General features: G+C 37.7%; 3 protein-coding genes across 6 annotated transcripts; 2 read left to right on the top strand and 1 right to left on the bottom strand.

The window, feature by feature from the left end:
• Positions 1-12360: 12360 nt before the first annotated feature.
• On the top strand, positions 12361-12954 carry LOC308625882 (RNA-binding protein with multiple splicing 2-like; the record flags this gene model as incomplete). Its single annotated transcript, XM_081250486.1, has 1 exon — positions 12361-12954. The coding sequence occupies one exon, from the start codon at positions 12361-12363 to the stop codon at positions 12952-12954; it is 594 nt and encodes a 197-aa protein (XP_081106612.1).
• Positions 12955-22804: 9850 nt separating this feature from the next.
• On the top strand, positions 22805-141950 carry ATG5 (autophagy related 5). Of its 4 annotated transcripts, none has more exons than XM_081251001.1 (8): positions 22805-23080; positions 28459-28623; positions 37323-37450; positions 44852-44930; positions 60162-60324; positions 89068-89162; positions 122850-122967; positions 141556-141950. In XM_081251001.1, the coding sequence occupies exons 2-8, from the start codon at positions 28516-28518 to the stop codon at positions 141558-141560; spliced, it is 696 nt and encodes a 231-aa protein (XP_081107127.1). In that variant the 5' UTR covers positions 22805-23080; positions 28459-28515; the 3' UTR covers positions 141561-141950. The 4 variants fall into 4 exon arrangements, with proteins under 4 accessions (XP_081107127.1, XP_081107126.1, XP_081107125.1 ...); XM_081251000.1 differs by lacking the exon at positions 141556-141950 and adding an exon at positions 139232-141046 and having other exon boundaries at positions 22805-23085; XM_081250999.1 differs by lacking the exon at positions 141556-141950 and adding an exon at positions 139232-141045.
• LOC308626236 (small ribosomal subunit protein eS25-like) lies at positions 75606-76249 on the bottom strand (the record flags this gene model as incomplete). The annotated part of the gene is made up of 2 exons (XM_081251090.1): positions 75606-76086; positions 76160-76249. 2 exons carry the CDS (start codon positions 76247-76249, stop codon positions 75664-75666), a joined length of 513 nt encoding a protein of 170 aa, XP_081107216.1. The 3' UTR covers positions 75606-75663.
• Positions 141951-144179: the final 2229 nt, after the last annotated feature.

Below are 144179 nucleotides of genomic sequence, written 5' to 3'. Positions count from 1 at the left end.
CAGTTCGACAGTGATCATTTTTAGTTCACTGTACTGACCTTAGCGAAGAGCCCATTTCTAATCAAAATAACACTGGATGTCTTGATTAGGGAGAATAAAAAGGAAGAACTATTTTCTAGCAGAAAATAAACACACGAAATTACTACTCAAAAGAGAGTATAGGGCTTCCCTGGTGTCACAGTGGTTAAGAATCTGCCTGCCAATGCAGGGACATGGGTTCGAGCCCTGGTCCAGGAAGATCCCACATGCCGCTGAGCAACTAAGCTCGTGTGCCACAACTACTGAGCCTGCGCTCTAGAGCCCACGAGCCACAACGACTGGGCTCGCGTGTCACAACTACTGAAGCTTGTGCGCCTAGAGCCTGTGCTCCACAAGAGAAGCCACCGCAATGAGAAGCCCACACACTGCAACGAAGAGTAGCTCCCACTTACTGCAACTAGAGAAAGCTCGTGCGCAGCAACAAAGACTCAACACAGCCAAAGATAAATAAAATAAAATAAATTTATATAAGAAAAGAAAGTATAGGCAAGATACTAATAAGAAAAAGGAGAAACAGCTCCCATTTCTTGAGCAGTCACTTTCCTGAGCACTTGACATGCATTAACTTACATATTTTTATAACAACGCTTATTATGTCCCTTTTATGGATGAGAAAACTGAAGCACAAAAAGGATAATAACTTGCCCAGGATGACACAGTTCAGTGTCACAGTAAGTAGAACAGGGATTTAAACCCAGATAGAGAATCCACACTCTGAATAAATTGTTTAGAAAATGAAGTATAATTCAAGGGCTTCCCTGCTGGCGCAGTGGTTAAGAATCCGCCTGCCAATGCAGGGGACACGGGTTCGAGCCCTGGTCCGGGAAGATCCCACATGCCGAGGAGCAACTAAGCCCGTGAGCCACAGCTACTGAGCCTGCGCTGAGCCCACAAGCCACAACTACTGAGCCCGTGCGCCTAGAGCCCGTGCTCCGCAACGAGAAGCCACCGCAATGAGACGCCCACGCACTGCAATGAAGAGTAGCCCCCGCTCGCCGCAACTAGAGAAAGACTGCGGGCAGCAACAAAGACCCAACGCAGCCAAATATAAATACATAAATAAAAAAAATTTTTTTAATGAAGTATAATTCAAAACCTAATAAATGATGGTGCCACTAATGGCTGGTAAGGAAAGTCTGGCCACAGCTCGCCATGCCCTCTCCACACCAGCGTGGTCCCTCTGATGGCAAAAGCAGAATGGACGAGAGAGGAGATGAGGCTAACCCAGAAGGGCGAGGCTCTGTTTCTATGGAAAATAACATATTAACATGTTTACCAAAACCAAGCTGAAAAAAACCTCTAAAAGTGAATTTTAGGAAGAGAGGCAGCCATGTTCAAATTATTTTATGTAAAGAAAGAAAGCAATGGTCACTGAATTTTAGAACACCTACACTGAAAGTCACAAATATTTGCAGAATACAGAAATCTGACATCAATAAACTTTGAACCATCATTGGAGTGGTAAAAGCTCTTATAGGAAGAGAAGCATTTTCCCCCTCCCCAACCCTGCTTTTTCCATTTCTCCCATTTGCATTTATAATAATGATGATGGTGGTGGTGGTGATGGCTTTACATTTACTGAGTTTCTACTTTGTGTCCAGAAGTGTGATAAGAGTTTTACATTTAATAACATGAATTATCATGTGATATTCATAACAGCCTTACAAAATTAGTATTACTCTTTCCTCCATTTTCCATATGAAGAAACTGAGACTCAGAAAGGTGAAGTAACTTGCGCAAGGTCACGCATCCAGGACATAAATTCACTTTCATTTGCTCTAAAAGCCCACAATATTAATCGTGTATGCCCAGCAGATACGTGTGGCCATGACTGTCCCATCGTTATGTAGAAACAAAGGCCACAGTGAGTGCTGCACATTCCAGCTGAGGTCCACCACCTCCAAATCCTGGACAGAAATGAACGTACAGGGCAGATGGCCCAAGAGAGACACATTGGCCAAAGATGGGCCAGAAACCTAAGTGCGCTTTAGCTGCTCTCTTTACTAGAAACAGGTACAATCTCTCAGAAGTAAACAAAATATTTATAAACATGATACAACTAGAAAAACATCCCAAAGACAGACCAGTAAGGTTAGTTCTCAGGACATTTGTTAGTACAAAGTTCATCATAGTTCTGAAGGAAAGAATGGAATGCTTCAAGACTGAACTAAAATACATGAAGCTCGAGGAAAGAAACAAAGGCTCCTATTTTAAGTTTTAATCTAAAAAGTATTTGCATTTGAATAAATTGTTTACAGCTGTGTATTATCTCATTTGATAGATACGAAATGATGCGACTAGGTCAGATAAGAACCACCACTATGGAAGTTTTTAAAATATTTACTGAGGTAATAGGAAAAATGCTTTTATGTTGGATATATCATTATTAAGTAACATATTTTGTTAGAAATTTCAATTAGTAGTTAAGCACAGTAAGTCTTTATGTGGATAAAAATATGTTCTATTACAACCAATTACTACTGGGAATGATAAATGAGAAAAAATAAAATACCTTCTCTCTTAGCACGCCTCTCCCTATGCCCTCACACATAGACTGCCCCGAACCACCTGTTCAGGAAGTACTTCTCAGAAAGTACCATGTTCTTCCAAGTGTTGGCGATGCTCATAATGCACCTTTGCCTGGAACTTGTTGCTCGTCCCTTTTCTGTCTGATGAAAGCGCTTCAGTCATCCTCCTCCAGGAAACCTCCCTAAATCCCCTCCTCTATGCTAACATCTATCATAGCACTTATCCCACTGTTTACTTTTTGGGCTCCTCAAGACACTAAAAAGTCTTTGATGACAGAGACCATTCTCATTGTTTTTGATATCCCAGCACTTAGTTAATAAAATATTTGCTAAATGAATGAAAATATGTTGCAAATTAAGACTTTTTTTTAGAAACAAAGGAAAAATATTTCTACAATGCAAATCTTGCACAATATTATTCTCATTGTTCATAAAGGTGTGTTTTAAAAACACACACAGAAGGATACACTGGATATTGCCAACTGTCCTTCATTACAAATATTTCACACACCTGTACCCCATAAATATACTGTTACCACCCAATTGATTATTGTTCAACGAATCCATCAGTTCAGATAGTATAATTGAATAATTATGCCTAAAGGATAAAATCCTCACAAAATCGTGGTAAAGAATTTATAAGCACAATGGCAGTTACACTTTGAATAACTAGGTTCTGCCTGGTTCTGCCACTGATTCCAATGGGGACAAGCCATTCACCCTTTGGTCTCAGATTCTCCACGCATAAAATGGGGGTAACCATTCCTCCCACTTCTTCCTCCATTCGGGTCCTGTGAGGACAATGGAGATATAACAACTGCAAGAGTGGGACTCTTCACAATTCAGGCACCGCTATCAAGTCTTACGGAATCCCCAGGTGGAGCTCCGATCATCGTTCATTACGGTAATAACCAAACCCACATGCTCTCGTTAGCAAGTTGATAGTATAGACTCTGGTGTAAAGTCTTTGCCAGTCAAAATAAAGGCCACATGGGTGGGCACAAGTTCCTCTCGCTGGAGCTTGGTCTGAGCCAGAAGCCGCGAGGAACCCCGTCACTCGCAGCGGCCACCACATCCCCCCCACCCCCCGCCTTGGAGCCCGTTACGCTCCTAACGGGGGAAACGACCCTGGGCCTTTCCCCTTCTCCGAGAGGGGTCGAGCGGGCTGACGGTGGAGAGGACTCCAGGGTCGGCGCAGCAGGAGTAGAAAGGGGGCAGGAGGAGGTGAGACTGTTGGGGGGAGGGGGGAGCTCGGCGAGGGGCTTACCTGGCCTCGCCGAGGGGCGCTGGGGGCGGGTGCGGAATGAACACCCCACAGTCAGACCGCGGAGGCTGCTGTTTCTTCTTGGACCGCCAGAAATGGAAAGCGGTGTGCTTTTGGGGGGTCCTGGACGGACTGGACTCCCCGTGGTCGCCCTGAGGTAGCAGCGACAGTGGCATCTTCTCGCCTGCCTCCTCCTCCGGCTGCTCGGATGCTGCCGTCTCCGCCACCCGGCCCTTATGGAAGAACGCACCTGGACGCCAACTGGCCCGCCTTTCCCAGCGCGCTGTCCGACCCCGCCCCCTGGTCGCGGGGACGCAGCACAGCGCGCGCCCCCACCGCACCGCGGCGCGGAAGGCACGGGGCGGGAGCGCAGGTGAGGTGCGCGCGCCGGAGCCCCAAGGTAAGGAGGACACGCCCCCGGGCCCGGGCCTCGAGGAGCGCGGCGGCCGCGGGACAGCGACACCTACTGGACGGGCTGGGAACCGCGTCTTCTGACGCTGCATCCTCTGTGGTGGGAGCCAGAGTCGGGTTGGGTTTTGACACCACCTCTGAGGCATGTGCCATCGGCCGTCTGAGGAGTTGCTGGTCACTCTTGGGCTGCGCAAGGCTGGCAAGAAGAATGCTTAGCCACGAGCCCCGCCTGAAGAAGGATGGGGAGAGGCGCATCCCGTGGCCGGGCTGCTCGGCAATTAGAACTAATTTACTCTGGCCTTCAGGTGTCTTGAGAAATATCATGTGAGGGGTGGCTTCTGTTCCTGTTTGTAATCACGGGTGCCAACTCCTCTCCTCTCCCTTCAAGAGTCTGAAAAATTAATTTGTACTTGCGCCTCATAAAGCACAAAAGGATAAAAAACTGAAGGGAATGAGGCATATTCCCCAGTTCCCGAGGGCTTAATAGATCCCTCATTGTGAATTAATGCCAGTCCCACAGGCCTCTCCGACATCTGCTTTACTGTTAATGATTTCCTCTTTTAACCTCACAATCCTGGTTAAATAGCAAAGGGGACTAATATTTAAGCAAAAGAAGTCCATGAGCAATTCACTTTGGGCATTATTGGAGTATAAAGTGCTCAAGAACCAAGTACTGCTTTAAAATTCAATGCAATACAAGTCCCTCTTACACTGTAATACTTTCTTCTTTCTTTTCTCTTTGGAGACCCAACTTATTCATTCATTCATTCATTCAAGGAACATTCGTTTTTATTTACTTATTTTTATATTTACATTTTTATCAATGTAATCCTACATATAGTAAAAAACAAGCACCAACTATTAAGTATATAACTCTAATTTTTACATATTTATGTGGTTGGGGTATAAAATGTTTTTAAAAAGGACAGTTGACATTGACATTGCCTTAGAAAATCCTTCTGTATGTGGATTTTAAATATGCCATTATAAAAATATAGATCATTTCCCAAACTGCCTTAGTGCCTCTCCTGTCCCCTTCCACTGCCTTACCGCTCCCTTCTGTAAAAGTTTACCATTATTTCAATTTATATCACCAGAGATTAATTTTGACTCTTCTGGAACTTCACTGAAGTGGAATCACAAGATGTACCTCTTTGTCTCTGGTTTCTTTTGCTCAATATTAGTCTATGAGAATCATCCATATTGCTTCACATAGCAGTTTTTCATTTAAAAAATCATTGTGTACTCTCCCATGATATAAATATACCACAATTCACTTGTCTGTTCTACTGTGGATGGACATTTAGGTGTTTCCAGATTGGGGCTATTATAAATAAAGCTGGTGTGAAGCTGTTTCACTATAAGCATCCATTTCTTTTGGATATGTACCCAGGAGCTCAGCCTCTGGGTAACACGGTGGGCATATGTTCAGCTTCAATCGATTTTGCCAAAAAATTTTCCAAAATGGTTGTATCAATTTATTCTCCTTTCAGCAATGTTTAAAACTTCCAGTTTTTCTATATTTTCATCAACACTTGATAGCAATTTTTAAAATTTTAGCCATTTTGATGGAGGTGTAATGTTATCTCACTGTAGTCTAAAGTTATATTTCCTCAAGAAACATTTATTGAGTTTACTGAGTACTAATTATGTGCCAGGACTTGACTTGGGGGGGAGGGGTGGTTGGTGACTGACAGACACACAGATGATATATGTCAAAGTGTAAGAGAATTAGTAGAGGTACGTGCCAGGCCTTATGGGAGTTTGGAAACATTACGAACCCAGCCTGGGAGTTTGGGAGGGAGGAAGAGGAGTGGTCAGTAAAGGTTTATTATAAAAGTAGCCCTTGAGTTGAATCTTATTTATTTATTTATGGCTGTGTTGGCTCTTTGTTGCTGCGCATGGGCTTTCTCTAGATGCGGCGAGCGGGGGTTACTCTTTGTTGCAGTGCATGGGCTTCTCATTGCGGTGGCTTCCCTTGTTGCGGAGCATAGGCGCGCGGGCTTTGGTAGTTGTGGTTCGTGGGCTCTAGAGCGCAGGCTCAGTAGTTGTGGTGCACGGGCTTAGCTGCTCCGTGGCGTGTGAGAACTTCCATTACCAGGGCTCGAACCTGTGGGCAGGTGGATTCTTAACCACTGTGCCACTAGGGAAGGGAAGCCCCTTGAGTTGAATCCTAAAGGGCAAAGGGATCAGCAAGAAAAAGGGAAGAGAAGGGAAGAGGGAAAGAGGGAAAAGAGAAGTAAAAGGGATAAAGGGAAAAAAGAGGACATCTTCTCAAGCATACTTGCTCAAATATTACAAGTTCAGTAATTCATTCTTTCATTCCTGACTCCTCCAAGCAGATTCTTCATGCTATTCCCTTCTACCATCAAGGAATATGGAACGTATTTCAGTTATCAAACTGTCCATATCGCATGGACATTATTTGTTTACATATGTGTCTCCTATTAGCCTGAGAGAAACGTAAGAACATTTCTCATTTATTTTTACATTTTCAAAATGTAAATATCCATTCATTGAAATAATTAATCAAATGAATTGGTATTTAAACTAACTGGATACCTAGAATGTTTCAGGCACAGATCTTGTAGACTGTATACTTTGTAAGAGCAAAGGTCACATGGGTCTTTTTTACTCTTATATCCCCAGTGACTAGCACGGTGCATGGCAGAGTTGGCACCCAATATAGATTTTTTATCTGAGTGATATAAGAAATTAGAACTATGTATAGGAGGCCTAAGATACAGTACTTGTGATTAATCTAGTGAGGGAAATAGACACTTAAATACAACTTGATAAAATACAACTTGTACCATAAAACTTGATATGTTCTAACCAAAGTGTTTCACTGTTTTCCAGTCATTGCAAAAGCAGACAAACTTTGGCTTGTTTAAGCAATAAATTAACTTATCATGGCATGTGAGATGGCTCACAGACCATCCCACAAAGCTGGAGAGCCAGACTCTGAAGCCCAAACATGCCCAGCCACTCCTGAGATCTGGTCTAGCAAACACCATACTTATCACCTCTCCACAGTAGGGGCTACACACAGGCAGCTCTGCTACTGCCATCCCAAGAATCAAAGACTTATTCTGATCCCTCTTGACCGAAGATCAGCCCCACACCTTGCCCCCCTGCACACTAATGCTCACTTCTAAAAAAAAAAGTTCCGTTCAGGTACATCTGATTGAGGGAGCTCAGATCCTTTAATGGCTTCTTAGCTTCAAGGGAAATTTGACTTTTCTGGGTTCTACTTCAGAGAGATGGAATTCATGTGGCTAAAAATTTGCCAAACATAACATCGATACTCAAAAGAATCTAGGCAGCCAAAAGCACGTGAGATGGTCACTGCCGAAGGAAAGGGCAAAAGGCTATGGGAACACAGAAGAAGTGACTAACTCTGGATGGCTCAAGGAAGTCATCAGCAGGGAGGTGATAGGTTGATGAGCTGTGCTGATGAATAAGAATTTATCAGACGGAGAAGAGAGGGCTGGCAATCCAGAAAGGGTAAACAACATGGGCCAAAGCCCAGCATTGTGCAAGGGCATGTGTTGGTGGGGAATAGTGAGTTCAGTGAGGTTGGATAAAAGGGCATGGGGTGGGGCAGGATGGCAGGAGATGATGCTGGTACGATCAGGTGGGGCCAGATTGCTAAGCACTTGGTGAGCCATGCTTTTAAGGAATTGGGACTTAGCTTTGTAGGCAATAGGGACCCAGCTTACATTTTTAAATAGAGTGACATGAACAAACTTGGGTCTTACAACGTCCCTGAATGGAATGGAGTAGCGAAAAACTAGAAAGGTGAAAATATTTGAGGAAGACCAGTTAAGAGGTTGCTGCAAGAGGTCAGGGGAGAGGTGATGAGAGTCCACACCAAGGTGATGGGGTGGAAATGGACTGAAGGGGATGAATACAAAATCATGTAGGAGATGGAATACCAGGAATTGTAGTAAATAAAGAAGAAGTAATCAAGAATGACAATGAGGTTAGATTTCTAGCTTAAGTAAATGGATGAAGGTGAAACCATTAACTAAAAACAGGAAAGCAGGAGAAAGATCAGGGTCTCTGGGCATGAAAATAAATTTGGTCTTGAACATATTGAGGCTGAAGTGCTTGGAGGCTATATAGGCACAGATGTCTAAGAATTCATTGAAACATATGGTTATGGAGGCCACAGGTCAGGACTACATACATAGATTTGGACTTCATCACTGAAAAGGTGGAAGCTGATACCATGAAATCAGGTGAAATTACCTAGGGCAAACGTGTAGAATAAGGATAAAGGAGGAGCAATGACAAAACCCTGAGTAACACTGACATTTAAGTGCTTTGCAGGTAAGGGGGAGCCTACACACAACAGAGGTCAGACAGTGCAGTTAAAGAGGTAGGAGGTTGTCTGGGGCAGAGTGCATCCCTTTGGCAAGGTCATGTGATGCCTATCTTCAAGATTTAGTAGATAGATAGAGGCTGGGTCCTCTATCTTATTATGCCCTTTGCACTCTTCTCCCTCTATCCAGCAATCTCAGGTGCATTTAACATCTCCTCTCATTCTCCAACAGAGAATGAGGCCAAGAGGCCAGCTCTCTCTAACCTACACTGATTTTTTTTTTCTTTCTTTAGCCTTCTGTTATATTTTCTATCTGAATTTAAGTTGACATTGAGGTAAACTGTAAAAATGCCCATAACTCTCCACTCTTCCCATAAAGAAGTAGAATCCATTTACTCCTTAAATCTAGGTGAGTTATGTGACTTATTTTGGCAAATGAAACATGAGCACATGTGATGCAAGCAGTACTTGAAAAGAACTTGCACTTTGGGGCTTAATCCCTTGCCTCTCTTGGAATCTTGCTGCTATATGAACATACCTAAACTAGCCTACAGGATTATAAGAGATGTGTGGCTAAGTCACGCCTATTACCCCCAACGAACAGACAGTGAACCATCAGAAATATGAGTGAGATTATCTGGGACAAGCCAGTCCCCAGTCAAGCCACCAACTGATCCCTGACACATGAAAGAGCCATTGGAGATCAGCTAAGCCTGTCCCAGACCAGAACTTCCCAGCAGATTCATGAGCCAAGTAAATAGTGCAGTTTTAAGCCGCTAGTTTTTTGTCTAAAAACATTTGCTTAAAAAAAAGCAGTGACCTGGCACAAGGTCAATAAACAGCCAACTCAGTTATGAGCACCTTTTGTATCTTAACCTCAGATATGTGCAATGAATGTAGGCAATGGAAAAATCCTGAACTACCACATAAAGACTCAATTATGTCCAAACTACTTGGTAAGAAAATGCATCTGTTTCTATGAGACAACATATTCTAAATTTTAAACAACTGACTTACAAAATGCAGCTAATTTGTAATTTGGAGACTTCAAAGATGTGACTTGATCTTCCTACTTGAACAGACCAATACTCTAGTACCTGTATCAGTTTTCTCTTGTCTCTTGCTGCATAACAAACCACCCCCAAATTTAGTAGTTAAATTGAACACTGTCTTTCTAATATACTACAAATACAAAATGTTTATTATATTAAGGCTACTTTGAGGATTCCCTGTTCCATCTATTAGAATTATTTTTAAGTAGATTTTTAATTTATCTAATTCAGCAAAACACTCTGTAACTGATTTAGGCTAAGATGCATCATGTTAGAACTCTAAATAAAACCATAATGCAGGTAATCGTTTTATCTGTGAGATTCAGTGGTAAGCTACCTGAGGACAGGAACTGTCTGGGTCTGACGTGTCAGGCAGCAACGAACCCCCAAATTTTATCCTAGGATATTCCTAGATTCAAGTGGCTAATAGAGTCCTCAGTTGTGAAGTAAAATTAAAACTCACAACTACTAAAATATTTACTACCTTATCAATAAACCATATCAATGAACCAAAAATTTACTTGGTTTTAATCTTATGCAATAGAGTATATACCTCTAGTTTGACATAAAATGTATCTTATAATTCATTTACCCTATTCTTAGTATTTTTGAAAGGTTCTTTTTTTTTTTTGCGGTACGCGGGCCTCTCACTGTTGTGGCCTCTCCCATTGCGGAGCACAGGCTCCGGACGCTCAGGCTCAGCGGCCATGGCTCACGGGCCCAGCCGCTCCGCGGCATGTGGGATCTTCCCAGACCAGGGCACGAACCCGTGTCCTCTGCATTGGCAGGCGGACTCTCAACCATTGCGCCACCAGGGAAGCCCAACATTGTAATTTTTAATAAACATTCAGTCAGTAAGCATGGCTCAGAGCACTGCTAGGTGCTAAGTGGGGCCCACAACATCCTTTAGGAATTTAACATCTAGTATAACAGGTAAGACTAAATATTAAATGATAAGGGTCAAAATTTTAAAGTTGTTGCTCTAATGTGAGCCTTTAATCATTATTTTATCATTAGCTTACTAATCTAATGCATAAAAAGTAATACATTTTATTTTGTCTCGTTCCTTGGCTGCACCTTCATCCACCATTATTCCTCTGCTCCTAAATAACTATTCAGGACAACACCCACACCTGATTTACATTCAGATTGCTTGGAGGCGGTCCCATCCTACAACTAAGACAGTAATCCACATACCACCCAGGTTAAGCATTGCCCATCCATAGTAAATTGAGAGCATTATATAATTCTTCCAGATGAATGAGGACTTTGCGAGAGAAGACATAATTATTATATAGAGAAACAAAAATAATATTTATTCTCATATGCAATGCTTATTAAATTATATGAATTACGTATTACTGGATTTTTTCCTCATATTTGTCTTGTTCCAGAAAAGAATTTGAGGTAGGTGAGTAAACTATAGATAATTCATAAGCAATGGGCTATGTAGGTTGATTTCCCCACTCAAAAACATAGATTATTTCATACACTATAGTGACAGCATAATAAAAGCCGCTTAAATGTTTAAGCAACCAGATTCAAACACTAGTTATGGGTAATTTATACTTGGGACAATCTAGCCCATTAGTCACTACTATATTTAGCACCCAGAGCAATTCATATCAATGTGGGCGAATTATTCTGACTAAATGGATCAGTCAATTCAATTCAAAAGTTAGTATAATTGATTTTCCTCCTACTGAATTGATATTGGCTGTGATGTTTCCATTACCTGAATTATGGCATTCCAGATCAAGCCCATAGTACTAGATCTTAAACCTCAACCCCCTCAAAAGCACCGTCTTCCAGTCAGTCACTACTTCTCCTTCCCACCCTTCCTTTCCATCCCACACCATTATCTTTCTTGTCATTTCTCAGTTGACTCTAGTAGCTTTTCAGATGCTCCCATTGCCCCCATCGCTGGCCAAAATACCCTTCATGCCATGGTCTGAGGAAGTTTCCCAAACCACAGATCTGATCATATCACATCCTTAATTGAAACCCTTCACAACGGCTCCCCTGTGGTTACAGCAGGAGCTTTAGAACCTTCTTGACTTAATCTATTGGAAGAAATAATCACGACTCAAGGCACACATACTAGTTCAGGGTGTGCATATATATGCATGATATGCATAACTGAAGTAAAAGTTTTATGAAACAAACTTACCCTTGCTTCTTGTGATGCCCTCTGATCTATTCTATTCTTCTGTTCTATAAAATTCTATTTCACATAAAAAAATTATTGCAAACCACTAAATTGATCTCACAATCCACTAATAGGTCATAAGGTACAGTTTGGAAAATCCTGGTCTAGGGGATATAGTTCAAACCACTTACCTCGGTTTCCAAGCCTTTTTCTGCTCTAGCCCTAGGTGACAATTCTGGCTTCATTCATTTATCCATCTAACCAGTAAGTAGCGGCCCAACGCCCACTACTGTCAGGCCCTATGTGGGGAATTAAACAGTGGGTAAAGGCTCAGTGCGGACCAGAGAAAAGAGCGCAGACCAGTAAAAAGTCTATTACCATTCCGTGATAAAAGGAAGGCAAGACTCGCCGGTCGCAGGGAAAAGGCGGAGGCGGCGGCCACCACGGCTCGGCCGGGGTTCCCAGCGCCACGTTCGCCGCACCCCCTCCCCGTCTTCCGCGCCCGCGAAGCCTGATGCGACTCCAGCCGGACCCGCTGGCTGCCCCTGTCACCGCCACCACACCCCACCCCCAGCACCGCGAGCAACCTGATGCCGGACCGCGCGCCCAGCGCCCACACGGCTCGCACGGAGGAGGCGCTCCGGACCCTGTTCGCCAGTGGCCTCCCTGTGGACATTCAACCCAAAGAACTCTACCTGCTCTTCAGGCCGTTCAAGGGGTATGAAGCGTCCCCGATCAAGCTCACATCGAGGCAGCCTGCTGGTTTTGCGATCTTTGACAACCGGGCAGGAGCAGAAGCCGCCCAGAAGGCATTGAACTGTATTCGCTTTGATCCTGAGAACCCGCAGACCCTGAGGCTAGAGTGTGCCAAAGCCAACACCAAGACGGCCAAGAACAAGCTGACGGCTATGCCAAATCCCACCAACGCTCACCCCTCCCCAGCAGCACACTCAGAGCTGATGGGGGCCCCTCTGATCCCCGCATACCCAGGGTCCTGGGCCCCCTACCCTCTGTACACCACAGAGCTGACCCCAGCCACCTCACCTGCTGCGCTCACCTACCCCGCTGCCACTACCGCTGCCGCCGCTGCCCTACATGCTCAGAGGATGCAGGTCAGGTGGCGCTTTCCCATTTTCAGGATGAAGAAACTGATGTCCAGAGGTGCGCTGGTACCCTTCCTCTGATACCACCCAGCAAGGTTGGAAGTCTTGTCCGTTCTGTTAGTTCTTCAGTCTTGTCACCACAGCTCGAGGCCCCCGCCCCGCTGGGAAGGAAGCCGCCCTGAGCTTACACTGCCCTCAGGCAGCCCGTGCAGAGCTGCTGCTTCCCTCCAAAACCTGAGAATTTTAAGCCTGACTCAGTGCACTGTTTCCTGTTTCCTTCCTCTCCTCTTCCTCAGCCCTGTCCTGCCCCAAAACCCCTCTTCAAGGTGGGTTCCTTCATGGCAGGATTCAGGGGCCTTATCTCTGGGACACCCAAACCCAGCTCAGAGGCCTCCCTGGGACTGAGCAAGGCCTGACCTCCAGTCCAAATTTGCTTCCGTAGCTCCATCTCAAAGAAACGACGCATTTTATTTTGCATGTTTTCTGGCATGGATTAAGACACTTAAACTTGTGTATATGTGAGTGTACCGTTTGTTCTCACATTGTGTCACCATAGCAACAGGTCCTGACCACGAATGGTTCATCATTCCCAGCCCCTCTGTCCACACCCCTCCCCGCACCCACCCTGCTTCAGTGAGGACCAAGCCCTGCAGCCAGTTCCGCCCAACAGGAAGGACCACCTAGCCAAGGCAGAGCGTTTCCCTGGTCATTTCAAATCGGGGTCCTCTGCTTCCTCCTCCTCAGATGGGCCAACAGCCGTTAAGAAAATCCTTTCTCGGGACTTCCCTGGTGGTCCAGTGGTTAAGAATCCCCCTGCCAATGCAGGGGACATGGGTTTGATCCCTGGTCCAGGAAGATCCCACGTGCCGCGGAGCAACTAAGCCCGTGTGCCACAACTACTGAAGCCTGCGTGCTGCAACTACTGAAGTCCCCGCCTAAAGCCCTGGCTCGGCAACAAGAGAAGCCACTGCAATAGGAAGCCCGCACACCGCAACGAAGAGTAGCCCCCGCTCGCTGCAACCAGAGAAAGCCCACGTGCAGCAACGAAGACCCAAAGCAGCCAAAAAAAAAAAAAAAAAAAATCCTTTCTCTGCCCGTTTTGCATACCTCTCCACATCACACCCCACCCCTGCTGTGACTCATCATCCTTTTCAAACTTTGAAACCAACCAAAACGTGAAAGTATTTTTGTACCTTGTGTAACAAAATATTTATGCCACATAAAGGAGAAAAAAAAAAAAAAGAAGGTAAATACAGGCTGTTAAGGCAACACATAGGAGAGATATTTGGGCCATTCTTGTGGGGAGTAGGACTTCCCAGAGGAAGAGACCTCTAAACTAACACCTAACAGGTAAGTAGGTGTTAATCAGGAAAAAGGAGTGGTGAGAAGTAGAGTCCCAAGCAGAAAAAATAGCTTGTATACCCCCAGAGGTGATAGAGGGCAGGATCTTTATTAAAGTGAAAAGTGTTTCTGTGAGGCTGGAGGACAGAGCTCAGGGAATATGATAGAAGATGAGGATGGAGAGGTATTACTGCCCCATGGAGGGTGTTGAAAGCCACACTTGCTCTTTTAGGCCAGGGGTTTCCAGATCTGTCCGAGGGACCCCAAGGGCTCCTTGATCTTGCCTCTGCCTGCAGAGGCAATATCAAGGCCAAGCAGGCTGGGCTCCCCTGATCCCCTTCAACCAGAATAGCAGTGACACAATATCAGCTTTGGGAATATGGATTCCCAATAGTGGGAAGTGTGGAAAATAGATTGGAAGAGGGCCAAATGGACAGGTGTCCCAAACTAGGGGAGTGGCAGAAAGAGGAGTGGGAAGAATTCAGAGTCAAGAGAAAGAAAAGGCAGCACTGGTGACTGAATTCTTGAACAAGTCCTCATCTTTAAACTCGCTGTGTCTTTTTTTTTTTTTTTTTTTGGCTGTGTTGGGTCTTTGTTGCTGCGTGCGGGCTTTCTCTAGTTGCGGCGAGCGGGGGCCACTCTTTGTTGTGGCGCGCAGTCTTCTCATTGCGGTGGCTTCTCTTGTTGCGGAGCCCGGGCTCTAGGCATGCAGGCTTCAGTAGTTGTGGCACGTGGGCTCAGTAGTTGTGGCCCGCGGGCTCTAGAGCGCAGGTTCAGTAGTTGCGGTGCATGGGCTTAGTTGCTCTGCGGCATGTGGGATCTTCCTGGACCAGGGATCAAACCTGTGTCCCCTGCATCGGCAGGCGGATTCTTAACCACTGCACCACCGGGGAAGTCCCAAACTTGCTGTGTCTTCTGTTCCCTTTGCCTGGAACAGCGGTTCTTAACCTTACTTTTATTCTTTTTTCACAATGAATCTCTTAGACAGTCTGGTGAAGTCTGTGGAGCCCTTCTCAGAATAATATATTTAAATGCATAAACATACATATTATTACATAGACATATGTGTTACTACAAAGAGATAATTGTATATTCCTATACAATTATCAGAATGTTAGGAAAACAAATTTGTGTTATATAGTATGCAGTAAATAATAAGGTCTTGCAATAAGTCTAATTCCTACTGTAATTTCAAAGTAGCAATATGTGTAAAATAATGTTTCAAGAATCTGAGTCAACTGCAATATGAATATATCTATGTTGAATATATCTATGTTACTATTGGTGACAAGTTACAAGTATTGCTAATACTACTCCAGTTTGTGACCTATATTTATAATGGAAAAGAATGCTAAATTTCAAATTGGAGGTTAGTGAAAATAAAGACGTACTCATTTTCTTATCCAAATTCTTCAGGCTCCGTAATTTGAACCATGGGCCCCTTGGTTAAGAGCCCCTGGCTTAAAAGCCCTTTCTTTCCTTGTCCACATGTTGTATCTATTTATCCTCTAAGATTTATTTTATACGTTGCTACTGGTTCTCAAAGCTAGGTTCCCATAACAGTTGTACATAGTCCTACTACAGCCAGTTAGGGACTATTGCAATCATTTGTTTACTTATCAGTTCTCTGCCAAACTGGAATGTGAGTTTCCTGAGGGAAGAAATTATTTCTGATGCATCTTAGTATCCTGAGTACCTGGTACAGCCTGGCACATAAAAGCCTATTAAGTGAATGAACACACTGTTCTGTGAGAACACTAATCATTTTATAAATTGCTGGGAAAGTGTGGAGAGGGGGCAAAAAGGATACTTTATTCGTATCCGTCTTTCTGGAATACAGAAATTTCATGTTATGGTTTGATGAAAGATGAAAAGAATGTTAGAAAATCTGCCTAGAATAAGGCAGTGAATAAAATCAGTGCATAAATGGTGGCTAGAAATGTGTGGCAAGCAGAACATGAAAGCTTCTTGTTTAATTTTGCCCTTTGCTCTAATGGCAATATAACTGAGCTCTTCTAGGGAGAAATGGAGATCATGGGACAAGAAGCAGTCTTGGATACCTGTGAGAGGTGAAGAATTGGGCTGCCTGAAGCTTACTTCTTCACTTCAGTCTCTCAGTCATGGGAAATGGAGGTGAGTTTACTGTGAAGCTTAATTTTCAGGTCTCTTCACTTACATGGGTCCTTTCTAGGGCCACCTAATTTTGTATTTGTAATTTCTTTGTATGTGTGCTTTCCAAAGAGGACCTCCCAAATTGTATGAGGTTAGAATATTAGAAAAGTGTTATAGAATCATGCCCAGCACATAGTATGTTCTGTAAATGTTAACTATCTAACTAACTAGATAAGTAGTGTGTATGATGAATTGTCTAACCTCCTGACCTAGAGTATCTTACATTTGCAGAATAAAATACACTCACAGCATCCAGGCATGAACGTGACTGTTTCATCCCTGCTTTTGATCATGCTTTTTTCCTTTCCTGAAATACCTATACCTTTCCCTTCTCTCTTATTCTCTTAAATCATGACAGTCCTATAAAGCCCAAGGTAATAAATGGATCCTAGGAACACAGTGATGGCTATAGAGCGTTTCAGTAGTAGTGTTTAGGAAAACATGAAAAGTAAACCATGGCATGTGTGCAGTAGCGATACCACTAAAGGAGAAAGATAAAGGAGAAAGGTATGGGCTGACTGTGCCACCAGATCTGGGAGGTGAATGAAGAAGTAATGATTACACAATGGGCTTTTAAAAAATTCAGCAGTTATTCCACAACAGACTTTATTTTTAGGCAAACTGAATACCTCAATTTTTTTAAAAATCGGTATTTTAAACCATCCCGCTTGTCCCTAAAATTGAGAGAGACTTTAGGAACATACCACCTCTGAGATGACAATTCTGATACTTAATGTATGTGGGCAAATTATCCCACAGAAAGGTCCCCAACACAAGAGTTGTTGGTAAACATACATTTTATTTTTTTACTTTTTAAATTATGTGTATGTTTTGGGATTTTTATTTATTTATTTATTTATGGTTGTGTTGGGTCTGCGTTGCTGCCCACGGGCTTTTCTCTAGTTGCAGCGAACTACTCTTCGGTGCAGTGCACGGGCTTCTCATTGCAGTGGCTTCTCTTGTTGTGGAGCAGGGGCTCTAGGCACAGTTGTGGCTCGCGGGCTCTAGAGCACAGGCTCAGTAGCTGTGGCGCAGGGGCTTAGTTGCTCTGCTGCTTGTGGGATCTTCCTGGACCAGGGATCAAACCCGTGTCCCCTGCATTGGCAGGCGGATTCTTAACCACTGCGGCACCAGGGAAGTCCTAAACCTACTTTTTAAAGTAAAAAATTAGTACTCCGTGTAACTCAATGTGCCTTTCATTTAAAATTTTATTTAAAAAACATTGCACCCTGAAAAGATGTGAAGAAAATTTAATCGCATGTTACTAACTGAAAGAAACCAATCTAAAAAGGCCTCACACTTGATGATTTCAACTATACAACAGTCTCAAAAACTCAAAACTATGGAGACATAAGAGGATCAGTGGTTGCCAAGTGTTCAGAGGAGGGAGGGGTGAATAGACAGCACGGAGGGCTTTTAAGGCAATGAAACAAGTCTGTATGATACTATAATGGTGACTACCTGTCATTATACATGTGACCAAACTCATGTTTAGCCTCTCTGACTAAATCAGGAGTGAACCATAATGTAAATATGGACTTCAGGGGATACAGATGTGTCCGTGTAGGTTCATCAGTTGGAACAAACGTACTGTTGCAGGATATGATAGTGGGAGAAGTTGCGTGTGTGTGGAGACGGCATATGGGAACTCCGGACTTTCTGCTCAAGTTTGCTGTAAACCTAAAACGGCTCGAAAAACAATTGATTAAAAGTATAGGGCCTCCCTGGTGGCGCAGTGGTTGAGAGTCCGCCTGCCGATGCAGGGGATACGGGTTCGTGCCCCGGTCTGGGAGGATCCCATATGCCGCGGAGCGGCTGGGCCCGTGAGCCATGGCCGCTGGGCCTGCGCGTCCGGAGCCTGTGCTCCGCAACGGGAGAGGCCACAACAGTGAGAGGCCCGCGTACCGTGAAAAGAAAAAAAAAAAAAAAAAAGTATATATTGCCCCTGCTTTTAAGTTTAGCATTTAATAACTGAGGGACATGAATTATATTTTTGAAAAAGAATCCATAGAGCTCTGCGTTTTGATACATATGACATAGAGTCTGTGCATAATATAGTAACCATTAATAAACTCTGAAATGAAATGCTTTAAAAAGTGCCATTTCAGTCACGGCTTCTACTTCTGAACTTCTAAGACATTTTTTTCCTTGACCATTCTTTTCCCCTTGTCTTGCGTTCTTGCTGAATCTCTGTGTAATATTGTTTCCCACTCTATATTGTAAACAGCTCTAAGGCAGAACTGTGACTGTTATTCTTGTATTTCCCCTACAGTCCTGGGGAGAGGGCATTTCGAGCAGAAGGAACAGCATCAGCAAAGATGCAGGATGTGAGGCAGAGGTCAGAGAGAGACCAGGGAGCCAGACAAGTGATGGGTGATGAAGCTGGAAAACTGGATTAGGTTAGTCCAAGAAATTTGGGTTTTATTCTGTAGGCAGTGAGGTTTTGGCTTTTGTAAAAAACAGGGCAGCGACATAATTAGAACTGTGCTAAAGAAGATTACTCTGGCAGAAGATTGTTAAATGGGTTGGTGCAGGGGAAGGGAGGCACAGAGCCTGATGAAGGACATAAAAACAACAGCTCTTGTTTATTGAGAGCTCACCATTTACCAAGCACTGTGGTAAATGTTTTATGTGCATCATCCTCCCTAACCTTCACAACGAGCCTATGAAGCAGGTGCTATCATTATCCTCATTTAACCGTGAGGAAAATGGAGAAATGGAGGCTTGGAGAAGTTACATAAGAGTCAGGTTCTTGGGCATGTGACCTGTCGTACGCACAGCGCTTGATTTAATGCTCTGCTGTCGCCATCTTCAAATTCCTTTCCTTAACAAAGGGCCCTCATTTTCATTTTGCACTGGTCCTGTGGAATTATGTAACCAGTACTGGTTAAATAATTTTTTTTCTGGGGCCACACAGATAATAGATGTCGGATATGGGACTTAAGAGCACATCCTCAGCTATGCTATACTGCACTAGTTTATGATCGAAGAACAAACACAGGTGAAGGAAAGGGAATGGATTTGAAGGAAATTTTGTCAGTACTGACAAGGTTTAGAAAGTGTTTGATTTTTTTTTCAAATTAAAATAATTTTGTTGTGAAAACTTTTTTAGGATTTCACAAAATCTCTTGAGATAACTTGAACTTGCCTATTGGGAAACAGTCTATTACATCACTGAGGGTGCTATTGACTGGCCTTGCTGGTTGGGGAGCTCTGAGCTTTGTGTCAGGTTGATTGTGACACCTGGTGACAGCAACGTATTATTGCAAGGATTTATTTTGCTGTTTCAAGAATCAGGCTGTTCAGTTTGTTTTTGTTTTTTTTTTAAGACTTTCCCTTCAATTTTATACTTCCCAGACTATTTTTCTTCTGCACACATTGAGAAAACAGATTGAAAAACTGCTTGACTAATTTTTCCCAGTTTTTAATAGGAGCTATTTATAGAAACTATTCCTATGGGAACAGCCAAATAATCTAATTCAAAGATTTTTTAAGAATAATAGTAATTTGGGGGATCAAAAATTAAAACACAAATGCATACAACTTATGAATGTATATATTTTTTCCAAAGAATATTTGGCATATTGTTTTGAGTCACTCCTATACAATCTATGTAGGCAAGTAGATAGAGAGTACTGAGTAACTGGAATCATAGTCTTATAACACAATATTTTCAACAAAAACCCACATTTTATCTGTAGCAGTGCTGGAATTACATATGGTGTTATATAGTTGACATGGTAGTCATAAGAAAACTGCTCCAAATTGTGATTTTAAAATATATATTCATGTAATGAAATTTGGGAGGTTCCTTTGTTGCTGCTTAAGAGTTCTTATTTTCACTTTACCAAGCACGTAATTATGTGAACTCAAGAAATGTTTAAATGACTGAATGAAGACTTGTCACAGTGAATGAAAGGCTGTCACTGAAGCTAAAAGAGTCTATCCATCCGGCTCCTGGATTCATTTTAGAATGTCAGTTAAATAGACACAAATGGGATGTCTATGATTGTTCAGCATTGAAAGCCTCAAAATAATATTTGAATCCTCCAAATGCTCTCTCACCTCACAGGACAGAACACCGTATAATGATACTTTCCCGACTTTCAAGTGTGTGTCCTTAGAATTGCCTAAAGGTAAAAACTTAGAACTATAAATATGGTCACAATCACAGTCAAATGTGTATTATTCAGTATAATGCATTCTGGCCTGGTTGTTTTGGTCTTTTGTTCAAAATGAATATTTACGTGCAAAGAACTGAGGTAGGCAGTGCCTTAGAAACATGAAGAGCTATAGAGGAGTGTTATGCTCCAAAGCCTTTAGCATCCAGATAGGTAATCTAAAGTCTAAATAAGTGATAGTGTGGGGACAGTGAGAAACTGAAGAGGGCATTCCCAGCCTAAAAGGGGGCAGCTGCAGCTCCACTCCAGCACTTGGTTGCCATGTGGGAATGTGGTCCCAGGGTTGTCAGATTCCAGGATAAGTCAGAAATCCAAATTTTTGAAACCTGTCACCATTTTTTTTTCTTTTTTTAGAGTTTAAGAAACATTTTAAAGGACAGAGTGGATATCTGTCACTCTTGGTAACTGATTGAGAGAGACGATATAACGTTAACAAATGGAAATGATGGAGAACAAATATAGAATTCCTCTTATTTCCAAATTTTTGCTCAAGGAGCATAATCATGAGATGGGAAAGAGTACAACAACTGGACCATATCCAGAGGAGAGATATGTCATGTGAAGAATGGCTGAAAGAACGACAGTGTTTATCCTGAGTGGGTTATGAGGCATATCTTTTCATAGCTGAAGTGCTGTCTATCAGAACAAGAGTTAGCTACTTCTATTGTAGGTTGGGGGTGGGGTAGAGGAGGGACAAGGGGAGGAAGGAAATAAACAGGGTCAATTCTTAAAGGTTACAAGAAGCTGGATTTTAGCTCAATATAATCACTTTCTACCCATTAGGGTTCTCCATAAATAGTTTCTCTGCCCCCTCCCCAAACATTTTATTAGGAAAAATTTTAAGCATAACAGCAAAGTTGAAATAATTTTACAGTGAACACCCATATGCTCACCACCTAGATTCTACCATTAACATTTTACTGTACTTGCATTATCACATATTTATCCATCTATCCATCCTTCTAGCCATTCGTCCACCCATCTAATTTTTTCAATACATTTCAGAGTAAATTCCATTTAGTTTTGCCTACCATTGGGAAGTGGGGGCAACTTTATCCCAAGAGCTTTTTTACAGAGGCTAATGGCTGTCTGTTGGGGATGCTATAGAGAGGATTTCTGCATTAAGTAAGTGGAGTGGACTGGACTGTGGCAATTTTTTTTTGACCGTTACCCATATCAAGAAATGTATTTCACATTCCTACACAGTGTAAACCATGTACATAATAAAGTAAAAACTTCAGGAAACAATATTTACCTTTAATATGTGTGAAGCATGACAATATTTTTTTTTAACTTAAAAATTGCTAGTCATGACCCACTAACTTGATTTGATGACCCACCAATGAGTTGTGATTCACCACTGTAAAATCATTGGGCTAGACAATCTCCAGGAAGGTTTGCCTTTTTTTTTTTCGGCTGCGCTGCACGGGCCTGTGGGATCTTAGTTCCCCGACCAGGGATTGAACCCATGCCCTCAAGCAGTGAAAGCATGGAGTCCTAGCCACTGGACAGCCAGGGAATTCCTAGAAGATTCTTCCTTTAAAAAGAATCCTGTGGCTAATACTAGGATTTTCCTAGTCTTCCCACTTATCAGGAACCTATCATGAGTCTCAGCACAGTAGTATTCACTTGGCATGCATAGCGTTATGTTGAAAGCCATGTGTAATGAAGAGAAAAACGCTAAATGCCTGCTAAGACTTCTGGATAGACCTAATGCAAACACTTTTTAGGAGTAAGTTGACTAATTGCTTGTCGTTTTCACTAACAGGAAGACATAGGTACGTACAATTGGAGGGATGGCTGGGCTTCAGTACTCAAGTGTTTTAGTCTTTTGTTAAATGCGGCTCTTAATCCGTGCTGGGGCTCTGACAAAGTGGAGAAGATCAAATGAGAAAATAGATATGAAAACACTTTGAAAACCAACGTTTTATTAATTTTACTGTGTGAAGCCAGGACAGGGATGCTGCGATGAAGCTCTAGTGAGGCAGTGACTCAGTATTTGTTAAACTCTCTGCTCTCACCGAACTGTTATATTAACCTCCCTAAACAACAATGACTATGCCAAAAGCACAGGACTCTCGGAAGAGGGTAGAAGCGGGGAACTTGCCAGCGGTTTGACAGAACATCCACGCTCTCTACTCTGTCCGCGCATGCTCAAGCGCGGTTCCAGCCTCCTCACGGGGTTGGGCCGAACTGGGAGGGCGGAGGGCGGGCCACGTGGGGTCCCGTGACGTCATCTCCGGGCGCCGAGGGTGACTACACTTGCGGTGGGCTTCCAGAGGTCCGCGGCGCTGCGGGCTGTCTTCGCTGGATACGGGAGGGCGGAAGTGCAGCAGGTTTCGATTCCGACCTCCGCGCAGGTGCCTTCTGCGGCTGCGCGGGCCAGCGGGACTCCAGTCTGGTGCGTCTCTGCGGGACTGTGTGTCTGGCGCTCTCCGCCGCCGCCCAGCCAGAGCCCGAGACCCGAGCGTCCTCACCGGTGCAGGAAGGCGTAGGAGAAGCCTGAGCTTCTGGTAGGGTATGTGTGTGTCTGTCACCCCAGTGTGAAGAAATGCCCAGAGGGAAAGGGTTGGGGAAGTGCTAGGTAGGTGTGGTTAGAAGGAGGGGCGTGTGCGGCGAGAGGAGCGCTCCCCCGGGCGGTGGTGGAGGGTGAAGGTGGCTCCTCCGGGGGAGGTGGCGTTGGCCAAGCGCCGACCTCGGAGCCCTAGTGCCGGCTGGAGGGTGTAGCCTGCGCGGTCTCTCGGGGAATACGTCCCTTCCTTACTAAGGTGGGAAGCTTGGGTCTCGTCGCAGGCTCTAGAGTTTAGTTCGGGACCTGCATTTTTCGTGGAATAGTTATTTAGATCATAGTTATTTTTACAGGCAGTTCGATTCTATCCGAAATCTGTGGGGTTTCTCCCCAGTTTATCTTCTCAGACGCATTCATTGTCTCATTTTAATAATAATATTTAGTGCCAACAAAGCCATTTTCCCTTGGCAGAGCACTTTCACATACTTTATAGTTTGGATTATTTTCAAGTCACACCTGAACTTGGGGAACCTAGGGAAAGTGGATTGGTTCTAGATTTTTCTGAGGGATGGGGAGGCACAGCATGTTTTCAGCAAGAATCAGAACCCAGAGGCTATCAAACAACACTGAATTTCCAAGGCCTTCCAGAGTTTACTTGATAAATTTCAGTCTTTTGGACTGTGTGTACTTGGATCTGAACGGATTTATTTTGTGATTTCCATAAAGGGAGTTGTTGGTTGAATTTTGAATTTGAAAGTAAAGATGTTGGGCTGAGGGTAGCAGTGGAAGGAAATTTTAGAATTTTATATTGGATTTAAGTAGGTGCTTTGATCCTCAAAGGTATGCTGATTAAAATTGTGGAAAAGTGAACAGAATGGTACTATATGGTTAAGAGTTTTTAGGATAATGTACAAGCTTCAAGTGTAGGTTCACTTTATTAATTTAACAGATACAAAGTGCTAGTTATGTTCCAGGCACTGAACAAAAAGTAAACAAAACAGTAAACAGTGAGGAAGACAATAAAAATCCCTGCCATCATGAAGTTCACTTTGAGGGTTGAGGGGGGAGACATTAATTTAAAAGTTAATTAAAATATGTGTCAGGTAATGAAAAGTGCTATGGAGAAAAAATAAAGTAATGAAGGGGAATGGGGAGTGCTGGTAGCATGCATGGGAAATTATAGTGGTGGCCTTAGAAAAGATGACATTTGAGCAGAGACCTAATAGTGATAAAGAAGGGTGCCAGTGGATGTAGTGGAGAGGGCCATCAGAGCAACCACAAAGTCCCTGAGGCGGGAGCACATCAGCAAGTTTGGTTGGAACTGGGGGAGCAAGTTGCGGAGAGAAGTAGATAAGCAAGTCAGAGTGGGGTCAGGTCACATAGGGCCTGCTAACACCTTGTAAGACTTTAGTTTTTACTTTGAATGAGATGGTGGGGTTTTGAGTAAAGGAGTGAACTGATCTGACTTGTGTTTTAAAGGATTTTTCTGATTACTTTGTTGTCTCTCTGCAGCAAGGGCAGTAACGTTGAGACCTCTGTTGGTAGGCCATTGCATTTATCTGGGTTAAAGGTCAAGGTGACTTGGATCAGTGTGATAAGAGTGGAGGTGGTGAGAAATGGCCAGATTCTAGATTTATATCTAGAATTAATATTTATATCTAGAAAATTTTATATCTTTATATCTAGATATATATCTATATATTTATATCTAGAATTATATTTATATTAAATTTATAAAATTTATAGAATTTATATCTAGAATTATATCTAGAATTAATATATATTAATCTAAGCTAGAGCCATCAAGTGTGAAGAGGGGTCATGGATGACTCCCAGATTTATGGCCTGAGAAGCTAAAGAATGGAGTTAACCACTCAGTGATGTGGGGAAGACCACAGAGTAATAGGGAGAGGAGGGAGGAAGATCTGCGAACATTTTCAGTTTTGCACTTGCTGAATTTTCAAATGAAATGTCAGTATACAGTAGTATATATGAAACTGGAGTTCAGAAGAGAAGTCTAGGCTGAAGATGTAAATATGGGAATTGTTAATGTGTAAGTGATATTTAAAGCTCTGAGAGATCTCCAAAGGCAGGGTTCAAGGACCGTGGGGCACTTCAGCATTTGGAGATTGGAGGGAGTTAATGACCTATCCCCCAGGGTGGAGGTGGGGCTGTTCCTTAAAACCCCTGTTCAGAACCAATGATCCTCAGTAACCAGATAGAAGGAAATAGAAAGCCAGGTCATTAGCTGAGAGAGAGTGAGGAAGGAGATGTGAAAATTTGAGGAGGGGGAGTTGATTTAGGACAGTGGAAGAATAAATGGACTAGGGAAGTAAGAGAATACTGGACAATACTAAGAGCCCACTTTTGAGGTCAGTGTTCATGAATTTAAAGGGAGACCAGCCAGCATATATATTTTTAGATGTTTACAAATTTACTACTAGTAGGTATTTGATATTTTAAGTAATTTCTGAGTAGTTGGGGATTTTGTCAGCAAAACAGCTTCAGGTAATAGGTTAGCCTTTCTTGGTTTGTAGTGTAAAAGGGACTGTTAATAGTGCATTATATTGGGTTGGCCAAAAAGTTCATTCAGGTTTCTGTAACAGGTTACGGAAAAACCCAAACGAGCTTTTTGGCCAGCCCAATATTTTTTATCATACTCACTGTGCTGTTTGCTAAGTGTTGTTGGTTGGGCACCTGCCTCTCTTCCAGGCCATGAATTAGATGCAGAGAATACAGCAGTCAAGAAGTAGTCCCTGCCCTCAGGAAGCTTACTTCTAGTACACCGCATCATGGGTTGGGATTTCTATTCTTCCAAAACATTGCCTTCAAGTTGGATGCATGGTGTTGATATCGTAGTATATGTATGAGAGGGAAAAATAGTGAAATTCGCTGAATATGAAGTGTGATTGTACAGATTTAGGAAAGAGTTTAGGTGGAAAAGCTTCTTAAGTAGCTAGTATAACTTTTGGATTTACACATTTTATTTATTTATATATTTTCCAGTTGTTTAACAAAAATTCCAGAGCCTATTATGTGCTGATTATGCTAACATCCTGGATACAAAGGTATATATGACTCAGGAGTCATATATATGGTATATATGCTGTCAAGGAACTGATGTGGGGAGGGGCAAGAGACAGATAAGATACGCAGCTGCAATGCATTGTTATACCATATAACAATAAAGATATAATAACAGAAGCAATTAGATTATAGTTTGCTTAGTGGAAAGCTTCCCAAGGAGTTAATGTTAAGCTGACTCTTAAAAGAGGATTAAGAGTTGGCCAAGAGAAGGGGCAAAGGGTATTCAAGCAGAGGGGCCGTGGAAGCACAGGGAAACCATGTATTAAATACATTTACCATTTTTCCAGTGGTTGGTTACTAGGTGCTAAATACCCAACAACCCTGTGAAATTAGAATTATCTTCAGTTTATAGATATGAGGTTTAGAGATGTCAGGTTTGTTGTCCAAGGACGTACAGCTTATATGTGGAAGTCAGGGTTGAAACCTATGTCAGTCTGATTTCAGAACCCCTCAACTACCTTACTATATAGGCTGCTGTAAGCATTTAAATCTTCTTTGTCCTTGTTCTTTGTCCTTCAGCCAGTCTTTTTACCAACTTCTATTCATTCTTCCTTGGAAAGCCCTCCTGTCTCTCATCAATCCACTGCTACCAGTCTAGGTCAGGCACTCATTATATGCCTTAGTTGCTGAAATTGCTTCCTGGCTAGCCTCTCTCTGGCTCTGGATCCCCTTTTGTGCACTGCTACCAGATAACTGTTTTTATTTCACCATTATAAAACCTTTCTAGGCTTGTTGGAAGAAATTGAAAACCCACAAGTTTCTATTTGGTGTACTTCATGATCTAGTTACATTTTATATTTACAAATTTGACATTAAAAGAATAATAATTGCTTTTCTTTCTCAGCACATGCTGTGTCCATTACCATGTCAAATACTTTATAGATTTTTTTTTTTTCTAGAACAACCTGGTGACTTTTACAGGTAAGGAAATTTAGACTTAGTGAAGTAAAGTGACTTACCTAGGATCAGGTATGATAGTAAAACATGTCACAGGTCAGCTCTTTCATTATCTACTACTCCTCCCAACACAAAGTTTCCTAAAAAGTTGGTACACATACTGCTCCTGCCACTTCCTGCCTTTGCTGATGCTATTTTGCCTTGCTTGGAATATTTGTCTTCTTTTTGTCTGTCCATATTCTACTCATTCTTCAAGTTCAATATCTTTTAAGATTCTTCCCTGAACACTATAGGTTCTGTTAATATTTAACTTCTTCCCCTCCTGCATTATGAAAGCTCTCACAAAGTAACATTTAGTTATAACCATGGACATTTTGGCATGGGAAGGGATGTTTGGCAATACGTATGGTATGATGGAAAAAATATGAGATTGGAAATCCTGCTGTAGGAGAGGAGAAGTAGAGGCACAGTGAGGTAACAGAGGTTCTGTCTGATTCATGCATAGAAGAAAGGTTATTCTGAGCAGGGTCCTGAATGATGTGTAAGTTGGAAGGCGAGGTGGGGAAGGCTACTTTAGGGTAAGGAACCACCGGCATGAGCAAAGCCATGCAAAGGACATGAAAGTGCATGGTATGTTTAGCAGATTTGTAAATAATACCTTCTGGGCAATGCCTGAGGTTTTAAAAAAGTTGTTATCACCACCATCATCATCATCATCTTGTATGCCCTCAGCACCTGCCACAGAGCTGAGCATATCAAATGGTCAAATATTTATTGACTCTTTATTGAATGTTATTAGCAATGTTCAATGTATAATTTTTAGTTATTTTCCTTTACTCTCATAATTCCAGTTTACACTAAATAATGCTTTTGATTATTCTAAGTTCTTTGAACATTTTTTGAGACATGTTCTGGTTGGTTCTATAAATTATGATGATAAATACACTTTATAGTACTGTGTTATAGGCATTGTTCTAAGTGTTCTACATGTATTAATTTAATTTTCATATCTATTTTATATGGTCAGTGCTGCTATTCCCATTTTACAGATGAGAAAACTGAGACACAGAAGTTATAGGTGAAGAGTTCACTTTAGATAAGCGGTAGACTCTTTTGGGGCTTGAGAGAATGATGCAAGTATAGTTTCACTTTGGCTGTGGTTCATTAGTTGTATATGTAATTTTGAAATGGTTACTTCCGTGATCTCTTTAAATAAATAATAGCTCCACATTTAGAATTTGTTGTACTGATTTTTGCATTCATTCTAAAGAATGCCCATCACGGAGTTTTTTGAAGTGAATAATCTTTATGCATTCTTTTTTTCCTATAATCTTTCTTTGTTTTGGAGCAGGTTCATTTATACCTGCAAGGATCTAATACTCTTTGTTTTATTTTCAGTTTGGCTTTGGCTGGAAAAGAATTTAGCCTATATGTACTGCTTTAACCACTGGAAGAATGACAGATGACAAAGATGTTCTTCGAGATGTGTGGTTTGGACGAATTCCAACTTGCTTCACCCTCTATCAGGATGAGATAACTGAACGGGAGGCAGAACCATATTATGTAAGTATGTTGATGGTGGCAAACGGGATACCATAACTTTGTCCATTTTTGTAAATAAAGCTCTAAGAACCTGGAGGCTGGTTTTCAACATTTTATATACAATTAGTATGTGCTTATTGTGGAAAAAAATTAGGAGACAGATCTATGAAAAGAAGGAAATAAGAATTACCTCTAATCCTACTACTCAGAGGAAGAAAACACTGTTGGCATGTTGATGTGGGACCTTCTTGACTTTCTTTTTCTTATGCATATATAGTATATGATAATGAATCATAAGTTATGTGTGGTTTTTTAACAGGAAGCTATTTTGAAAATGCTAGGTTCAGACTTGATTCTTTTGTATGTAGGTGGTTCAAAGCAACTATTTAAATTCTTTTTGCAAGCTGAGTGAACATATGAATGTGTGTGTGACTTCATATGTTCATGAGCTAATATAGATTATATGAAATATATTGTTTAATAACATAAATCACTGTATATAGGCCTGTAGGTTTGAGTTAGTGTATTATCTGTTCTAAAAAAAAAAGAGTATCAATTATCTTCTGATTTTAGTCTGCTTTTTTTTCTTTTCTAATTGCATATATGATCCAAACGTAAGCATGTGTCAGTCAGACATAATAGTATCTTGCCTTTTTACTGAATAGTCCCTAGTAGTCAAAGACATTCTCAATTGTTATTTTAGTTTTTTTTTTTTTTTTTTAATCTCAGGTACACATAATATTGTTTACTCAGGAAGATCTGGAGAAGTGGAAATGTATCTGTGGTTCTGGATTATTTCTTGTTTTGCTTTTTAAAATAATTAATTAATTAATTAATTAATTTTGGGGGCTGCACTGGGTCTTCGTTGCTGCGCGCAGGCTTTCTCTAGTTGTGGCAAGTGGGGGCTTCTCTTCATTGCAGCGCACTGGCTTTTCATTGCAGTGGCTTCTCTTGTTGCGGTGCACGGGCTTTAGGCGCGAGGGCTTCAGTAGTTGTGGCCCACGAGCTCTAGAGCTCAGGCTCAGTAGTTGTGGCACACGGGCTTAGTGGCTCCGCGGCATGTGGGATCTTCCCGGACCAGGGCTCGAACCCGTGTCCCCTGCATTGGCAGGTGGATCTTAACCACTGCACCACCAGAGAAGTCCTCTTGTTTCACTTAAGTAAAGCTTGCGCTTGGCTTTATTCCTGTCTGTTGGAGGGGCAGCAGTATTCCACAGCCTTCTCCAGCTGTGGGAAGTCAGACTGCTGGAAGAAGCTCCTTCAGGGGCCCATTCACTAAATTTTTGGGTAGAGGAACTTGCATTTTTCTCTGCACATTCTCGAATCTGGCATAGGTCATGCAACTGGTAGATACTCAGTGCATGAAAGCCTCTCCACACCCATGTTAGGGGTTTGTTTTAAATTCTCTGGGTTTTCTTAATGAATGATAATTTCAGAGAAATTGGGCAGTCTTTTGTACTAGTATTTAGGTAGTCGTAGCTGATTATATTTATAAATTTGAGTCGTTTTAATTTTGGAAACCTCAACAGTTTTCTGCCTTTAGAAAAACTTCCATAGTTAAAAACGAAGTGTGATCATAGTTTATTTTTAGAGACATTTCATTTGTTAGATGTATTTTTCCTCTTCTCCCCCTGTAGCATGGGTTAAGATATCATTTATGTTTGTTTCCAAACTAGCTTTTGCTATTTTAATGAAAACTTTTAACTTTGCGTAGCTTTCTAATAGTATATGTGTCCAGTTGGTCAAAGTGGCAAAAACTAAGAAATATATAATTTAAGACTGTTTACTTTTAAGTCAGAGTATGATGTTTGACACACTTTCTGCAGTTAAAAAAAAATCCAAGTAAAGAATATAACATTTTTCCTTCCTTATATATGAATCTGTTTAAATATGAAAAGACTGTTGTGAGACCTAAAGGGTAAGTTTTTTCTGTCTGTTTCTAATCGAATTAAAAATGGCAAAGAGTAACGGGGGATAACTGTTGGAGGAAGAGGATTGTTTTGTCTAATAGTAATTGATTTTTTTCTTGAATTCTTCCTAATTCTTCACCCAAAAGAAACTCATTACATAGTCATTGTGATTATGTTTTTGCAGAATATTGGGTGATAGGCATATAATAAATATTAAACAAAGAACTGGATTTTAAAACCATGCAGCATAATTCAGATTTTGTTCTTTAAATACATACATACTTAATAAACACATACGTACTTAAGTATAAGAAAGACAATATACAAAACCACTAGCAGTGGTTACCCTTAGAATTATTATAGGTGAGCATTTTAGTGCCAACATGATTTTAGTTCACCTGTCTCTTGGTTGTAAATTAAACTTGAATGTATTTTTTAATTGCTTTGAGTTATAATAATGATAACGTTTTAAAGATTCTGGATGAAATGAGATGAAAATATCATAGCCTGAGAGCCAGTAGACCTCTTCCCCAGACATTCTCAAAGTTCAGGTGAAGTAACGTAACAGGGTTGTCACCAAGGGTTGAAGAGTCCATTCACGTTCACATGGAGGTGCAGGAAGGATGGGTGAAAGGGAATGTAGTTTATTTTTATTAATGTTTATAACTTATTTCTTAGAAACTAGATTTTAAAATATCCACTTGTACCAAATTTATAAATTATTATTCATATAGTCTTCTGGAATTTCCGGTTTCCATTGGAAAAGCATGTTAATATTAGACATATTCCTGTCTATTTGTTGGCTCCGTATACATCTTTCAGCCATCATCCTACATGTATATCATTGAGAATTACATCTTATTTTACAGGGAGTATTAGGAAGGAAATTTGTTAGAAAATAGGCAACTTTAAAAAAAAAAGGCAACTTTTCAATTTTTGTTGTTTCTGTTATATTCATTTGAACTGTTGCTTTTCATTTAGATTATCCAGTATGAAACATACGTACTAAAGTGCATTCATAGTTTGTGACTTGTTACCAGAGGAAATCACATAGATACGTGGTCATCGATTTGAGTGGACCCTAAACATTTCCCAGCATTCCTTTTATGTTTCCTTAGCTGTCTCTGTTCTTCTCTGCTAGGACTATTTCTCTGAGTCCTGACCTCATCTTTCTTGACAGGTGACCTCACTTTCTACTTCACAAAGGAAATAGAAACCATACAGTAGGACCTTCCTTAACTTTCTGCCACCAAGTCTGTAAAACATATCTGCACTCAACATATTTTTACTTCTTCTCTCTCCTGTTTTAATGGAAGAGGTGTCCTTTCTTCCTAGACAAGGCCCAGCCTTCCATCTGTGTTCTGGATCCCATCTCCTGCCTCTCTATTTACTTTACTTTCAAATTTTTCTATCTACTGACTTCTTCTTTGCAGCATTTATATTGTCTCAAATCCTTTCTATCCTAAAACAACCCTCTGTTGACCCCATCCTCCTTTCAACTGCTTGCTTTTTCTTCACAGCCAGACTTATTAAAAAGACCGTCTGTACTCATTGTTTCCTTCCCATCTCCCACTACTTAATTCACTGTAATCATATTTCACCCTTCTCCAACAGAACTGTTCTTGTCACTGTCACTAATGACATCTTTTTTTTTTTTTTACCAGCCAATTTGATGTCATTGGCTGTTTTCTCCATTGCTCTGCAGTGCCTCATTCCTGGTTTTGCTTCTGTGGGCCCCTTTGCCAGGGGACCTCTTTTGCTTGTTGCTCAGTGTTGGCATTCGTTGAGGCTTTGCCTTTTTTTTTTTTCTTTTTCCACTTCACTGTTCCCCCCCCCCCGCCGCCGCCAGAGCTTTCACTCCATTTTTATATCTTTGTTGAGCATTTTTATCTTGACAGCTCCCCAGGATTTTTCTCCTGGTCTCCAGACCTATATGTCTTTCTGCTGGATAGCCTCACTTAGATGTCTTGAAGGAACTCAAACTGAGTGTGTTTGAAACTGGACTCATCATCTTTACTCCAGAAAACCTGATTATCTGCCATCTTCCCTTCCTGTTTTATCGTCCAGCTAATTAATTACTCTTACAGTAATTAATATGGGACTCATGCTTTGATACTTCCTTCTCCCGTATCCCTGACATTCATTCATAACTTAGTCCATCTGATGTTACATCTCAAATATTTCACGCTTTTCTGATTCCTTTCATACCCACTGATACAGCCTAGTTCAGGCCACCATTTAAAAACTAGTGTATTGGGCTTCCCTGGTGGTGCAGTGGTTGAGAGTCCGCCTGCCGATGCAGGGGACACTGGTTTGTGCCCCGGTCTGGGAAGATCCCACATGGTGCGGAGCGGCTGGGCCCGTGAGCCATGGCTGCTGAGCCTGCGCGTCCGGAGCCTGTGCTCCGCAGCGGGAGAGGCCACAACAGTGAGAGGCCCGCATACTGCAAAAAATAAAAATAAAAAATAAAAAAATAATAAAAAATAAAATAAAAACTAGTGTATTGGGACTTCCCTGGTGGCACAGTGGTTAAGAATCCACCTACCAGTGCGGGGGACACGGGTTCGAGCCCCGGTCTGCGAAGGTCCCACATGCTGCGGAGCAACTAAGCCCGTGTGCCACAACTACTGAGCCTGCGCTCTAGAGCCCGCGAGCCACAACTACTGAGCCCACATGCCACAACTACTGAAGCCTGCATGCCTAGAGCCCATGCTCCACAATGAGAGAAGCCACCGCAATGAGAAACTCGCGCACCTCAACAAAGAGTAGCCCCCTCTCACCCCCGTGCGTAGCAACGAAGGCCCAATGCAGCCAAATAAATAAATAAATAAATTCATAAAACAACAACAACAACAAAAAACTAGTGTATTGTATAGTATTAACTAATTTCCCTGGTTTCAGTCTTGCCCATTTTCCAGTCTGCAGTTGGAGTCATCTTTTCAAAACACATATCTGACATTGTCACCTGCCAGCTAGAAACCTTTAGTGGCTTTTCATTGTCTTTAGGATCCTTAATATAGTTTACAAGGTTCTTCATGATCTGGTCCCTTGCTTCTTCAGTACTATTCTGTCCTAAACCTCTACAGTCCTGTCATATTCAACTTCTTATAATTCCTCATGTGCCAGTCTTTGTCCTTTTGTATTCACGCCATGCCTTCTTGCAGTTCCCTCTGCTGGAATGAGCAGCAGTATCTCCCACCCCTACTCACACCCAGACATCCACACCAACGCATGTTTGGTTCATTCCTGTTTTCCTTTTGACCCTTGCCTTAAGATTGACTTCCTGTCAAGGCTTCCCTGAGCTCCTAGGTTGGGTTAAATTTCTTTGCTACTTGCTCCTATAACGTTCTTTACTTCCTCTTTGCATGCATCATATTTGTAATTTTGTCTTTACTGTCTGCCTCTCAAGCCTGTAAGCTCCCTGAGAGGAAGAATTCTTTCTGTCTCATTCCGTGCTCTAACCTCATCACCTAGAGTGATGCCTCACACATTGAAATGGGACAGAATTCTGGTGTATTTTAATTCTGTTTTTGTTTTTAGATAAGTGAATCTCTAATTTTATCATTGAAAATTGTTGGACAAATAGGATTTGGTGTAAACAAATAATATTACGGGCACTTTTTTTCTGAAACATAAGTAATCTATACAACTATGTAAAACATGTATTACTTATAAGCTGTACAGAGAAAAAAAATGAATCACTTGTGTCATACTGAGTACTTGACAGTGCTGAATGAGGAATAAGGGAATGACAGAGTCCACGTAGTGGACAGTGTCCCTGGGGGGGGCGGTTAATCCTTTTTGTATTAAAAGAACTTAAAGAACCTTGAAGACATTAATCAAAGTGAAATAAGCCAGACACAAAAGGACAAATATTTCATGATTCCATTTAGATGAGGTGCCTAGAATGGTCTAATTCAAAGAGACAGAAAGTAAAAAAGTGATTACAAAGGGCCGGGGGGAAGAGGAGAACGGGGGAATTACTGTTTAATAGGTACAGCGTTTGAGTTTGGGATGATGAAAAACTCCGGAGGTGGACAGTGGTGATAGTTGCACAGCAGTGTGAATGTATTTAATGCCACTGAACTATACACTTAAAATGGTTAACCTGGTAAATTTTACACTGGGTATATTTTACCACAGTTTTTAAAAACGAACTTGAAGTAAACCAATTTGATACACCGAAGAAAAACCTTATGTGATACAATCTGGATGTAAAAGGCAGGGTGATGTCTTTTTGCTGTTATTTTCTTTCCCTTTTTACCTATTTAAATATTTACTAGATAAAGTATCTATACCTACTCTAGTTATTTCTTAGTGCTACTATGTATAGATATTTATGTTAGTTACAGATTACTCCCCACAGGCTAATTCAGGACAGAAGATTCCAGCTACATTTTAGTGTACCTTCTGTCTGAAGAATGAGCATTCTTTTACAATTTATCACTTTTGACCTTTTGTCCCACTTAACCTTTTGCATCTCCGATTCATTCAGCAAATATTTATTGTATGCCTGCTATGAAGCAGGCACTGTTTGGGGCATTGGGAATGTTAGTTAGCGGTGAACAAAACAGATGAAAACCCCTGTCTTAATGGAGCTTACGTTCTAATGTTCCTCATTCCTTATTGTAAATAAGTTTTTGTTTCATGAAAACCATTTGTGAATTTTTCAGCAAATTTGGTTGAACCCTATGCATGTAGTACAGCTCTTTCCAAAATCAGGAGCTGATATCCATACTCATTTAGTCCTGATATATCTTCCTTCTTATGATCTCCATAGGGTAATATCATTCTCTACAGAATAGATAGCTATGCAATGCCCAACAGACATTTTAAATTAAAGTCCTTGACTTACTAACATAGAACTATTGGACTAATAGAACATACTTATTTATTTTTTAAAAATGGCTAATTTACCATGCTATTTTAATTTCATAGAGACTGTCCATGATACTTCTGTACTTGATTCTGTCATTTCTGACTCTAATGAATCATTTCTTTGCCATTTATTTAATAGAATATGGTTTTGGCAAGTTATTAAGCTGTATGTAAAATAGAGGTGATAATAATTCTGCCTGTAAAACAGCTAGTGCTTTTCCTTATACATAGTAAGTATTAGTTTCCTTTTTTTTCTTCCCTAATCACATTCTAGTTGTTTCTTTATAAAAGAGGAACTTAGGTTCTGTTGAATCCACACAGCTATCCAACACCTTGTTCCTAGTATTAGTACCTTTTATTCCATACTGGAGCATGCCAACTACTGCCTATACCCCTGTGCCCTGTAGCTCCTGGGACTACTGTTATGTTCCCTTACCTAACTGGGGCCTGTTACCTTGATCTTCAGTGATTAAGTATCAGTCCCTTTAACCAGAATATTTCTCTTTGTATATATTTCCCAGCCCGCTACATAATTCTACTTGATCTACTGATCAAAAGACATAACCTTGAATAAGCAGCATGAAAAGTGATGTGGAGTTACACTCACAGAAGCAGCTGAAAGAGAGTAACAAAACAGTTTTACCAGCAAAAGCAGACAGAAGCTTAGGAAAACAAGAAATGGCTAGAGAGTCTGCTGCAAAGGAGGAAAATACATGAATTTTTGCCAGTTTCCTCCCCTTACCTACTTGTAGGTTCTTTAAATAAATTCTTGCTCTCTTATGTTTTCTTTCTGGGTACCTTTCCTAGGGGAAAAACGCTGACAGCCTTCATACTATTCCAGTTGAGGCTTTATCAACCTCAGTGTTCTTTTCCAGACTTTTCTCTCTCCAGAGTCCAAGTAGGTCCAGCCTCCGTAAGGACAGATTGAGGGAGTTGATTGACAGTGGCAGGATCATCAGTCCACCAGCATTACACTCTAAGCTTGTACTTTATTGCATTTAAATATTTAAATGTGTAGCTCAAAAGTCAGTCATCTAACTTACTTCTCTCCTTGAGATTTCTTCATTAGTAATCACAAAAATCTGTTCTGACTTCCAGACCTCCCCCACTTTTCCATTCCTTCTTTCTCATCTCATGTAATATTTCCTTAACAGATTTCCTATCTAGAATCTTACCTTATTGCAATTTTTACATACAATGGCTAGAATATTCCTCAAGTACTATTTTTCATCACGCCATTAATGGTATCATAGTGGGCTTCACTGTTTATCAAATGAAAATTTCTATTTCACCTTCAAAGTTCTTTCTATGGCTGCCATGAAGTATTTTTGTAAGTATTTTTTATGAGTTTTTTTTGTTTTGTTTTTAGCCTCCACTTTATTTTAGCCTCATAGAAAAGGATAGATTATGTCCTTGTCTTGGTGTTCTTCACTGCAACTAAGCCAGTACACAGTAGATTATCAAAATGTGATGGACCAATTGAGAAGTCCTGATTGATAAGTCAAGGTGTACATTAGACTGAGTTAATTATCTTCTCAGAAGTTGAATTAACTCAGGTGAATCATATTAATTTTTAAGTTAAATTTGATAAAACTAGTAAGTAGCCTAAATAGTATGACATCTGATTGCGTTGTATTTTTATTTGGAAAAAAGTATTACAGAAAGATTGCATATAAACTTGTGTTGTTTATTATTCTAGGCATTTATCTTACAAGCTATACATAAGTAATGACCTCATAAGAAATTTTAAAACATCTTAGCCTTTAGCCTTTGATTTTCTATAAAAAGCAGTTGACTTTGTGTGGAGTATTCAAAATAATGCAAAGAAAATGGTTGTTTTTCAGAATATTCAAAATATATTAAAAAACCTATTTAGTATATTTCTTTTTGAAAAAATAGTAAATAAATATGGTTTACAAATTTTCATTTCAGTTGCTTTTGCCAAGAGTAAGTTATTTGACGTTGGTAACTGACAAAGTGAAAAAGCACTTTCAGAAGGTTATGAGACAAGAAGACATTAGTGAGATATGGTTTGAATATGAAGGCACACCACTGAAATGGTGAGTGAATTTTTCTGCATTATTAAGCGTTGAGTATATACTAGCTTTAAGAAGGTATAGTGCCTTGAAGCAGTTTTTTTTTAAAGTTCTATACAAGAAGTCACTAGTCTAGCTCTATAATACAGTGAATTTTAAACCAATGCTGGAATATTTTATTGGCAATATTTCTGTCTTCTATTTGGATGCATGGGAGACTGGACAGATTTGTATATTTTCAACAATAGATTTTTTTATATGGCATAATAATAGTATATTTGGTTATGGAGTTTTTGTTTTTTATTTTTTATTTTTTTAAACGTATATTTAAAACTCCCTTATGAATAAGTCACTCTGTGACACTATTCAGTTTTGTTTCTATCTCTAAAATCTTTTTAAACAGAACTTTATATACACATGATTACCTAAAGGGGCATCTTTCAAACTGATCGTCACATATAGTTGACCACTGTGCTATAAGCACATGTTGTTTAGCCTTGGTTTAGTATTTAAATTATATTGATTTCCTTTTTGTGTGAAAAATAATTTTGGTAGTATATCGGAATGCCATTTTTTCAGAAACATTTAAAATAAATATCCTTTTTCAGAAACATAAATCTGGGCTTATCCATGTATAGATGATGTAATTTTGTACTTCCTCTGTAACTGGGAACTTTGGTCATTGTGCTTCCAAAAATATTTAATGAAATTGAAGAAATTACAGGGAGAATGTTAAAAAATGACTCAAGATATGCTGAGATATAGGTGTTGAAATGCTGCCTTATAGATGTAGTTGAATGAGAAAGATACAGGCTGAGTCAAGCTTTAAGTGAAATATGAAGAATATAAATAGTTTAATAATGGACTTGCTCTTTGAGTCTGGGAATAATAAAGAATGAAGAGTTTTAAAAGAGACTTAAAGCAAATAAAAGGAAGCTAGTAGGTGTGTAATAAGTGCAGCTGACTTGAATCCAAGGATTACTTAGAAACAAGGAGTGAACTTTTAGAACTCACCTTGTGCTGATGAATTTCCAAGAGTGGGTAGATTTCTCTTAATGATTTAGCAATATGCAAGGTGATATCTTGTATTGAGTTATGGGTCACATCACTAACCTTTTTTTTTCTTTTCTTTTCTTTTGTATAACGTTCATTTTTTAGTCAAAACAGAATACTGAGCTTCATAATCACATTATTAGCCTCATTATGACTCTTCAATAGTTCTAGACCTCTGGCAGCATAGATAAGTCAATGTTTTCTGTTTCTTTTTATTTCTCAGAAGAATTGGAGGTTTTGGAATGGGAAGGTGGCTTAAAAGAAGTATAAGAGGAGCAAGGAACAGGAGAGTAGAGGGAGAGGAAGGAGGGGGAAAGATTGTGGGTGAGTAGTAATAGGATACCTCTGTGTTCTTGACAGTTCTATCTGTGTTATAGATGGATGTTGAAATTGTATTGCTTTTTGTGTATTAGTTATAGATTCCCTTAAGAACTCATGTGACTGACAGTGGGCTTTTCAGTTTTATCATTGTAAAGCATGGGTTCTCAACGAGGGCCCTACTGACATTTTGGACCCAGATAATTCGTTGATGTAGGAGAGCTACTCTGTATGTTGTAGTGTTTTTAGCAGCAGCCCTGGTCTCTATCCACTATTGCCAGTTGCACGCCCTTCAGTTGTGATAGTAAAAATGTTGCTAAATGTCCTGGGGCAGGGGGTACAAAACCACCCCCAACTGAGAAACTCTGGAAAAGATGGGAAACCTCAATTTAGCTTTTATAGTAAATGATTATTAAGTCATCATCTTTCAGCTGCCGTTTTAATTTATCTTGTGTGGTGATTATTTTTGTATTTGCTGTGAATTGTCTTCTATAGGTTTGTATTCTATATATGATATCAGTAAACAACATTTGGACCCATTCCTCCCTGTTACGACAGAGTGATGATTTTTGGTTTCAAGAGACGTGTTCCTACTTTGTCATTATTTATCCCTTCTGAAAGTCTTTTATTAAAGAGTGAAATTATTTTTCCTTTTAGAGAGCTTATGTGAAAGCAATTGTGTTCACATATCTTCATTTTAGTTTTTGGGGTGTTAGCTTTTTATGCATGATACCACTTTCATAGCTGTGTCTTGCTGTGCACTCATTGTATTTAATGGCTTTTGATACAACTTTTCCTGTAGTGTTTTTAGGTATTCCATATATTTGAGGAATGAATAACTTATCGAGGCATGAATAAAATTTAGGACCTCTGGGCTAAGTTCTGATCTTTCTCTCTTTGCTCCCAACAATAGCAATTTTCTCTTGTGTGATAAGAGTTATCTTCCTGGAAATAGGCTGTCAATATCTACCTGGCATTTAAGCAGTGGGCTTCATAGGATAGGATAATCATTGTAGGGAAGCAGTTACCACTGAAGTTTTGTAGGACTTGGACTTTTGAGACCATAAATGTGTCTTAAGTGTAGAGAAGCATTTATTTCAGTAGGATGATAATATCTGCCTTATACTTGATTCTTTGGAGTTTTAAGTAAATTCAAGTGAGAAAGGAAATCAAACACCAGTTTAGATAATTCATAAAAGAAGGAAGAAAGCATAAATTGATACTCCTTCTCTCTCTGTAACCCTTCCTCCTATTCATATTAATTATTATTACAAATATTTAATCATCTGTGAGATGCTTGAGCAGGTGCTGTGTACCTTAAGCAGTAGCTCGTAAGAGGTGCTAAGTAAATGTTTGTTGAATGAAAAAATGAATCTAAATAAGTCTCTTCTTTTTATTAAGAAAACTGAGGCTCAAATAAATAACTCACTCAAATGAGCAAGTAGGACCATATTTTGAGGGCTCTTTCTACCATACATGCTGATATTCTGTTTCTTAGTTGTTGTTTTCTCTGATTCTGTATGTTCTAATTACTTATGTTAATTTGTCTATATTAGAATAGAGAAGTATTTAAGAACAATGGTATGCACATAATGAATACTCAATATGTTGTTGATTTGTACAGAGATGCCAAAGAGGCCTTATCTGATTAGTGCTTTTAAAAATTATATGGGAAGTGGAAAGTGCTGATCTTAATTCAAATTAAGGGTCTCTTTTTAAAGAGTGATTTGAGTTGATTAGTCAGCAGAGGGTGCTCTAACATTGCATTTTAAGGGATAAAGTTTCTTGTTACATTAACTTAAGTGTTCAAAAGTTGTCTTTGTTACTTTTATATTAGGCTTATCTTAAGAGAAAAGTTCTTGGTTCTTCTAAAGAATACTTTGTTAGTATACCCTAATGCTAGTTAGATCTTAGGCCTCCAGGTACAAAATTCAGAAAAAGGTTCTTTGTCAACTGTAAAATAAGTGTCTCTACAAGGATATTATTATTTTGTGTAAATTGACTTATTTTCAGGACTGATTGTTGAAAATGTTGAAACTACCTTTGGAATTAAAAAAAAAAGACAGCAAATACTGATGTTGATATTAAATGTAGGCATAATACAGTGACCCAGAATTTAATACTGTACCTATGTGATTTCAAAAGTAAATTTTAACAAAGTAATTTTAACATCTTAATTGTAAATATTGTGCAGGCTCTTCTCTTATGTCCAGTCATTTTTCTGAGGTTGTGCATTTTTAGAATTTTATAAATTATTCTGTAAACTAGATTTTTTGAAATGTGGTTTACGTAGCATTTTATACATGTAGTATCCCTTTAGTTGGTTATTTCTGTACTTTTTTCATCCATAAGAATAGGCTTAGAAAGCTGAGAAACACAGCACTGGCCTGTAATTGTCTGTGTTTGTACTATAGACAGAGTAACGCAAAATAGATTGTAATCATTAAATTACTTTGGTTTACATTTGAGTTAAACCCTTATTCATTAGAATGTAATCCTGTTTTCAGTGAATCACTAATTTAGCAAACTTATGAATAGGATGCATTTATTTCAGTGAAATGGAGTGGGACAATAGTTCTCTAGTATATAGGGAAGATTCCTTTCAATACTGATCTTAAAATACTGGTTTGCTATCTAACTGCAGATGTTTAGACTAGAATGAGCACCCTTGGCTGACCTCAAAGCATATCTGTTACTGCCATGCCATGTGCCAGTATGTATATGTATTTTAGCAGTAATGAAAGGGTAAAGAAGAAACAACTTATGCAAAAAGAAAGAAAGAAAGAAAGAAAACGTTAATTCATTTAGAGAATTGAATTTAGAAAAGGCTAGAGCAATTTAAGGAAGAGAAAGAAAATGAATAAAATATGAGAGTACACACATCACTAAATATTCTGGTGCAGTTAATTTTTATAGCACGGTAGATTGAACCTTTACCAGTTTGGTCCTCTTCTGGGGTATTCCAGGTTCAAATCCTCACCGCTTCCTTTTCTTTTAAATTTAGGTTAAAATGGCAGGAGTAGCAGTGTAACAGCCAAATGGCTACATTACGATTTACTCACAGTTATGGCTTACATGGTTTCTGTGTTATGGGTTAGGAGCCTTATAACAAAACTACATGGAATATCTGTTTAGAGGAATTGTGCAAATTAGTACTTTGAAATCTTTGACATAAATCAGATTATACTGTAAGAGAAAGTCAGTACTTTTAATTTTTGCCAGTTCTGTTTTTTAGATTTTCTTGCATATTAATAGATTCATCAGAAATAAGCAATCTTGGAACCAGTTAATTCAGGTGGTGTATTTGTTTGGACTTAGTATAATACTTGCATCAAAATCGTTCTGACATAAGCATCTGCATTGATGATCCACGTATGGTCTATATACTTTGACAATAGATAGAAGTAAATAGTTATTTTACTCCTAAATTTTTCTGGCTTAGTTTTATTTCTAAAGATTGTTACAGGATAATTGTTAGCTATTGTATTATTTAGAATGCTCTTATGTTAATATTTTTTATATTTTTAAATCTTAAATATAAGTTTTAGAAATTATCATACTTAAATTTCCATCCTAACCCTTAGTATATCAGGAAAAAGTCATCATCATTTACTATTTGAGACCAATGAACTTTAAAATATATATGTGTGTGTGTATATATATATATATATATATATTTAAGTCACTTTATAAATAACTTAGAGAAGTATAAAGGAATGGCATATAACAACTTTATTATAGAAATTTTAATAAGCATTTAAATATAGAAATTCAGATTTTCACTCCATGTTTTCCTGGTTTCAAAGATATATATATATATACCAGAAGTGGGCAATGTCCTCAATGCAAGTTACTGCTCATTAATTGTCAAACATTCAAATAGACCTGTATGAGGTTCCAGCTTGTCATTACTTCTGGCTCTTCTTGTGTTTAACGGCAATGCTTTACGAAATTTAAAAAGCCCTAGATCGTGATTTTGTTGTAAAATAATTTCTTTATTACATGAGTAAACATCCTGAATGAGCAGTCCAATTGTTTTTAATTTCTACATCATCTAATTCCTTCCAGTCATCTTTGTGTACAAATCTGGCTTTAATATTTGTCCACTTACTGTCAAGTAAATTGCAGTGTACAAATGGCATTAAAGATGGGAATACTGATACACATCCTTTTAGCAAAATGCAATGGTCTAGGTTCTAGTCATGAAATGCTGTATGAAGAAATCCTTTCTTTTGAATGACTAAGTGGATAAGAATGCCATATGTCCTTAGAAATACATTGTTTATGCATTAGTTCTTGAGTTTTATAAAATTCACCTAGGATATCATCATCCAAAGACTCATAGTCTGAGATTTCACTTATATGATCAGTTTACCAATGTCATTAAAGTCTAAAGTACTGCTATCTGTTTCTTTGCAAAAATCTTTTGATTTATCTAATTATGTAACATCTTCCTCTGTCAATATAGGTGGAAAATAAGACATTTTGAATTTTCAGCTGTATTAATGAGAGATAAAAGCAGACTCCAAAGATGGGGTCTACATCCTTATTTTATGCTTTTTGGAATATGATATAATGTTTTAGGTGACAAAGTAAGAAAATGGAAGAAGGATGCATTATTATATCTTTCTTCTAGGCATAACATTATTCTTCCAAATTCTTATTATTTTAATCTTTTTTTTAGTTAGGAATAATTGGTAAATAATGATGAAATAATCCCTAGAATGATGAAATAGCAAAACGTTTCAAGATAGAGGAAAAAAATAAGATCACTAAGATACCACAATATATCTTAGATTTGTAAAAGGGTCCAGTGAATTCATATGGCAGTTACTAGACAGACTAAGTTTTTTTCTTCTTTTTTTTTAAGTGAGTTTTCTCTGTGACTTTTGGAAGACTTTTAAGAAAGAATAAAAGGGGGGACTTCCCTGGTGGTCCAGTGGATAAGACTTCACCTTCCAGTGCAGGGGGTGCGGGTTTAATCCCTGGTCGGGGAGCTAAGAGCCCACATGCCTCACCACCCAAAAAATAAAACAGAAGCAATATTGTAACAAATTCAGCAAAGACTTTTAAAATGGTCCATATCAAAAAAAAATCTTAAAAAAAGAATAAAAGTTATAAAGTATTAATCTTAAAATAGAGCTGCTCAGAAAGGAAGTTCAGAACCTAAAATTGGGCTCTTTGGACCTTCATGGTATACCAAGCGTTAACTATTCTGTGGATCTTTGATTTATGCATTCAGCAGCTATTAGCTACTTTGTTCAAGATTCTATGCACTTGCGGGCCTTTTTTTTTTTTAATATTGAGGGTAAAAAAATAGCTGATTATTATGAGTCTTTTTATGTTTTAATTGTATTCACCTATTGTTATATGAAAAAAGCAGGTTATAGCAGTCTGTAAAGGATAAGCCTAATGTATATTTAGATATGTATGCATAAAGAAAAGACTGGAAATTTATATACTGTAATGTTAATAGTAATAAGTACAGAATAGGTGATTGCATATGCTCTTTTAAGTGCTCTTTTCAGTTCTTAACATTTTCTAAAATTTTAAGATTTTTTTTAACATCTTTATTGGAGTATAATTGCTTTACAATGGTGTGTTACTTTCTGCTTTATAACAAAGTGAATCAGCTATACATATACATATGTCCCCATATCTCCTCCCTCTTGCGTCTCCCTCCCTCCCACCTTCCCTATCCCACCCCTCTAGAAAAAAACTGGTTGTCCAATATGAATGCTTGGATGATAATTAGATGTGGCAGTACTGTGACATAACAGTGCTCATGGCTGATAAAAGGTGCCTTAGTACAATTTCATTATGTATATTGAGGATTCCCTGGGGAACGGTATGGTTAGGGAAAAAAAAACACCTGATGCCTAGAAACTATGCCATATTAGCCCAGGCAAGTAACTGTGTAAAACATTGCCTTTCTGTGATTTGTGGTTAAAGTCCCCTGATACTTGATGTTGAAACATGCTGGAAATTTATTTTGGAGTTGTAGTTTAACTTTAAATATTTATTTTATCTTAAAGTATACTCTTTCATTTTTAGGCATTATCCAATTGGTTTGCTCTTTGATCTTCTTGCATCAAGTTCAGCTCTTCCTTGGAACATCACAGTACATTTTAAGGTATAGTTTAAATAGCATTTCCCATTTGTCCCACTTGTGGTACTACTTAGTAAGTAGACTTAGAGTAGAATTTTTTTTAAGTTGTTTATTGCTTTTCCCATGATACTTTTTATTTGCTAAGCTGCCATTAGTGTTTATAAAATGCCTTCCAATTTCTTCTTAACTCTTGACGGAACCATTTAAACATTTAACGTATAAGTGCCTATTCTTTGTTGGAGCTGGATACACTGTGTTTAAAATTTATAATATTTTGGAATATTTATATTCATTAAAAAAAATCTCAAATAGGAAGAACAAAATCCTGAGTGCATGTGGGCATGGGAATGGGGAAGGAGGCAACCTAACACTGAGTAACTCTAAGGCTCTTTTGATGGAATGAAAAGAAGTGTTAGGAGACAGAAATACAAAGACTTGATTTAAGTCTGTTTTGAGAAATATTAATTCCTGTAGTTTTTAAGAGTCCAGGCTAGGTTTATTGTAACCTAATTTTGTCTCATTATTTTATAAAAATCTCATCCCTCTTTCTCACTAAACACCCTGATTCTCCATCCTCCACCCCACGAGCAAGTACCGCTGAAGGATTGAACCCCCTCTATTAGTTGATCACTAGGCAGTGATTCTCAAATGGTGGGAGGGAGACATGCTAAGAGTTTGAAAAGTCATTTAGGTGTCTGATTTGCTTTCCCATTAGGGTCACTTATTCAAAGTCATTACCCAAAGGCTCACCCAGTCTTCCTAAGTTACTTTCCTTTCCTTTTTACTGAAATTGGATTTGTGGGGCGTTTGCATTTATTTCCCTATTATTTGCACTGATATACTTTGCACAGCACCATGCTACCACAGATGTTAGTTACCACGGAACCATACAGAGTGAGGACATGGTTCTAATATGCATGAGTTTCAGTTACTATGAAGAGCAAGGACTGCCTGTATGTATAATAATTTAAATTTAGAATGGTAGGAAGGTAAAACTACTCCAAGCATAATAAGTGTTCCATATTGCCTAACAGGTCTTTCCCATTATGTTGAAAAGCATTTCCAGTAATTGTGTGTGTGTGTAGAATGCACTCTAAAAGACTTTGAAATCTAGGTTAAAATATATCATAGTTACCCACTTATTTATTCATTCAACAAATACTGAGAGCCTGCTGTGTGCCAGCCAGGCACTGTTCTAGGAGCCTGGGATATATGAGTGAATGATACAAAAGATACTCAAACAAATTTTATGGTACCTAGTTGGCATTGCCTGCTAGGCCCTCTGTAATTATTGGTTGAATTAGCTGATGGATTGTAATAATGATAGGAAAGACTTAGAATTCTTATGATTGGTATAGTGTTATGGTTCTCAGAGTGCTTGATAGACCCAGATCCCTGGGGATTCCTATTTCCATAATAATATTAAGATGCTATTTGCCCTTTCCACTGTGTTTAAATTTGTACTGATCTGCAAAAGCGATGGTGAGCAAAACTTTTGGCAGCTTAGCACAGAGCAAGGCCCTGTACCAAAATGTGCTAGTGGTCGTTGTATTCTTCACCACCACACACTAGGACTGTCCTGGTTGAAGTGGTACAAATTATTAATTATTATTAATCTGGACTCTTAAGTACATGTCTTTTTACATGTGGTGAAATGGGAATACACATAAAGCACTCCTGCTGTGTGCCAAATACGATGGTTGTCTTAAGGAAAAGCATTGTGCCCTTGTTTACTTTGAGAGCTAAATGAGCCACTTTTCTCATGAAACACCATTTTTTATTTGAAAGAGTGACTGACAAACTGTGGTTTATCCACACTTGGGTATTTGTTAGTTTCTTGAAAACAAACAAAGTGACCTCTCATTGCAGAGAAAACAACTGATGGTATTTGTTTCCAATGATAAGATTTGCACTTTTAAGTGAAAATTAGAATTTTGGAAAACATGTATCTGTCACCATGAGCTTGACAGCTTTATTATTCTCAAAGAATTTTCTGATGAGATTGGTGGTCATTTTAACAAATTGATTTTTAAGAAATTTTATATAGTGAAATGTGAAAACATTTGGAGAAGGCCTACCTTAACTCAATAAACAGATACTTTCCAAATGATCACTGCATTATGTTGAGAAATTATGCATGTGTTAAAGATCTGTTCAAAGTGCACGGCTGGCATCAGGAATTTTAATGTAACAGAGGTCAAAATGTTTATTGATGTGTTTTCAGATTCCACATTAATGTAATAATAAACTAATTGAATTGATGTAGTATCAAAAAAGAATATCTATAAATCTGAAAAGACTCAAAATACTACTTTTCCCAACTACATATTTTTATAAACCTGTATAATTACATACTTTAATCAAAACAACTGCATAGTATTGAATGTGGAAGCAAATAAGATAACTCCATCTACTTCCCATTAAGCAGACCTTATAAAGATATTTGCAAAACCTGTACAGCAGTGCCGGTCTTCTCCCTAAATTGTTGTTGTTGTTGTCCTGGAAAATATAGTTATTTTTTACAAAAATACAGTTTTTGTGTTGACAGGTAATGGGTTTATTCTTGATATTTTAAAATGAATTGCTCTTTGAGATCCTTAGTAGGTCATACATTGTCTTCCCCGATGGAAAGTTTATTAGAGAAATTAAATAGAAAGGAGAATGTTAGAGGATGTTTTAAATTTGCTCCAACTACCAGCGTGTTTCTGTCAGCTGCTCTTACTCTTTCTGACCCTGGCCTGTGTTGGAGGAAAATTATTGCCCAGATTTCTTTCTCCCTATACTAAGTTCCCTTTATTTAGGGTTATACGACCTGGTTTACCACAAAGGTCGTCCTCAGGTATTTAATTGATAGCTTATACGGACTGATGCAGGCCCACATCCCCTTGTAGTACCTTATGGCTTTTGATTGATTATAATGAAAATTATTTTATTTCTCTTTCCTCAGCTTTTATGTTAAAAAATTCAAACCTGTATTAGAAAGATTGAGAGTCGAACACCCACATACCTTTCACCTGGATTTGCCAATTGTTATTTTGCTACCTTTGCTTTATTTCTCTCTGTTTTTTTCTTTGATATTTCATTATTCCTATAGGCATTTTGCTTGCAAAGCTGCATTATAATCAAAAGGTTGCTCACAGGGTGTGCAGTTTTTAAAGAGGGAAGTTAGTAGTGTGACTCAGAAATTTAGTAACATCAGATGAAGAGAGTGGGCTCTTTAAAATGCTCAGGTCTATTGCATATCTATCCTAAAAAAAAATTAATGGAGTAAAAAAAACCCAACAATAATTCGGTGTTTTTCTTTTTCTCTTAATAAAATGGTGCTAAACTGATGTATTTAGGTTTTGAAAAGAACAGAAATTTAAATTTTGAATCTTGCCAGTGATTATTAGGGGTCAGAGCTCACATTTGCTAGGCAAAATTGGGTCAGCATTAAGGTAGGTGTTTCTGTGTAAAACACTGCTGAATGATTGTGACCAGACAAACTTAGGTTTTTGGATCAAGGCACTCTGTCTTTCCTAAGGTGCATGGGAACGCACTACCACTGGTCCTGACTATACTTGTAGGACTGACCACACCCTTTTTCTGATGGACAAGTTTTCTTACTAGGCCAAGAGCCACTGTGTCTCTCTCTAAGGTAATTTACCATGTCCCTGCTCCTTCCACCGTGTGTTGATGACATAGATCTGAGGTAGCTTTCCTTGTTCTTAAGCGCACTTCATGGTCTTTCCTATGCTTCTGCTGCCTGTACTTCCCAGCTCTATATATTGGTGGCTGTCTTGAAGTATTTTATCAATAGTGTATTATATTATCTGTCTATCACGGTGGGACAGGTCACCAGAAATGTAGCAGCTTAAAACAGCACACATTTATTATCGCATAGTTTCTGTGGGTCAGGCTTACCTGGATCCTCAGCTTAGTGTCTCACAAGGCTGTAGTCAAGGTATTGACTGGCCTATATTCTTGCCTCAAGACTTGAGAATCTGCTTCCAAGTTCACTCAGGTTGCTGGCAGAGTTCATTTCTTTGTGATTGTGGGACTAAGGGATATATCTTCTTGTTGACTGTTAGCTAGAGGCTGTACTCAGCACCTACAGGCTGCCTGAAGTTCCTTGCCATGTGGATTTTCCCAGCATGGTAGCTTACTTCACTGAGTCAACAAAAAGAGCCTCTAGAGCTAGTCTGTTAGCAAGACCAGAGTTATATAACATGACATGACTTAATCACAGGAGTAGTAGCCCATAATCTCTGCCACATTTTTTTTTTAATTTTTAATTTATTTTTGGCTGCTTTGGGTCTTTGTTGTTGCGTGCGGGCTTTTTCTAGTTACGGTGAGCGGGGGCTACTCTTTGTTGTGGTGCGTGGGCTTCTCATTGTGGTGGCTTCTCTTGTTATGGAGCACGGGCTGTAGGCATCCAGGCTTCAGTAGCTGCAGCACGTGGGCTCAGTAGCTGCGGCGCACAGGCTCTAGAGCGCAGGCTCAGTAGTTGTGGCGCACGGGCTTAGTTTCTCCACGGCATGTGGAATCTTCCCGGACCAAGGATTGAACCCCTGTCCCCTGTACTGGCAGGCGGATTCTTAACCACTGTGCCACCAGGGAAGTCCCTTTGCCATATTCTTTTGATTAATGCAGATCACAGGTCCTACCTACACTCCAGGGGAAGGGATTACAGAAAGGTGTGGACACCAAGAGGTTGAGATCACAGAGGGTCACACATACTTAAAACTTTATGAAATAAGGTTTGTTTAGTCATTAAATTTTGTATCAAATATTTATTGGAGTTAACATCTGCTTTCATCTCTGACAGAGTAAGTGGATTATATTTTTCCTCTAGTCATAAGCAGCTATAAAGCCAGACGAAGTATATGAAGTAGAGCTGTTTTCAGGCACTGGATGTAGAGAGAAAGAGAACAAACTAGGTGAGCCCCACATCTAGCCCATCTCTGTGCTTCAGGGTAATTGGCTAACTATGTCATGGGGAGTGGAACTCAAGCAGAGCAAGGAAGTTCTACTGAACGGAGGGTGCAGAGATTGGAGTTCTGGGCTGCTGAAGCAGCTGGAACTTGTTAGACAGGTTGTTGAAGAAGAGGGTACGTACAGAAGTATGAGTTCCCCAAGAGTGCTTGGCTGAGGGTTGGGCTGCACACATGTAGGTGATGTTCCTTAAGGCCTAGTAGAGAGTGCATGTTGGGGGTTAAAAGTGGGAGAAATATCATAATACCTGGAGATGTTGGATTTCAAGAGTGGAGAAAGACCTAGTTAATATACCGGATATTAATCTTAGATTTCTGAAAGGCTGTGCTTTTGGAAAGGTTTGGCAAGTTATGGCCTGTGTGCCATATCTGGCCCACTGACTGTTTTTATATGTCCTATGATCTCAGGATGGTTTTTATATTTGTTAGTGGCTGAAAAGAAATTAAAAGAAGAATAATATTTTGTGACATGTGAAAATGATGTGGAATATAAATTCTAGTGACCGTAAATAATGGATGGATGCAGCCAGCCATGTTAATTCATTTACATACTGCTTTTGGACTACAACAGCAGAGTTGAGTGCTTGCTATAAACATTGTATGGCTCATAAATAATACATTTACCATCTTGCTCTTTAAAGACAAAGTTTAACTCCTCTTACAGAGTAAGGATTGCTCTGGATCTGCCCTGATAAAGCCTAAAATTAAGTCTTTTTAAGATCAAGGAGACGCTCCAGGCAGAACAAACTCAACAAGAAAGACAGTATAATCTAGAATCCTTACACCATATTCACAATGTTTAGCATACAATCATCTATTACTAGACATGCAAATAAGCAGGGAAACTTGAACCATATCAAGGGGAAAAATGCTGTCAGTAGACATTGACCCTGAGATAACCCACATTTAGAATTAGCAAAAAATGAATTAAAGCAACTATTAAAAACTCAGTGACTTAAGATAACAAAATTACAGAACTGAAAAGAACAGTATCTGAAATTAAAAGTTCACTGATGGACTTAACAGTGAATTGGAGATGGCATAAGAAAGCTGCTGTGAACTTGACAGATCCATAGAAATTATCCAATGTAAAGAACTGAGAGAAGAAAATTGGAGGAGGTGGGGACAGAGTCCCAATGACTTCTAGGATAATATCAAGCAGTCTAACATACATGTAATTGGAGTCCTAGAAGGAAAGGAAGGAGGGCATGGGTCAGAAAGAAAATTTTAAGAAATATGATGTGACTCACATTTCCCGGTTTCAAAGCAACAGTAAACACAACTACATGGTACCAGCAACTAAAGTACAAGTAACGAAAGAAAAAAATAGATAAATTGGACTTCATCAAAATGAAATACTTTCTGTGCTTCAAAGGAAGTGAAAAGACAACCCACAGAATAGGAGAAAATATTTGCAAAATTATATATTTAATATGGTCTGGTGTCCCGAATATATAAAGAACTGTTAGAATTTAGTAATAAAAAGGTAAATAACCCAATTAGAAATGGAAAAAGGATTTGAGTAGACATTTCTCCAAAGAAGATATATAAATGGCCAGTAAGCATATGAAAAGAAACCAAGCATAATTATTTAGAGTTGCCAAGACATGGAGAAAACCTCAGTGTCCATCAACAGATGAATGGATAAGGAAGATGTGGTATATATATACAATGGGATACTACTCAGCCATAAAAAAGAATGAAATTTTGCCATTTGCAGCGACATGGATAGACTTGGAGGGCATTATGCTAAGTGAAATAGGTCAGAGAACTATAAATACTGTATGATGTCACTTACGTGTGGAATCTAAAAAATAGGATAAACTAGTGAATATGACATAAAAGAAGGAGATTCACAGATATAGAGAACAAACTAGTGGTTACCAGTGTTGGGGGAGAGGAGACATAGAGGTGGGGGAAGTGGGAGGTACAAACTCTTGGGTGTTAGATAGGCTCAAGGATGTACTGTGCAACATGGGGAATATAGCCAGTATTTTGTAATAACTGTAAATGGAAAGTAACCTTTAAAAATTGTATAAAAATGAAAAAAACCCACAAAACCTCAGCATAATTAGTCATTAGGGAACTGCAAAGAAATACCTCAGTGAGTTACCCCTTCATGCCCACTAAAATAGCTATAATCAAAATGTTGGACAATAACAGGTGTTGGAGAGAGTGGGCTAATCGGTACTTTTCATATGTTACATGTTACTGTTGTGAATGTAGAATGCTGCAGCTGCTTTGGAGAACAATCTGGCAATTCCCTCAAATGCCATATGACCCACCAACTCCATTCATAGTTACATACACAAGGGAATTGAAAACATATGTCTACCCATCAACTTGTACATGGTTGTTCATAGCAGCTTTAGTCATAAGAACCAAGAAGTGGAAGCAATCCAGATGCTTATCAACTGATGAATGGATATACAAAATGTATATCCATACAATGGAATATAGTTTGGCCATGAAAAGGAACAGAGTACTGTTACGTGCTATAGCACAGATGAACCTTGAAACATCATACCGAGCCTGAGCAAAAGGAGGCAGACTCAAAAGGCTGCACTTTATATGATTCATTATATGAAACGTCCAAAATACGCAAATCCATAGAGACAGAAAGTTGAATACTGGTTTTCAAGAGCTGGAGGGAGGACAGAATGGGGAGTGACTGCTTACAGATACGAGGTTGGTTTCTTGAGCGTTGAAAATATTATGTAATTAGATAGCAGTAATGGTTGTACAGCTTGTGAATAGAGTTGTCCCTGGGTGTCTGTGGGGGGTTGGTTCCATGACCCCCCTCCCCATAACAAAATCCGCTGGATGCTGAAGTCCCTTATATAAAATGGTGTAGTACAGTCAACCCTCTGTATCCACAAGTTCTGCATCCACAGATAAAACCAACTACATTTTGATCCGTGGTTGGTTGAATACATGGATGAAGAAGCTGCAGGTATGGAGGGCAACTGCATACTGAAAACTACTGAGTTGTAGTCTTTAAAATGGTCAACTTTAAGTGAATTGTATATGAACTATATCTCAATTTTTTTTAAAGAAATAATGATGAATAATTTTGCAAATTTGGGGGAGAACACAGTCTGTGTGTTAAAGAAGGTCAGCAAATCTAAAGCAAGTAACTATATAGAAGACCACATCCAAGCACATCGTAAACTGCTGAAAACCAGTTATAAACAGAAAATCTTGAAAGCAGCCACCAAAAAAATGACACAAGAGAACAGTAGGTTAATGATGGGTGACTTCTCATCAAATAGTGAAGAACAGAAAAAAATGGAATGATGTCTTAAAGCACTGGAAGAAGCTACAGGCAGGAATGAAGAACACTAGAAATGGTAAATAAGTGATAAAGAGAAAAAATTACCTCTTTTAACTTCTTTAAAAGAGAAATGACAGTTTAAGGCAAGAATAATTTAATTTTAAGGAAGGGTTAATAATGTCTGTAAGTAAAATATGTGGCTGCACTTATCTAAAGGATGAGGCCACTAAATCTTCAATTAGCTATGGGTCAAAGAAGAAATCACAAGGGAAATTTTTAAAATATTTCAAACTGAATGATAATGGAAACACAACATATTGAAGTTTGTGGGAGTCATCCTAAGCAGTGCTTAGAGGGAATTAAAAACTTCCTATAGTAGGAAAACATAATTTCTGATACCAGGAATGAAAAAATGGGATATTTCTACAGATCCTATAAACATTACTAGGATAGTAAGAAATATCGTGAACAACTTTATGCCAGAAAATTTGACAAATGGACAAATTCAATGAAAAGAAGAGGTAGCAGATATGAATAGCCCCTGAATATATGTAGAAGTTAGATTTGTAATAAAAAAAAAACCCTCACAAAGTAAAATTCCTTGCCTAGTTTCGTGATTGGTGAATTCTATCAAACGTTTAAGGAATAAATAATGTCAATCTGTAGGCTTTTTCCAGAAATAGAAAGGGAGGGAATATTTCCTAATTTGTTTTACAGGCCAGAATAACTCTGATACCAAAACCTATTAAAGATATTTAAGGAAAATTGCAGACCAGTATTTCTAATGAACTTAGGTGCAGACACTCTCAAGAAAATACAAGCAAATCGAATGTAGCAACATATAAAAAGGACAATACACCATGACCATGTTGAGATTGTCCCACAAATACAAGGGTGACTCAACTTCATTATCAATGAATCGATTTAATTCATTTCAGCATATTAGCAGAAAAAAGAAATCATGATTTGATGAATAGATGCAAAAAAAGCTTTTGACAAAACTCAGTACCCGTTTTTCATCAAAACTCTTAGCAAGCTTAGGAATAGAAGGGAATTGTCTCAATTTGACAAAGACTAAATATGAGAAGCCTACAGCTGAAATCATGCTAAATGGTGGTTTACTGAATGTTTCACCCTAAGATCAGGAAAAAGGCAAGAGTGTCTGCTTTCACCACTTCTACATAGTTTTGCTCTACTGCAAGATACATATTCCTAAAAAGTACTGTGTTGTTAAAAATCAGAGGAAACCCCAAAACTTCATTAATGACAAATGAAAAAGGAACCTAATAAAAGCACAATTTTACGTATGTTAAATGGTTAAGGAATACGTAAGTACTACAATGAATATGGCACTCTATGTTGAAAAAAAGACAAATTTGCTTGTTGAAATGAGCATTGGAAAGGATTGCAGCTTGTTAGTTATTGTGAAGTGATAGGAGGAAGGTTATCTGAAATCAGACAAAATTGTAACATAGGATGTGGATGAGTGTAGCTTATAGTATGATTTGAAGTAGTGGATCCATTTCTGAGGTGTGTGTGTGTTTTGTGTGTTCTGATGTGGTTTGGTTTAGCTGGGTGCATTTTTTGTCTTCACCTACTATTGTGGACAATGTTTACAAAAGTAAACATGAAATTTACATTGTTCAAATTGTTCCCTAACATATCATTCACTTTGGAACACATCCAAAAGATCTAAACAGACATATATATGCACACACACATATATATGTGTATATATATGAACAGATATATAATATATGTATGCTATGTATATGTATGTTCATATGGGAATAACCAGTTAGCACATGAAAAGGTGCTCACCATCATCAGTCATCAGGGAAATGTGTATTAAAAACCAAAATGAGATGTTGCTTCACACTCAGTAGAATAACTGAAATTAAAAATACAGTACCGAGATAAAAGGAATTCCCTGGTTGTCCAGTGGTTAGGACTTGGCACTTTCACTGCCCTGGGACGGGTTCAATCTCTGGTCAGGGAACTAAGATCCCGCAAGCCACACAGTGTGGCCAAAAAAAAAAAATTCTGACAGTACTAAGTTTGAGGAATGTAGTAACCAGAACTCTCTTACATTGCTGGAGGGAGTGTAAAATTGTACTTTCATCTTGGAAAATAGTTTGGCAGTTTTTAAATAAAGTTAGACATAAACTTTCTTTATGACAACATTTCTATTTCAGGGTATATACTCAAGAAATATGAAAACATGTTCTCAGAAGACTTGTACACTAATGTTCATAGCAACTTTCTTAATAATAGTCAAAATTTGCATATAATCTTAATGTCTACTAACAGGGTTTTGGATTAACAGATGATGGTATATCCATTCAATTGTACACTACTATGCAATAAAAGGAAACTAACTATGGATACATGCAGTAACAAACATGAATCTCAAAAGCATGCTAAGTGAAAGATACTAGAGTACACAATACTGCACATTGTATGATTCTTTTGATATGTGATTATATTATAGGCAAACCTAATCTCTGGTGATACAAATCAGATCAGTGGTAGCTGAGGTTCAAAATGGGGGAACTGAGTGCACAGGGCACCAAGGAACTTTTTAGAAGGTGATGGTAATGTCCTGTATCTTGTTTGGGCTGACAGTTCCGCAGTATCAAAATTCATCTAACTGTATGCGTAAAATTTCTTCATTTGGCTGTATGTGAAATCATATCTCAATAAAGTTACTTATTTTTAAAAGTTTATTGAGATGACACAGACTTGAGAACAGTCTTGGTCTCTGTCTTGTGGAGCTTTAAGAGTATGGTGACATAAGAATATAAATGATATTATAGAGTTAAGTATAAGGACTTTGTGAACATGACCTAGACTTGGGGAGTGAGGGAAATTTCCTGAAGGAAGTGATATCAAAACTGAATCTGAATTTTGAGGAGGATATTTTTGGGGGGTAGCCATGTAGGTGGTTGAGAGATAGGCAAGGAGAGTGTGCCAGGCAGAAGAAATAGTTTGTGCAAAGGAACAGAAAAGAGAGTATGGCTGAAAGAATGTCTGAACAGATGACATATTCAGGATCGTTGGAGCAGAGAGACTGTATGTGGGAGAGAAGGGAAAGAGAATGGAGTATGTGAAATGCGAGTAAGAGATTATGCTGGAGAGGTTAGCAGAGAGAGAAATCATTCGAATGTTGAAAGCATTAGAAGTTTGATTTTATCCTAAAAGTAGAGCGGAGCAGCTGAGTGAGAAGATCAGATTTGCATTTTAGAAAGATCACCATGACTCCAAATGTGAAAAATGAATTAAAGAGGGTAAGGTTTTGGGCATGGGATCCAGTCACGAGGTTTTTCAGAAATTTCACATAGTTGTTAATTTGTACTAGGAAAGTGGCATTGGGAATGTTGAAAGTGAATGGATTCAGATCTATTTAGGATGTAGATTCAACAGAACTTGATTGGATGTAGGAGATGGGGAGAAGGAGGAATCAGCAGTACATGGGAAATGTTTTTTTGTTTTGCTCTATTGTCATAATAGAGCTTGTAATATTATTATTAATAGACTGAAAAGGCTTTTTTTTCCCACTAACTTTGTAAGTCGTTTCAGTGTTTCGTTTAGTGTTATTTGGTTATCTCTAATGCGTCTGGACATACTCCAGACTGCCTGGATTAATATTTTAATTAATGGACACAGGTAATAATATATAAGTAAATGGAACCTTTCAGGAGAAAAGTGAAATTAGATCTAGTTTATTAGGATTCTGACTTGGAAGATTAATGAAAGCAAGTAAACATGGTGTTAAAGTCGCTGCCTTTATTTGCAAGAATTTGGACTGAAAAGATATGCACTTAAACACAACTGCTCATGTATATGAGAAGAGATTTAGAAATGTAATGTAACAAATCAAGATTCTGCTTGTAATTTTATTGTGAAGCTTTCAAAAAAAAGATTTCCTTGGGGCTTCCCTGGTGGCGCAGTGGTTGAGGGTCCGCCTGCCGATGCAGGGGACGCGGGTTCGTGCCCCGGTCCGGGAAGATCCCACATGCCGCGGAGCGGCTGGGCCCGTGGGCCATGGCCGCTGAGCCTGTGCGTCCGGAGCCTGTGCTCCGCAAGGGGAGAGGCCACAGCAGTGAGAGGCCCGCGTAACAAAAAAAAAAAAAAAAAAAAAAGAGATTTCCCACCCCAGCCCAAGCTAATCATGGAAAGAAGAGCATTTCATGAGTAGAAGCTGTGGGGGCTTTGGTTGAGACATCTGACACTGTATTCATTGCCACAATTAATTCAACTGCTGTGGCTGCCTAAGCAGTTATCTCCGTTTTTCTGTTACTGCTCTCATGCTTCCCCTGAGTTCATTTCATTAAAGAGTTCATCTGGAGATAGGGCATTCTCTGTTGAAGGGTAGGTGTACAAACATGCACTCTCTTAACAGACCCCCTCTTTTGCTATAAAGACTAGGCATTTGGAATTGTCAGCTATCAATTATAGGTGTCAGCATTGGTTAAGTTTAGAAACCTGCAAAGCAGTGGAAGTCTGGGAAAAGCAAAACCTCAGTAACTTCTCTGGTTACAAGAGCCATTGAAGGAATTAGCAGCCTATGCTGATGCAACACTAAAAAACGGCGGGATTTTTTTCCTCCTGATTTTTCAAACCAGTGGTTTGAGAGATCCTAACTCCTTTTTTTCATAATCAGCTTGTATACAATTTTAAGAAATTCTAACGGTATTTAAGCTTAAATAGGTCATAAATTAAAGTACATGAAGACAATATTTTCTTTGGAATATGAACTTTTATATTTTCTGCCACTCATTCATAACCAAAGTGGATAATTAGCAGTGTAGTGAACTGTACAACAGGGGTCCCCAGCCTGTTAGGAACCGGGCCGCACAGCAGGAGGTGAGTGGCGGGCAAGCAAGCGAAGCTTCATTACCCCCTGAACCCACCCCCCCGCCCCCCCCACCTACCCAAATCCCTTCCCGGAAAAACCGGTCCCTGGGGACTACTGTACAATAACTGAAAAAGCCCGTCTAGACTTCCCTGGCGGTCCAGTGGCTAAGACTCCGCCCTTCCACTGCAGGGGATTCAGGTTCTATCCCTGTTTGGTTGGGGAGCAAAGATCCTACATGCTGCACGGCCTAAAAAAGTAAAAAATAAAGAAAGCATTGGTCTGAAAAAGCCCTTCTAATTTTATAGATCAAGTATAACAAAATTGAAATTTTCTTAAATCATAATACTAATCATTATCATATTGCTAATCCATTTGACTGTAATAGAATTGATATGATGTACACTTAATTGTTTGTCCTGGTCAGGAATCCAGGGCAAATCCCTTCAGTCTAGCTAATTCAAAGCAAATACAGCTGATTGTAAAGTTGCTTAAGGCAGGGACACTCTCTCTGCTGTCCATATCCTCTCTCATCTTTTAGTTTTATCTGTCCCTCATATTCTCCTTTTGCCTTTTCATTCATAAGACATTTTATATTTTCTCCTATTCTTTGCCTTTGTGTGCCTGTGTTTGAAAGCATCCATCTTAATTCTTTATGGACTTCTAGTTCAAGAGCACCATGAAACTGGAATCCATTTGTACCTAGAGAGACAATTTGATTGTCTCAGCTGTTTACTTCTGCTCTAGGCAACTGTGACCAGTGGGTAGTTATATAGTGGCTTACCATTTACTCAGCAGAAACTGTGAGGCTGGATTCTATGAAAATAGAAGGACGTGTGACTGATTATTTGCGTTTAAAAAATATGCTTTAGGAGATAGCCATAGGTAGTCAAGTGCCTTTTCCTTTGGTAGGAGGGCATCTATGGTAAATTTCCTAATCATTCAGGAGCTTTCCATGACTTGGATAATTGAATGTTGTCTATTAATAACATGAGTAGGCTATAACTCATGCTGTTTTCTACCATTATTATTTGACTCCATTTTTATTAAAGGACTTACAGAACAATGTCTTTTTTTGGTAAGATAATGTTCGAATATAATCATTAAGTACATATTTAGGTCTTAGGGAGGAAGTGGTATTGCATGGTGGTTTAAGAGCTGGGACTGTTGAGTCACACTAATTCTAGCTCCACCACTAGCAAGCTGTGCAATTCTATCCACTCCCAGAGCTTTATTTATATATTTTTTATCTGTCAAATAGCAATAACAATAGTGTTTACCTCAAGAGTTGTTAGGAAAATGATTTAATCCATATTAAAGTCTTAGTACAATGTTTGTCACATACTAAGTGTTCAATTAGAGTTAGCTATTATTGTTAATATCTTTTGTTTGGTGAAAAGTACATGTCATCTCATTTACATAACTGCTTATTTGTCCAATGATCATTGCCTCAACTGCCTAAAAGATTCAGTGAAGGTAAAGAATGTAAATTTAGCTATTTGACCTTACATTTTAACAGCTTTGTTAAGCTCTGATTGACCTAAAGGAAACTATGCATGTTAAAAGTGTACACTTTTGATAAGTTTATACTGCAGTTTATATATTTGTTTACCTGTTGACACTTAGGTTGCTTCCTGTGTTGTTACTGCTACAAATAAAGCTGCTGTGAACATTCATGTACAAGTCTTTGTGTAGACATATGCTTTTATTCCTCTTAAGTAAATACCTAGTTGTAGAATGACGGGATCAGATGGTAGGTGTCTGTTTGCTTTTTTAGAAGAAACTACCAAACTGTTTTCCACAGTGTTTGTACCATTTTACATTTCCATCCACATTCTTGCCAATACTAGGTATGGTCAGTCAAAAAGCTATTTTTAAAATTCTTGCTCTTTCATATCTTTTTTCATGTTTTATAAATGCATACCATATGACACAAGGATTACTTGGAAAAAGTGAAGAATATGCCAGACAGCTAAAGATTTTTAAGTTAATTTTAAAAAGTATTTGGAGTTATACTAAAATCTCTTTATTGCAAAGGTAAGAGGTGGTTTGCTTAAAATATTGGAAAATTGCAGGAGATAACAGTTCTTTGAAGAGCTAATTTTGTAATGTGTGTACCTGTTTTATATGTGTATTTTTTCTTCCTTTGATAGAGTTTTCCAGAAAAGGACCTTCTGCACTGTCCATCTAAGGATGTAATTGAAGCTCATTTTATGTCTTGTGTGAAAGAAGCGGATGCTTTAAAGCACAAAAGTCAAGTAATCAATGAAATGCAGAAAAAAGATCACAAGCAGCTCTGGATGGGTTTACAAAATGGTAAATATAACAATGTTTAATTTCATAATACCACATTATGAAGTATGAAGTAACTATAATCCTGGAGTAATTGGTACATCTTAGGGTTGGTGGTACAAGTTTAAATTCCAGCCTCTGTGCACAGAATTTCACAAAGAAGCTACCTTTGGTCATACCTTTCTTACATTGTACCCTTCTAGCATCCCTCTCTTCCTGGATTCCCTAGCATTAGACAGATTGCTTTGCCCATAATATAAGACAGTATAAACTTCCTGTGTTTAGCTTCTGGAAAAAGTGCCCTTAGTCCTAGTCACGATCCTTCTGGAATTGCAACTGAATACCCTGTGTATGTACCGAAATACCTCCGCCTGGGTAGGGCACAATCTCTTAAGTCTCTGCTTTCTCAGAACAGGAAGCCTTGCTTTTTGCTCAGATTCTCTCTCTCCTGGCTGAGATTTAGAAAATATACTCAAGGAAAAAGCTGAGGGGAATCTGTAATTTACTGATGTATTCTCCTTCTCTTAGCCATCGTAGTTCCTTAATCTTGCCTGCATTGATTGCCCTCCAGTGCCTACACACAGTTCTGTATGCAGGCAGGTCTCACTTTGCATGGGTCAAATATGCATGAATTTCAGTTAACATGCTTTAGTTAAATAATGCCAGTTCCCCAACAATGTGGCTCAAATTTCATTGGTCATGGTGTGTTAACTGTGAATAATCACATAAAGTACAGTTACGTAAGAGTTAGCTCTTCGGTTCAGTCATTATGTAACAACAGATACACGTCATGATCAGTGACCAGTCACTTTCTTTGAGTGTCTGTCAGTGAATCGTCGTTATGCCGCTGTTATTTAATTCACTCACAGACAGCAAAGCATGCAGTTGTGTTGCCTCCTTGTGTCCATTGATAAGCCCACATAACATTTTGTAAAACTGGATAATTGAAAGAGGGAATTAGCCAAGAAAGATGAAAATGTAGCAAAGAAACAAAAAGTGATAATGCTGGAAGTGAAATTTGAATAGAAGGTAGTGGAATTATAGAAGACATAGCTAACTGTGGGGTTGTTGACACTACCACCATTTGAGAGACTTTAGATATGCCGCCCCAGGAGCTTAGTGAAGGCAAACTCTTCCACACAAATGAGGGAAGTGGTTGTGATGAAAAGGATGAAGTTATCCCAGAGGGAGTGATACTGGCAAAGATATCACATTAAAGGAACAGGGATATCTCATGGTGTTGAAAGTGCAAGTAACATGCTTGAAGTTGATCCAGACTTAGAAAGGAGTATGATAATTTGCCAAGGTTTAGGAAAGATGCTTGCTTGTAAGAAAGCAGGCACTATTCAAACTGTGCTTAAGATTTTTACAAATAAAGCACTTTAATTCTCCATGTTTCTCATGCTTTAATTAGTGTACTGTTAAACACAGTACTAAATAAATATTAGTTTTATTTACTTTTTTCATTTTCCTGTACATTTATAACCATCAGAGTTTTTAATATTTTGACAGTTTTCTAAAAGATCACAAAACAATCATAAATTTTCCCATTAACTCTTAAGATCACTTTGCATGGTTTTATGTTGCATGGTCATTTTTCCAGTCCTGCACTACTGTGCAAAGCAAGGACTGTCTGTATTTTGTCCATCTTCGATAGTTGTTTTTGGACAAGGAGTTGGTACAATATAAGCTGCTCTTTCATGGCAACAACTAGAATAAGAGAAGACCCCTCTTTTCCCCTTAAAAAAATTTTTTTAAAATGTGATACAGTTTTATCTTTTGGACTGTATCATTACCATTTCACAGAGTTGTCTGTAGTTATTTAGTATTTATTAAACTTTCATTATGCAAAATACAGGGCATTATCTGTGACTTCATTAGTGCAAAAGGTATGTATTTTATGACAGTGTGTCCTGTAAATTAAATTTTCACATTTCTTTTTAAGTTTCTTAGATTTGACCCAAGTTACATGGAGTTGCTCCTTAGTTTCATATTTGTACCTCTGATATTTCTCAATTAGGTTGTAAGGTTTGCAAAAGGAAGGCACCAGGCCTTTCACTTCATTTCTATTAGTGAGTACACATATTCTTATTAAGTGATCAAAAGAGTTTACAACCCCTTAAGAAGGTGTACTTTTTCCTTTTCCTGGCTGGCTATTTGTAGATGAAGTGACATTTTAGGAGGCTTGTGAATAAGAGGATTGCTTAAATGGAAGAAGACAGGAATGTTCTAAAGAGAGAAGAGATCTGAGAGTAATTTGTCTTCAGAATTTAAGTAAATAATTTAGATGAACTTTTAAGTAGATGTTCTTGAAATCTATTGTGAGCATGGTGAGTCAGCTATAGAGAGCCCAGGGATTCAGCAGAGGATTCTAAAATGATTGAACTGTTTCAGTTGGGGCATTAGAGGATTAGTTATGGAGGGTGGTGGGTAAGAGTTGTGGAAATAACCAAGATGTGGTTTTTAGTCTCAGCTCTTCTGGTAGCTCCTTAGGGCAAGTCACTCAATCCCTTTTAGCTTCAGTTTCTTTATCTGTAAAATAAGAGAATATGTGCTATGTTTTCCTATAAATGTTTTTAGAAGCTTTAACGAAACACTAATACAGTTTATGTGAAAGTGTTTGAAAGGAAGTAAAGCTGTCTTGATAAAGAAAATTATTGAGAAGTCACTTTGAGACTCTAGAACAGGAGTTGGCAAAAAGTGTGGTCATGAGCCAGCCACCTGTTTTTGTAAATAAAGATTTATTAGAACCCTGCCACAACAATTCATTTCTGTAACATCTGTGGCTACTTTCATGCTACAACAGCTGAGTTAAATAGTTGTGATCAAAAAAACAAACAACCCAGGGCTTCCCTGGTGGCACAGTGGTTGAGAGTCCGCCTGCTGATGCAGGGGACACGGATTCGTGCCCTGGTCCGGGAAGATCCCGCATGCCGCGGAGCAGCTGGGCCCGTGAGCCATGGCCACTGAGCCTGTGCGTCAGGAGCCTGTGCTCCGCAACAGGAGAGGCCACAACAGTGAGAGGCCCGCGTACCGCAAAAACAAACAAACAAACAAAAAAACAACCCAATCCAAAAATGGGCAGAAGACCTAAATAGACATTTCTCCAAAGAAGACATACAGATGGCCAACAAACACATGAAAGGGTGCTCAACATCACTAATCATCAGAGAAATGCAAATCAAAACTACAATGAGGTATCACCTCACACCAGTCAGAATGGCCATCATCAAAATGTCTACAAACAATAAATGCTGGAGAGAGAGTGGAGAAAAGGGAACCCTCTTGCACTGTTGGTGGGAATGTAAATTGATACAGCCACTATGGAGAACAGTATGGAGGTTCCTTAAAAAACTAAAAATAGAACTACCATATGACCCAGCAATCCCACTACTGGGCATATACCCTGAGAAAACCATAATTCAAAAAGAGTCACGTACCACAGTGTTCATTGCAGCACTATTTACAATAGACAGGACATGAAAGCAACCTAAGTGTCCATCAACAGATGAATGGATAAAGAAGATGTGGCACATATATACGATGGAATATTACTCAGCCATAAAAAGAAATGAAACTGAGTTATTTGTAGTGAGGTGGATGGACCTAGAGTCTGTCATACAGAGTGAAGTAAGTCAGAAAGAGAAAAACAAATACCATATGCTAACACATATATATGGAATCTAAAAAAAAAAAAAAAAAAAGGTTCTAACGAACCTAGAGGCAGAACAGGAATAAAGACACAGAGGTAGAGAATGGACTTGAGGACACGGGGAGGGGGAAGGGTAAGCTGGGATGAAATGAGAGAGTGGCATGGACATATATACACTACCAAATGTAAAATAGATAGCTAGTGGGAAGCAGCTGATTAACACAGGGAGATCAGCTCATGCTTTGTGACCACCTAGAGGGGTGGGATAGGGAGGGTGGGAGGGAGACGCAAAAGGGAGGGGATATGGGGATATATGTATATGTATGGCTGACTCACTTTTGTTATACAGCAGCAGCTAACACAACAATGTAAAGCAATTATACTCCAATAAAGATGTTAAAAAAAAAAAGTCAAAAAAAAGTAGTTGTGAAAGAGACCATGTGGCCCACAGCTTAAAATATTTACTCTCTAACCCTTTTAGAAAACATTTGCCAGCCTATAGAAGGTTGATTAAACCAACAGCTTGTATTTATTATTGATCTAAAGCATGACTCACAGTGTCACACATTCAGAACTTGGTATAACTTAACATATCAGACTTAGTCTAATAACTGCCTTCATTGCTATTTTTTGTATATAAAAAATATATTTTTTTCTAAAATTCCTTTTTTCCTATTTTTGTCTTAGCTTATATTCTTGCTTGGATATATGACTATTTTAAAGTTATTTTTATTAATTTAACTTTTATTAAGTTACTTTTCAAATTGAGTTTCATTAAATCCAACTTAAAATGGTATGTGGTTAAAATATATTTTGTTCCTTCTTTTAGCTATAAATTATTTTTGTAGCTCTTATGTTTGGTTTTATTGGTACTGCTAATGATTAAGTTTACACACAAAATCCTACATGTGGTATCCTGTGGAGACCTTGATAGTTTATTTTCTACTTTTTTAAATTGAAATATACATTTAGAAAATCTTTGGTTGGGTAGAGGTTGTTTGTAGAAAATATATTTTGGGGTAAAATGTTGAATGTTACCTACATTAAGGTAAATTGGTGAAAGGTGGGTATAGTAGTTCATTCTGTTCCTTCTGCCTAGAATAACCTTTCCCTCCCTTTTTGTCTATTTAATTCTTACTTAATGTTTTAATGCTCATCTGTCTTGTCACCCTCTAAGTGAAAACTTCCCTGTTTCATTTTTTTTTTAGCCAACAAACTATTTATTGAACATCTAATATGTGCTTGACACTATGCTAGGAGCTAGTGATCATCCAGCAGTGATAGAACAAACATGAATCCTGTTTTTGTGAAGCTACAGCCAAGTGGAGGCAGATCTATTTATATTTTCATGCTCTCACGGCTCCTTGTCCATTCATATGCATTCTTGCTCTCATAATTCACTCTCTGGTATAGTTACGGTTTATGTATTCTGCTAGAATATAAATTTCTCTTGGCTAGAGTGTATCATGCATTTTCTGTATCCCCAGCACCTAGTATATTCTTAGGCATAGAATGGACAAAATAAATATTGACTGAGTGACTCCTTTATTTTAATCCTATCTAGTACAACAAGGAAATACTGTTAACAGCTTTTTATAACTAGATTAATACTAGTATAAAATTGAGGAAGTACCTTTAAAATTTTTAATTATGGAAGTGGATTTTATGTTTAAGAATTTTTCCATACAAAAGAAAGTCTTACAGATCTGTTAGGGCAAAGACATTTCACCTGTTGGTTAGTGTAATTGTAAACTGGTCAGAATTGAGACAAAGCAGATGGTAAATTTATTTCATTCAGAACTGCACCTGTACAGCATAGCAACTAAACGATTTAAACAATTTTTGAATACTTTCAAATGCTAATTTTAATTTTTCAGATCTCTGTGAAAGAGAAATAAGAAAAGCTTTTGAAACCAAGAAAGCTCATTTAAGACATACTGTGCCTTTCAGTGTTTTTTATGGGTTTTCATTTTAGATATAAGAGTATTTAACCTCCCTGTGAAACAAAGGTAATGACCACAAAAAAAGAGAAGAAAGTAGCATTTTTATTATTTATGAGGCACTTGTCACTATATTTGCACGCTATTTTCTATTAAATGTCAGGAGGTTTTTCTTATAAGCTAGAGATTTGAGGAAATCTCTAAAAAATATTTTTAACATAATATATGACTTAGTTTTCAGCTTTGGTTTTCTGAGTATACTAAAAAAGAAAAGATGGCATCAAATAAATTCCATAGACCTTCAAATAAATGCAAGTTTTCACCATTAAATATTGAAAATTTCCATTGTTTATAAAGTATGGTTAATCCTTTTGAGCTAAGTAATTTTTTAGAGAAATCAATTATTTGGTAGTGTACCATTTTAACTTAAAACTGGTTTTTAAGAGGAAATAGTGGTTAGCTTAAGATGAATTTTATGATAAGTCATAGCATTTTGAAAATACTTTTGTTTGGTGGGTGATGCAAAAGAAACACAATGCTTCTAACTGGCTTATATGACAGAGACAATTGGGTTGTGATTGCATTGCTTTGTTTTTATCAGTTGCAATATAGTAGTATAAGTAATGGACTGAGAATCTCTTGGTCCGAGAAGGAGCATTGGATCATTAACATATGCTCCGAAGGAGCATTGATCTTTCTTTGCTTATCTCCTATTGGTTGTGTGGCCATGGCAGATCACTCTTCTGAGATGGAGTTTCCTTACAAATGTCAAGATGATGATACCTCACAAGACTCAGATTCAAAGACTGTCCAGTGGTAATCACTTACACCTGAATTCTGGTGATTAGATATTCTTGATTCCAGAGGATTTCCTGGAAGAATAATTATTGTTTATTTCTCTCTCTCTCTCTCTCTCCCTCCCTCCCTCCCTCCCTCTCCCCCCTCCCTCCCTCCCTCCCCCTCTCTCTCTCTCTCTCTCTCTCTCCCTCCCTCCCTCCCTCCCCGTCTTTCTCTCTCTACCTCTCCCTCTTTCCCTCTCTTCCTCCCTGGTCCTTTCAAGCAGGACTTAGGTAAAAGGCAATAGATAACTTTCTAAAAGTAAATGTGGTGTCATAGAAAGACTACTAAAACAGAAAGACAAGAGATTTTTGGACTTAACTCTGTATCTTGAAGCTTCCATTTCTGTGCTGTTATCACGGTGTCAGTACTGTTCTAATGTGTAGGTGGTGTGGAAGGAGATTCTTAAGTAGAACTGTCAATAGGAAGCATAAGTATTCTTCTTGAACCTTTTGTCTCAGTGAAAGGTCACTATTTGGTAAGCTTCCTTTCTTTAGAAAAACTCAGATGTTTATCAGTCATGAGAACACCGGGATCACATTGTATAAATAAGAGCAAAGAAAATAGCGTAATGAGCATCCACATACCTATCACCCATCTCAGCAGTTATCAGTATATGGTCAGTCTTTTTCATCTGCTCTCACCCCTCCCCCACTTTGAGTTTATAGAAATTTTCATTCTTTAATCTAGCGCTACGAATATTACTCACAAATTTATATTCTTCACAGACTTTATACTCTGTTATTTAATCAAGTCTTGGAAAGAACAATCATTATACGAGAGTTATGCCCAGATCCTGATAGTATGGATTAGCCAATTATAAGAATCTACCACATGCCAGGCACTGTGCTAGGCATAGGGGGCGCTGGGGTGAGTATGACAGCCATGGTTCCTTCCCTCAGAGTTCACATTCTGGTGGGGGAGGCAGACATTAAACAGATAGTCTTTAAATAATTATTACATTTGTATCTTGAGTTATAGAGGAAGGGATAGAGAGCAGTGTGGTTGTGATGAAAGTGTTCCAGGCACAGGGAATGATGTGGGTTAGGCTGAGAAGGAGAAAAGAGCTTAATAAATTCTAGGGGCTCTAAGAAGGCTATTCTTTTTTTTTTTTTTTTTTTCAAAATCAATATTTTATTTAAGGGGTACTTCTACTTCCTTTAAGGAAATCTTTAAAGCCATGTTACTTGGACTTCCCCCTTCAAGCCTCCTGTGGTTCTTCTTTGTTTAATCAGTGGTTCTCCAAGGCCTCAACTTTCTTTATAAGGCTCCAGAAGGCTATTCTGACTAGAGCACGGTGATCAAGATTGAGAGTGGCAAGTAGATAACACTGCACATTGGATAGAGGACCCTATCTATTCAGGGTCTGGTAGGACATTTTAGTGATATTGAACTTAACCTCCAGGAGTGAGGTGAGGTAGATAGGGGACTGCTGAAAGATTATAAGCAGGGATATAAAGGAATCAGATGTTCTTTTTTAAGTTATCTCTGACTACTGTATGGTTAATGAATTAGAAGGGAACAAATATGGAATTAAAAGGCCAAGTACGAGTCCATTCCAGTGGTTAGGTAGCAGATGAATTTTTCTGACTACAGGGCAGTCTTGAAGGTAGAGAGAAGTGGACAGTTTTGAGAAATATTTGAGATGTAGACTTGCTAGGACTTAGTATTTGGTTGAATATGGTGGGTAATAGAATGAAAACTGTCATAGTTGGTTCCCAGACATTTTAGAAACTGTTGAGTGTGCCTAACTACACTCATCCAGCTTATAGACACCCAGAAGGTGATCTTTATCGTTACATTAAGATAAATCATTTTTTTGGTATCCAGTACCTTAATACTGTCATAAAAAGAAACATGGTCACTTTGATGCTATAAGTATTTTTAAATTTACGCTGATTTCTACTAATTATTGTTTTACTTTCTGAATGCTCAAAAACATTCTAAAACTCTGCTAAAGATTGACGTCAGGCTTACCAGTTGATAAAATCCATTCATATTTTTAGGTTGAAACATTTGCCTGTCTGCTGACCTCAGGCACCTCTCTCGTTTTCCATTGTTTCATAAGATTATTGGCATTGGTTTTGTAATCCTATCTTTAGGTTCTTTTAGTGTCCTCTGAAGTAATTTTCCTTTGTCTGAAGACTTGCATTAATTTAAAGCAGAGTACCTACTGTTATGTCTGAATCTTTTGAAGCATCATTTTTATTTTAGCTAAGTTTTCACACTTTCTTCTTTGAAAATCATTCTCTTGTTGAAGAAAATGGAAACTAAACAGAAGTTGGATCGTTTAGCTTTCTCTCTGTCACCTCTTAATATGATAACCATCTTTCCCAATAATGTTCTCCATGCGTTCGTTCTTTCTTTGCCAAACATGGTTTATAAAGCTCGTTTTGTTTTTCCTCCCTTTTTTTTTTTTTTTAAATAAACCTCATCTTGTGCTTGGTGTTGACCTTCCTGCCACTCTTCTTACATACTTACATACTCCTTTTATTAGTCAGGATTCTCCAGAGAAATAGAATGAATACACACACGCACATACACACACACACACACACACACACACAGATTTATTATGAGGAACTGGTTCATGTGATTTTGGAGTCTTACAAGTCCCACAGTCTGCCCCCTGCAAGCTGAAGACTCAGGAAAGTCAGAGGTGTAATTCACTCTGAGTTTCAAGGCCTGAGAACCAAGGATGCTGCTGGTATAAATCCCAGTTCAATGGTAGGAAAAGATGAGATGTCTCAGCTCAAGCAATGGGACAGGAAAAAGTGGGGCAGATTCCTGTCTCCTCTGCCTTTCCTTTTGTTCTCTTCAGGTTCTCAACTGATTGGACGATGTCCACTCACATTGGGGTGGGCAGTCTACTGAAATGACACATATTCATATGCTAATCTCATCCCAAAACACCCTCACAGGCACACCCAGAAATAATGTTTAATCTGGGCATCTGTGGCCAGTCAAGTTGATGCATAAAATTAACCATCACATGCCTGCTATAACTTGGTTCATCTTTTATGAGTGTCATTTTAATGTTAATTCATTGAACAGTTAATTATTGAATCCATACTAGAGATAAAGTAGTAAAAAAAAAAAAAAAGACTGAATTTCCTGCCCTTATGCAGCTTAAATTATCGTGGGGGAGACAGACAATAAGTATATATAAAAGTAAAATACATTATGCGCCTTATGATGACGAGGAGTGCTGTGGGAGAAAAAGCAGGGAAAGATGAGAAAGGACTGTTTTGGGAGAGGGCGTTGCTGTTTTTAATCAGGTGGTCTCAGAAGGCCTCACTGATTGGATGACATTAAATGAAGACCTAAAGCAGGACCATACATTTATCTGGGGTTCATAATACCTTCATAGGCAGAGGGAATGTCAGGGGCAAAGCCCCTCAGGTGGGGAAAAATGCTAGGTACTTTTGAAGACTTAATCCTATTAGTAGCTTTTACCAAAAGTGAGAGAGAACGTAAGTTGTTTTTCCCTAGGATACCGTTTTCCTCTAGTGTGCTTGTCATATTTCCCCTCTACCTGTGAGAACAATCTATAGTATAGTCTCATCATTTAAAAAAAAAATTCTTTGTAGCAAGAAATGTCACTTTTCTATTATCTGTTTCTTTCCATAAGTTTCATGTGACAGAAAGCATCCTTTTGGCAGTGATCTTACCCTATTTTGAAAGCAATAAACAGTGCTGAGAATAGAGATCATTAGGGATTGGGCCTGTTTTTATTAAGGTAGTTATAAAAGACCTGTTTGAGAAGATGATATTTAAGCTGAAATCTTAGGGATGAAAGGGAACTAGTCACATTAGGGAATGGCATGTTTTAAGAACATGAGGCAAAAAGTTCGGTACATTTTAAAAAATAGAAAGAAGGCCAGTGTGTCTTGGCCAGTGACCAAGAAGGAAGAGTGACATGCAATGAGGTTAGAGAAATGGGAAAGATCTAGGTGATATAGGGCCTTTCAAGTCAAGGAAAAGAAATTTTTTTTAAATTTATTTATTTAATTTATTTTTATTTTTGGCTGTGTTGGGTCTTCATTGCTGCATGCGGGCTTTCTCCAGCTGTGGCAAGTGGGGACCACTCCTCGTTGTGGTGTGCAGGCTCCTCATCGCAGCGGCCTCTCCCATTGCGGAGCACGGGCTCTAGGCGCATGGGCTTCAATAGATGTGGCATGCGGGCTCAGTAGTTGTGGCTTGTGGGCTCTAGAGCATAGGCTTAGCAGTTGTGGCACACAGGCTTAGTTGCTCAGTGGCATGTGGGATCTTCCTGGACCAGGGCTCGAACCCGTGTCCCCTGCATTGGCAGGCAGACTCAACCACTTCACCACCAGGGAAGCCCAAGGAAAGAATTGTGATATTAAGTGCATTGCGAAGCCATTGGAGGATTTTTAAGCAGGAGAGTGATGAGATGCAGAATATGTTGGAAGAACATTGTAGCTGCTGAATAGAGGGTGGAATAGAGGGAGCCAAGAGTGGAAGTGGAGAGTCTGTAGTAGTAGGTCCAGGTATAAGATGATGGTGGCCTTTAGGGTGATGATGGTAGAGATGGAGAAAAGTCAGTAAATCTGGGGTTTATTTTGGAGGTAGCATTGACAGAATCTATTATTAGATGGGGTGTTAGGTTGTTACTAAACCAAACTTGAGTCTGCTCACCCACACACAGTAAAGCCAATCTACTGACACTGGGTTGTGGTGAAGGAAAGTACGTTGTTTACTGCAGGGCACCAAGCAAGGAGAATGGGCAGTTCATGCTCAAAAGACGCAAACTCACCGACGGCTTTCAGGGAAGGGGTTTTAAAGGCAGTGTGAGGGAGGGGCTGCAGGGTGTGTGATCAGCTGTTGCACAATTCTCTGATTGGTTGGCATCAAGGTGAAGTTCCAAGCATCATCAACCTTCTGGTTTCAACCAGACTAGGATCTGTGTTCTTGTGGTCAGCAGTTTCCATCTGGTGGGGGCCTGCTTCCTTTAAAAACAACTCAGGAATGTGTGTCAGGCCTTTATCTGTATCTTTCAGGGACCTGGGAGTTGGGTGACTGTGCTGTGTGGTGGATTTATAGTCTAAATTGTTACCAGTTTCCCAGCCCAACAGCTATTCTTTATTTCTACATCTTCACATTTCCTAATCATTAACTCTTGAGTCAGCCTTTTGAGACACAATGGAGGCCTGGGAGACTAAAGCAAAAGCCTTTTACTTCAAAGGACAGGGACACAGGGGCTTGTGTACGGTTTCAAGTTTAGGTTGAAAGAAAGGAAAGAATCATTCCTGAGTTCTGACTTGGGCAGCTAGATGGATAGTAGTGCTTTATACCATGATATGAAATAACTAGACAAAAAATAGGTTTGGGATGGGGAACAAAGCCAAATTGAGAAGGTCAGCCTTGAAGGCAAAAGTTTGAAATGTGGGCTTCCCTGGTGGTGCAGTGGTTAAGAATGCACCTGCCAGTGCAGGGGACACAGGTTCGAGCCCTGGTCCGGGAAGATCCCACATGCCGTGGAGCAGCTAAGCCTGTGCACCACAACTACTGAGCGTGCACTAGAGCCCGATAACTACTGAGCCTGCGTACCTAGAGCCTGTGCTGCACAACAGGAGAAGCCACCACAATGAAAAGCCCACACACTGCAACGAAGAGTAGCCCCCGCTCACCGCAACTAGAGAAAGCCCGTGTGCAGCAACGAAGTCCCAACGCAGCCAAAAATAAATAAATTAAATAAATTAAAAAAGAAAAGTTTGAAATGTCTCTGAGACATTCACGTGCAGATGCATTGAGTTAGATGTTGATAGAATTAAGTATTGTGAGTGTGTGTCAGTAGATGAAGAAAGCTTAACAGATTTGAATCGAATGCTGCAGCTTCTAATTTCATAGTCATTTACTTTAACAATAAGTGCCCTGTTTGTTATTTTATCTTAAAAGATATGACAGTTAATGTCCCAGTGTTACAAGGCAATGAATATGGAGCAATCCCATATATTCCTAATGTTTGAGAGTTCTTTATATCCACTAACCGTGTTTTGCTTTTTTTTCTGCATACAGTGAGATAGTCGTTTTCCTTATTGTTTTGTCTGCATTATAGTAAGATGAATAAGTTCAGTCTGAAGCTGTGTGTGTGGCTTCAGGAATCTACAACTTTGTGAGAAATTTGCTTAGAGAAAATTTGTAACCTGCTTGAGCATTCAAGTTTTACTGTTGAACAAACAAGCATTTTACTATATTATGCTACATGTTTTAAATCAATCTCTTGGTATTCTAACTTTCTGTAATTAGAAATAATGATAAAGATCTAAAAAGTTTATGCATTTGTGTTTTAATATAAAATCATAAAGATACTTTGCTTGGCTTCTGGAGAAAGATTGCTCTTGGGAATTACATGATTTGAATGAGTAAATAAATTTGGTGATAATTTGGATCATAGCTTGTTACAGTGCTTTGGGTATACTTGGCAGTGAACATCATGGATAATAAAACTTGGTGAAAACATTTAGACAGTTATTTCATAATGCACTACAAATTATACCAACATAAGTTTATTGAAAAGAGTCCATTAATTACAGTGAATGGTCATATGTTCCAGAGTTAATCAGTGGTAGAGAGAATACATTTTTGTGTATGAGATTCAGTTGATAAATGTACAAATCTATGAGACTAGATTTATACCTCAGCTAAACTCTGATCAGTACTTGAAAATATTTTTAGTGAACTCTTAGTGTTGCAGGAATACAAAGGTTTAGTTTGTAATGTCATTTTAAATAAAATTCCAAATTATCTACAGTAAGAAGGCTACCTTATGATATCTTTTATTTATCTGGTCCAGTTAAAAAAAATAAAAAAATGTATGCCTTGTAACGTACTGTCACTTTTTTGTAAGGTAAGTTTGGGAAGGTTCAAGAAGCTTTTTCTTATGAATGTTGGTACCCTATATAAAGGAAATGCAGATGAACATCTGTCAGATATTGATCCAATATCAATATCCGGATATTGATTTTCACTCTTGGACTCATGACCTATTATTATTATTTGAATTTACAGTATAATTCCTCTTTCTTCTTAAAAAAAAACACAATATACACACAAACACAAAACACATATATATACACAGGTATATATGCATATATAGTTTAACTTTGTTTTTATATTTTTATTTTAGTTTTTAATTTTTTAAATTTAGGTATAATTGACATGTAGCATTATATTATTTTCAGGTGTACAATATAATGATTCAATATTTGTATATATAGCAAAGTGCTCACTACCACAATAAGTCTAGTTAACGTGTCATTTTACATAGTTGTAAAAAAATTTTTTTTGTGATGAGAACTTTTAAGATCTACTCTCTTAGCAACTTTCAAATATGCCATACAGTATTATGAACTGTAGTCATCATGCTGTACCTTACCAGTTAACAAAATAACTAAAATACTGGCTGCACCAGTTTACATTCCCACCAGCAGTGCACAGGGTTTTCTTTTCTCCCTGTCCTTGCCAACACTTGTTATCTCTTTTCTTTTTGACAGTAGCCATTCTGACAGGTGTGAGGTGATATCTTTTTTTTTTTTTGGCTGTGTTGTATCTTCGTTGCTGTGCACGGACTTGCTCTAGTTGTGGCGAGCGGGGGCTACTCTTCGTTGAGGTGCGCGGGCTTCTCATTGCGGTGGCTTCTCTTGTTGCGGAGCACGGGCTCTAGGCTCGCGGGCTTCAGTAGTTGTGGCATGCAGGCTCAGTAGTTGTGGCTCGTGGGCTCTAGAGCGCAGGCTCAGTAGTTGTGGTACACAGGCTTAGTTGCTCCGCTGGCATGTGGGATCTTCCCGGACCAGGGCTTGAATGCATGTCCCCTGCATTGGCAGGCGGATTCTTAATCACTGTGCCACCAGGGAGGCCTGTGAGGTGATATCTTATTGTGGTTTTGATTTGTGTTTTCCTTATTATTAGTGATGTTGAGCACTTTTCATCTACCTGTTAGCCATCTATATGTCTTCTTTGAAAATGTCCATTCAGATCTTCTGCCCATTTTAAAATTGGATTGTTTAGGGTTTTTTTGCTATTGAATTGTATGAGTTTTTTAATATATTTTGGATATTAACCTCTTATCAGATACATGATTTGCAAATATTTTTTCCCATTCAGTAGATTGTCTTTTCATTTTGTTGATTTCTTTCGCTGAGCAGAAGCTTTTTACTTTGATGTAGTTCCACTTGTTTATTTTTGCTTTTGTTGGTTTTGCTTTTGATGTCAGACTGAAAAAAATTGCCAAGACCTATGTTAAGGTATATGTGCATATATATTTTAACTTATTTTGTTTTTAAATGAATCTTTTGTTTTGAAACTTAATATCATAATTCTCCTCAAGAGAATGGAAAACCCCAAGTGTACTTACTTTTCGTAAATTTTTTTTTGTTTTGTCAATTAGCTCCTGATCACTTTTCTCTAGAGCAGTGTTTCTCAAAGTGTAGACAATGGGACAGAAGTATCAGTTTTAGCTAGGAACTGATTAGAAATGTATCCTAAACCAACTGAGTCAGAAACTCTGGGGCAGATCCCAGTAACTTGTGGTCCAGCACCCCTCCAGGTGATTGTGATGCACTAAAGGTTGAGAGCCATTCCTCTTGAGCAGGATTTCTCATTGTTGGCACCATTAGATGTTTTGGACTGGATAATTCTTTGATGTTGGGGTGGTGGCAGGGAGGGGCTGTCCTGTGCACTATAGGACGTTTGGCAGCATTCCTGGTCTCTGCCCACTCACTAGATGCCAGGAGCACACTACTCCCCGTTCTCAATCATCACATTAAAAAATGTCTCCAGACATTGCCAGATATCCCCTAAGCGGCAGAATCACCCCATTTGAGTACCACTGCTCTGAGAGAGGTGATGTAGAATTTTTTTTTGGATTTAATAAAGTTTTATTTTTCAAAATATACAGCTGGTGGGACCTGTTCATGCATCTTCACCAGCAGCTGGAGCATCTCCACCCTTGCTATTTCTGGTGTACATTACTTGAGCTCTGTGCTTTGAAACCAGTTTAATAAGTCCTTTACTAAGCAGCTCCTGCAGGGCTACCCTGGCCAGGGAGCCACGAATCTTCAGTCTCTCAGAGACGACAGCTGGAGTTGCAAGCTTATAGTTGGGAACTTCTTTACAGAGTTTGTCATACGTTGCTTTGTCAAACAAGACTAGGTTATTGAGCTTGTCCCGAACTTTGCCTTTGGACCACTTCTTCTTTTTGGCCTTGCCCCCAGATTTGTTCACTGGGTCTTTGTCTTTCTTGGCCGACTTTCCGGCATCTTTCTTCTTCTTGTCATCCTTGGGCGGCTTTTGCACTTTGCGGCTAGTTGTGAGGCAGTCACACGTTGCTGTTTCCTGACATTAAAAACCGGGGAAAAGGGACGGAAAACAATTTTATGGATCCCGACAGCTAACTTCCCGGCATTACTGACAGCCAGACGTGCTCCAAGTGCGCAAGCGCCGCAGCCGTGCTCCGGAGTCCATGATGTAGAATTAATGCATAAAACTGCTTCTCCATTAAAGTAGCAGTGATCATTTATTGAATCCCCAAGTTCTGTCCTGGGTACTTTACATGAATTATCACTGTCATCACAACAGCCTTGTAAGATGTGTTTGAAAGTCTAAAGCGTGGGCCAATTTATTTATGAAGTTTCACATCTGTTCCACCAACTCAGCCTTTGAGAACTACTATGTTCAGTTGTTACAGTGACTCATTTAGGCTGTATTTGGAACTATATTCTTTAAACAAAAGGACTTTGACATGTAAACAAATTAAAAAGTTATTTTAATCAGTTAACTCTTCTTGTATAAACATAACCATGTGAACTTCTTATTGTAAACTTAGCTATAATTGTTTCTGGATGACGAGGATTATTTTATTTTTGTTGAGGTGACTACTCAATGACAAATGAATCAATAGTATGCAGTCATTTCAGTAAGACTTGTTTACATGTTTTAAAAATTCATTTATTTTATTTTTGGCTGCGTTGGGTCTTTGTTGCTGCATGCGGGGTTTCTCTAGTTGTGGCGAGCAGGGCCTACTCTTTGTTGTGGTGTGCGGGCTTCTCATTGTTGTGGCTTCTCTTGTAGAGGAGCACAGGCTCTAGGCGCACGGGCTTCAGTAGTTGCAGCACGCGGGCTCAGTAGTTGTGGCTCGCGGGCTCTAGAGCGTAGGCTCAGTAGTTGTGGCACACGGGCTTAGTTGCTCTGTGGCATGTGGGATCTTCCCGGACCAGGGTTCGAACCTGAGTCCCCTGCATTGGCAGGTGGATTCTTAACCACTGCACCACCAGGGAAGTCCCTGTTTACATTTTTTAAAGTAACATGTGTCTTCCATATTTTTCCTTTTCCTTCTTTTGCTGCCTTTCCTCTCCCTCTCCAGCTTTCTGTGTGGCACTTGATCTAGTTCTGAGTATGTTGATAACACTTCTTTCCCTCTCTTACCTCTCATTTAAACTTTTACCTACTCTCTGACCAATTCTTTCATTATCTTTCTAGGGTCTGGATGACCAAATAAACATTTTAGCTCAACAGTCTAATTAATGCCGGCCAGTGTGTTACCTATTCCCAGGTACCCATTTCATGTACTTTTTAACAAAGACCTAGAAATTACTTTATTGAGAATTCTAGAATTTCCTCCCCCTCCACTCTCCCAGTCCTATCCCCGTGACATTCTATTTACTCCATCTCTGCCTGTGCAGACCAGTCCTGATTAGTGGCTGTGATAACGAGTTCTTGATGTCACAGTTCTCCATATTAATGATGTTTTTTCTGAACCAAAGAAGTAACTGCCATTCTATAGCAGGGCTAATTTGTTATTATTCATTGCATGTGTCTTTTATTGCTTTAGAAACTGTAAAAGATTCAGAAATCCTTTTATGTGAAAATTACATTTAAATATTAAACTATTCCAGTGTTTTAATTAACATTCAGAGAGTTGCACGATTTTAACCCAAATGCTGGAAAACTAGAAAAGAAGCAACCCATAAAAAATGAGTGCAAAATAAACAAATTTGTGTATCTAAGATACAGGGTGTTCAGTCAAGTCCTGATCATTATCTTCAAAGTGGCTTTCTACTTAAGAAGCATTTCTTCCCACAGGGTCCCTTTAGGATCCAGACTATCTCTGGTTCCTGGGCTTTTCTACATCTAGCTTATTTCTATCTTTCTCTGTAGAGGAATATCAATGAAATATCCCAAATGGTATTTTTAATTGGAGTTTATTTGCATAAAAGATTTAACCAGATTCAGATTTCGCTTTATTTCACATTACCATAAACCACACTCAGAAGTACACTTCAAGATATATGCCTCTTTTTCTTAAACTAGCTTCTTGTTTTTGTTAATAAACTCAGATTTTTTTCCTACAAACATATTAACCTGCACTTAACTTTTCGCTTATTTTAAGGTGAAATTATTTTTATGTGGGTTTTTAAAACTCTATAAAAACATTTTTGCAAGAAAAATAATGTATTGCTATTTGTCCACTCAGAATATAAGGAAGGAGGAGCAGAGGAAGAAAGGCAATCAGTGGACATCTAATATCTGGGAAGGAGGAAGAGAAGAGGGCAATAGCATAGGCTCAGTGACTGACGGAGAGAGGCTTTGCATACAGAAGCTTCCCCCCAAAAGTGGCGGGGGAAGGTGTTGGTGGTGATGGGATGAATTGGGAGATTGGGATTGACATATATACACTAATGTGTATAAAATAGATAACTAATAACAACCTGCTGTACAAAAAATAAATAATATAAAATTCAAAAAAAAGTTTCCCCCCAATATTTTTATCAGCATTTATTTTAAGGTGTTATTACACTCAGAATAATATTCTGTAGCATTCAGATATTTGAGTGTAAATGAATAAGTTGAGAAGCACTGGTAGAATAATTTCAACTTTTAATAACTTTATTCTTATTTCTACTGGAATTCTTAGAAATCCTGATTAACTTTTAGGATACATTATGTATATCACTTATTACTAAAACCTACTGAATACATTTAAAATAATAGTATTTATTCTAAAATAAACTCACTACAGGAAGTAATATAGTTTATAAAATATTGGGTGGGCCCTATTTTGGGGGGTATGTGTATAATTTTACAAATCAACTTTGTTTTGATAGTGAATGAGTTGTTATAATAAATAAATTTTGTAGTAATTGCCACCTGAATAATCCTAGTAGCTAAAAGTTAAACTGTGGTTGAATTTTCCAGTTTTACTCATCATTGTCCATGGCAGCTTTTAAGAGGTAGTTCCTAATTGAATGATGTTTTCAATTATCAGTTGCATTTTTCCTTGTTCTCACTGAAAAATAATGCCTTAATGTACATGTTGAAGTAAATTTTTATTTACTTAAATGTTTATTGAGTATTTATTTCTGCAGCAGCTACTGCTAACTGTTCAGTTTGTGATCTGTAACTGCCAAAGGAGACAAGATTTGGTAAACTATTATACTTGACACTAGCAAGAATTTTGAAGTATAGGACTGTGGAATTCTTGATAATATGAACATTCTGTTCATTAATAGTTTCTCAGATTCCTGTTAATCATACATCATTGAATTGACTCAACTTGGAGTTTTAACAAGCAAGCGTGTTGTAATTTATAGAAAGGTAACTGAAAGTTTTCTGTGATATAGTAGCATCCCTGAGAATCTACTGGCCTGGTGACCTCAAGCAAATCATTTACCTGTTTTGAACTGCAGCTTACCTCAGTAAGTTGCTCTGAAAATCAAACAACATAATATTCATTTAGGGTTTTAAAAAAACAGTTAAACTCTGTTCAGGTATGTTATTAATAAAAAATGATCTCTGAGGTTCTACTATAATCAGAACCCATGACTTTTCACTCTAGCATCACTTGAGTTATTTTAATACCACTTCTTTACCAGCCTAACTTTAAAAAAATTTTTTATTTTTGGCTGTGTTGGGTCTTTGTTGCTGTGCGCGGGCTTTCTCTGGTTGTGGCGAGCGGGGGCTACTCTTCGTTGCGGTGCATGGGCTTCTCATTGCGGTGGCCTATCTTGTTGCAGAGCACGGGCCCTAGAGCACGCGGGCTTCAGTAATTGCGGCGCGTGGGCTCTAGAGCGCAGGCTCAGTAGTTGTGGCGCATGGGCTTAGTTGCTCCATGGCATGGGGGATCTTCCCAGACCAGGGATCGAACCCGTGTCCCCTGCATTGGCAGGCAGATTCTTAACCACTGCGCTACCAGGCCCAGCCTAACTTTTAACATGCTTTTTACTTAAGCATCTGTCACTTGGTCACCTGCATTAGAAGAGAAGTGGGTGGGGAGGACTTGAACCATCAGGCACTACTAATACACAATAAAGGACCAATTGGACTCATTAGAAATTGTGATAACTTTATGTATGTCAATTTGGCTTCCCCAACTACATATTAAGTAAAGGAGAGTCCGTGTACTTGTTTTATATTTTGGTTTTTAATTCTCTACAGCTCCCAGTACTCAATTAAGTACATAATAGGAATAAATAAACACTTTAATAGATTTAACTCTATGCAGAACCTACAAAGTAAAAACTTAATTGAGTACACTGTTACTTCTATCAGTTGTTTTACTTTTTCTTTTCTCTTCCTTGCCTAGAATTAAACTGGAGATTCATAATATGAACTATTTGCAAATGGGGGACTTCTTTTAAAGAGGCATTTTTCATGTAGCCACCTTGGACAGATGAGATGGATTTGAAATAGAATAGAATTTACCTGTAATCATATTACATTTACTAATTCCTGTGATGTCCCAGTCCTGGATATGCCTTCTTTTTTTTTTTTAATTTTTTAATTAGTTTCTGCTTTATAACAAAGTGAATCAGTCATACATATACATCTGTTCCCACATCCCTTCCCTCATGCATCTCCCTGGATATGCCTTCTTAATGAGTCTTCCCAAGAATTAGATAAACATTATCAACTTTAAAAACGAGGAAAAGAGCTTACAGGGCTAGTAAGAGATGGGACCAGGATTTGATCCCAGATCTCTGATTCTAAAGTCAGTGTATTTTCTATCTGGAGGCTGTTAACTCTGGCTACATATTAGAATCATCTGGGAGTTTCCAAAAAATACAGTTCCAGGGAATCTGAAATAACTGGTCTGGAGTGGATCCTTGACATTAGTATTTTTTTTTTAAGTTTCTTAGGTGGTCCAGGTAGGCAGCTAAAGCTGAGAAATGTTGCATTATATATTGCATCTCCAGTGACCGCTGGTGCCCCACCCACCTTTTTAAGCGTTTGTTATTTGTCTATGCATAATTATTAATAAAATTTTCTCATTTACAGTTTCTCATCAGAAGCATGAGGAATTTGTATTAGAATAAAGATAGAGTATCCTGCATAATAAACATTGCAAAGATAATAGTTAATATAATGTAGTATCTTTTTCTCCATTGGTCTTTCAAAAGTTAAAATAGATTTTTGTTTTTGTCTTATGACTTTGGAGTGCTCTGAGTGAAGTAAAAATGGGCTTGATTACATGTTAAATTTGTTTCTGGCCCTCTGAATTTAGGAAAGTGATAAACTGTAACTTAACCTGAGAGGAAAAATATTTTCTCAATTTACAATAGTTTTCAAAGGTAACAAGTCAGGTAGTCTGGTTAAAAATCTATAGGTGATTTACACAGGAATACATTTAGTTAATTAGCACTGGCCTGCCACTGGCTATAGCTCTTTAAATCTCTTTGGCAAGCAAGCTACTTTAAAAATTGTCTTTTAGAGTCAGTGAAGACTTGAATATAATTGAAGGTCATTCTTCCTTTTTTAAAATTTTTAACATGAGCACATAGAATAAGTTGGGGGTTTTTTATATTATGATTTTTTTTGAATTTTGAATCCCTTTTATGTTGTTACTGGCCCAATTTGAAAATAAATTTGAAGTAAATGTTTCTTAATTGGTTGAAATACAGTAATTGAATTCTGTCTATTAAAATAAAGTCAACTACTGGGATTGACTCTTGGAATGCATTTTAATTGGGTGAGAGAGACAGTAACTAATTAAACATGTAAATAGGGTAATTTCAAAGAACGGTAAGTGTTTAGAAGAAAACAATAATACTTTAGCTAGAATTATGAGGAAATTCTCCCCTGAGGAGGTGACACTCTGTTGAGACTTGGATGATGACAAAAAAGCAGCTACGTGATGATTAGAAAAGTGGGGGATTCCAAGCCTCTAACTGATATGGGGATAAGCTTGGTGTTTTCTAGGGACAGAAAAGAAAAATAGTGTGATTTGGAGCTTTAGTAAGTAAGCAGATTGGTAGGCAGCGAGATCTCAGAGGGATGCAGGAACCATTGCATTCCAAGGGAGTGGGAGGGGGCTGAAAGGAACCAGCTTCCTGGGAAGGAGGTACTTCATTACCAACATTGTGGTTGCTTGCACGCAGAGTTTGAGTGGCGAGCCAGTCTGCCCCATTTGTAGCCAGTAAGGAGATGCAGTGGATTTTTTCTTTTAATAATGATTCTAGTACTTAACTTCAAATAATCGTATTGTTAAAGTACATTATAAAGCATTATTCCTTATGGCCCATTAGAAAAATGTTTGGAAATTTATTCATTCATGGTATGATTCAATTTATGTTTTAAAAGAGCATTCTGGATGTTGTGTATTATGGATACAAGTGGAAGGGCAGAGACCAATTAGGAGGCTGTCACAGTGGTTCAGATGAGAGTTGATAGAGGTTTAGATGACAGTTGTAGCAGTGAATACAGAGGGAACTGAACTGTAAAAATATATATTGATTCCTCTCCTTGATGCCAGTGTTCTAGACTGTGTGTTACAGCATCTTTAATGTATTCCGAGAGTGAACCCCAGTAATTGACTTTATTTTAATAGATAGCACTTCTTTTTTAGGTCAGAGGAGTATGGTAGTTCCTCCTTATTCATGGTTTCGTTTTCCACAGTTTCAGTTTCCTGTGGGCATACGTGGTCTGAAGATATTAAATGAAAAATTCCAGAAATCAGTAACTCACAGGTTTTAAATCGTGCACTGTTCTGAGTAGCATGATGAAATCTTGCTCCGTCTCACCTCAGCATGTGAAGTATAGGAGATGATTCCAGTATATCCACACTGTATGTGCTACCCTCCTGTTAGTCACGCAGTAGCCGTCTCAGGTATCACATCAACTGTTGTGGTATTGCTGGGCTTGTGTTCAAATAACCCTTATTTTACTTAATAATGGCCCCCAAATGTTAGTGATGCTGGCAATCAGGAGAGTCTCTTACTGTGCCTAATTTATAAATTAAACTTTATTACAGGTATGTAGGTATAGGAAAAAACACAGTATGTATAGGATTCGGTACTATCCGCTGTTTCAGGCATCCACTGGAGGTCTTGGAACGTATCCCCCATGGATAAGGGGAGACTACTATAAATGTCTTCTCTCAGTTTATTCTGAGACAGTGATGCTCCAGGTCAAAGATTTCCTCAGATCCAGGTTTTATTGCTCTTTTGACTCACTCAAACCACAAATTCCCCAGGGTACAATCCTATTGCCAAGATGAGTGTTTACGAACAGGATTAAGGATTGACCTTCTCCTGGTTTGGTTCTCCTCTCAGCCTTAATACAGAGGCCAGCCTGCTGGTCCTGCCTACTTCTGTCTTCATGACAAATTTTCAGGGGTCCTTGAAGCGTTTTCAAGACTTCTTTGAAGATATATCACAGTAACTTTAAACCTCAAACAGAAGTTCTCATGGAAATGTGTGGGTGTAGTTCTGTTAAGAAGCATCCAAGCACCCGTGGACTTGGTGCCGTACAGAGAATGCTCCCTTCCCTGGGTCAGCCCTAACTGTCCTGTTAACATATGACTCAGAGGACAAATGAGTTTGAAGATACAGGTCACATATTTAACACACCTGTGTTTGGTACCCTACCAGTAATTAATTGTTTTTTTTCCCCTCCTATTTTGCTTCACAAAGATGTTTACTATATTACATGTTAAGAAATTAATTCAAATAGGTCTGTACTTGGATATGTTTTCTGCTATAAATTTTGAAAGCCTCTGGTCAAAACACCATGTATATTACATGGCCACCTGTAGTACTGATTTGAATAATACTGTTGATAAATGCAGAATTTTGTGAGGAGTGTGTTCCCTTCAGTAGTAATTTTCAACCATTTGCTTTTCTCTTTAAAGAAATGCTTAAAGCCTGTGTTTTATGGGCCATCATGATCTGACACTTATTTAGGGTGCTGTAAATCTGTTCTTTTTGACATCACAGACTTAAAGAGCAGGAAGTGGATGGTGTGCATGTGGAAGCCATTTCACCCCTTCCCTATGGTTATATCCCAGCCAGCGATACCACATTACTGAATTGAGGCTGCGTCACAGTCCCTTAGATGTCCTCCATGTTTCCTGTGGGATCTTGTAGACGAATACATTGTTTGTGGCATTTGAATATTAAAAATTATTTTGCCTTGAGTTCTTAATAAAGCTTAAGTGGAAGAGCAGAAACATCCTTTAAGATTGCCACTTTTTTCTGCAGCTTTTTCCATGTGAGGAATAAAGAATACAAATGTAATCAATTTATTTTTCATGCTTCTTAGGAAGATCTGATTCGGTTTAAAAAATTTTTTTTTCTGGATTTAAAAAAAATTTCCAAGACCAATATAAAAGCTTAATTCAGCAGAGAGTGAGAAAAAAAAATTGGTGGCCACCAGGATTTTGAGGAATTCTGTTTTTAATATCTTTAAAAAAATAGATTGACTTTCTATAGCACAGCTATAGAAAACAGAAACCAACTTATCAATCATATTCTTTTTTTTTTTTTTTTTTTGGCTGTGTTGGGTCTTCGTTTCTGTGCGAGGGCTTTCTCTAGTTGCGGTGAGTGGGGGCCCCTCTTCATCGCGGTGCGCAGGCCTCTCACTATCGTGGCCTCTCTTGTTGCAGAGCACAGGCTCCAGACGCGCAGGCTCAGTAGTTGTGGCTCACGGGCCCAGTTGCTCCGCGGCATGTGGGATCCTCCCAGACCAGGGCTCGAACCCGTGTCCCCTGCATTGGCAGGCAGCTTCTCAACCACTGCACCACCTGGGAAGTCCCAATCATATTCTTAATAGCTCTGGCAAGAAGTACGTTCAGTTACCTTCTTTCCTCCCATTCTTTGTATAAGCTAAGTGACTGCTAGTTTTAATTTTCTTCTACTTAGTAGTTTGTTTTGTTTTAGAATTAGAATTAAATTAATGTGAAAGCTGTTGAAATAGATGTTCATTTACCTAATTTTACAGTTTAAAAAATGAGCAGCTAAAGACCATTGAGCTTCTTTTACTTGTAGGTACTGTTTTCGTGGCCAATGACACAAATAACTAAATTTACAACTTAATTATAATAACTAATAACATAGTTCCAATATTCAAAGTATTGTTTGGTAACAGGTTAATATGTACTTGATTCATTACCATGTAAGAAGTTAGCAATACATCCTTACTCCAATTTTATTTAATTATTGACTAAGGGATAGAAGAGTTCCTGATGTTACAAAACCCAGTGTGAAAGACATTTGGTTATAAACTGAAACTCAGCACTGATTTTCTTTTAATTTCTTTTATTTGTGTCTTTCTAGTTAATAACTTTGACTTATAAAAGTTAGATTATTCTTGGTTGGAATGTTTTTGGTATTGTTGAGGAAATGCCTATTTTATTTAAGAACATAACATTTTTATAAGAAGATAAAGCTAATCTTAATACAGATTTTTATTATGTCTTTATTCCTTTAAAACATAGTTGTATCAGACTAGGTCCAGTCAGGAGATAGAAACCACACAGAGGGTTAAATAGGTTAAGTATTATATACTGAATGATTAAACTCTGGTAAAAGAGTAACTGAAGATATAAGAAAATCATATCTGGTACCCTAGGGCTAAAGAGGAAGGTCACACTTAAAAGGAGCCCCTTCCCAGGGCTGGGTTTAGAACTCATTGGAGAACGTATATTCCAGCCCATTGGGTTGGTAGAGAAGTTCACTGTTTTGCCCAGATTGGAGCTGGTCTACAGTGGCTGGGAAGTCAGGAAAATCTGGAGTGCGGGCCACCAGCAACAAGTGACACAGGAATGCAGAGGGACTGGCATCTTTGTGGGAAACTGTAGGCCAGCCACCCATATGGGCCTGCAGAGGAAAACAGGGTGCTAATTTGGGCAAGGGGCCTTCAGTGTGTGTGTGTGTGTGTGTGTAGGCAGGAGCCCCTTTCTCCTGCAGTGTCCTTTCAGTACTCTCTACTGAGAAAGCTTAATGTGATTGTCACACTAGAGATGCTTAAAGAAATTGTGTCCATTATGCCTGTGTATATATTGAAGGGTGAATTTGGAGCTGAGTGTCAGTAAATTGGTAATGTGCACAGTAATGTTTCTTTTTCCAGTTTACTTTTTTGCAATATAGGTACGTGAAAGCTTTTTACTAATCACCTTTCTGTACTTTTTGTTTGTGTTTGCTTTCCTTCCTTTAGCCCTATGAACATTTTGAGTCAGATAATTCTTGGTTGTGGAGAGCTGTCCTATGCGTTGTGGTATGTTTAGCAGCATCCCTGTCTTTTACCCACTAGATGCTAGTAACACACACATATTGGTGACATCCAAAGATGTCCCCAGACCCACAGGGGAGCAGAATCTTCCCTGGTTAAGGACCACTGCTTTAGCCCATTTTTTTCCCCCTGTTAGAAACAGTATAAGTTTTTCATTTAATAGAGGTTTGCTTGTGGTTTTTAATAAGTTATATTTTGATAAAGAAGGTGTCTTAAATAAGTACAAAATTTTATTTTTAGAAGAGGTATTAAAACTATTTAACTCCTTTTATTTCATCTGTAAGTGAATTAGGGCAGAATTTTCAGTTGATTTGTTTCTAGTCTAGCTATTAAGTTGCAGACCTAGGATTAGAATCCAGAAATTTTAATGAAAAGTTATATATGTAGTATTCTGTTATTCATTGATTCAAGAGCATATGTTGTGCATGCACTGTGGTAGATGTTAGAGATTTAATGATGAGGCAGTGAGTAAAATTTTAGCAGCGCATGAAGAATCACTTTATTTAGCTATCACATTCTTGCTTGATACTTGAAAGTAGAAAGATGCTTTTTAAAAAGCATTGACTGAATAATTGATTCATACATGAAAGAATTGTGGTTAAAGGAGCTACTCTTAGCATTAAGATGCAGTTTTGTGGTTGCAACTGTTGAAACGGTTGTGGGCTTTGAATCAGAAGACCAAGAGTCTTGTCTTGGTTCTTAACTAAACTCATAACAAGCTGGACCTTAGTTGTCATCTGTGAAATTGCCCTGGACTGACTGGGTTCTAAATTCCCTATCCTACCAGTTCTATTGTAGTATGTGTCTTTCCCCAGATTGGAGTTGAAAATGAGATTAGAGAAGGCCTAGAGCCTGTCACAGTCATCTAAGAAGAAACAACTAAACTTTGTTTTTTATATATAATTATGATGGCTTAAGCAGTATGAGTAGATTGCCAGTAAATTGGGTTGAGATGGGTCTAGTAGTAGAGAATATACCAGGCTGACCTGAGATTCTGGAGTATTCATGTACTTTACAGAGATTTGATTCTGAGATAAATTTCTGTGTATAAAAAATATTTTAAGGTAGAAATCTGGGTGAGTTAAAGGCGTTAAAAAACAACACACAGAATGGGAAAAAAAACAGTTGTGTATTATTTATCAGATTAAGGGGCTTGTATCCATACATAAAGAACTCTTACAATACTCAACATCAAAAAGATAAACAACCCAGTTAAAAAGAGGACAAAGGATTTGATAGACATTTCTCCAAAAGAAAATATATAAATGGCTAGGAAACAAATGAAAAGATACTCAGCATAATTAGTCTTTAGGGAAATGGAAATCAAACCATAAGGGGATACCACTTCATACCCACTAGAATGACTATAATAAAGAAGATGGACAATAATGTGTTGGCAAGGATGTGGACAGATCAGAACCCTCATACATTGTTGGTGGGGATGTAAAATGGTGCAGTCTCTTTGGAAAGCAGTTTGGCAGTTCCTCAAAACATAGTTACCGTATGGCAGATAAACAGTTACTGTGTAACTCGGCAGTTCCATTCTTAGGTAGTATGCCCAAGAAAATTGAAAATACGCATCCATACAGAAACTTGTACATGAATATTCATGGTAGCATTAATCATAATAGTCAAAAAGTGGGAACAACCCAGATGTCTACAAACTGATGAATGGGTAAACAAAATGTGGTATCTCCATACAATGACATATTATTTGGTAGTAAAAATGAAGTTCTGATACATGCTACATGTATGAACCTTGAAAACATAGTAAGAAAAAAAATAGATGCAGAAGACCACATATTATATGATTCCATTTATATGAAATCTCTGGAATAGAATAGAGATTAGTGATTTCCAGGGGATGGGGGAGGAGGGCATAATTATTAATGGGTACAGGTTTCTTTTGGGGATGATGATGAAAATGTTCTGAAATTAGATATTGGCAACTCAATATGCTAACAGCCACTCAGTTAACACTTCAAAAAGGTGAATTTTATGGTATGTGAATTATATATCAGTAAAGTGGGTGTTTTTTTTGGTTAAAGCAAGCCTTACATTTTTTAAAAGGAGGTTTTTTTTTTGGCGGTACGCAGGCCTCTCACCGTCGTGGCCTCTCCCGTTGCGGACACAGGCTCCGGACGCGCAGGCTCAGCGGCCATGGCTCACGGGCCCAGCCGCTCCGTGGCATGTGGGATCTTCCCGGACTGGGGCATGAACCCGTGTCCCCTGCATCGGCAGGCGGACTCTCAACCACTCTGCCACCAGGGAAGCCCTAAAAAGGAATTGTTTAATCAGTCTAAGATTTAACTACAACTGACAGTTATTTAAGTGTCAGTTTCACATTTCTTTCAAAGCCTGTCCTATAATTTTATCTTTTTTCTGTTTAATGTGTACTGTGTTTGGTATTTTTACTTTGTTTCTTTAAACAATTTGTGGTTAAACTTTAGGTCACTTGAAGCTGTGCCTTTATAGTTTAGACAGTAGGAATAGGACCAAGGGAATCGAGACATTCATCTATACCTGATGTTTTTTGCTGTGATAACACCAGTAGTCATAATCTATTCAGGGTTTCTCTTATGAGAAAACGTGTCTATGGAGATATCTAGGAAAAGGAAGCAACAATAATGTAGAAAAAAATAATTTTATATCTTGCTTTATGTTTAGTTATGGAAAGATAAGTTTAAGAAAAAATAATATAGAAATAATGCCCTTTCAGAAACTTCTACTAGAATGGATGCTTAACAACTTTCATCTCTTCATATGAGGTATTAAATTATAATGTTCATTTTTATGAATAATTTATCATTACAGACAGATTTGACCAGTTTTGGGCGATCAATCGGAAACTCATGGAATATCCTGCAGAGGAAAATGGATTTCGTTACATCCCTTTTAGAATATACCAGGTAGGAAGTAACATTTTTAACACTACCAACTTATGAAAGCCTCAGACATCCTACTTCTTGAAGCACTCTAGTCCAAAGTCTTTTCAGTTTGCATGGTAACTGAATAACATTTATTAGGGTTTTCCAGATCTCTTCCTTTCGGCGGCAGTCAAATCAGAGACTGCACTGTGAAAATATGTGACTCATTTAGTTGGTGCTCTTTATTTGCAGATTTTGTATTTGCGGATTAGCCTGCTTGCTAAAATTTATTTGCAACCTCAAAGTCAGTACTCAACAGTACTACCCTGGACATGTGCAGAGTGATGAAAAATTTGATTTGCCCATGTGCACATTTTCAGTGATGCTGTGCCTTCTTGTTTCTGCTCTCATACTGTAAACAAGTGACATTTCCCAGTCTGTTTAGTGCCGCGTTCTTCACATTTTTGTGCTTTTTGTTGGTAATACTGATGTTAAAAATGACTCCCAAGCATAGTGCTAAAGTGCTATCTTTATACAGAAACATACATAAAACAAGGTTATGTATTGATGAGTTGAAGGCATGTGACCAGAGACTTGCAGTAACCCTTGTAGTCCCCCTAAGAGCAATGGTTCAGTATTTGTTAATTCAGTGTTTGCAGTAACTTTATAAAACATAAGTACCACAGATGAGAATCGACTGTATTTGTTTTAGATGATGGGTCCTCAGTGTTGTACAACAAAATAAATAGTAGCGTCTCATAACTGTACACTTTCATGGGGTTAAGAAACTCCATGTTTCTGTAGAGTACTTTAAAACTACCATGTGTTTCCTATATAGCAATACTGAGTAAATTTTCACTGAATGAATGGTATCCAGAAAGCTAGTTGCCTACGATCATAGAAAAAGCAGTTAAGAATAGGAATTAGAAACACAGTATCACAAACATAGACTCTCATCTAGCAGGCCCTCGATTCAAACTCAAAGAGATTGTGTCATAACTTCCCTCAGTAGCCATTTTTACTATCTCACAGTCTTTACTCATAGTTACTTCTCCAGTTATTTTTTAATCTTTTATAGCGCCATCATATTAGTGTGTGTTCAAAGAGGAAAACAAACTGTCCAATTGAAAAGTAAAAAACAAAAATCCCAATATACTCAAAGAATAAAAAGTTTTTATGACTTACATAAGGTTGCTTCCCATTTATTTCATTAACATAGTGGCAGATAGCCTGTGTTTAGATCATGGATTCATAATATGTACAATAGAAATAAAATGAGGAAAATGCCTGATGGAATGAGACCAGATGATCTAATCAGCCACACACCTCTGCTTCCTTTTTTCAGGAAAGTAAAATTTTAATTCCACGAGTCTTTGTTAAGCACAAATATTACCCAGTGGGTTTGGCAATGCCATAGTTTATTTATTTATACTTTATCTTGTATCATGAAGAATCTGAGGCAATTTACAAGAATATATTTTGTATAGTCACAAAATAGAAAAAGTTTGAAATTTAAAATTAGAGCCACCAAAGATATAAAATGGAAACCCAGCATGAAATGACCTACGCTCTGAATAAGTGAGATCATCAAATTTATTAAAATTGACCTATAAATTTGACCCCAAGCTTCCTTGTAGCCAGAGCAAAGGGGAGAGAAATGTGATGAGATATAATTTTGTTTTTCATTTTATATATGATGAAAACCTACTAGGTCATCAGGAAAGCTAACTTTTCTTGGGCACCACCTAGGAAAGAAATTCTCACGTGGCCTCATTTTGAAGGGACAGGGCAATATCCTTTATACTTTACCTACGGTAAAAATATAATAATAGTATCAGTAAAGCTGCTTCCTAAAGTGTCACTCAGCGATAGCGAAAGACAATGTGTCATAAGCCATGGATCATCCACAGTATAATAAAGACTTGGCGAAGTAATGGGAAGGCTAAGGCAGAATAAAATTTTAGGTTATTTTATGGAAGAATGTGTTTATCAAATAAGAAGGAAAGTAATTGATGGAGCAAGGCAATTGAGGATTGGGATTAACCAGTAAAGTTTTTAGCCCAAGAGAAGAGAGGTTTGCAGAGACCTGTTAAGGAAAAGGAAGGGAAACATTGTTGCTGCTCACATGAGACAGTCTCAGTCTTCTCTGTACAGGCAGCAGAGCGGTAGAACAGTTTCGGCAACTGTTACGTTAAACAGTGGGCAAATAGGACAGTTACTATAGCTGCATAAAATAATGTGAGAAAGGTGGCAGGAAGCCTAGTTGTATGGAGAGAAGAAGTGTCTCACGTTACATGAGTTGGTACTGGCCACCTAGGTATTCCCTAAGAGAACTTCAGGAGTGATTTTACAGAACTAGATTCATTAGTGATATGCTTTAGTTATTCCACTGAGAAAAGCCAAAATTGAGTCAGATTTTATGGATTAAGTATAGTACTTATAGTGGGTAGGATCCTTTATGTGGTCTGTAAATCTCATAGGGAGAGGCTGCGTCTTCACCATCACTGACATAGATATTGGTGATTAAAATACGGATTAAAAACAGTAACAGGTTATTACAGAATTTTAGAGTGGTCCTGAAGTTTTCTGAGTAGATTTCATTTCTTTTTCTTTTTTTTTTTTTTGCGGTACGCGGGCCTCTCGCTGTTGTGGCCTCTCCCGTTGCGGAGCACAGGCTCCGGACGCGCAGGCTCAGCGGCCATGGCTCACGGGCCCAGCTGCTCCGCAGCATGTGGGATCTTCCCGGACCGGGGCACAAACCCGTGTCCCCTGCATCGGCAGGCGGACTGTCAACCACTCTGCCACCAGGGAAGCCCCATTTTTTTTTTTTTAATGCAGCAGCCCACTTTGGGGTTGAACTTGGAAGGGGTGGGTAGATGGGGATAAGTGAGATTGACTCAGGTGGCTTGACTCTGTCCTCCTGGGGACCAGTGGTTATAGCATCACATATTTATGGAAATTCTAAAGCACAGTTTGAAAATCTCTTTATCTCGGCCTGGACAGGTTCAGTGATTTGCCCAAGTTAGGTAATTCTTGATCTAACTAGCATTGTGGATACACTAATACACTCAACATGCTAGTGATATCTGAAGGCAAGGTTAGTTTTTTTTGTTTGTTTGGTTTTTTTTTGTTTTTTCCTTTTTAAATCTGTGTAGTAGGATTTAGCACAGTGTTACATACACTGTAGGTGCTTCACAAGTACTTACTTCGTTGAATCTTGGAATATTAAAAGCACCAAAGATCACATAATTCTGAAGCTGAAAAAAAGACTTTATAGTTCAAATAATCCAAAACTGAAAGAACTAGCTGGCTTTAACAAGGATAGTGCTGTTGTAGTAGTTGAAGAAAAAACACTTTTAAAATTAATTCAGATGGTGGGAGAATAGTAGGAGCAAGTGGAAAAGAGCTGTTGGAAGGGTTGCATCCAGAAACAGTGCATGATAGATCAAGATCACAGTTTTGCCTTATTCACCTAGTCTTGACAATTTGTGACTTCATGTAAACCTCTCTGAGCTCGCCAAGTTGTCAGATATTTGAGACATAAAGGCCAAAGCAGTTTCCCTTGAAAAACAGGTTTCCTACTAAGAGCACTGCACTAGAAGGGAGGCCTCTAAGGCTCTGTGGGAGGTGTGGCACTGACTAGTTGTGTGTCCACAGGTGCTTACTGTCTTGCTGGGCCTTCGTTTCCTCATCCACAAAATGAAAAGGGCATGACTGAGTGAATATATACATCTGGTCGGAATTGTTCTTTAAAGAAGCCATATTACAGGTGTATCTAATTATACCAATGATATTCTTTTTCAAACACTTTATACTCCTGATTTCAGAGCAGGTTTGTTATTTTTACAGTAAGCACAGCTCTTTCCTTTATGGCAGTATTTACCATTCTTTTCTGGGGAATATTGTCAGATGTATCCATACCTGTTACTGTCATACCATAACATAAAAGGATTTAGAGAGAGAATGTGAGAGAGAGAGGGAAGGAGAATGTGTATGTGTGAGAGAGAATGGTTTTCATAAAGTTCTATAATTAGATAGAAAGTGGGAAGCTAGAGAATTCTCAAAATTTGCTTGACAAAACCTGGCTGCCAGGTGGTGACTGTTAGGGCAGAGCTTGCTGCCTGATCTTTCCTCTGTCAAGACCGTGGCAGCTTTGCCTCAAACAGGGAGAGACAAGAGCCTCAGGGTTTTTTGTTATTTATTTATTTATTTTTGGCTGTGTTGGGTCTTCGTTGCTGCTCATAGGCTTTCTCTAGTTGTGGCGAGCAGGGGCTACTCTTCATTGTGGTGCGCAGGCTTCTCGTTGCGGTGGCTTCTACTTTTGTGGAGCACAGGCTCTAGGCATGCGGGCTTCAGTAGTTGTGGCTCACGAGCTCTAGAGTGCAGGCTCAGTAGTTGTGGCACATGGGCTTAGTTGCTCTGCGGCATGTGGGATCTTCCTGGACCAGGCATCGAACCCATGTCCCCTGCATTGAAAGGCGGATTCTTAACTGCTGCGCCACCAGAGAAGACCCTGAGCCTCAGGGTTTTATTGGTTCTCTTTATTGACTTTGCTGTTGGCTTTACCCTTATCTGGTTTGGTTTTCTTGAACTTGATTAAAATTTTAGACGTGAGATGCATAAGTGAATATAAAAATTTAGGAGTCTTAGTTTTTGTCCATGGTCCATTCTCTGGCTTTTTCCATTTCCCTATTTTGTATTTTTGAATCTTCATTCATACCTTGATGAAAGGAAGATGGGATCTGCTTTCTGTTTTCCTTAATTATATGATCTAAAAGTAATACCATATTTCTGCTGTTGACTCCTTTACAGCTGATTAGTTTGTGTGGTTGGGATAGTCTATTGATTAAGTGTAGCTTTTACTTATGTGGCATTTTGACTAATCTGTACCTTTCATTTCTTTAATATACTAGATATAGATCTCTGGACTATTTGAGACCTTAAATTAGTAAGTAAATTTAAATAAAACCTGAAAATCCAGGTTTATTAATAAGACAAATAAAGGGCATAATTTTGCTAAACTTTTTTACTTTGCAGCATTCTAATAGAATTCCTGTATAGCAGGGGGTGAAAAGGATAGGACAGCAAGCATGCTTCAGTGAGGCCCATTTTATCTTTGGAAGCCTCAAAACCATCTTAGGATGTAGGGATCATTATCTGATTTTACATGTCAGGAAACTGAAGCTGAGGAATTTTAAATCACTTGCTCAGGGGCACACATATGAAATGTGGAACAACTAGTATCCAGACATAGGTAAGACTTACAAAGAAAATATAATTTTATTTATAAAAATTAAGCTTACACAATTTTCAAGACATAAGTATCACATAAAGTGAAGTCCACTTTGACCAAACCTAGAAAATCTCTAACTGGTGATATTCTTTAAAGGTTGACTTTTATACAGATTGTTGGAAAACTTTAGTTCTTTTTCATCTTTAATTTGATTACCGCTGGCTCAAAATGGCTATAAATCCAATGACGGAATTTTAGTGGTAAAAGTAACATAGGTCCAAAAGTAGTTTAGAGATCCATTACAGACCCCAAAATGTGTCATTTCTGTCATTTACATAACAGTTTACTTTAGCGTCTGTGTTTCAGGTCTGTGTTCCTGAAATCCAGGTGCTTCATATTAGCCAGTATTCTAGAGATGAGGTTAATGGCAGGAAGTGCTTCAAAAATGTAACTAAAATGTTATTGAGACAAGCACAGGTAAACAGATGTGATTAAGGAGGGTATCTGTTAAAAAAGACTTGTAAAGTGACTGTGAAGTCCTTAGGCATTGGTATTTAGGTTGTATAGTAAAAATTAGGCACATAATTTCTGTTTTTCAAGAAGCAATGGATTCATAAGTGTTATCCTGCCAATATGCTACATGTAAGAAAAGGTTGTCTCATTCATTCATTCAAGTTCATTTGTTCACAAACATTGCATGCTATGCCTAATACTGTGCACAGGGGATGCAAGTGGTTATTAATATGGTACATCATGCTTTAAAAGTTTATAATCGAGAGGTGGAAAGAAATTAATCAAATAAGTATACAAACAAATTTTAAATCACAACTGTGATTGGTTCTGTGGAGGAGAAGTATATAGTGCAATAAAGCCTAATTCCTATAAGGGGAATTTGATCTAGCTTAGTAGGGCAGAGAAGCCTTCTTTGATGAAAGTGTCATGTCTTTTGAGGTCTGACAAGTGGATAGAATTAAGGTAGGCAAAGAGTGATGAGAGGACCTTTGAAGGCAGAGGGGACATTGTAAGTATGAGGACAGCCTGTTGGTCTTGAGCACAGAGTTGAGGGCAAAATAAATATTTCACTTATTTTTCTTTTGGGCTATTTATCTGATTTTACAAAAATTATTTTTATAGATATTAACCATTTTTCTATCAAACACTTTGTAAAAAATAATCACAACTATAAAATTTGTCTTGATTTTTTTATGGTATCTTTCTGTAAAAAATGTTTACAAACCATTCCATTGGTTTATTTCTATTTTCTTATAACAGTATTATTTTTATTTGATTTTAGTCTTCTGATATCTGCTGGGGCAATTCACCCCTTACCTTTTTTTTCAGTCTTTTCATGCTTAATAAGTGGAAATACATTTCTGTTTTAATTTTGGTAGAATTCACCTTTTTATATCAAATCTTCCTACATAAGAACATGGAACATCTTTTTTGTTTGTTTGTTTTTGTTTTTGGCTGCATTGGGTCTTAGTTGCAGTGTGTGGGCTTCTCATTGTGGTGGCTTCTCTTGTTGTGGAGCATGGGCTGTAGGCGCACGGGCTTCAGTATTTGTGGCTTGTGGACTCTAGAGCGCAGGCTCAGTAGTTGTGGTGCACGGGCTTAGTTGCTCTGCGGCATGTGGGATCTTCCCGGACCAGGGCTCGAACCCATGGACCCCTGCGTTGGCAGGCGGATTCTTAACCACTGCACTACCAGGGAAGCCCAGGTACATCTTTCTTATTTAGATTTTGTTTTATGTTCTCAAATAGGCCCTGTGCCTTTCTTTTTAATTTATTTCTAGGTGTTTTTTAGATTTTGTTTTTCTTTATTTCATTTCCATTTCTAGATATTTATTTATGGCATCAACCCAAAAAACAACACCTCTTGCTGTAATTTTTTCAGCCATTTCTTGTTTGCTTTATCACATTGCTAGTATTGCATTGCCAAGACAGTATTGAATAATAAACGTTACTAGCAGGATTCAGCCTTTTTTCCCAGCTTTTTCCTTAGCCTTTGGGGATCCATAGACTCGTTGGTCCTTAGGCTCATGTCCACCCAGAGGGGAGAATATTGCAGAGGGTTTGTAGCTCCTCCATGTAGGTCCTCCCTGCCTACTCACCCCAATAGGTGCTTTAGCTCAGGAGAGCCACTGTGTTGGGTATGAGATAGATTTGGGAGTAGAAGGGAGAGGGGGAAGCGTTAAGCTTCCGTGCTCCCAGAATCCTCTCCATGTATAGTTGTTATTATGCTGTTTTTTCATGTAAAGAATTATATGGCAGTAATCCTTGGGGCAAGGTATCTAATACTTAATTCACATCCTAGCTGTGGTGGTACATGCTACAATGAATATTAAGACATCTGTGCTTAAAAACAGGATTTGTATCTCATATGTAAAGACAAGAAAGTACAGAATGGATGCTCAGTTCTCAAAATAACTTCACTTCTGATCCAAGTGAAGGTAACAGTTATAAAATGATACATAACTTGCAAGTTGAAGGCATATCATTCATTTTCACTTTCTATATATAAATTTAAGGTCAGCTTATGACGTTAATTTCTTTCCAGAGTATTTTTTTCTCTCTCTCTTTTTTTTTTTTTGTGGTACGCGGGCTTCTCACTGTTCTGGCCTCTCCCGTTGCGGAGCACAGGCTCCGGACGCGCAGGCTCAGCAGCCATGGCTTACGGGCCCAGTCACTCCGCGGCATGTAGGATCTTCCCCGACCGGGGCACGAATCCATGTCCCCTGCATCGACAGGCAGACTCTCAACCACTGTGCCACCAGGGAAGCCCTCTCTTTTTTTTTAAATAGATCTTTATTGGAGTATAATTGCTTCACATTACCATGTTAGTTTCTGTTGCACAACAAAGCGAACCAGCCATATGCATACACATGTCCCCATATCCCCTCCCTCTTGAGCCTCCCTCCCACCCTCCCTATCCCACCCCTCTAGGTCATCGCAAAGCACGGAGCCAACCTCCCTGTGCTATGCTGCTGCTTCCCACCAGCCAACTATTCTGCATTCGGTCGTGTATATATGTCACTGCTACTCTCACTTCGCCCCAGCTTCACCCTCCCACCCCATGTCCTCAAGCCCATTCTCTATGTCTACCTCTTTATTCCTGCCCTGCAACTAGGTTCATCAGTACCATTTTTTTTTTTTAAGATTCCATATATATGTGTTAGCATACGGTATTTGTTTTTCTCTTTCTGACTTACTTTACTCTGTGTGACAGACTCTAGGTCCATCTCCCTCACTACAAATAACTCAATTTCTTTTCTTTTTATGGCTGAGTATATTCCATTGTATATATGTGCCACATCTTTATCCATTCATGTGTCGATGGGCATTTAGGTTGGTCAGAGTATTTTAAACATTTATTAAACAGCTAAGGAGAATTCCTTCTTTAGTAAACGCAGAGAAGAAGTTGAGCCTCTGTACTGTGCTTATATCTTTATGTTCATCACAGTGCCATACACATAATAGGTGCTCACTAAATACACAAACTATATAACAAACTAAGGAAGGTCTCATTATCTATGAAGGTGGTGGTCATTCTGGTCTCATAATAAATTAGACTGTAACATTCATACCATACATTTTTACTACAGAATTCTGGGCTGGATTTTCTGTTGAGTAAACTATCATTCTCTACTATTGCCCTAAAGTAGAACAGAGCTATATGAGATATATAATAATAATAAATCCTATTTGTTTAGCACTTTATATTTTGTAAAATACCTTCACGCTACCTCATTTGATCTTCACAACGGCTTTGTGTGGACAGAACAAATACTATTGTCTTCTTTTAAGGTGGAAGTTAATGACCAGATAAAAGACACAAAGCTAGTGAGCAGTGGAGCAGGGACTAGAGTGCATATCTATCTCTGTATAGTATATACATGTGCCCATATTATAAAGGGATATCTTCTTTGCAAGAAGGTGAATGTTTATTGAGACTTTAGCAGTTGGATATGAGATTAATGTTTTACAGGCATAGGTTGGTTCAATTAATGAAGAATTAATTTGGAACATGATTTGAGTTTTAAAGGATTAAAGAAATAGAGTCCAGCATTCTTTTCTATTTGCATTTGTTGCCTTTGCTTTTGGAGTCAGATCCAAAAAATTATTTGCAAGACCATGTCAGGGAGCTTAGCACTTTTCTTACCATTTACTGATATCTACAAGCTTACTGTTTTCTTCTAAGAGTTTTATGGTTTCAGGTCTTACATTCAAGTCTTTAATCCATTTTGAGTTAATTTTTGTGAATGGTATAAGATAGTGGTCCAGTTTCATTCTTTTGCATGTGGCTGTTCAGTTTTCCCAACACCATTTATTGAAGAGATTATCCTTTCCCCATTGTATATTCTTGGTGCCTTTGCCATAAATTAATTGACCATATATATATATATGGGTTTATTTCTGGGCTCTCTATTCTATTCCATTGTTCTATGTGTCTGTTTTTTTGCCAGTACTATATTGTTTTGATTACCATAGCTTTGTTATACAGTTTGAAGTCAGGGGGTGTGATGCCTCCAGCTTTGTTCTTCTTTTTTTTTTTCTTTTTCTTTTTTTTTTTTGCGGTACACGGGCCTCTCACTGTTGTGGCCTCTCCCATTGCAGAGCACAGGCTCTGGATGCACAGGCTCAGCGGCCATGGCTCACAGGCCTAGCCACTCCGCGGCATGTGAGATCTTCCCAGACCGGGATATGAACCCGTGTCCCCTGCATCAGCAGGCAGACCCTCAACCACTGCGCCACCAGGGAAGCCCTTTGTTCTTCTTAAGATTGCTTTGGCTATTCAGGGTATTTTGTGGTTCCGTATCACAAAATTTTAGGATCAAATATTCTAGTGGGTTATTTTTGTTTTAGATATAATTCACATCCATAAAATTCACCCCTTTAAAGTGTACAGTTTTAGTATTTCACAGTTGTGCAGCCATCACCACTATCTAATTTCAAAACATTTTCATCACCTCAAAAAGAAACTCCATACCCATTAGTAGTCACTTCTCTTCCCTCCTCTCCCTGGCCCCTGGCAACTACTAATTTACTTTCTGTTTCTGTGAATGTGCTATATGGACATATAAATGGAATCATATCACCCACTAGTAGTCTCTTCTCTTCCCTCCTCCCCCTGGCAACTACTAATTTACTTTCTGTTTCTGTGGATGTGCTACATGGACGTATAAATGGAATCACATCATATGTGTCTTTTTGTGTCTGCCTTCTTTCATGTGGCATAATATTTTCAAGGTTCATCTGTCTTGTAGCATGTAGTACCTCATCCTTTTTTTAACTTGAGTAACATTCCATTGTATGGATACATCACATTTTGTTTAACCATTCATCGGGTTGATGAGTATTTGGGTGGTTTCCACTTTAGGGCTGTTATGAAGAAAGCTCCTATGAACATTTATGTACAAATTTGGGGGTGGGCACATGTTTTCACTTTTCCTGAGTATATACCTAGGAGTGGAACTGGTGGGTCATATGGTAACTCCACATTGAGCCTTTTGAGGAACCTGCCATATTGTTTTCCAAATCGTTGCACCATTTTACATTCCCACCAGCAGTGAATGAGGGTTTCAGTTTCTCCATGTCCCTGCCAACACTTGTTACTGACATTGTTTTGATTAGTTATCCTAAGTGGATATGAAGGGGTATTTCATTATGATTTTGATTTGCTTTTCCCTAATGACTAATGATGTTGAGCGTCTTTTTATGGGCTTACTGATGGTTTGTATATCTTCTTAGGAAAAATGTCTCTTCTTTGCTTATTTTTAAACTGGGTTTTCTTTTCATTGTTGAGTTGTAAAAGTTCTTTATATATTCTGGATCCTAGACCTTTACTAGATATATGCTTTATAAATAGTTACTTCTGTTCTGTGGGCTGTCTTTTTACTTTTGTGGTCATGGCCTTTGAAACACAAAAAAATTTTTAGTTCTGATGAAGTCCAGTTCTTTTTGTTGTTGTTGTTATTACTTATGCTTTTATGTTATCATATCTAAGAAAACCTTGCTTAATACTAAGTGATGAAGATTTCCTCTTATGTTTTCTTCTAAAGTTTTATAGTTTCGGTTCTTTGATTTAGGTGTTTGATCCATTTTGAGTTAATTTTTTGTATATGGTGCAAGGTAAAGGGGTCTGCCTTCATTCTTTTGTATGTAGATATTCCAGTTCTCCCAGCATGATTTGTTGAAGACTTCTCTTTCTCTCATTGGATTGTCTTAGCACTCTTGTTGAAAATTAGTTGTCCACAATGTGTGGATTTGTATCTAGAGTCTCAATTCTATTCCACTGATGATATGTCTATTCTTGAATTCTGTAACTTTGTGTAGTAAGTTTTGAAATCAAGAGGTATGAGTCCTGGGCTTCCCTGGTGGCGCAGTGGTTGAGAGTCCGCCTGCAGTTGCAGCGGACGCGGGTTCGTGCCCCGGTCCGGGAGGATCCCACATGCCGCGGAGCGGCTAGGCCCGTGAGCCATGGCCGCTGAGCCTGTGCGTCCGGAGCCTGCGCTCCGCAGGGGGAGAGGCCACAACAGTGAGAGGCCCGCATAACGCAAAAAAAAAAAAAAAAAGAGGTATGAGTCCTCCATCTTTGTTCTTTTTTTAAAGATTATTTTGGCTATTCTGGATCTTTTGCATTTCCGTATGAATACTAGGATCAGCTTGTCAGTTTCTACCAAAAAAAAGACAATTGGGATTTTGATAGGAATTGTATTCAATATGTAGATTAATTTCTGGAGTATTGCTATCTTTTTTTTCTTTTTGGCTGCACCACGCAGCTTGCAGGATCTTTAGTTCCCTGACCAGGGATCAAACCTGGGCCCACAGCAGTGAAAGCCCATGTCCTAACCACTGGACTGCCAGGGAATTCCCTGGAGTATTGCTATCTTTACAAACAATATTAAGTCTTCCAATCAGTGAACACAGGATTTTTTCCCATATATGTAGGTCTTCAATGATGTATTGTAGTTTTCAGTGTACAAGTTGCCCGCTTCTTTTTTTTGTGGTACGTGGGCTTCTCACTGTTGTGGCCTCTCCCGTTGCGGAGCACAGGCTCCGGACGCGCAGGCTCAGCGGCCATGGCTCACGGGCCCAGCCGCTCCACGGCATGTGGGATCTTCCCGGACCGGGGCACAAACCCGTGTCCCCTGCATCGGCAGGCGGACTCTCAACCACTGTGCCACCAGGAAAGCCCTGCCCGCTTCTTTTGTTAAATTTATTCCTATGTAATTTTTTCTTTTTGATCCAGTTTTTATTATCATTTTTGGACTTTTTGCTAGTGTGTATAAATAGTATTGATTTTTTTGTATATTGATCTTGTATCCAGTAGCCTCATTGAACTTGTTTCTTACTTCTAACAGTTGTGGGGGGTTTTTTGGTTTGGTTTTTGTTTTTGCTGCTTCCTTAGAATTTTCCATATAGAAGGTCATGTCACTACAAATGGAGATAGTTTTACTTCTCCCTTTCCAGTTCGAATGCCTTTTACTTCTTTTTCCTGCCTCATTTCCCTGACTAGAACCTCCAGTACAGAGTCAAAATAAAAGTGGCAAAAGCAGACATCCTTGTTTTATTCCTGATCTTAACAGGGAAGAAAGCTTACAGTCTTTCATTACTGAGTATGATGTTAGCCTGTAAGTTTCTCTTATATGCCCTTTATAAGATTGAGTTCCCTATATTTTGTTGAGTATTTTTATCATGAAAGGGTGTTGGATTTTGTCAGGTGCTTTTTCTGTGTCTATTCAGGTTCTTATGTGGGTTTTTCCCCTTTTTTCTATTAATATGATGTATTGCATTGCTTGATTTTCTTTGTGGAACCAACCTCGTATTCCTGGGATAGATACCAGTCAGTCAGATTATATAACATATGTAGCTGGGTTTGGTTTGCTGGTTTCTTTCTTTCCTTTTCTTTTTTTAATTTATTTACTTTTTAAAATTTTTGGCTGCTTTGGGTCTTTGTTGCTGCACGTGGGCTTTCTCTAGTTGCAGCGAGCAGGGGCTACTCTTCATTGCTGTGCGCGGTCTTCTCTTGTTGCGGAGCATGGGCTCTAAGCGCATGGGCTTCCATAGTTGCAGCACGCGAGCTCAGTGGTTGGTTGTGGCTCACAGGCTCTAGGCGCTCAGCTCAGTAGTTGTGGTGCACGGGCTTAGTTGCTCCGTGGCATGTGGGATCTTCCTGGACCAGGGCTTGAACCCGTGTCCCTTGCATTGGCAGGCAGATTCTTAACCACTGTGCCACCAGGGAAGTCCAGGTTTGCTGGTTTCTTGTTGAGGATTTTGTGTCTATATTCATAACGATTGTTGGTCTCTAGTATTCTTATCTTGTATGTCTTCATCTGATTTTCATATCTGGGTAATACTGGCCTCATAGAATGAGTTGGGTAGTGTTTCCTCTTCTAGTTTTTGGAAGAGTGTGTGAAGGATTTGTGTTAAATCTTGAAATAATTGGTAGAATTCACCTGGGAAGCCATCTGGTTCTGGGTGTTTCTTTGTGGGAAGTTTTAAACATTAATAATTCAGTCTCTCACAGTTTTTGCCAGTGTTCTCATTGCTTTTATGGAAGATAGGATATTTGAAGTACTTCATCATTACTGATGACATCACCACTTCTAATAATTCTTAACCTCCAAATTTAGATAGGTGGATTTTGTAGAAATTTGGGGAAGAGAATAAAGACTGAGGAGTTTTCTAAGGTTTTTTTTTTTAATCTGTTCTTTCTAATTATTTCTAAATACAAAAATTTTAGCTTAGCATATTGCTTAAGAACATGAATATTGCTATAAATGATAGATGATTATTACTTTTTCTAAAAGTTGTCTATCCTTGATTATTTTGGAATTTTTTTTCTACATAGGTTCTCCAGTAAAGAACTTTGAAAAATTTGTAGGAATTGAATCTGTAACTTTCATTAATATACCAAGTGGTTAAGATGGAGAAGTTTCATTTAGGCAATTATATCCCAATTAGCTGTGATTTGGGGCATTCACTTCACATCTCTGGACCTCAATTTTATCATTCGTAGAATAGGGATAATAATATTTCATAGGGTTGTTAATGAAAATTAAATGTAATACTTTTGATATTATGCCTGGCACATAGGAAATAATTTGCAAATAATTTGCTGTAATTATTATTAGATTTTATTGCTGTGAATTATTTTATCAGTGATGATAGGGATTGCCATACCCCCTATGACTAGTGTAACATATGTGACAAATAGTTCACTCCATTTATCAGTATATTTCTGGTCTTAGTGTAGTCTTCTCTGTGAGGCTCTGTCTGGTCCCCAAAATCTATTACTCATTACTGCCAAGTACTCACATAACCTACTCTTTCTGTTTCAGTTCCCTATTTCTTTACCACTTTCTTTCAATTTTCTAGACAAAATGCCTTGGAATCTCTTTTGATTAGTTTCTTAGAATTGTACAGCACCAGAACCATTTGCATTTATCACTTTCTTGCCATTTGCACTAATTTCAGTTACTGTTAATTTGATTTTCATGAAACAAAGCTAGGCTCCTACCAAATAACATCATGTATTGTTCCCCAAAACATGCTTGATATTTTTATTTTCTTACTCTGTTCACTCCTGCTAGGAATAGCCCCTATTCCCAGAATGCTTCTTAACTCAGCTCAAATGTCACTTCCCCCAAGAAGTCTTTCTTGATTTCTTCGTATGTGCCCCAACTCTTCATACCATGTAGAAAATATTTCTTCTTTCTCTGAGTTTTGTTTTAAAACGTTCCCTTCTGCCTCTTATTATGGCAAATGTAATTATACATTAGGAGGAAACCTTAGGAATCATCTAATTCAGCCCCCTAATTTTAGAAAGCTTGCACAAAACTCTTGCCCAGATGTTCAACTGGATAGTTAATGGCAGAGACAAGAAGAGTAGAACTTGAGTCTTGAATTTCCAGCCTGGTTCTTTTTCTACATGCAACACTGTAATATAGACATTTGTTAAGCTATTTTGCAGTATTTCACCATGGATCTGTTGAAGTCTATGTGATTTCTCTGTAAGATGTAACCTGTGAATTACTGGAGGTCGAGGAATTGTTTCATTTCTCTCTGTATCTTTATAGAGGTTTCTCAGAGACTGTTTCCTGCTAGAATGAATGAATGAATAAAACTTTGCTTTAGAATTAATTAATATTCTTAATGTAAGATTCTAATGATATTCCCTTAGACACCTTTTAAAAGAAATTGGTAAATTGAGGCCTGTAGGGGGCAGCCCAACACAGCAGATTTTGATTGCCCTTGCTAAATAAGCTAGTTACTACTCTCTGGGATTGTTTTAGTCTTAAATTGCTTCCTATGTGGATTTTTGAAAAGAAAGCAACTATTAATTATAAGCTTATTTGGTGGGTATATTTTTTAAAAATTATATTGTATAAGAATGGGAACTTTTTGATGCAGGTGGTTTGCTGTTTTGTTTTTAAGGCATTGGATATATATTAGAGCTTCTTAAAAATTTGCTTTGTTTATTAATTCCAAAATAACACAGATAATATAATGGCAAATGTTGTCCCTAATTTATTGTTAAAGAAGTTAAAATATGCAAATTAATAGTATTATCCCAAAGTACTAAAGTTATTATTAAATGAAGTCAACATTTTCTTATTACTAATTTGTTACACTAAGCTAGGTCATTGTTTCATTTAATATTTTCAAGAATAAAAGACATTGCTGGTAATTAAAGTAAGCTATAGAGAAACACCAGTAATAGCTAACATTTATTGAGTACTTTGTGTGCCAGGTACTATTTGAAATACTACTTTACATGTATTAGTTCATTTACTTCTCACTAAAGTCCTCTGGGACATATGCTGGTACTGTCCCTATTGTATGGATGAAATAATTGGTTGGTTATTGAAAATTGCCTAGGGTCACTCAGGAAGTGGAAGAGCTGGGGTTTGAACCCAGGCAGTCTGGCTCCAGAGCTCTCACTCTTAATCACTATTCCTTTGATACATTGTTGAGTTCATTGCTTTTATTTTCTTACTCCTTTCTATCACAACTTTCCATTTGAGACTGTTTTCCAGTTTTTACACACATCAAGTTACTTATTACTCCACCCTTTCTGTTGCTTCCTGCCTCAGTCCTTTTTTTCTTCTTCTTCTTCTTCTAATAGAGAAAAGGCATGGACAGAAAGTAAAAACATGACATCCTCCCTTTAGTGTGAGGAGATTGAAACAGATAGCTAAAGCTGTGCGGTTTTCTTTCTCTTTTATTTACAGAATGTTCTTTTTCCAGTTACCAATTAAGCGATTTTTAGCGATCACATTAAAGCATAAACTCTCAAATTTAGGAATAGAATAAACTTTACTCCCCTACTTAAGCATGTAGTACTATGGGGTAATTTTAAGAACTGAAAGATTAAATACCTCATTTTAAAAAGATAGACAAATTTTGATAAGATGGTCTTGATTATTTCACTAAAAATTATATTTTAGATCCCTCCATAAAAAAATTCTTAGTTTAATAACATGCTTATATTTCATTATGGTATTCTAATATATGTAAAAATTAACATTACAGTCAGTTATTTGTGTGTATTTTCTTTCTCATTCTCTCCTTTTGATAATTTCAACTCTCCTTAAACACTCTTTGAGAATATGAGTAGATATTGTAAAAATAAGTTGAACTCCAGTCAGTTTGAAATTTGAAAAAAGCTTAGGTTAACTGTGAGATGACATAAAAAATTATAATTTGGCTAAAATGAAAATAGAGTTGTTTCATACCTAAGTATTCAATAGTATTTATATGACAAAATAAGATCTTGGTGTATAACTCTTAAGAAAATATTTTCAATTCAAGTTTACTCCTTGGTTTATTATTATTTATTTATTTATTAAGGCACCTCATATTACAGTTAATATTTGAGTTTCTTGGAGGAATTGTCAACCGTATGCCATGGATAACCTACACCTTAGGATGGTCAGCTGCTGCTTTAATGGGTTGATTTACAGCCTTCCCATCTTTTTCTAACTGACATGGCTTTTAGTTTCCTGATTTACTGCTGGCCTAATGAGGTCTTGGCAGATGTTAAGCTCAGTCCCTGTCTAAAGAATGTTTTTTTCCTTCAGAAAGTTTTCTACTACCCATATCATCTATGTGTGTGTGTGTCATTATCACATTTTTCTTTCAGTCCCTTTCCATCTAAGAGAATGCCAACATCCAGAAATGATGCCCTATAGGGTGATCATTTAATCTATTGACAATTTCATGGTGTAAGAAAATTTGCTTAATCACTTATCTATTCCAATAATGAAAACTACCTTCTGATTTTTTTTTTCCTGTTCTTCTCATAAATGATTTTCATATAACAGGCCAGAACACACAACACCTGTCCGTTAAGAACAGAATTACTAGGCTTTGATTCTTAGTAGTGGTTCCTTCTTTTGGGTAAATATGAGAATTGCTTTTGGTCTAATTACTCATACTTTTAAAATAACTACTTACTAATAATTTCAAGTAGGTAATGTATGTGTGATTATTTAGGAATATTAAAAGGAAAAACCAATCTAAAAATACACAGGCTAATATCTTATTCTTTATTTCTGGCCTGAACCTAGAAAATTTTGTTTGGTATTTTATATCCTGGTATATTACTCTTTGATGAAGTTTGTGTCTTAGTTGTTGGGTCATACCCATTTTTTTGTTTTTTTTTTAATTTTGTTTTTAATTTTCAAGGTTTTGCGGGGGTTTATATATTTTTGCTTCATGATCCATGCAGGTTGTTTATAATAATAAGACAAGTACTAAGGAGATCATGTAAATACAGAGATACATGTGTAGATATATTGATGCATGCATCAGTTGTATTGCTATTACATATAGATGCAGATCTTGATATATACATATTTGAAATTTCTAAATTGTTGGCTAGGCAAGTTGCTCCTTTTGCAGATCGATTGTGATATATTAAAATATTAATTCTCAGTTAAGAAATATCTAAACTATACTAAACAGTCAATTGCATTATCTTTTGATGCCTTGGGAGCATTTTATAGAATATATCTTGTCTCAAACAGGATGTGTCTCTCAAAGGTCTGTTTCAAAAAATCTTGTAAATGTAAAGGAATGTCAATGCTGGTTCAAAGAGCCACTGTTTGTGTTGCTTAGAGTGGGTAGTGGATAGGGAGGGCTATCTAACAATGGAATGATGAGTCTTGATCACAATTAAGTTCAACAGGATTGGATCTACATTTGGAAACCATATAGGAGTAGACCATATGTCTACCTTGGGTGTGATCTTTTCATGAAAGTCACCTATCTGTTATGTTGTGACACAGTTATGTACACGACTTAAATTAATTAAAATCGTATGCATTGTAAAATTCATACAATTGTGAAATTGTATGAATTGTAAAATTCATACAATTGTGAAATTGTATGCATTGTAAAATTCATACAATTGTGAAATTGTATGCATTGTAAAATTCATACAATTGTGAAATTGTATGCATTGTAAAATTCATACAATTGTGAAATTGTATGAATTAGTAAGCTGAGGATTTCAAATGTTTATTGAATTCACTGATGAGTGATTTGTATATTAGATGTGTGGTTGAGTTAATGTGCACAAAACTTTGAGAAGTCAAACTAATATGTTACTTATTGTTGAACTTTATTAACCATATTTTACACCATATTAAGTCTGTCTTCAAAACATTCGTGTAAATGGATATTACATTTCAAATGTAGAAAATTAACATACTAAGAAAGAACATGTCTTCAAAACTAGAGACTCAAAATGTTAAGAATACATACTACATTGGATTTCTGTTTGTCTAGATATTTCAAAGCATAGGTAAGAGAAACGTTGGTTATTTCATGTATATGAGAAGAAAGAATTTCTCCTGCTAGTTTAAAATTTGAAAGAAATAATGTATTTCAGTAGGCACTTCTGTCCTTTTAGTCTTTCCTCCCTTTCTTTTCTTTTCCTCCTCCATTTCTCTTTTTCTTCATCTTTCTATCCCACCTTCTTCTTTTACAGAGCCCCTCCTTTTCTCTGCCTCACTAATCTGAGAAGTTTTTACTATGTAATAAGCATTTCCTATTTTAATTAAAGTTTTGAAGTTTACTTTTAAAAGCAGAGCTTTACTAAAGGAAAAATACCTCTATTAGCTTACATTTAAAATCCTTTTCATCATGATGAGGGTAATTATCTGTTACTTCTAAGAAGTAAGCCACAGCTAATTTCTGACTGCATACATGTTTAAAGTAACTTAGAATCACCTTGGGACAGTTCTGACGTCTGCTTGTGTAATGCAGCATTCGTACTCTTCACTAGGTGTTCATTTTAGCTACAGATGCTTCATATAAAACAGGGTAGAGTAGCTTTCAAAAGGATCCACACATCAAAGTATAACTAGAGCTCTGGTTTTTACGTTGCTTAAGGAATCCTTAATGGAGTAGAACTAACAAATTTGCTCTTCCCTCTAACACATTATCGTTTTAAAAACTTTTTTACTTCCATGCCTTCCTGAGTCATATCACATATAATTGAATAGATTTATTACTTTGGAATGTTTTAACAATGTCCACATTAAATAATATAGTAATTTATGTTCTGTGTAAAGAAGGCTTCCTTTAATTGTAATTAATTCTGGGGAATAATGATCTGCTTTTGGAACAATAAATAAAATTCCTTAAATAAAGAACTATTTTTTAAGTTGAAATACACACTCTTTCACCCATTTTGTAGTTCAGCTGATAACTCTTCATAAGTGTTGTGATAATAGCTTTTAGCCACAGTTTATTCTCTTCTGCCTCAGCACAGTCTTCCATTTCTCAGCTGGATAAACTGTCACTTAAGTTACACAAGAATTAATCTTTGCTGTCTATGGTCCTCTTAGACCCTTATTTAAAAATCACCACTTCAGTGTACTAAATAGCAAAATGTTTATGCTATTTTAAAATTCCCATTGTGGAAAGAAACCTGCAATTCTGACTTGCTGAATTGGTGGTATTGGAAAATTATCTTGAACTAAAATTCTGATGGGATATATTAGCCTACTTTGGATTCTATAGACAGTCCTTTCTTCATATACTGTGTTCCAAAAATTTGAATCTGTAAAGGAGATAGGACTTGTATTATAAGTAAAAACAATTCCTAGGATAGGCTACATAATTAGTAATGAAATTGAACTATGATATTGGTACTGTAAAGCCTAACCTGCACTTAGAATATCGTTCCTTTACCATTCTAGATTCTAAGTCAAGAATCTGTGAGAGGAAGAGCCCCTCTTATTGCAGAGTCCCTCCTCTCCATTCGGGTCTCAGCAGTGTGGGTTGGAATCAGAGGTTCCAAGCTAGCAGGAAGGAAGTAGGTAGATGAGGAGTTCCTCTCCTACCCTGACTGGTGGAGTGGGTTCTGGGAAAGCTCAGAAATAATAGACGTAATGAGTCTACAAGCTGGGCAACAGTTGATCAATAAGGACATTTTTTATGATCCAGACACCCAATTTGGTAAGATAGATTAATTCTGTTTTATATAACCCTTTATTATTAAATTCTGAATTCATTTTAGTAAGCCCCACCCACCCCACTCCCCCGCCGCACGCCCATGCTTTAAACTAGGTTTTATAATTTCAAAACTTTCGGGCTTCATTTTTTTATTTTTTATTTTTTTTTGGTACACGGGCCTCTCACTGTTGTGGCCTCTCCCGTTGCGGAACACAGGCTCCAGCCGCGCAGGCTCAGCAGCCATGGCTCACGGGCCTAGCCACTCCGCAGCATGTGGGATCTTCCCAGGCTGGGGCACGAACCCCTGTCCCCTGCATCAGCAGGCGGACTCTCAACCACTGCGCTACCAGGGAAGCCCTCGGACTTCATTTTAAGCATCAGAACATGATTTTAAATGAGTTAAACAAATTAAGGCAGAGTTATTTAAATTCCCACAGGCAACTTTAAAATTGGCACGATGCTATACAACTTTTTAAAGAAAAATTTATAATTTTTCTGAATTGATGAGGACAGGGATATTTCTCTGATCCTTATTGTTTGGAAACTCTTGACTTTAAAAATTTTAAATTTGTAGGGGTGGTATAATTATTGTTTTTTAAGAACTCATGAAACAAGCATGGTTTGATGAATAGTTGTAAATCAAACTATGATGAATCTGAATTATCACCCCAGAAGGACTCCCCCCACTGCCCACCCATTTGAGGACTTTTTACATTATGTTTTCTTTTTAATAATAGCTTTATTAAAGTATAATTTTGATATCATAAAGTTCACCCTTTTTTTTCTTCTGGCTGTGCCGCATGGCATGCGGAATCTTAGTTCCCCAACCAGTGATCAAACCCAGGTCCCCTGCAGCAGAAGTACAGTCTTAACCACTGGGCTGCCAGGGAAGTCCTAAAGTTCACCCTTTTAAAGTGTACTGTTCATTGATTTTTTAAGAATATTCACAAAATTGGTGCAACCATCACTGTTATGTAATTTCAGAACACTTTTATCACCCCCAAAAGACCCCATACCTGATTAGCAGTCACTCATTCTTCCTTCCTTCCTTCCTTCCAGCCCATGACAAATTCCCCCTCACCTCCAGTTCATGGCAACCACTAATCTACTTTCTCTCTCTGTCTCTCTATGGATTTGCCTATTCTGAACATTTTGTGTAAATGTAATCTTAAAGTATATGGCCTTTTGTGTCTGGCTTCTTTCACTTTCATTATATTTCCATGGTTCATCAATGTTGTAGCATGTTTCAGTACATTCCTTTTTGTGGCCAAGTAATATTCCACTGTTTGGAGATACCACATCTTGTTTATCTATTCACCAATTGATGGTTATTTGGATTGTTTCTACATTTTGGCTGTTATGGATAAACGTTGCTGTAGACGATAATGTACTAGTTTTTGTGTGGACATATACTTTCAGTTCTCTTGGGTAGATACTTAAGAGTGGAATTGCTGGGTTATGCGATAATTCTGTGTTTAATCTTTTGAGGAACTGCCAGACTGTTTTCCAAAGCATGTGCACCATTTTACATTTCGCTAGCCAAGTACGAGGGTTCCAATTTGTCTACATCCTTGCCAGCACTTGTTATTTTCTATCATTTTAATTATAGCCATCTTAGTGGGTATGCAGGGGTATATCGTTTTGGTCTCAGTTTTCACTTCCCTAATTACTAAAGATGTTAAACATCTTTTCATATGTTTAGTGGTCATTTGTATGTTATCTTAGGAGAAATATCTTCAAAGCCTTTGTTCTCTTTTAGTTGGGTTGTCTTTTTATTACTGAATTATAAGAGCTCTTTATATCTTCTAGACACTAATTCCTTATCAGATATATGATTTGCATATATTTTCTCCCATACTGTAGATTTTATTTTCATTTTCTTAATAGTGTCCTTTGAAATACAGAGATTTTTAATTTTGATTAAATTCAGCTTATTTTTTCTTTAGTTGCTTGTGCTTTCAGGTTGTCTTGCCAAATCCGAGGCCATAAAGATTTCCTTCTATGTTTTCTTTCAAGAGTTTTATAGTTTTACTACATTGTTTTTCTTCATATGTTTTTTAGAGTAGTCAAGGGCTATGTTTTTTTAATTTCTTAATCAGCAGATTACTTTCAACAGTGAGATCTGTAAAATGTTTATCACTAGTTTTTATTTGCTACTTGTAAAAAATTCACAAGAATTTATGAAATCTGCTTTTGATGATACTTCAGTAGGATAATTTTTAAAAATTATTTGTATCAGAAACAAAAATATCAACATTCCCATATTATAAACTTTATTTAGCATTCACTGTAAAACCTACAGACCTTGCTCAGAGGACTGAGGATCTTTAGAGCTTCACTAGCTCCTGGCCCAAGTTTAGAAACACTTTTCTAGTGGATAAGACACTTGACTGGACATCAAGAGAACAGAATTTTAATTCTGAGGTCAACACAACCTCTTTTACCCAGATGTTTCTTCTTGCTACTTGGATTTCTATATTTGTACAAATTAAATGTGCTGCATAGTTATTTTATGTAATTATACCATAAAGATAGAAATAATCTGCATATAAAAGTATCCTTTGATTCTTTAGTCAAAAACAGTTTATTAATTACATTACTCTTATAGTAGCCTACCTTTTAGTATGGCTTTCAGGTAAAATGAGAAAAGATATTTTAAAGCTCTTATAGATAATGAAATTTAAACTATGATTCCCCAGGTATGGTTTTGAAATCTTTCCAGAGAAACCTTAGAAGAATTAAGATAATTATTACTAAACACATCAATCCTAGCTCTTTTATAGGAAGCTTCTCAGTTGACCACTCTACTAATAATTTCAAATAAAACATTTTAAAGCCATATAACTTGTTTTATGAACTAGCTCATAAACAGCATCAAATTGATCTCAATCTTGAGTAAGAGGGATATGGTACTTCCCTGTAACACATTTTATTCAGTGAAAGGATATGAGGAAGACACAAACTGTTGCCTGTATTTGAAGAAAATTTGCCTTAATTATTTATGCGGCAAAATATATTTGGTATTGTCTAGGCAGAAATATAATAAATATAACAATTTAAATAAGACAAAACATAAACTTCAAACCATATGTGTGGATATAATTCTGATGGGTGCTTTCATTTAATCATAGTCTCAATTAAGACACTGCTGCTTTGAGGATTAAGTGTCCCTGACTATAATAATGACAGCTTTTCAAATGTTAATTATTATTTTTCAGAGTTGTCGGGAATATTAAAAGTGGACCTCAGACTCTGGTAGCATAACTACAGAAAGTGCTTATTTTCAAGTCTCCTATTTCCCTACATAAAGGATAAAAGTAGTCTGATTAAGTGGCACAGACTCCCCCCTCCCGCTGCCCTCCCTGTCCCCCTACTTCCCACCACCAAAAGGACTGTTTACTGTAAAGGTCTAAAAGCGTTCATTTGAAAATGGCCTGTTCTTTTTACTTAATGAGGTATTGTAATTGTGTATATTCTTAAGCTAATTTTAACATGAGGCTTCTTTTGAAAAGCATGTGATGCAAAATTTGACATGCATGAATATATCTAAGGCCAGATATGCATGTGACAGTTTGAAGCACATATCATGTGTCATTGTTGGTAAAGTCTGTCAGCATATCCTCTGTAAACCCCTATTTTCTTTTTCTTTGTGCCACATATTTATTCTAATGAACAAGACTTCAAAGGGAACAACTCATGGTTGGATACCAATTATTTTTTATTCTCTCTGTTTTTGGTTCTGTAAAGACTAGATAGTGTTACCTTTCTTTGGTCCACATTTAACCGTGGTTTTAAAGGGAGAAATGAAAGGAATTAATCATTGTTAAAACACCTGTTGCACTAGGTGTTTTGTGTATCTCATCTTCTTTAATTGTTACAACAGTCATTCAAAAATATATATTAGTCCCATTTTTCACATTTAGAAACAGACTCCCAGAGGCTGATGCAATTTGCCTTAGGTACCCAGTCAGTTGTGTTGTGAGATGGGATTCCAACCAAGCCCTTGCTAATTCAATGCATTTGACATTCCACGCTTTATGTGCTAAATTTGTAGGCCATTTTGCTCCCCTTATCCACTAATTTCTCACAGGTACTGTTATATTCCATCTGCCTCTGAATATTTTAGTGGGGAGGGGCATATGAAAGGGAAGGATTGGTACTGTACTCTGCCTGAAATAGCCTTGTCTCTTTCTCTGTTTAAAAAAAAAATTCTCCATTTCAAGTTGGAAATGGAAGACCTATATTCTCTCCTTTGTTTTCATCTTCTTTGGAAACTCCCTACAATTTTATTTAATACATTACATTCTACCACACTTAGCATATTTTACTTTGAACCTCCTGGTATATCTTGCACACTTATAAAGTGAAATTATGTAACCAGTTTTTTGTTTGATGTTTGTTTGTTTGTTTTTTACTTTTGTTTTTGCTCTAGCTGCCAAAAAGTCCAGAGTTAAAAACTTTATGCTTGGGCTTTTAAATTTTCTCATAGCACTTTGAACATATTTCTGTTATCACTTAACACTGTTACAATTATTTGTTTATGTGTGCATTGTTCATCTTTGCATCTACTAGCACAAGTGATACCTTCATAAGTGCTCAACAAATGTATAAGGAATGAAGATTTCTGATATGTTTACCCCTGCCCTCTGGTTGTTAGAGATCCTGGACATGGGTACTACTACTGGGATAATTCTTTTTGTTTGTTTGTTGTGTTGTGTTGTGTTGTGTTGTGTTGTGTTGTGGCTGGACTCTTGACTGTCTGGGTCTGGGCTGTTTGGGGGCAGGTAGGGAGACAGCCATGAGGACTGTGCCTAGTTGCCAAGACCACAGGGCTTCACTGGACTAGGCAAAAATTTACCCAAAACACATGAAATCAGCCTAACTCTCTAAAAATAGGAAGTAGGAAGTGCATCTAAGAAGCCAGAGATGAGAGCTGCCAATGGGGTGAAGTGGAATCATAGTCAGGAAAAGAAGATGTGATCAGAAACTGGGAGATTTGGCAACAGGCTAGGAAGCAGAATTTGAAAGGATGTGGAGGGAATGTTTCTGGATGGAGGCTGTGAGCACTCTTAGGAGGTGGGACTAATTTTTGAGTTACTGGATTAAAGGAGAGCTACTCAGGGCTGGTCAGAGAGCTCTGTGAGGGGAGTAACCCTGCTCATTTTCTGCTGAATACCTTTAACAACTGCCTGATACAGTAAAAGAGGTGAATTAAAGTAAGAATAAACAAATGAATTAAGGAAACAAATCTATTTTCAGATCACACAATCTATCCACATCCCTTATATCCGCTCTCTCCATTTTCTTTGCCACCACACAAGTTCTTATCCTCATTATTTCTCAAGCTAACCGAAGAGACTCCCCAATTCTCCAATCTCTTCCAATTTTAATTTATGTTATAGACTGTAGCAGGATTAGTCCTTTTTTCCCCTCATTCAGTTTCTGTAAACTAAAAACAAAAACAGTTCACCCAATTCTCCCACCCCCACACTCCCCGCCTCTGGCAACCACTGATCTGTTCTCTGGATCAGTGAGCTTCAGGTCTGTTGGTTTGTTGGTTTGTTGTTTTTATTTTTTGGATTCTGCATATAAGAGATGGGATCATTCTATCCAAGACAAAGATGTGTTAATAGTTTTTGTTGTTATTATACGCATGCTTTTGCTATAAGCAATCTCAAATCCTTTTTTTAAAAAAACATTGACAGGAAATAAATGTAGTATTCTTTGTTGCAATTTATTTATCTTTATATCCTTGTAATGCCTGTCACATTACAAGGATTAATGGAATATCAGTGGCCACATGATTCTCAAAAGTAAAGTATTGTGGTTTTTTTCTATGGATATAAGGAAAGTTTTATTGGTGTTCATCATGTCACCATTTTGGCAATAATGAAGGCTTCACTACTTATTATGTAAAGCTTTTAAAATATAGTAAATTTAGTTATTTTAAAATTGTGTCAGTGAAAATGTACTGATTTTGATGGCACTAGTTGGTGGAGTTTTTAATATTGGAAGTAACTTTACAGTTATATGTGTTTTATTGGACTTATAAAATCTAGTGTTTCCAATGCCTTTCAGTTCAATTTATGCTAGTTATAAATATAGTAGGTTTGCATAAAAATCAGAGCAATTTTTTTCACTTCTTGATATTTTTATAATTCATTCCTTTTCCATATTTAATTCTTCTAAAACACATAGTACTATCTATATAGTCAATGAAATAAATCTAATTACATTCTCTATTAATAAGTAGGCATTGCTAATTTGTTATAGTTCGGTATAGCTGATTTTTTTTTAAAAACCTAAAAACCTAACAAGTGAACTCCTTTGATATACTTAAGCAAGTCTTGTAAATCAAATTTTATTTACAAATATAGTAAACCAATTATCCTGACTCATAGGACTTAAAAGCAAAACATACAAAGTAGCTGATGATATCAAAACTTGTTGCTGTACCTGGAGAAATACAACATATATAAAGTATCAATATAATATTTATTTCCTCAGCCCAACCAAGGGCTTAGAATACCAGTCTAAGGCTCACTGGACCAAATGTTATGGATTCAGTTTACAGCGAGTCAGATCAGAGATCCTGAACCTGGGTACTACTACTGGGGTGATTCTATCCAAGCAGTTGTAACAAACGGGGTCCCTTGTCATCATGAGGTACTGCCTGATGTATCAGTAGGAGACCCACGCACCCCCAGCCTTTTAATTAAGGGCATTTATAAGTTTCACAAACAAGTGAATCATCACACATCTACTGGGCATCTTTTAGGTTGTATCCTTTCTGAATTTTTATGTTTTTCTCTTTCATAACTTTTAATCTCTTTGTTTCAGTGAATAGAATCTCCTTTTCCTATTGGATATGATTCTTTCCTCTTTAAGGTCACTAACTCCATGGTCCATGAACCAAATGTGTCCAGCTGTAATTTGTCATTTTCAACCAACTAACATTTCTAACTCATTATATTGATACAATATATATTACCAAAACAACAAAATCAGCCCTAATGCTATGTAGTAACAGTGTGATGACAAGATTAGTATATCTTCTTATCCATATTTTATATTACAACTCAATATAAAATACATGTTAGTGTTTAATAAATTTCTTTTGACTGTCAAGTCATGCTTAATAAGAACAGTTACAGCACTTATTGAGCAATTACTGTTCACTAGGCATCCTTCTAAATGCTTTTCATAAATTAACATGTATAATCTTCACATGGAGTTGTAACAAATGATACAGAAACATCTGTATACATACTCTTCACCGAGTTCCCCACACTGGTGACATCTTCTATAACTATAGTAAAATATCATAGCCAGGAAAAGTGACGTTGATACAATCCACAAACTTTATTCATATTTCATTAGTTTTGTTCCAACACAAAGGCTACCCTTTTATAGCTCAGCCTCCAACCTCACTTCCTCCTTTCCCTGACCTCTGACAACTACTAATTTGTTCCCCATTTCTAAAATTTTATCATTTTACTAATGTTATATAAGTATAATCATACAGTACATAAGCTTTTGAGATTGGATTTTTTTCACGTAGTGTAATTCCCTTGCACTCCATACAATTTGTTGCATGTATTAATAGGTTTTTACATTATTATTACTGAGTAGTATTCTGTGGTATAGATATACCACAGTTTAACCATTCACCTGTTGAAAGACATTGGGATTGTTTTTACTATGAACATTTGTGTACAATTTTTTTTGAGAACATAAGTTTGCGCTTCTCTGGGAGTACTCAAGAGTACAATTGCTGGGTCATATGGTAAATATATGTTTCGTTTTGTAAAAAACTACCTTACCCTTTTCCATAAGAGCTAAACTATTTTACATTTGTACTAGCAGTGGTACGAGAGATCTCGTTTCTCCACATGCTCACCAGCATTTGGTATTATTACCATTTTTTTATTTTAGACATGCTGGTAGGTGTGTAGTGATGTTGTATTGCTTTAATTTGCATTTCCTTAGTGGCTAATGACATGTCAAACATCTTTTTTTATTATTAATTAATTAATTAATTTTATTTATTTATTTTTGGCTGAGTTGGGTCTTTGTTGCTGTGCGCGGGCTTTCTCTAGTTGCGGCGAGCGGGGGCTACTCTTTGTTGTGGTGTGCAGGCTTCTCATTGCGGTGGCTTCTCTTTTTGCGGAGCACAGGCTCTAGGCATGCAGGCTTCAGTAGTTGTGGCATGCAGGCTCAGTAGTTGTGGCTCACAGGCTCTAGAGCGCAGACTCAGTAGTTGTGGTGCACGGGCTTAGTTGCTCTGTGGCATGTGGGATCTTCCTGCACCAGGGCTCGAACCCACGTCCCCTGCATTGGCAGCAGATTCTTAACCACTGCACTACCAGGGAACCCCTCAAACATCTTTTCATGTGCTTTTTTGCCATATGTATTTACCCTTTGGTGAAATGTCTGTTGGTGTCTTTTGCTTATTTTCTAATTGAATTCTTTGTGTTCTTTACTGTTGGATTTTTAGAGTTCTTTATATATTCTGGATACAAGACCTTTGTTGGATATGTAGTCTTGCAGATATTTTCTTTCAGTCTTGTCTTTTCATCTTCTTCACAGACTCTTTTCTAGAGCAAAAGTTTATTTTGATAAGGGTCCAGTTTATCAATATTTCCTTTTATGGATCTTGCTTTTTGGTGTTAAGTTCTAGACTAGTTTTGAATCTAGTCCTAAAGTGACTTTGCTTTTTTTACCCTGCCATATAAAAACATTACAGCATAAGCTGAATTTCATGATTCTGGACCTTTTAGCATCTAGACAAGTGAACTTAGAGAAAGTAGATTAAAACTAAAAAGAAATAAAATTTGAGTCTGCTAAATTGGGACAGTATTAAGTTAAAATATTCGTTACAGTGCTCTAAAACTGTTGATTGTGGTGGTGGTGGTGTTGCAGTGGTAGTGTGTGTTTTAGTGTGTATTTAGGTGGTTGTGTGTACCATGATTGTACTCTGTATATATTTTATCTCAGAAACTCTGCAGTGTAGATATTACCTCCATTTATACTCATGCATATGTGTGCAAACTTGATTCAGTAAAATCTTACAAATTTAACTTAAAATTTTTACAAATTTAGTTCCTCTGCTTCTGTTCAGTATATCTCCAAGGTAAATCAACAGCATAACTTTTTCATACAGGAAGAAGTTATTGTTACAGTGATGAGGGTGCCTGAGTAAATAAGGGATGGGGCACAGCCAGCCAGTAGCATCCCAATTTTATATACATTTGATGTGTTTAAGAAATGACTAACATATTTAATTTAAAAACTAGCAAGGGCAGTTTCAAATATGACTTTACCAAGTCATATTATTTCTCATGAGAAAGTAATTCTGTTTCTTGAAAGTCCCTGAAATAGTTTGCATATTTACAAATATATGGCTAGATTAAGTGTTGTGGTGTAGTTCTATTACAGTGGCTTTCTTATCTATCAGGCTAAGGTTCAGATTACCATGGATATTGTTAGCATTATCTGGTTTTATGTATACTCAATCAAAGTTTAAAGAATTCATATTCGTGGAGTTTTTGTATTTTTAAAATTCTTGCTATATTCAAAGGGAAAATAGCTTTTAAATACTTCCTAGTATAATTCAGTCTTCTCTGCTTAACTCCAACTTAGGTTTAATGAGATCTGTTAAGAAATTTATATGAATTTACCCTTCATTCCCATTGCCCTTCAGAACCTCTGTACAGTAGTTGAATTCCTGATCTGTCTGTGGAGGGCTTTTGTTTTAAGGCTAAGTAACTCTCAAGATTGAGTACTTTTCATAGTCTTTGGTGTAACTTACTCAGACACTTAATGGCTCTTTTCTAACATACTAAATTTTTAAGAATGAGAATATAAGGTTTTTTTTAATATGATTTTTTAAATTAATTAATTAATTTATTATTTATCTTTGGCTGCGTTGGGTCTTCGCTGCTACACGCAGGCTTTCTCTCGTGGCGAGCGGGGGCTACTCTTTGTTGCGGTGTGCGGGCTTCTCATTGCAGTGGCTTCTCTTGTTGCGGATCACAGGCTCTAGGTGCGTGGGCTTCGGTAGTTGTGGCTCACGGGCTTAGTTGCTCCGCGGCATGTGGGATCTTCCTGGACCAGGGCTCGAACCCGTGTCCCGTGCATTGTCAGGCGGGTTCTTAACCACTGCGCAACCAGGGAAGCCCGAGAATGCAAGTTTTTAAAGGCACTCAAATAAATGTTAAACAGAAAATGTTTATTAGATTTTTTATTGGGGTATCTTAATAAAAGTTTTTATTATTTGAAAAACAGCAGTTTACTCTGATGAGAGTTTTCTTGGTTACCATTCTACAGAATTCACTTAGAATATCTGTTAATAGTACTGGGGCTTTCCCCCTCCCCCAAGCAAATAGCATAAATGTTGTTGAAGTTATACCTTTATTATAACTGCTCCACTTTGGGAGAGAGTTGAAAAAAAAGAAGTACAGGGAAATTACAGGCCATTTTTTTTAGGAATGGGAATAGGGGAGAATTTCTGTTTTTTAATATGTGGCTATGACTACTCAGCCTTTCCTGTTCAGCATATTTTTTCAAATTATTATAATATGTATTATATTATTAGAGCTAAGCCACCTCATAGTTCTGTCACTAAGTAAGGGGCGAATGAATCTTGAAAAGATTTATTTGGCTTTGCTGAAAACCTTAGTATTTTCAGATCAGAGCATGGATGATACATTTTAACTTTTTTTTAATTGGGGGTACAGTCCTGCCCCTCCTTTTCTACTGACCGGGTCCTAGTTGTCATCACATAGGCTTGCATTACTCAGGCAGCCTCTCACCGATCATCCTGATGTTACCTCTTCACCAAGTCATTGTACACAGAGCTGCTTTCCATTAGCCTTCAGAAAAAGCCTCTTTCATCACGTCACTTCCTTTGCTAAAAAGTCTTAAAAGCCTCTTCATTGCCTGGAAGATAGAAAGCCCTAAGTGGGTGGTGGCTATTTTAAATTATTACTGCAGTCCCCTATTCATTTCTTTTTTCTCTGAATTCTTCTAACTTTTATTATCTTCACATAGTTAATCCTTGATTGTGCATGATATCATTCTCAGTTTCACCTGTGGGAAAAGTATGAGCTTCCTAAATTGAAGGATATCAATCACACTTAAAAAAATTTTTTTTATTGGTGTATAATTGATTTACAATGTTGTGTTAGTTTCAGGTGTACAGCAAAGTGAATCTGTTACACAAATACATATATCCACTCTTTTTTGGATTCTTTTCCCATATAGTCCATTACAGAGTATTGAGTAGAGTTCCCTGTTCAATCATACTTTTCAAAAATGAAGAGTTCAATTAGTGAAGTGAATTGCATTGTATTCAGTGCATATTTGTTAAAATTTTAGTTTTTTTCATACCTTCCGTATATGCTCAACTGTTATTGTAACACCGTTTTTAACATTTATTATGTATTCACTGAACACACAGTGTAAAGCCAGGAGAGGTACTCACATGCTTGCACCACATCTAGCTTTTCTTACATCGTAGTTTATGTCTGCACTTAAAATCAGATGATTTTTTACCAAATCTGGTAAAAGTTATCTTGAAGAAGTTGAGATATACCTCTGTGATTTAAAAACAAACAAACAAACAGGGACTTCCCTGGTGGTCCAGGGGCTAAAACTCCGCACTCCCAATGCAGGGGACCCGGGTTCTATGCCTACTTGGGAAACTAGATCCCACATGCATGCCGCAACTAATGATACCGCATGCTGCAACTAAACATGCCGCAACTAAGACCCAGAGCAGCCTAAATAAATAAATAAATTTAAAAACGAACAAACAAACCAACCAAAAACTTGTCTTTAATGGCTAGGTATTTGAAATCATTTTCTTATAAAATATAAGGTATTACTCTGTTCCTGTAGGTTTTTATGATTTTTCATTCCAGGAAGCTTAAAACAAAAACTTAACATCTTAAAATGAAATAGCAGTTAAGACTTGTGGTGGGTATTATTCTCCTTATCATTTACTTATTCTGTTCTTGGCAGTTCTCCTATTCCCAGAATAAACTTAAGAGGTATGGAATGTCCCAGATTTCCAAAGAAACTGGGTGCAAGATCATAGAACTCATAAATGACAGTGCTATTTATTCATAGATTGGCTGATTCCAGAGCCTCTGCAGTCTGTCATGGGGAGGCTTCATCATTGTTGTCGTGCTTCTAGAGAGGAAGTTTGAAAAAATAAAACCTAATTTTTTGAATGGGTAAGACGTTGAAAATATTAGCAATAAATTATGACATAGTGCTAATAACAATTGTCAGAGGAAATACATCTACTATTTTGAAATTTGTTGAACCTATAGAAAAGATAAAATAATAAAACAACTAAGACCAAATAATACCCTTCACCTGGATTCACCAGTAATTAACATTTTTTCACATTTGCTGTCTCTTTCTACACACATAACTTTCTCCCTCCCCTCCCCCAACCATTGGACTGTAGGTTTCAGACATCATGGTACCTTACTCCTAAATACTGGATCATGAATTTCTTAACAATAAGGATATTGTCCTTATAAACATTATCACTCCTAAGAAATTTGACATTAATTTAATAATATTATCTAATGTTCATTTTGTATTTCCCCATTTATTCCAAAAATGTCTTTTATAGCTGATCTTTTTAAATTTCTTTCTCCAATCCAGTATTCAGACTTTGTGTTTTGTATTTAGTTGTTATATCTTGTCAGTCTCTTTTAATCTTTTTGTATTGTTTTTATTTTTTTAATGCCTTTGACTTTTTTGAAGTGTTCAGGCCAGCTGTGTTTAGAATGCTGCACGTTCTGAATTTGTTTTATTGCTTCCTGTGATTAGATTTACTTGAGTTTGTGTTAAGCATTTTGGGCCATAATACCACATTTGTGATGTTATATGCTTCTGATTACACTATATCAGAAGACAGCTAATGCCAGCTTTAAATTTCTGATCTATTAGTTCATAATTCGCAGCAACAGAGACTTAATTGTTTGAAATCTTTTTTCATTTTTCAAATAGACAACAACTGAACGGCCTTTCATTCAGAAGCTTTTTCGTCCTGTGGCTACAGATGGACAATTGCATACACTAGGAGATCTCCTCAAAGAAGTCTGTCCTTCTGCAGTTGCTCCTGAAGGTAGTATAATCAGCAACATTAAAACATTTCTTTCATTTCTCTTTGTTACTGAAGTAACGTAAGCATTCTATATTTATAAATAACATTTATTAGTTACTTCAGGAAGATATTTTCGTTATCTTGTAAGGAAAAATCTTTTGAAATTAGAAGCACTTGATATTTAACTTATTATTTTATAAATTATTGACACTAAGAGAATAAGAATTTCACTCTCTTTAGCAAACTAAAATATACTTTTAAAATTACTCTCTTATATTTCTGGGGCCTTGCATCTTTCATTGGTGAATTCAGTTCTGGTAAACATTATTTTTAATCTTGCATTGTGTTTCTTCATTCTAAAGGAATAAGAGATAGTAAAAAAAAAAGGGTCTTGCCTTTGGTTGATATTTTAAAATTCAAAATATTGAATAATGGATACGTATTTTGTTTGAATTTTTTGCTACTCTTTAATGTTTTACTCAACATTGTTCTCTGAGGCTTTAACATTTCACAAGTCCAGTCAAGAACTTGTCCTGTTTTGTAGTCCTCATTTTGTAGCTTAGGTTAAGATTGTTTTCCTGTAAGCAGAGGAAAAATATAAAAATCACAATTCTCTTTTCTTAACTGCAACATAAGGAACACTAGGAAAATGCAGAAAACTAGGGGGGAAATGCTATAGACCCCTAACTCATAGAGGCCACTATTGACACACACATGCAGATATACACTCGAATATTTGAGAGGGGGGGTGGGTGTATAAAATTATATGTCCTGCTGCTTTTTTCACCTAACATAACATGATAGTCATTAAAAATTCTTTAAAGCTATGTTTTTAAATACCAGCACTATGGTCCTTTATATCAATGTACCATAATTTGACCATCATCCTGTTACTGAATGACTTGTCTTATTACTGGTTACTCTAAGCTGTAGGGGAAATTTCAGTGGCATATTGCTGTATTTGTTAATATATTGCCTAGACTTGGATTTATCATATAGAAAAACATTTAAAACTTGCCACTTTAAATCCTTTATGGAAAGAGGTAAGGCATTAGTAAATACAACGGTAATACTTCAGTAGATAATGCTGTGTTTCTTATTAATATATCCTAAGTTGTGGTGATGGCAGTATTATTTACATGACTTGTAACTATATCACACAGTTCAAGAATCCTATAGTATCTATGGAAATGGTTTGCCTATTAAGTAGAATTAGAAATAGTAGGATTGAGAGGAATGTTGATATTCTAGCCTAAAGGACTAAACAAAGACTATGGAACTCAAAATGTGTGCTATTTGGCCTGTGAATATAACTGTTTTTCTTAATTAAATATGCTTGCCTTTCCTGGCATTCCTATGTATATCTAGCACTTTGAAAATACACAAAGGCTCAAAAGGAGGGGAGAAGAGGGGCATCTGAAATCCCATGAGAACCAGTTCCAGAAGGGATCGATAAAAAGAATCATTGACCACTACCCCAAATTACGAAAACTGAGCAAGTTTCATTGGTTTAAGAGGTTACTAAATAACCTCTTATAACTAAACCTTATAGTTTACTGAAGGTAGTACACTGTATTTACTGTGTCATTTGTCACCACTGTACTATACTAGTCAAGGTTTCTGATACTGTCATACACATCCTCATATCTCTAATCCTAGGATAATACTATCTTATAATCCTAATCTTCTTTATTGCTACGTAGTTTTCATTTTCAGTAGGAGTTTGTGTTAAATAATTTTTTTGCCATTCAGTGATTTTTATTTTTATTAAATTTATAGAGTTGTGCAGCCATCACCACAATCTAGTTTTGGAATATTTCCATCACCTCAAAGTTCCCACGTGCTTGTTTGTAGCTAATTTCTGTCCCTGCTGCTACTTACAGACAACTACCGGTCTGCTTTCTGTCTCTGTAATTTACCTCTTTTGGATATTTCACATAAAGGGAATTATACAAAATTGCAACTGATTGTTTTCACTTAGCATAATGTTTTTGGGTTTCATTCATATTGTAGTATAAATTAGTAGTTTGTTCCTTTTTATTACTGAGTAGTATTCCATTGGGTGTATGTATCACATTTTGTTTATTCACCAATTGATGGGCATTTGGGTTGTTTCCACCTTTTCACCTTTATGAATGATGGTGCTCTGAACATCCACATACAGGACATATGTTTTCATTTTTCTTGGGTAGATTCCTAGGAGTGGAATGTCTGGGTTGTATGGTAAGTTTATATTTAATTTTTTAAGAAGCTGCTAAACTTTTCCAAAGTGGCTACACCATTTTACAGTTCTACCAGCAATGAATGGGGATTCCAGTTTCTTCACATCTTCATCAATGTATATATTTTTTGTCTTATTATAGCCATCCTAGTGTTGTGTAGTGGTATCTCACGTTGGTTTTTTAAAATCTCCCTAATGACTAATGATGTTGAGTGTTTTCACGTGCTTATTGTTACTCATGGATATATTTGATGAAATGTCTTATGTGAATCCTTTTCTCATTTTTTTCATGGATTATATGTCATATAATCCATGAGTTTTGAGAGTTATTTGTATATTCTTCATACAAGTACTTTACCAGACATGGTTGGTAATTATTTTCTTCTAGTCTGAGACTTACCTTTTCATTTTCTTTTAATTAATTAATTTATTTATTTATGGCTGTGTTGGGTCTTCGTTTCTGTTCGAGGGCTTTCTCTAGTTGTGGCAAGCGGGGGCCACTCTTCATCTCAGTGCACGGGCCTCTCACTATCGCGGCCTCTCTTGTTGCAGAGCACAGGCTCCAGACGCGCAGGCTCAGTAATTGTGGCTCACGGGCCCAGTTGCTCTGCGGCATGTGGGATCTTCCCAGACCAGGGCGTGAACCCACATCCCCTGCATTGGCAGGCAGACTCCCAACCACTGTGCCACCAGGGAAGCCCTTCATTTTCTTTTGAAGAGTAAAAAATATTTTATTTTGATGAAGTCCTATTTATCAAGGTTTTTTATACATGTGTTCAGTTAAATAATCAAATATTTTTTCTAGTAGACAATACACTTGTATAGTTCCAAAATCTAAAAGTTTATAAAGGAATTTAGTGAAAAATCTCTATCTCAACTCCTATACATAAAACCCTGACTCAGTTCCCCTCTCCAGAGACAACCAGTGTTGCCATTTTCCTGTAAATTCTCACAGAGATGGTTAAGTAAACTTTTTAGTTTTGAACTCAAGTTATAGAAATTTAGGCCGGGATATTCCCAGTAACTTTAGGAATAATCTTATTTTTCCAATCATTTGATCCATGCTATAAGGGTTTTGTGTGTGTTTTTAAAATCTATTTAATGTCTATTTAGCTACATTCTTGAAGATTCGGGAATATAGACTAGCTTTTCCATTTGAAGTATAATTAAGAGATTAATCATTTTTATTGCTGTCAGAGACGGGACCCACAGGCTGCCCCCACTGCAAGCACTGGCCTTCAGTTATTCATTTCTCTGCACTGTATTTTTCTTTCATTTTGAGTACTTTGCAGTATTTTAAAGAACATTGAAAAAATGCTTTTATCAATTAAGAGTAAATTGAAATTTAAGCTAAAGCTTAATGTTGAAATGGCTACCTGATTGTACTTTTCTTAGATGTTTTTTGACAATCTTCTTTCCAGAACATTGTCATGTAAAATGTACTTCTGTATAAAATCCTTGACTATTGAGTGAGAACATCACAATAAGACTAAAAACCTTAATAAAACTGTTCTACTGTAAGGCGCTAGCCCCCAACTGGCAGCACAGTTATCAACAAATCCACAGAATGATGAGAGAAAACCTTAGTGGAGGGAGAGCAGGAAGAAATTGGTTGGGTGTTAATTTTGTATTTGACATCTTTAAAGAATCATATAACTGTTGAACCTTAGAGTTATTTAGTTCAGTCTCTTAGTTTTTTAGATGATTTTCTAAAGGTCTCTTAGCTGCTTAATTGTAGAACTAGGTTTAGAACTCAAGTCTCATCTCCTGGTCCATTGGTTTTTCCACTTTACTATGCTACCATTTATTTTCATTTTCACCTTTTCAATCTTTTTACTTTTTTGTTTATTTTAAGATAACATTCTGGGGGCTTCCCTGGTGGTGTAGTGGTTGAGAGTCCGCCTGCCGATGCAGGGGACGCAGGTTTGTGCCCCGGTCCGGGAAGATCCCACATGCCACGGAGCGGCCGGGCCCGTGAGCCATGGCCGCTGAGCCTGTGCGTCCGGAGCCTGTGCTCCACAACGGGAGAGGCCACAACAGTGAGAGGCCCGCGTACTGCAAAAAAACAAACAAACAAACAAAAACATTCTGAAATGTTTGCTTTTTCCTAACTCAGTTTATTCTATGATTTGTGTTTAGTACCTAATCTGGCCTACGTGCAAGACCTACACTTTCTTTCAGTGTTCCCTGCCGTGATACTAGGGACCTGAGCTTCTGTTGTTACTGTAGTGTTCTTGTGTATAATTCTGGCTACTCTTCTTGTTGACTTTATGAAAATGCTGTCTATGACATTCTGACATGTAAATGAAAAGCAGTCACATGGTTTGAGCTGACACATTTGTCAGAATGCGCCTTTGTGCTTTTTTGCCATTCCTACACCCAGATCACAGTACATATACAGAGTTACTGTGGTCCTGCACAAGAATGGCAAACACATTTGTGAGGCTTTTTTATTCCTTTAAAGACTCTTTATTCTCTCCTAAATTTTTTTAAACATTTTTTAAAAATTTATTTATTTTGGGCTATGTTAGGTCTTTGCTGCTGCGCGCAGGCTTTCTCTTGTTGTGGCAAGCGAGGGCTACTCTTCGTTGCAGTGCGTGGGCTTCTCATTGCAGTGGCTTCTCTTGTTGCGGAGCATGGGCTTAGGCGCATGGGCTTCAGTAGTTGTGGTTTGCAGGCTCAGTAGTTGTGGCTCGTGGGCTCTAGAGCACAGGCTCAGTAGTTGGGGCCCATGGGCTTAGTTGCTCCGTGGCGTGTGGGATCTTCCTGGACCAGGGCTCGAACCCGTGTCCCCTGTGTTGTCAGGCGGATTCTTAACTACTGCACCACCAGGGAAGCCCTCTCCTAAATTTTTAACCCGCCCTACCTGCCCATCCATTCCTAAAGAATACACAAGGTGACTCCCCTTGTTTTTTGTGTTTTTTTTAAAGGGAGGGCGGTGAGGTAGCCACTCACAGCATTAATCCACTAACCTGCCTCTTAGACGGATATCTTTTTGTGACAGACTTCTGTCACATGTTTGTATCCATCAGGGAACATACACATACCATACACACACTTCATTGAAATGATGTAAATAGTACGTATACTTTTGAGGTACTCTTTTTTTTTTTGCGATACGCGGGCCTCTCACTGTTGTGGCCTCTCCCGTTGCGGAGCATAGGCTCCGGATGCGCAGGCTCAGCAGCCATGGCTCACGGGCCCAGCCGCCCCGTGGCATGTGGGATCTTCCCACACCGGAGCACAAACCCGTGTCCCCTGCATCGGCAGGCGGACTCTCAACCACTGCGCCACCAGGGAAGCCCCTGAGGTACTCTTGATGGTACCTTTCATACCAGGAGGAGGCCACATTTCTAACACCAGTATCTTATCTTTGGAAAAACTTTTATTTGCCTCTTCCTTTTGTCACCTCATTGGAAAATAACTGTCAGTCATTTCAGGATCTATGGGGAGTATTCAAAACATCAAGTCACTCTTTCAGTAAAAAACTTTACTGTCTGGTTCAGTACACCTGTGATATTGTCCGTTGTGAAGCATTTTGAAACACCTGCATTCAACTTAAGTTGAAAGTGAAAGACTTTAAGATGGGGTGTGTATGGATAAGAACTAGCTGTCGTCACATGATTACAAGAGAAAGTGCTTCATAAAAGTTATGTGGCACCATTGTCTACTATTCCTTACAACAAGTGATTCATGCATGAAGGAATTTTGCCTTATTTCATCATATGAAGGTAGAATGTACTAATATGCATGAAGATGTGCTTTAGGTCATTATTCTTGTAACTAATGATGAGCTGCTTTATGTGTTTCTTTTTTTTGTTTTGTAAGTGGCTAGATAAGTTAGCCAAGGTAACAGGAAGTAACCAAAGGTGAACTCAGGTAAATTTTTTTCTGTGGTGTCAGCAGTAGTTAAAATGACTCAGAGAGCTAAGCTTCTGTAGCAGGCTTGAAGTGAAATTTCTTTCTTTGTCCATTAGAAACAACATACAAAAATTTTTAAAAACCTAAAACTAAAAATCATAGCTTTTATTCTTTTACTTTGGAGAATACAAAAATCTTATAAGCTTTGCCCAATCATGTTTCATTGTTCAGTTTTCTAATGTAATGTATAAAAACCTAGTAAGTTAGGGTTATAAAAATAATAATGTCCATTCTCACTTTTATAAGTTTATTTCAAAGTTCTGGTTGATCATTCCTCTATAACAGTTGGGCTCTTGTAATCCTGAATTTATATTTGGTATTGTACAAATGGAGTGTGTGTGTAGGGAAAGGCTTACATTCAGTGGCAAATTAGTCAGGGTTCCCTGCATCTCTCTTACCAGCAAGTACAGTCTTCTTGCTGCTTGCCTTTTTCCGTTTCTGCCCTGCTTCCTGGGATTTTACTCTTTGAGCCCCTTCCCAACTACCGTTTAACTTTTGGGTTCCATTTGATGTTGTAGCTTTCATTATTTGTCAGTTTCTTCACATCATACTGTCTTCTGACACTGGGGTTACTAAGATGTCCCTGCTTTTAAGAAACTTCAGTTCAGTTGGAGTGGACAGAAAGATGCACAGATGTGATATGTGTAGGAATGGAGATACGCAAAAGATATTAGGAAGATTTATTGTCTTATCCATTCCAGAGTAGGCAGTAAAGACTGAGCTAAGTCTTAAAAGATGAGCAGAAATTAGTTGCAAAGGAGGGACCAGGTCACAGTGTCCCACTGTAGTAGAATCCTTCACTAGCTACCTAGGGGCTGGTTGCTCAGGGGTAATGTCTGGTCTGAAATGCTGACCTAAAATGTCCCTACTCTATTTCCTGAAAGACTAGCTTTATTTTTCTACTTTTCTCCCATAAATGTGGACAAGACTTTCAATGAGGTCAGAGATGTGGGGGGAAAGTATTGAGGAACTAAGTGACTAAAATTGATCTTTTATTTGCTTAGTACAAATCTTTTTATTTGTACAAGTCTTTTATTGTACAGATCTTTTATTTGTCAGTACATTAGAGTATAATTTTAACAACTGAGGCTAGGTAGTCATAATATCCCATTTAAGTAGTCTAACTTGAAAATTATACTGCTTTATTTTTGACATGCTTTATGAGAAACCACAGAATAGTTTCTATAAAAAGTAAGGAAAGATGGTGCATTCACATTTTTTTCTCCTTGGCCCCATAGCATATGATTAGATTGTTTTATAAAGTAAATCAACTGTTTGTTGTAACAGCTTTTTTCAGACATAAAGCAATTAGAGAAAAGAAACATCTAAATCTCACATTATTCTTCCAAGGTGGATCCTTCAATTTGAACTTCAAATTGGCACTTTTGTCAGCATGATGACACTGACCCCCAAAGAGGTGGCATTTCAATTTGCCAGTTCATGCCACAGAAACATAAAGCCTTCAAACCCCAAACTTCATCAGAATGAGGGTTTAGGAGTAAGAATAATAATCGTTTTACAGTTTCAGTAATTCTTTTTTCACTCATTTAAAATTTGTTTTCATTCTACTATCCTCTTGTACCTTCATACAAAGGTATGATTGATTGATTTAGAAGATCATTTAGTAGTTGCTTTTTTTTTAATGGTTCTTACTCAATAAAATAAGGGTGTTACCTGCTATGCACCTGATAGGATGGTTGGAGGGTTTAAATGAACAAAAGATTTGTTTAAGTGAGATTTCATAATCTAATATTTTTCACAGTTTTACAATTAACATTTTTTTGTTTTCTTATGGTTTTGTTAGTATTTTTTCACAAATAACTGTACTCATAAGAAATTTACCAAGTGGAGTTAGCAAGAACCAGTTTTATTTTTTCTTGTTGTCATTTGTTGATAATCCCACTCTGCAGAGATAAGTACGTGTTGATATTCAGCCTCTGCACAGAAGATATAGATGTAGGATGAGCTCTAAATGTAAACTGATGTTGGAACCGCTTATACCTCAGGTTATGGCAAGAGTTCCATGCTACTGAGTTTTAAACTGTTTTTAGAAATTACCTTCTGGATGTGATTAGGAATACTCTGGTAAGACATAAGTAAGCTTATCTCCATAGTCACTGCATCCAGCTGGACTAGCATATACTTGTTAAAACATGTTAAAAAGGAAAAATCTTAAGGCAAGAGGTCCGGAAGTGTTGCTGCTAGTGAAAGCTTTTCATTTAAGACTATAAGCAACGAATTACATATTTATTTGAAGTTTCAGCTATTCACAAGTAACCCTGGAAGGCCCATTTGTAACTCCACTGAGGTACCGTGAGCCTGCCATGTGGGACTGGGTCATTGGGCTGCAGTCTCATCCTAACACTCTCTACTCTTCATTGTTTTCTCTCTCTGGGTGTAAAAGAAGTGATACAGTGTCATTCACAGTGGTAATACAAGAAGTTCTTCAAATGTAGCCCTCATCAACAAAGATCTACTATATTCAAGTCTGGACGGAAGTAACTTATAAGGCTTATTTTAAACTTGGTAATTATAATATATTTTCTTAAATGTATCATTATGTCATCAAATCTAAACTGAATCGGACTCTTCGCCTTGTTTGTTTGATTCTCCCTCCATCTCTGTGCTTTGTCCCAACACATGGGTAACATGGACTAATTTTGGTGGTACAGAATCTGTTAATGACTTAACCCATTGATACATGTCTTTTCTAAAATGAAAGAAATAATAAACTGATTATTTTCATTATTCTCCATTAGTGAAGATGGGATTACTGGGCCTGTCAGGAGATGCCTCTGATTTCCTTTATCTAGATCCCAAGAAGTTAAGTGAATTAACTTGACTCTTTCAAAAGTGGGAACAGATCTTACACAATTAATATTTCATCTTTAGCACTAAAAAACAATTCCCTCAACAAAATAATAACACATGCAGGCAATTAAAAGCAAGTCATCTCTTCATTAAAACAAGTCCTGTGAGACCTTAATCTGACCATATATAACAGTGTAATTACTGCCTGTATTTTAAATAAAACAATTAGTTTTGAACTATTCTGTAACTCATAATTGACAAATATTAATGGGCCCTATTACACCCAACTAGAATTACTGGATCATTTTATAAAATTAGTTCAAAAACATTTGAACCTATATTTTCAAAGTTTTATTTTTGGGGGCAGGGGTTTCTTGAAGTGAACGAGTTTTAATTTCTAACTTGTACCACACTTTTATCTTATCAGGAGGCATTTAATCAGTTTATGTAAATGGTCTCACAGTCACTTAATACAATGTTCTTTTTATAATTATAGCTAATTTGGGGGGGTTAAGTTTAAATTTTGGTTTATTATCTCCTCATTAAGAAATATAAAGGTTATAAACAAGTCACTGAAAGAATTAACATAGACATGTTTTGAAAAATCTTACACAAAATGTTAAGAGTCAAGGCTCTGGTAATATTTTGGACAGAAATAATGAAAATATATATAAAGATAAAATTTACGCATGGGAAAAGATATTTGGTATATATTAACTGTGATATTCTATGTTCATTAAAACCTATACTACTAAATGAGCATAGATCCGGAAGAAGTTAATGTAAGTATTTTTAAATGGGTTTGTATTTCTCTGATAAACAGCACTCTCCTTCTGTTTGTGATCATAGGATAAAAGCTCTGTAAGCTTGTATATGTTCATTTTTACTGCTACATCATGTAGTGTGCTCTTAAGATTGAGATCTCATTCCCCAGGAAGCATTTCTGTCTAAGATTAATTGCCCTTTTAAAATCAGCGTTTGATGTATTCCTTTGGCTATATCCTGGCTTGGTTTAACCCTCTTTGACCTGACCTCACTGACTATTATCGCTGAGGCTGAGTCAAAATCCTTCAGCATGATGTATGCACTTCAGATTTCAGCCTGTGGTTTTTCATGTCGATGGACTCAATTAGTTGGCGTTTTACTAATGAACATATCAGAAGTTAAAGAATTTGTCAGAGCAACATTGTTCAGAATAGTGACAGTAAAAAAGTTTATCTCTGTTTTTCAGAAGTATCAAATATTTTTCAGAAGTTTTACCTTCAGCATCACACATTCCAAGATAGCAAATCAAGGCATTTTCTGCTGAGCTATGTAAAATATAAATGTGAAGCCACAAATCTAAACACAGTGGTTACAACCTTTGGCCTTAGATTTCTATTATTCCATATTCACAAGTGTGAACTAAGAAAACAAGTTACTAATCTGAAATGTTCTGATTAAAAGCACTTTCCCTTAAAGATATATCATCCATTTCTCTAGCTTCCTTTAAATTCAAAGAAGTTTCACATATTTAGTTACACGTATTAATAGTAAGAGTGAAACTCATGCATCTCTCTAGAATCTCAAGTAACCTGTTTTTAAAGACATATAGGTCATATTCCTTGTTAATAATTGGCTTAAAAATAATGGCTAAGGGCTTCCCTGGTGGCGCAGTGGTTGAGAGTCCGCCTGCCGATGCAGGGGACACCGGTTCGTGCCCCGGTCCGGGAAGATCCCACATGCTGTGGAGTGGCTGGGACCGTGAGCCATGGCCGCTGAGCCTGCGCGTCCGGAACCTGTGCTCCGCAATGGGAGAGGCCACAACAGTGAGAGACCCGCGTACCACAAAAAAAAAAAAAAGGCTAAAATGCAGATTGGGATGGAGAAGGCTGTGAGCCATTGCTAATAGAAATCTCTAAAAAGCAGATTCATCACATACTCTTAAGTTCTCAAATAATGATATACTTTAAAATGTATAACAAAGATTTTGGAAGTTTTTCCCCCCCCCTACTTGAATTTTTCATCTTTAAGATAAAATAAGAACCATATCTAAAGTCTAACATCACCATAGTACAGTAGGGCTCATTTGACTTATCCAGGATGTGCTCTGCTGAATATACATATTTAGAGCAGTACTAGATTTATCCAGAGGGTTTACAGTGCTTAATGACTTTTTAAAAATGTCATTCATTTTGTTATTTGCATAATGATAGAGTGTTTGGGTTTTTTTGTTGTTCTCATCTCTCTCTCTTTTTTTTCTTAACACATTCATAAAATCCGTGTGCCACACTGCATAATAATGGGTCTGAGTAATGCAGAGTGTATATTAACATGAGGCCAAATTCTCACAGCCCATTGCATGCCAGTCACTTAATTCAGTCCACAGCTTTTATATATGTTTTGGTATATCACTCACTTTATTGAATGCCTACTATGTCCAAGCCCTGTGCTGGGCTCTGTGCTGAGTGCTTTATTTGGATATCCCATTTGATCCTCTCTGCAACCCTGGAGGTTAGAATTCTTTACCTACATTGTAGGAGGAGGAAACTGGGACTCAAAAGGTTAAGTGATTTGCCTAAGAATTAAAAACTAGTGTATTATGCTGGTTTAAACTCAAAAAGAAATATTTTGCTGTTTAGGCATAAAAGACTCATGTACTAGAACTGGAAGACATGTTACCAATCCTCTGTTTTAGACCAGTGCTTTACAAACTGATCCATGGAGCTGAATCACAAACTGCCATGGATCGTAAGTCAGCAAGCAGCAGGACTTGGGAGACAGGCTTCAATCCCACATCAACCAAAGCTGCCCCACCTTCACCTGTGTTATATATTGTGGTTCTGCATAAGATTTTGTTTGAAGAAAAATTCTATACCCATATTATTATATGATTTATTTAAGGGAACATTTTAAAAAAGACTTTACCCCAGAGATTGATTCAGATCTGGAGAGGTTATATATTTTTCAAAATCTTTCAAATGATTCTGATGGTCAGTCAGATTTGCAAACCATAGATCTAGACAGACATCTTCATTTTATATATAAGGAAAGAGATGAGTTCTGCCTAGAGTCCTTCATTATCAGAATTGGAATTCAAGTTGCCTCCCTCCCAATTTGTGTCTTTTTTTTTTTTTTGCTGTACGCGGGCCTCTCACTGCCACGGCCTCTCCCGCTGCAGAGCACAGGCTCCGGACGCCCAGGCCCAGCAGCCACGGCTCACGGGCCCAGCCACTCCGTGGCACGTGGGATCCTCTCAGACCGGGGCATGAACCCACGCCCCCCGCATCAGCAGGCGGACTCCCAACCACTGCGCCACCAGGGAAGCCCTGTGTCTTTTTTTAAAGTTCATAATTTTCATTAATGACTTGTTAACTAATATGAATTTTCTTTTCTTTTTGTTTCTATATGTAATTCTTACTGTTTTAATCATACAACCAAAATCTGTCTAAATATATTTTTCTTAAAATGTCACACAGCTCTAAAATTCTCACTTTAAAGTAGATGCTAGAATTAAGTTTGTTTTTATTAGGGTATTGGTGATAATAAAACATTATATGATATGTTTACATTTTTATCTTTCATAATACTGAGGCTTATAAGTAAGATGAATATAAGAAATGAAATTTTATTGTGATATTCTGTGTATTGATTTATGATCTTTTTAGATTTAACATCTAACTCTTAAAGTGAATTTAATTGCTACTCAAAGAAAATGCTTGTCTCTGATATTTTTTTCTGTCCTTTTCCTTAATTCACAAACTCAAAGTATTTATGAATGACTGTCCTTATATTTACAAGATGAATTAAAAGAGTTGTTTTTTTAAATTGCTATGTGGACATTCTACAAAATAATGACATGTATTCTTCAAAATTGTCGAGGTTAAGAAATGCAAGGAAAGGCTAAAAACTATCCAAGTTAAAGGAGAGTATAGAGACCTGAAAATTAAATGCAGTGTGTGGTTCCTGGACTGGATCTTAGACTGGAGAAAAAAATAATTAGGATAGTTAATAACATGTGAGATTATTACATAATAGTATAATATCAATGTTAATGTTTTTTATTTTGATAACTGTACTATGGTTATATAAAAGAATATTTTTATTAGAAAGTATATACTGAAATATTTAAAGGTAAAGGACTCTGTTTCTAATTTACTCTCAAATGATTCAGAAAGTAGTTATATATATATACACAGAATGATAAAGCAAATGGGGTAAAAATGTAAACAGTTGATGACTCTGGGTGAAGAAGAATTCCTTGTGCTATCCTTGTAACTTTTCTCTAAGTTTGAAATTATATCCAAATCAAAAGTTACCCCCAAAAGTACCCTGTATGTGAAAATTTCATATAGAATGAGTTCACTTGATAACTGTCTCAAACGTTTGCCTACTTTAAAGCATCAGACTAACGTTTTTAAAAATCTGAGTGGGTGGGATGTGGAGTACATATTTCTCCTGAGTCATTTACTTTGTAGTGACATATTTCTTATTCCCAAGTATTAAATTCTAGATTTCCATTTTGAAACACAAAGATATATTTACCAAAAACACGATTTACTTTAGTAGCAGTATCATCAAGTGTTTCCTTTCTGTTAGGGGAAAAAAAAAATCTGCTAAATTTTTACTATTTAGTCTTGTTAGTTTTGATATTGCCAAAATGTCCAGTCATGCTTTGTTGTTATTTGTGGTAGCATCAGTTTTGGTGATGGCATATATACTTCTTGGCTTATTTGGAAACATTTTGACTTTTTGTTGTTTTAATACCCAAAACAGTCTTTATCGGTAGCGCTCATCTACATAGTAGTGGTAGTCATTAGAAACTGTTTTCAAAACATTAATTTTGATAGTGTGTTTTACCAGCAGCAAAATGATCCAAGCTCTGAAAACATTTATTGTCAGGCACCACGCTAGACACTGAGGATATACAGTGATAAATACAGAGAAGTTTCAGTTAATAGTTTCAAGGAAACTGCTCTCCCATTCTAAGAATCCTTCTGGTGAGAGTTACATCATCAGAGAAAGTCAGAAAACCAAAAAGATAAATATACACAGGTGAAATATTTGGACAAATGTAAGCAGTGACAAAATCATGTATTTAAAAGCTTAAACTGATGTGTTGAGGGATATGACAGTCTAGATCACTTGCTTAGTTGTCTGTGTTTAGCGACACGTTTATGTTCCGGATTAGAAGTGGCCCCAGGTTAAACCAGAGAATCAGGGCTGCCTATTCAGGTTTCTGATAACGGGATTTATTGGGTTTGTTTTACAAAGTGTTTGAATTGTGCTTATGTTCTCCAGCTTCTGCTGTACAGTTCTTAAACTGTCCCCTTGTGGAACAGGGTTAGCCTTTTGCCTTTCAGACACACAATGCGTCAGTGTGCCATATTGTATTTGCTCCCACATTTACATGCTGCTTCAGGCAGAGTATTTTGGATATTCAGCTCGATTTCATAGTATCCAAAGGTGACACTGCTTAAGGAAGAACTTTACAGATAAGGAACTTTGACTCTTACACCACTGCTCTTTCATTTTTTTTTTTTTTTGACTCAGTGCTAAGTAGGAGGAAGATTCTGAGACTATTAAGGTATTTCAAAGAAATATATAAGAATATAAAGAGAACTACAGTGAAAATGTTTTTAAATATTCTAAGAAAGATTTAATACAGTGAAACCTTGGCAGTCTAGAACTTACAAAGTATGAATCATTCCAGATAGCTGAGGGCTTAGCCATTTGAATATCAACATTTTAAAATCTTCTCGAAGTACTAATACTGTGCTTTCTATAGTATTCTGTATATAGCTTAATCTTTTAGTTATAGATGATTCACATCATTATGGAAACCAATCATTGTATTAATACTGTGATCACAACTGTGTAAAAAGTATGTATAGATGCAACAAAGATTGGTGGACAAATCAAAACAATGAGAAAATTTTTTGAAGTTAGTAGTATTATAAGGTGACATCTTTTTCCAAAATTGTTTTAAGCTATGACACAGTGATTCAGGGTTTTTTGGAGACATTTATTTGGTTATCTTTGGGGTTGATAATATGTTTGTTAGGTCTTTATTTTTGGCATTCTTTTAGCAATTCTCTAGTGTTTTTGTGTCCTCTCATTGTCAATCTGTTGACTGTCACTGCCCGGGACTGCACTGCCTCTAATAGGGAGTTTAAATATTTCTTTAAAAGGGTCTCTTGTTTCAGGTGCCAGCCAGGCCATTATCACCATACATCATCAGCCCATTTTGCCTAGACATTAGAGCACTAGGGATGCAAAAGTCATTTTGAACAGAGCAGAAAGGAAAAATAGGGTATTTCCCTCTCATACAGTTCCATGAATTCCCTGTTTCCTTGCTGTCTTCTGTGTCCAGGAAGCTGAGAGATTTAGATGTTGTAGACTGAAGAGACTAAAAGAGACAAACCAAGAATTGTGCTAAAGGAGTGATACAAAGTTCTTGAAGGTTCTTTGTTTTGTTTTATTTTGTTTTCTGTTTTTAGAAAAAGTTTGGTTTTACTTTCTTTGTTTTTTCTGTAGCAACCAAGCATGCTTCTGTTTTCTTTAAAGATCATCAGTATATCATACAAAAATCATAAAAGACACAAAACTAATCTTAAATTTAATTTGTAATAAAATTTGAACTTCAGAGAAGAGTGTGAATTTCAGCAGCCTTTTAATTAGCGAATGGGTGTTAACAAAAATCAATCAGGTTTCAGTACTCTGAAACAGAAATCCCTGAGTCAGACTCCCAGTTCCTTCTCATTAAAACTTTAACTCTTCTTCTAATAGTCTCTAAAATTTTCTCATACATATATGGACAGCTTTATTGAAAATTAACTTACAGCTCCCATCTGTGTTATTAAACATCTTCCTAAACACTGCTTTTATTCTTGATGACTTCTAGACACATTTCTGTTTTGTATGTTTTAAATATGTATTGACCTACTTCACCCGCCTGTCATTTTTAATAGCCGTATAGTACAGTTTTTAATGTGTAACTAAAATAAATTTTGGTCAGTGGGTACAATGGGCTGTTTTCTCCACTGTGGTTTCATTAACGTCAATCTTAGGTAAGCACAGTAATTAAGAAAGAATGAATACTTTCACATATAGCAACAGAATTTTTATCAGAATTCATTGTAACCCTCAGGTTTCTGTTTTGGGTGATACATATTGCAACATTTGAACTTTCTCCATGTCCACATTTCCTGCTCAGGAAACAGACCAGGTTTTTAACCTGTTAAAGCAGTAAAATCCATTTAATTCACTGAGGATTCTCAAAGGCAACAGATTATTTTTTCTTCAACTGTTTTGACTCTTATCGATTATTGTTGGATTTCTTTCTTGGAATAGATGGGGAAAAAAAGAATCAAGTGATGATTCATGGAATTGAACCAATGTTGGAAACACCTTTGCAGTGGCTGAGTGAACATCTGAGCTACCCGGATAATTTTCTTCATATTAGTATCATCCCGCAACCAACAGATTGAAGGATCAACCATTTGCTTGAACGGAATCACCCTTAAACAGGATTTACCAGAGCATGTCACCTTTCTGCTTCAATCAGGTTTGGTGGAGGCAACCTGACCAGAAACACTGCTACAAGCCAAACAGGAAAAAGATTCCATGTCAGATAAGGGCACTTGGGCTGGTCTTACTTTGCATCACCACTGCTTTCCTCCGCTGCCGTCATTAAACCTCAGCTGCGACATGAAAGACTTTACAGGACCACTGCAAGTCTTCTGTTTTCTTGTAAAATATAATGAAGCTGAAGCCTTTGGCCTAAGAAGAAAATGGAAATATGTGCCACTCAATTTGTATTTCTGATTAACAAATAAACAGGGGTATTTCCTAAAGTGACCATGGTTGAACTTTAGCTCGAGGGAGTGGAAACATTGGTTTAATTTTCTAGAGAATTAGACTTAAGAAAGTAAAAGAGAAATTCTGTTATCAATAACTTTCAGTAATTTTTTGTAAAAGATCAAATTACAGTAAACCCATCTTTCCTTAATGAAAATTTCCTATGTTTACAGTCTGTCTATTGGTATGCAATCTTGTAACTTTGATAATGAACAGTGAGAGATTTTTAAATAAAGCCTCTAAATATGTTTTGTCATTTAATAACATACAATTTTGTCACTTTTCCAGTACTTTCTGACTCACATACATTAGATCACTGTTTTTACTCTGTGTGTTACCTTTCAGACTGGTCATCATTGGCATGGAATGGGTGTAGGGCATAGGATAACTTGTCTCAGGAGCTGTCATAGAATTTCTTGCTGACGATTTTAAGATCTGTGTTATTTACACTAAAAGTATAAATAATGTTGCCATTTATCATTGCTGTTTTATCACTGTAAATCTGTCAAATCATAGTATCTTTAAGCATCTGTATAATTTTACATTTTTTTGGAAAAACTCATTCCTTTTCAAGCTAGTGTTTTTCATTGGCCTCAGGTCTAATGTTTCACGGTGGTCCCTGGTAGCCAATCTTTGAAGTTTAAAGATTACCGATCTCCAGACTGCAATAGCTTTTCCTTAACTTTACCAAAAATATTCAGAGGTTACTAGAGTTCTTATTCAAATAAGGAAATTTTTGCTGCACTTTATTACCACGCTGCTGGGATTCTACCAGCTGAACGTACTTGTGCATTACACTTTGTTTCTTGTGAGGTAGCTTGCTGTTCATATTGAATGTTGACCCATTTGAGTATGCTAAAAGACAGTATCATACCATAATGGTTTTAGATTCCAAAATAAAGATGAATGTTTTTCTCATAAAAAAAATTGTACGAATGTGAAGTGAGATCCTGCTAGTGCTCACTGCTTCCTTTTTCCTTTTATGATTTTCACTAATCAGCAGCAGACTTATCCACAGAATGAGATAAAGTTAGTCAAAGATCAAATATTCTGGAATGGAAAGTATAAGCCTCAATCAAAAAGAAAAACATAGGGAACCAACATGATCAGAAAAAAATAGAAGCAAGTAGCAAATACTTGGCTAATGTCAATAAAATGAAAAGTGCCATTTTAGTAAGGCAGAAAAAATAGTAATATTTGAGTTACTTAAGGATTAAAAAACCCACTGACTTGTATTTTTTCAAAAGAGGTTGATCTGAATATGATTGTTCACATTAAAAGTGTTTATTAGGGCTTCCCTAGTGGCGCACTGGTTGAGGTTCCGCCTGCCGATGCAGGGGACGCAGGTTCGTGCCCCGCTCCGGAAGGATCGCATGTGCCGCGGAGCAGCTGGGCCCGTGAGCCATGGCCGCTGAGGCTGCGCGTCCAGAGCCTGCGCTCCACAGCGGGATAGGCCACGGCGGTGACAGGCCCGCGTACCACAAAATAAAAAAAAAATTAAATGAAATAACCAAAATAACAGTAATATTTGGGCTTCCCTGGTGGCGCAGTGGTTGAGAGTCCGCCTGCCGATGCAGGGGACATGAGTTCGTGCCCCTATCCCGGAGGATCCCACATGCCGCGGAGCGGCTGGGCCCGCGAGCCATGGCCGCGGAGCCTGTGTGTCCGGAGCCTGTGCTCCGCAACGGGAGAGGCCACAGCAGTGAGAGGCCCACGTACAGCAAAAAAAAAAAAAAAAAAAAAAAAAAAAAAAAAAAAAAAAAAAGTGTTTATTCATCTATTCAGTTTGGGGATTTTCCCTCTTGATGTTTTGACAGACTGATGTGAGCTTCAGTGAGCAAAAGGATCAAAATGCCAGGAGTGCTAAGCTGTGAAGAAGATAAGTGTGGTAAGAGCAGTAAGCCATAGTAGTTTTCACAGACAAGACTAATGTATGGTCTCTGCAGTGGGCTCCAGTGAGCTACTGATCTTTACTTCCAGATTTGAAAGTAAGTTTTATCAAGCCATTTCCCATTTTTACCTACTTGTTCATTATTACACCAGCATCATAACTGTATTATTCTACTCTAGTCCCAGGTAAGTCAAGCTTCTGATACCCAGAGAAAGAATAAAAACAGAAATTAGTGCTGGCTTAAATATCTATTTTTGTTTCTTTTTATTTGAATATTTAAATTTAATGGTTTATTAAAAAATTAAATTAATTTTGTGTCTGTCTTTATTTCTAGAAGTTGAAAATGAAATTTACTATAAATCAAGCTACCTGTTGGGGAAATCATTAAAATTTCCTTATTCTTACACCTGTCATAAAAGTTTCTCAAAGAAATAAACGGTAGGAGGGTTAAAGGAGAACATATGAAAGAAAACTGGAGAGGACCACAAATCTCAATGTGCTTGTTTAACTCATCCTGGGCAGTGAGCATCCTAAGAAAATGAAAATGTGTTCTTAAGTTATTGGCATTGTTTAACTAGGAAGGAATAAATTCAGCCTAAATAAAGTAAATCATTGCTTGTCCTTCATAATGTTGTTTTTCACTTGGATGACCTAAGTTCATGGATAGAGTGAACTGACAAGGACTTTATGTACCTAAAGACCCAAAGTAGCTTGCTCACAGTTAAAACTGACCTACTAGTCTTTATAGCATGGTGATGTTCAGCACACATTCCAGTCAGTCGGACGTGAACGCAGGATGGGCTGCTCCTATTATGTTTATTCCCCCATTCACTGGAAGCTAGGTGGGAATGGATGGTTTGCTAAGAAAACAATATACAAGATTTGATATTGAGTGACACTTTCAATGGTTATCTTTCTAGGATATGTTTACATTTTGTAGGCTATATGAGGCTAACATTTTTTCTTTCAATTTTCAGAAATTTGGTTTACGTGGGTCATGCCAAAGAATGACAGTCTCATGTTTTATTTATCATACTGTTGATATTTAGGTCTGAGGTAAGTTGGGTTTCCTTTTAGATGTGCCAACACAGTTGAAATAGAAGTGTAGGATCTTGGGGTATGATAGGAAAAAATCAGGTATGACAGTATTTATAGTCCGTTCCATTCATGGTCAATCACTGGGGTGGAATCAGTCAGAATACTTACCTGTCTCTTGAGTTCTGTCATCCACTGAAGTTTTTATAAAGACAATCATCTCTTGGTCTGAAAGTATTAAAAATTACCGACACGGGTGTTGGAGAGAAGGGAGTCATGCCTCTTTTCAAGTAATTTGAGATTAAATGATTCTTGGTAATAAAAATTCATTTACCACATAGATTTATTTGTCAAATTTTCTCAAACATGAATTACAGATTTGATTCTCCACACTTATTGGCAAATGTAATACTACTGTGGAATCTAGTAGTCACAATATAGGAGCCATAGAGTGAAAAAGCACTCTATTTTTAGATCCTTTAGGTGGTTCGTTAAGTATTTAAGTTTTTTAATATTTAACTGTTCTTGTCAACTGACAGTATGTTGGAATGATCACCAGTGAGATAAAGACTAATCTGAAGATTTAGAAATGTCAACATGTTTCAACATACTAATTGATTCTTCTGAAAGTGATGAATTTGGCTTTCCTTCTGTAGCTTCCACACCCCCATATCACAAGAATAAATAAAGCACAACCAGGCCTTTTCCTCTTTGTTTACCATGGTTCTTAGTAGAGTGTCTTGCACATAGTTGGTGCTTTGCAGCTATGTATAAAAAAGAAAAAAAATTAACAGGATTATTTAATGATGCTTTAAAATCAATGTTATGTTTTCCTGTTAAAAATACCAGCTATAAAAATAGGAAGGACCTTGTTGTTTAGAAATCAATATACAAAGTGCAGTGAGTGCAGGTTTGCAGTACTGGTGAAGACTGGCTTACTCAAATTGGCTACTTTCAGCAGGAACCACTGTGGATCCGAACCTTGCGTCAGTTCACATTCATTTTAGCTGTAGCATAGACCACAGCACAGATCTTCTGTTTCAACATCACTCTAATTTAAGCAGCCCCTAAAGTTGGAGCTATTCTCATCAAGCATCTAGAGGTAGTTATTAATTGTGGCCTTTTCATAAATGAGTGGTTTGTGTCTTGCTTTTGCCTTTAGACCTTACTTCTGAAAATGTCATACATTTTTAGCAAGGGAAATGTGTTAGACCTGTGAGCAGGGTTCTTCAAACTGAGGTAGACTCTTAGGACCATGTTTATGAAAAGCTTTAAGAGAAATATTTGTCTTTCAGTCTTTGATATTCAGTGGAAGAGGTATCTGCTTCATGTATTATTTAGAAAATACTGATGAACTTTTCCTTCGTAATGTTTACTGTGGTTTATAATAAATATTTGTATGGTATTTGTTTCTCACACTGAGCATAAACTCCATAAGAGCAGAGACCAGGTCTGTTTGGCCCAGGATTGTATTCTCAGGACCTAGCACTGTGCTGCAACACAGCAGACTATACT

Source organism: Mesoplodon bidens (genome assembly GCF_964165515.1).
Source record: "Mesoplodon bidens genome assembly, chromosome: 12".
Classification (NCBI taxonomy): Eukaryota; Metazoa; Chordata; class Mammalia; order Artiodactyla; family Ziphiidae; genus Mesoplodon; species Mesoplodon bidens.
Note: the sequence above shows the minus strand (reverse complement) of the source record. Positions and strands in the feature narration are given on the sequence as shown.

Coding starts and splice junctions, on each gene's coding strand:
- ATG5 (XM_081251000.1), top strand. CDS start 28,516: ATGACAGATGACAAAGATGTTCTTCGAGATGTGTGGTTTGGACGAATT. Junction 44,931..60,161: donor ACATCACAGTACATTTTAAG/GTATAGTTTAAA, acceptor TTCCTTTGATAG/AGTTTTCCAGAAAAGGACCT. Junction 89,163..122,849: donor TCCCTTTTAGAATATACCAG/GTAGGAAGTAAC, acceptor TTTTTCAAATAG/ACAACAACTGAACGGCCTTT.